The sequence below is a fragment of the Acartia tonsa genome, chromosome 3, assembly GCF_053477335.1.
Source record: "Acartia tonsa isolate MP-2025a chromosome 3, ASM5347733v1, whole genome shotgun sequence".
NCBI classification, from domain to species: domain Eukaryota; kingdom Metazoa; phylum Arthropoda; class Copepoda; order Calanoida; family Acartiidae; genus Acartia; species Acartia tonsa.
The window spans coordinates 53,480,477-53,589,433 of record NC_137262.1 but is presented as its reverse complement, the minus strand read 5'-3'; the positions used below and the strand labels follow the sequence as shown (position 1 = coordinate 53,589,433).

General features: G+C 30.7%; 1 protein-coding gene and 2 long non-coding RNA genes across 3 annotated transcripts; all 3 read right to left on the bottom strand.

Annotated features, from left to right (window-relative positions):
- Positions 1–1,324: 1,324 nt before the first annotated feature.
- LOC145314938 (uncharacterized) lies at positions 1,325–41,414 on the bottom strand. Its single transcript, XM_080155014.1, has 12 exons — positions 40,679–41,414; positions 39,551–39,742; positions 38,960–39,097; positions 34,214–34,307; positions 33,687–33,808; positions 33,167–33,271; positions 28,047–28,121; positions 27,664–27,805; positions 27,081–27,174; positions 18,726–19,032; positions 11,320–11,844; positions 1,325–2,208 (listed from the first exon to the last, which is right to left on the bottom strand). Exons 1-12 carry the CDS (start codon positions 41,412–41,414, stop codon positions 2,057–2,059), a joined length of 2,682 nt encoding a protein of 893 aa, XP_080011140.1. The 3' UTR covers positions 1,325–2,056.
- Positions 41,415–42,063: 649 nt separating this feature from the next.
- On the bottom strand, positions 42,064–42,620 carry LOC145315014 (uncharacterized). The gene is made up of 2 exons (XR_013877907.1): positions 42,560–42,620; positions 42,064–42,271 (listed from the first exon to the last, which is right to left on the bottom strand). It is a non-coding gene; the product is annotated as an uncharacterized LOC145315014 (long non-coding RNA).
- Positions 42,621–43,285: 665 nt separating this feature from the next.
- On the bottom strand, positions 43,286–77,021 carry LOC145315013 (uncharacterized). The gene is made up of 3 exons (XR_013877906.1): positions 76,834–77,021; positions 53,844–53,876; positions 43,286–43,718 (listed from the first exon to the last, which is right to left on the bottom strand). It is a non-coding gene; the product is annotated as an uncharacterized LOC145315013 (long non-coding RNA).
- Between the last annotated feature and the right edge of the window lie 31,936 nt (positions 77,022–108,957).

The following is a 108,957-nucleotide window of genomic DNA, read 5'->3' as shown; positions in this document are numbered from 1 at the left end:
TGAACTAGAGCACTCTCAGGGGAATGAAAAACCGTACTAACAGCCATAAGTATTTTAATATATTGTTAAAAACTAAAAAAGCATACATAACAAAACCCTCATTTAATATCCTTCATAACACTATGTTATAAAAATTATACATCAAAAACAAAATATTTTATTACATTTATTCATAAAGTAAAATATCACAATTACAAATGATATGAAAAAATAATAACTGACTCAAAAATATTGCACTTCGTCATAATTAATCTTAGGTTTTTCATTTTTTTCTGAATTATTTTTAGTATAATTGTTAATAATTTGTTTTATAGCATGGTATAAAGCAAAATCTTTTTTTTTGCTTTATAATAATTTATATTGTTACATTTTTTATAATTGTCATAAAAAATAAGTAAGCTTGTATGTACTATTTATCTATTTTCAGCAAGGACTTTAGGGATTTGGCATGATAAAATTTAAAATAACATTATTCATTATTCTATAATAGGTAGTAAGGTTTTTTTTTGTCTGAAGCTATTTATCTTGGAAGATATTGGTCTGAAATGGATGGACTTTTCAGCGAAGTTATGTAAATATTTTGGGGTGGTTTTAAGCTATTTTCCTAACCTCCCCTAGAGATTTAGCTTAGGTTAATTTTATACTATGTAGTTTTTAGGTTTTAGTGAATAAAGTTGCTGTTTTAAACAACTTGTCATTGCAATAAGCGAACTATTTTTCGTGAACAATCCCTCATCAATTTTGTACTTTTTCTTTTATTTTAAGAAACCTTCATGCCAAGTCCCTACGTCCATGATTTTTCAGTCTTTTCCGACAACACTAAACAAATTATTAATGAAACCATTTGAGCTGAACATATAGAACATATCAGACAGGAGTTCTGAAAAACAAATAAATTTGGCTAAATATGTCTCTTAAATCACCAAAAGAACAATCATAACATATCTGGACAAATCTTCGTTGCTGGGTTGAGATTTTCTTTAAATTTTGGCTAGGTCAAATAAGGTTTTATAGATCCCCACAGGGTTAAATCTTCTAAGGGGGTACATACAAAGGTTCTAGGACAAACGCATGAGTCCCAAACGTCGGAGTGGACAAACACAGAAGTGTTAAAATATTAATTTAAGTAAGTATTTCTATACAGGTTAGGTTAGGTTAAGATATGAATATACATATAAGCTCCCCGCAGGGGTTAGGCATTTAAACAACCTAAAATATGGTTTAAAATAGTCTAGGTTAGGTTAAATGTCCACTCCTGCGTTTGTCCACTCCGACGTTTGGGACTCCTGCGTTTGTCGTAGGACCCCTATGTGGTTCATTACTAAAGTTAGGGAACTTTTTTGAGCACTAAATTTGTAGAAGAAACAAATAGAAAACTTTGGATACACCTTTTTTAACAAACTACAATTTACTCCAATCTAGTTATTTTTTCTGCCTATCTGTTTATGCTATTTTTTTGTTTTTAGAACACATGTCCATGTCCCCGAACGTTATATTGAACAATAATCATAGCAAGCAAATTAATTTTTCCATAGGAAAACCTAATTTTATTTGTTAGTGTTATTATTTGTGGCCTTATCTATACAAATCTGGTTTTAGTTAGTAAGTTGTTAGTTAAAAAAATAACATATGATTATTCAAATGCAAAAGAATTTTAAAAATAATGGCAACTAAACTAAAAAAAGTATAATACAACAAAATAATATGGCATAAAAATGAAAAAAAAAAATATTTTTGATTTTACCTAAATGTTTAAAGTTTTACTTTGTCTTAGAAACTAAAAATAGAATGAATTAATTGTTAAAAATGATTTTTATGAATAATTATAAAATGTACACATGTATCATATTTTATTTACAATAAAAAAGGCATTTATAATGCAATAACCTTATGTTTTATGATTAAACGGCAAATTTTTCCGTTTTTATTTCTAAGTCCATCGTTTTCATGTAAATTAATATTCATTTGATTATCTTTTTTTTCATGCTTTATAAATTTTTCACTTTTCTCTATTGCAAAAATTTCACTTTAACAATTTTTTTGTATGTTTGTGATTTTAGTAGATTATGTGTGTTGGAATGTCATTTGGCCGTCTGAACATGACATTAGGGTTGGAGCGGGAGGGTTTGGATTTGTAGGGGTACCGCGAGGAATCCTCCAGGATGTCCAGCGAGTTGTAGAAGCCCTCGTCCTTGTATATACTGTATCCTGAAATTAATAGAGGATGGTTAAATTTAGATTTTAAATACACGAAAAGAATGAAACTTTAAAACAATTTTTAAATTAAAATTTAGATACTAAATTAGATTAATTTAATTCCCCTCTCCTATTAAAAAGAACTTGGTGGGAAGAAATTTAACATAGATTTTAATTACGGGGGAGGGGGGTAGAACTCTGTGCACGCGACTTCTCATAATAGTAAAATATAAGAATTTAAGTTTTGAAGAGGAATAATATACATTTTATTGTCTTTTCTCTCCCTAATACTTTATTTAAAAGTTTTATTTTTCCAACATTTTTAAAAAGCAATGCATATATTTTTTTACTAAACCTCCATTTACCAGAATTTTTAAACAAAACATATATTATGTATTAGCTTAAAAAATGCAATAGCAATATTATTTAGATTTATTTTGTTTTCCTTATTACCATGAAGCAAGGACAATTACTTTAATTGAAGCAAAGATGTTTATCCATGCCATTGACAAATTTAGGATTGTCGATTTAAATCCCAGCCATATCGACAGACACCTATCGACAAATTTTATTAGTAAATAATTTTCATAAGTGAATAATATTTATTATAGACAGCTTTCCGCGGATATTAGAATAAAAAATATGAGAAACAAATCAGTTTTTTAGCCCCAGGGGGCCGAAGGCTTGGACTAACAAAACTGGTATTAATTTTCTATTTTTAGAAAATTGGATGTAATTCGATGCTATAAATGGTTTTTAAGTATGGCTTAGAACCAGTTGTAATCCAGCGGATATTTATCCAAGCTGTACTGTAAATTGCATTCTTTTCACAATTAATCAAATGATATTTTAGACCAACCAAAACATCTTTAGATTAGCTTCGTTGCTAAAAAATGTGTAAGCTTCTGGCTGCATTTTTGTTGTGTTATATAGTTTATAACATACATTAGTCTTATGTAATTTACTGTATAGAATAGGAGTTGAGTTGAAAAATTCATGACAAAATAACGTGAGTTATTAATATAGTTTGAAGAGTTAAAATCTCTAATAAAAAAGTAACAAAAACTACTAACAACATTTTCAATGAATGTCCTATATTGAGGTAGTAATTTTTTTGTCTGAAGTTAAAAATCTTAGAAATTCTTGTTTTTAAACGGGTTATATCTTTAGAGATGCTTTACAAATAGGTTTTTGAAAGGCTAGGGGCGAATCTACTAGTCCTATTATATAAAGTAAAGTTTTTGTCTCTAGCTTAAGATTTCGATAACTACTGAAACACTTAAGTTCTAAATTTTAGGGTAGCTTCACATTAGTCCCATCATGATTTTAAACTAATTTCCTCTGCACTTTTCTTTCCCTTCAAGTACAAAGCTATATATGGTAGGGGCACAGCCGCTAGTAGAACAAAGCAGTCTTTTTTTAAAATAATCAATAACAATACAGATTCCCAACTTTTCTAGATAAATATTTTAGTTTATAATAAATGTATTTATTTGTGTATGCATGCAATTAAAATTAAGGTTTCTGTACATATTTACAGATACAGATTATTCTTATCAAAACATGTACAATTGTGTTCAGAAGTATCGCAGCAATGGCGATAAAACACTACTGTGATGAAAACAGAACAGAAAGTTTTACAAATAGCAAAATAACATATTTTTAAAAAATGTAATAAAATGGAACTTAAAGAAGAAATTATCAATAAATCATTAAATTGACATTCGTAGAAGTTGAATTTGATTGAAAGCAATTCATGATTTGAATACTTGAAAATCCGTCAATAAATAAAAAATAAGGCTAGGAAAAAAATGTTAGAGATACTATGTTCCAAGAAAAAAGCAAAGGTAGATAAAGCAAAATTTTGAAGCAGTATTTTAGTGGTTATTAGCCCTTTTACATTATTAACTTTCGTACATTTTCGGATGGATGGATATCAGTCACCGATTTAAGAAGTAATTTTATAATTTATTTAAAGAATAATTATCAGTGTTTGTTTGTTACAAATGTATAATTAATTTCAAGCTTCTAATCATATAATTAAATTTATATATAACAAATAAAAGCTAGTTTATTCAAATCTAATTTTAATTATAACTTCGATAATTCTATTATTCAATAATCTATCAATATTTTGTTTTGTAATAAATCAATACATAATTTTCAACTTTTAGTAGTGAAGCTACTCCATAAATTGAATCTGTACGTCCATCTGTATGAGTCTGTTAGCAAAGATAGTATTTTCTCAATTATCTATAGAGACAAACCTAAAAAATTAAGTGTTTATATATTTCCCTAATCCTAGAGGTCTCTAGAGGCACTTAAGTGAAATATTTAATGAACTTTCAAGTCCCAAAGAAAGCAGTATTGTAATGGATCATTCTACAGACTTGAAGTGCTTCTTGAAGTTTTCAGTTTTATTCTACAGCATATTTCAGCTATTAATTATGGACAATTTTATTCTTGTTAATCAACTTTTTAATTCTTTTTCAGACAATAACATATTTGATTATAACTAGCTTCGCATCTTTGGATAGTTATCTTGTTTACATCTAGTTGAAGTAAAATTAAATAGCATAAGAGCAATTAAAAATTGTAATAACTTTTTATAAAAATGTTTGTGACACTTAGTTCCGACTGGTTAACTTTACATATTACTATTGTTATAATTTTAATAGAGTTACCATAGAGTTGTCATAGACTGGTTGCCATTACATTTCCTATTGTTTTGAACAGTTATCATAGAGTGGTTATAGACTGGTTAACTTTATATATTTCTATTGTTATCATTTTAACAGAGGTATAATAGAGTGTCTATAGACTGGTTAATTTGACATATTACTATTGTTATCATAATAATAGAGTGACTTTAGACTGGCTAATTCTACATAATGTTATTGTTATCTTTATAATAGAGTTGTCATAGAGTTGTTACAAACAGATACTAATTTTTTACCATCATAATACAGTTATCATAGAGTGGTTATAGACTGATTAACTCTACATATTACTATTGTTACAATGAAACATAATAAAATTATCAAAATGTTGTTGTATAGAGAGAAAGGTGGATTGGGGTTATAAGCTTTAAAATAGTCGTTTGTGGGATCTTATAAAACAAAGAACATTCATCCTTTAATCATTTTCCTTCTTTATAAATACTTATCTCGTGTTTAAAATAATTAATTCAAAACTAATTTAAGTAGGTCTAATTTCATTTGTCTAATCTCATAATTATGTTTAGTTATGAATTCATAGAACAGAGAGTAGTTACAAATAAGAACAAATTAATAAACTTTTAATTATTATCAGATAAGGATTAATATTTAAAAAAAAAAATATTTAGAAATATCATATGACTTAAATACATTACGTGTATACTAGAGGCCTCTAGGGGCACTTGAGAAAAAGGGGGCAAAAGTTGACCTGAACTAATTTAATTTTTAAAAAGAAAAAGTTTTTTTAAAAAATGAGTTGGGATGGTCATGCTATTCTGGGGGAAATTTCTCTTGGGAGGGTGAAAATACTCTTTCCTAATATAGTTTTAAGCCTTCTCTGAACCCATAAGAAGCCTCACTGTAAATGAGGATCAAATTGGTTTAGTGTTTAGCGAGATCCTTTGCACACGCACACAAAGATAGGCAGACATCATGCTACTATTGTAATTTTCAATGTAAAAATAACTAAAAAAATGTATTTTTTCATAGAAATTTTATCCTTATCCTAAATTTTCATTAAAAAGACATTAAGTTGAAAGATAGCATAATAAAAAATAATTATCTTTATATTTTTTTGCATAAACATTACTAAGTTATACTTGATTAAATCTTAATAATCTACTTAATAAGCAATAGTACTAATAGGCCTTTCTTTGTTTAACCATAATTTTCAAGAAATTTAAATTTCTATTCTAAGACAAAGAATGCCTTTGCCTGTTTCGTTGATTCAGAAAAAATTGTTAAAAAAAAGTTGTAAGTAATTCTGTTTATAAAAGCAACAGGATGTCTTGAGGCCGGTTTGTAACTAAAGATCTCATTGGACTGATATGGGTCTTATTTACATTGATGCTTCTTATAGGTTAAAGGAAGCTTTATAAATATTTTGGGGGAAAGGTAACCACCCTCCAAAGATAGTTCTTCCATGGAAAAATATAAAGGCATTGTAAGGAAAATAATTAAAAATAAACATTTAACACAATGCTTGCAATGACATTTTATTGTAATTTCTATATATCAAACTTTTCTATATTAGATTAGATTTATTATTAGATTTAATTTTCTTCCCTAATGGCAATTTCCTAAAAGGTAGGAAGTATGCAGTAATGTGTATTCACACATTGTTTGCATACAGGCCATCATGTTCAATTTTTATAATTCTTGTCTCTGTTTTAGAAAACCATAAAGTTTAAGAATTTTTTCTTGGTTTTTCTAGGTAAGACAGGACAAAGAAAAACAAAAATTGATTAATAACCTAAATTATTGACTTTTGGTTATTTAATAAGATATCATCATTTTTGTTGTAAATTTATGGTTTGGTAGAATTATTCTTAAAAAGAAACAGATTCAAGTTTAATCAAATAAGAAGAATAAGTTACAGAGTATAAAAATAAATGATCAAAACATATGAAAAAAAATTAGTACTCCAAGAGATTGTATAATAATTCTCAGCCTCATATTAATATGAATTATCAGAACCGGTTCTCAGCCATGTACTAAAAAATCATGTATAGCATCGTATTACAGACAATTTTAAAATAAAAGTAATACCAAATAGGTTATTATTTCATAATTTTTAATTTTAATATTCGCAGAAAACTGTTTATAATACGATGCAATAAATGATGATTTAATTCTGCAATAGGTTAAAAGTAAATAATTGCTTTTGGTTTTATATCAATAGAAAATATACAGTTATAACACTGTTCTTTAGTGCAAGCAGCGTCTTGACATTTCAGATATAAAACCATAAAAAGACAAATGGTCATTTCGTTGCGTGATCTCTAAGGTAGCCATATAGTTTAGCTAATTGCTGGACTATTCAAAAAGTTTCATAGTAGCATAGTAGCAAAAAAGGTTTTGAAAATATGATATTTTTTTTGTTAAATATTGACTTTTAAAGTTTGATTTTTAAATTTACAAGCCGAATGTGAGCATTGAGAAAGGGCGGAAAAAATACAAGACTACTTTACATTCCCCCCCTCCCTGGCTCAATGATGTTGCCATCACAATGTCAGATCTTCTAAAATCATATAGCTATCATGATTCCTGTTTTTTTTTAATAATATTTTTTTCTTTAACATTTTGAAGAAAAAAAATTTTAAGCTGCAATTGATGACCATCATATGAGATATTAATGCCCAATGAGAGTAATTTACACCACACACAGCAAACAAAGGCTCACAATATTTCAAAAATAATTTGTCAGATTATATCATTTTAGACACGTTATCCTCAGGGATAAAGTATAGTAATAATAATAATCTAGAGAAAGCCAACTGAAAACAGTGACAAAACATCCATTACAAGTCAATTATGAATAGTCGAATTTCTTATGATAAAGCTAGCTTTCTTTCGGGAAATTATATCCTCGAAAAGTTTTGACGCTGGTAAAACAAACAAAAATAAAGGTGTTTGTCTGCTAGAATTTAATTTATAGTTTAAGGAATTTAGGGTCATTTGAACCATCTAGGCATATTATGTCCATTGATAAAGTAATAAGCAAATGGACAATCAAATGGACAATCAAATGGACAACTGTTGTCCATGAGTTATGCAACAATAACAATCTAACTTAAGTTTAGACTAGATTAAAGCATAAATTTTTAGAGGGGAAGTATTTCCAGAGTTAGGGACAGTCCGTCTGTATAAAAAGGATAGTTCTTATCGGTAATATATGCATGTTATAATTTTTATACAAATTTAAAAGATGAGGGGATGATTTCTGTAACTTTTAGGTACAATTTAGAAAGCATAACAATAAAGAAATAATTAAATATTTGTTATTAAGATATGAAGGAATAGAAAGGCCTATAAACGGGTGCAGTTAATTACTTTGCACAGATAGGACTTCCAGACAATAGTCATGAAATCAAAGGGTAGTTTGTCACTCAAAATTGTGATATATATAGGATATTTTTTTACAATGATAACCTACTCTTTCCTCCCTAGTTATTTATGTTGTTTGTCTTATTTTGACTTGATATGTTTTGATGCTATTTATCTTTAGACTTACAGTGATGTTATGATATTTGTAGTATTGTGTAGTTTGCAAAATTGCCATTTATATCAGTCAAAAACTTTTTAATATAGACTTACTTTTAAACTCTTAAAATTTTATAAATTGACCTATATAGTATTTAGTTTCCAAGGGATGGGAGGTGCTGGAGACAAAAAAAGTCGGGTATAGTCCTTTCCACGACATCCCTCCATAAGGAGCGATTCTTCGTATTTTTAAAATGGCTTTTTATAGGTTATTTTAGTTTAGGTTAGGTTATATTGTGTTAGGTGATTGCCCCACAGGGTTAGGTGATTGGCCCCGCAGGGTTAGAGCCCCGCGCAGGGGCTAGAAATAGGAGAAAAGCTACTGTGAAAAATACGAAGAATCGCTCCTTATGAAGGGATGTCGTGGAAAGGACTATACCCAAAAAGTCCACTCTCCCCCATTTTTTGAAGGGGGGAATCTTTTTATCCCCACCCTTGCCGTCCCTGAAATTAATATTCAACTTTTTATGACACACTTTTTGGGATCAAGACATCCTATTGGCAACAGGAACTCTCTAAGTTTAGGAAAAACGATGTATTTAAATAAATTATATTAGCCATTTAAATATGTGTTTTTCAGTCCATTAATGTTCAGTATCTCAAAAACATCAATAAAAAATATCTAACAAAGTAATTTATAAAATCAATAAAAGATAGAATCTGAAAAAAATGAAAGAGCAAGGCCAAAAGATTATCATTTAAAAGAACAATTAATTATTTTGCAGTTAATTAGACCATTAAAGGACTGCGATTTGGCTTTGGATTAATATAACTATCTCAAAATAAAAACATTTATACAAAGTATGAAATAGGTAGGAGTTATTTTATTCCCTACAGAAACTATATAAAATTTCAACCACAAAATTGAAATATTAGTTTCTAAGATTAATGATTCTTAGTTTAGATTGGGTATTATAATGGCAATGAGAACTCCGCAGTAATACGGACCAGCAGAGGCTAGAGAAACGTTAGAAATCCCAATATTAGTTTTCTCGTATTCATTTGAATCCGGTGGATAGGAACCGGTTCTCATGAATACGAAAAAACTATGCCTAGCATCGTATTATATCCAGTTTTCTACGAATATAGAAATGTACAATCATAAGATTAAAACTAGTTTTTTTAGCCGGTGCCTTCGGCACCACGGGGCTAAAAAAACTAGTTTAATCTTATAATTGTACATTCTATATCCGCGGAAAGCCGTTTATAATACGATACGAGAAATAACTATTCTTTAACTTCATTTTTCTCTCAAAATTTTGCTTTCATTTGCTTTTGAATGATACAAAAATTCAGGTTGTAATATAGAAAGGACTTCTACATTATTTATTTAATTGCTATTAATGAATGAAGCTTCATTTATAAATGAAAAAAAGACAAAAATCCAATCGAAAGATTTGTCAATTTTTATTCTTCAAATAACTTTTTCAAATATTCAGAACTATTTTATAGATAAATATGTAAAAATAATTTTAATTTTAAAAGAAATAATTAGAATGTATTTTTATTTGTGTAAATAATTATTTAATGTTTGTATGAAAAAACTTCCTGGTTCAGTCTTAATCATTTATTTACATTCATTAAACAAATGTTGAAAAAACTGTATAAAAGTTAATGCTTCTTTTAATAGTCATCTTACTAGTAGCGATGTTACTTTATAACGAACGTGTGTCTTTCCTTCTCATTTACGTCAAAGTAATCTACGTATATAGAACTTTAAAATTATTTTTGTTAGCGAATCTTAAACAATTTTATCAAACCTGCCAAAAGTTTTGGTAGTTTCCCTCAAATTCCTAGTCGAGCGCAGAAACCCATCCACTTAAATTGAAGATAAAAGGAAGGGAGTTTACTTAAGATTAGGTTAATTACATTTGGTAAGGAATAGCTCCACGGGGTTATGGCTTCAAGCAGGGCTTAGGCACTTTGAAAAAAAACCCTCCCCCATGACTTTCAATTCATTTAAAAAATAAAGAGAAGGGAAGATTTCTGTGCTCGCAAGTCACTTTAAGGGAAAGCACCAAATCTATAGTGTTTTAATCATCATAATTGTAGCTAAGTTAGTATAGCTATTCTACTAGTGAAGGTAATTATCCTTGTTTAAAGTATAATGTTTAAAATTCTTGCATTAATTAATCAGACATTAATTACTTTATAGGAACTTAAGATTTTTAAAGCTCCGGTGAATTAAACAACATTTCATTTGATTAAAGGGGCTTAAGGAAATAAAAATATTTCAATTTAATTTTTTAATAGATAACATATGTTTTATAATTTAAATTTACTTTAATTTAGTTCATAATTATATTTGTGCTATTTTGAAAAGAAGCTTTCATGCGATTAAAGTTGCAAATAAAAACTCTACTGTGTATTTTAAAACAAGCAATTACATTTATAGATATTCAATACAATTTCATGCAACTGATTTATAAAGTCTACAACTTCTACCATAAAAAGCAATCATAAATGGAATTAGAATAGTGAATTTTTTTATTTTTTTTACAAGCAATTTTTCAATTCCATTTAATTTTAATAAGCAGAAGCCAAACCTTTGTTAGCACACAGAAGCTGCGCAGCCATTGTTCGTGGTAGAGGCTTCAAGGAGATCAGTGGAATATGTGTTTGTTTGTGCTGTGCACTGGTAGTAATATTGTGCTTTGTGCACCTAACTCATATGCATAAATTGTCCTTTTTGTGCACAGTAACATATGTACAACACTTAAATGTCCACATTTCCAAGATGGCGTCTGCCAGTGATTAAAAAAGGCGCGTAAATTTTGGCGCCATTTTTTTATGTTGTTATAAGCGGTTTAGTAAGGTAGCGATCAGCTGTTTTAGTAGTGGAAAGCCGCGTTCTCCCACAGACCTGAGCTTATCTGGCATCGGTTGCAGCCGTCCACTCCGCGGCCAGACGCAGACGAAGGCAGGCGCCGCGGCGATATTGTTGCCAGAATCTCGCGGGATCGAGTACCCTCGGTGTGTTGATGGCGGTGGCGCGACGAACGGGCGGGATCAGAACGTGTTACCGGTCGTCCGGTATGGCCGTTGATAACATTATGGCTGGCGCCTCCGGAAACGTGAAATTCTCCGCCGCGCGCAGTCAAATCACGTTGGCTAGCGAAACGCTGCAGGTTATGGCGATGTCCTTGTCCCCCGTGGCCCCGTCCACTAAGATCTCCGTGCGATGATCGGAACAGCGGGTGTCCATATAAATGTGACGGCTTGAAAGAGGTCCGCTGGTTATTGCGCGCGAAAAATCTGTCACGCGACAAGATTTCCTCCAGCTTTGATTCTGCGGCTGTTGATCTAAATTTGTTGTTGATATTGTGGTGGTTGTGATGGTTGAGCAACGAGTCCCGGCCACTGCTTCTCTCAGAGGTGGCTCCGAATACTGAAAATTGGTAAATATTTACAATCAAAACTAGAAATACAAATCAGCCAATTTTTATACATTATAATTCAAAGATTATTTTTCTACATATATTCTATATAATATTGGCTATATTGTATCATTACTTTTCTTATACAAATAGAAAACTGAAAAAATAGCTTCTTTAAAAAATACATAAACACATTTTAATCTTCAAAAATAAAATAAGTATTTAAAAAAAGCTATTATACCTAAAAAGTGTGAAATGTGAAAGATAGAAAAGAGAAGCTTGTTAGTGAGGAAATTTGAAGCAGCTTACAGTGTTTAATAAAAAATGACGTCATACAATACAAATGACTAATGATAGGCTAGTATTCATTTTACCCTTGGTCAATTAGAATGTATACAGACCTATCATTGGTCATTTGTATTGTATGACGTATTTTTTTATTATGCACTATAAGCTGCTTCACTAAATGTACTTAAGTCTAAGTGTCAAAATATCTAATACTTTACAAATAAAAATGAAGCATGTAATTGTACAAATTAAAATGTATTAATTACTAAAAAATTATATTAAAAAATAGAGAAGCAATAAAAAAACATTCAACATTTTAATGTAAAAATAAAAGCCTTTTTGGCAGATCAAAGCATCTAATAGTTCAAGGGTTTTAATACTAGAATCTAATAATTAACTCACTTTTCACGTGACATACAAATTTACAAAAATACTCTAGTCAAAGAGAATGTATGTTCCAACTTTTAAAATAAAAAAAACTATTAAAAAGCGAAGGCTGACAGGATAAATAACTTGTAGATAAACTTTGCTTTCTAAAACTACTATTGGCTGCGTCCCTCACATCTAGGTTCTCTGTATTTAAAGAGCTAGGAAAGGGCAAAAAATAGCCTAAAACCATACCGGGACATGTGTAAAGCTTCCTTAAATAGAGAACTCAAATGGTTTAGGATTAAAATCTTTGGCCAAAGAAAAAAAAGAGAAAACCCAATCTGTCCCGATTTTGTATCACTTTTAAAAGTGCGATTCCATTTACGTCATATACGTTTCGGGAAAGAAAAAGAGAAGGGGGGAAGAAAATCTCTTCAAAAGAGATGGGAGAAAAGGGAAGAGATTTTCTTCCCCCCTTCCCTTTTTATATGACGTCACAGGAATCACACTTTTCAAAAGTGATACAAAATCGGGACAGATTGGGCTTTCTCAAAAAAACCTTACTATATTTACTTTATATAATAGGATAAAAAAAATCACCCCTTTTTAGTAAAAAATATGATGGTTTTAAGTTTTAAAACCAACTTTATTAATTAATTTTCATTTACTCCCCTAGTATAACTTCGTAGTTAAAGTTATGAGAATAAAAATTCATGAGAAATTTTGCACTTAATTTTTTTGCCATTAGACTGATGAGTTTAAAAAGCTGCGAACATATTTAATTAAAACTTATTGATTTATTATTTGAAAAGTTAGATATTAGAATAAGGAACGGCCTTAAAAAATAATAAAAAAGCAGTGAAGCAGTTTAACTTTTTACAAACGAAGAACTACATTGCCTCAAACTTTTCCAAAAGTCAATAATAATAATCATTAATTAGACATAATGTATTGTTTTCTGTATTTTCTATAAGAACAGACAATGCTTTATAAATGTTTATAATTGAAAGGTGGAAGTACCGGTGTAGCTTTATTAATTTGTCATAAACCTTCAGTGTATGTTTCCCTGGAAGTAAAACGGATCTAATTAATCTATTTTAACTCTAATTTTTTGACCAATTGTTTTTTAAAGACGTAAAAAATGTAAATTTCTCAAGATTTTGTGTGCAACTGCTAGACCACAAATTCTACTATTCATAATTTTAACTATCTTTGACTTGATTGCTTTGGTTACTCAGATACATTATTTCACAGTAAAATTATTCACAAAAAACTTCCGATTTGCTTTACATTGTTAAAAGCGAAGCTTTTCTATAATTAGGGTAGGTCCGTACGTACGTCCGTAACTTTCTGAGCTTTTTGTTTATTTAGACATATTAGAATTGTCCTAATGATTTCAAACCTATTAATTAGTTGCGATTTAGGAATCCTAGGAACTCAATAATTATTTCTAGAAAGTCAGTACGTCCAAGTCCATTTAAGATTCCATTTCAATTTTGGAATCACAATCCCTAGAACAACAAGGTACAATATCACAAGCGAGGCATTTCTATAATCAAATTCTAAAAATGCCTTTTTGCTTATTATGCACTGATACTCTACAAGAGTAATTGTTTTTTGTCCTTCCTTCTGATTTTAGAGCTTCGCTTTTATGGACGTTTTCATCCTTGTTTGTTTAGAGATTTAATAGCAATAATGTCATCATCCAAAGGAAACAAAGCACACTAATCTTACTGCAATTTACTTTACATTTGAATTCTTACTCATCAAGCTTGCTTTACCATTCAAAAAGGGGACTACCAAGTACCCCTGTAGGGCTTTCCATGCCATATCAATGATTACATAAACGTTAGAGTACCTATCTACTAAGAGCTTATGTAAATGTTAGATAAGCATAACTATTTGCAACATTTATTGGAAAGGACTCAATTCATCATTCTCAAAAATGCACAAAACATATTTTGCTTTACAATATAAGGTGTATACTAATTATTAACCTACAAAGCATAATGATTAATTGAATATTATTGGATAGTGCTGTCTATCTATAATAATGGATGTACAAAATACGTGGACAGGGGTAAAATTGTTATTAATTTAGGTTGCTAACATGGAACTTTTTTATTGGTTAGTTCCTTCATCCAGTTGGAGGGGAGAGGGTGGGCTAAAGGAGGTGGATGTAGGTGTTATTATTTTAGCCGGCTGCGAGTTTTACTTTATTGGGAACTTGAAAATATGGTGTAGCATCCCAGTAATAATAAATCCATTTCCATAATTTGATTAGGTGTAGTGTTTTGGTGCTTCATTACTTATAGCTAGAGTGTATGTATGTATAACCTTAAATTTAAAAGCATAACACTAAAATATACAAAAGAAAAGAAAATAATTAATTAGTTTCATAAAACCAATATGCAATAGCTTCTGAAATGACATAAGATAACTGTCCTTTCATCTAAAAATATATTAACGGGAAATAATCTTCTTTATTTTGGCCAAATTAAAATCAGCTTATACACGCAAAATTTTACTGACAGACAAAAATACACCCTGCCATTTTAACAATACTATATCTTGGTACTTTTATTCAATAATTTTAAAATCAATTAAGATCGGCTAAGACATACCGAATTTCAAGAAGTTTGACCGACAAACAGAAAAACAGACAGACAGACAGACAGGCAAACTAACCACCCTTCTTATTTTCAAGTTTTTCTTACTTTCCGTGGTTCTCCTAAACCTATGAGTGTTGTCATCAAATATTTAAATGAATTAACCAGAAAGAACTGAGAACAATGCGTGGCTTCATAACTTTCTTCTTAGATAATATGATTTTATAACATATAATATGTTTGTCATTAACTTTAAGACAATATGGAGAGTGAGAAGGGGTTAGATGGATAAGTATTTAGACTCAAAAAGATTCCAATTTAATAAAAAGATTTAAAGATACAGCTTATTACTAGAGTTTGGACAAAATGTCAACGAAAATATTAGACAAGGTAGATTTATCTATAAATCAGCCATGAACCCTTTTTGGGGGGATATTTTTATCCAGAGAGTTTAATCTGGTGCTTTAACTCAAAATAGTTAAATGATTAAATGAAACACACAAGACATTTTCAAAAGAAATCTTTATATCACATGATTGAAATAATTAAATATCTTTATTGCCTTGGAAACGAAAAATAGTTTTCTATAGAGTTTTAAATAATTTACAAAACCCTTTATTCCTGGGAATAAGTCAGGTGTTTCTATCCTTATATTTCCTATTTATTTCTCACAGAAATTAGAAATTTTTACGCCTTGCCCTTTGGAACCCCGCCTCCTATTTCCTTCTACTCTCTATTATAAAGTGTTCATTCAATACAGGTAATATTTATCAGAAGATATTCCAGTATGACTTCAAAACCGATTAATATCCACAGGATTAGATCCGGTTTAATCCTATAGTTTATCATTTTGATATCCGCGGAATACTGTCTATAATACAATGCGATAAGTAACTATTATATATTTCATTGTTCAGTGGCTAGTCTATTCAAAATAAGTAAGAATTAAAGTTAAAAGTAAAAGTAAAGTTACTTGCGGTTCGACCTTCTAATTCTAAATAAAGTAGCTTGAATATAGTCTTTAGGAAATAAATGTATAAGTAAAGATGTATAACCCAGATAACTACCTAGCCAAAGTGGTGGGGACCTTTTTCATCAGCAAGCAAATTGCTTTCTGCCCTTTTATAGCGACTTAGCTGTGTTAATATTTCTGTAGCTATTGGCTAATGTTAAAAAACATACAGTTATATAACACCAGTCCCCTGTACTCTTTTACTTCAATCTTCAGGATACTGTTTTCATTTATTTGCTAGCCGTTTTTTGGGAAGACAATTTTCCCATTTCCAAAATGCTCACACATGTGATGTCATAAACAATTATAAAACATTGAAACATGTGGTTGCAACTTCTTTCTTGTAATTTAATTGTTTAATTATCAAGCTTTCTTAAATGTTATGGTTCAAGGAATTCCAAAGATTTAATAAATAAAGAATAATACATAATATGTAATAATTAAAATATTGGGAATGATTATTTTATTTAGATACGTCCAAGCTTTTTATTTTGAGGGGGATAAAAAGAGGGGTTATAAAGGTTTTAGGGTGTTAATCTAATTTATCTATTTTTTAAATGAGGGGTTCCAAAATTGAGAGGGGTAAACACCCTTTTACTCACATCCTTCTAAGTTGTTTTGTTTTAAAAAAATATTTAATTATACTTCCAATAAAGACTTTGTCAACAATAAAAATACTTTGCTAGTTTATTCTTGAAATAACCAATTAAAAAATAAAGATTTGATAAACAACAATGTCTTTCTTTTTATCAAAACAAAGAAAATTATGATTATCAATTGCAAAAAAAATTTGCCAAATGTACTTAAAATCTCATTTGTAATCTTATTTTTCATTCTGCTATCTCTGTAATTAGGAAGAAATTACAACAAGGATGATAACATCCATTAGAATACAATTTTAAAAAATCATTAAATAACTATTCGTTAAGTACAATAGTTCTCATCTTTTGCTGAATTGCCTAGTATCTATCAAGCTAGATTTCAAATTATGACAAATCGCCACAGTAATCTTCATGCTATGTTTTAAATGACTATGAACTTTTTAAGGGATAAAATGGACAATTGCTGAGAAACATTACTCTTATAGCCCTTTCTCACTCCGCACAAATATTTTGAAGCTATTGTGAGCAAGTTTTCATATATTGCTCAATTTCTTTATTTCCCCCAAACGACAGATTGACGTACGGACCTGACTTAGAAGGCATTGCTTTTAATAAGAAAGTTAAAATTAAGTTGAAAGTTATTGTGTGTAAATTTGTTGGTTCATTAATATTTGCTCCCCGTAGTTCTCACACTAAATATAAGGGTGAAATACCATATTAAGAAATCGTCACAAAAAAATTTACTAAATTTAACTATTAAAAAATTGTACGGTGAAAATCAAACTTACTTGTTTGTAGTAAAGTTTAATTTAACAAAACCTGGAATCGAATAAAATTATGTACATTATTACATACATAGGCATGACTACCAGACTAATAAAATTAACCTTAATTAGATTATATCAAATTTTTACGTAATCCTCCATAAATGTAATTCCAAGAAAATTAATATAAAAAAAGTAAAAACAGCTGCAACTTAATTTTGCTCATTAAAACCTATAAACCATTCACACAATAAATACTTAGAAATTGTTAGATATTAAATAGTAAAGTATAATCGTGATAATCTATTTAGTGTTGTAAAAAGAAATTTTAAAGATTGTAACTTTCATATTTTGCTAATTGCTAATTAGACATAACTGTTAAGTTGCTAAATATAGCTAGTTAAAAATGATGATATTTATCATAATTTTAGCACATTTTTAAAAACTTTTTTCTGCAGGGAAGGGAAAAGGTTTTCTTTAAAACTTTTAGAATTTTAATAAATTAAATAAATTCTAAATAAAATTAATAAGGGGTGCTAAAAAATGCCAATCTTTTTACTTTTTCTAATATAAACCCTACAGTTTTGGTAAAAAAATAATCCAATTAATGCTCAAGCAATGATAATAAGAAAAAATATTTATCTTTGAATCTACTCACCTCTCTAGAGCACTACAGCTCGAGACCTAGCCATTGTGTAGAATATTTTTTAAACACCCAATTAAAAAAAATAATTCTAGGTCCTATCCATAATTAGTTTGATGTTGAAACTCTTAAATTTCTTTCAGTAAAATTATTCTTGGTTAAATAGCAAATTTTAATATAATTTAATTTTTTTGAAATTTAATTTAGGTACATCAAATTTTGTGAGAAAAAATGCATAAATGTATGTAGTCTTTTAAAGTGTAAAAGTGTTAGTAAATGTATGAAAAGAAAGAAAATAACAAGACAAAAACATAGGAATGAATAAAGATAGTGAAAGAATAAGGCAAATTTAGCTAGTATCAAAATCAATTCAAAATAGTTTTATTGGTTTAAACAATGGCAATTAATTCAGCGCTCGATATTATTTAAAACAAGAACAAAAAACTCTAATATAAGGATATCTTAAGAAGAACTGCAAACCACATTCATAGTGAATTAAAAACAATAGCTTAGTTATAGAGCATCTGTGCTATTAAAAAATGAATGGACCATAATGAATTGATTTTGATCAAAGGAAGACAATTAAATAAGATTCCTGAACTTACTTTGTAGATGTCTGTGAGAATCCGGCGTATCCAACCTTTCCCGCTCTTTGAGCGCCTCCAGCGCAGATGCCGCGTGACTGTGACTGTTTCCCGCCAATTTGGCGGGCTTCACAGGAAAGAAAGATGGCGACGGCGTGCCAGAACTCCCGGTGGACCCTGTCCCGCTGCCGCCGGTGTACACCTCGGTTCGATCCTCGGCGTAGAGGCCCTCTTTGCCCATGGCGGACAACTGGCGGCCCTTTGGCATGAACATGATGACAAAGGTTATGCTGGTGCAGGCTATCAAACCGCAGGACATACACACATCCTAAAATATAAAAATCTTAGTACAAAAAAAATTTGGTTGTCTTTTTATTTTCAATTCTAAGCAATTCACTAGTATATCAATTGTCATATGTTTGTTAACCCTTGAACGCATATACCTGAACGCAATAAAATATGATCTAACCTGACTTAAATCAATATAGAAACAAACAAAAACTGTCACTCCATTATTTTCAATTTATTAAAAAAAAATAAGGAGATATTGTTTTCATAATGCTCAATAAGATACTTTCTGTCATTAAACACGATTGCTACAGTAAACCTATGTAAATTACTTTTAAGGACAGTCGTTCAGACAAACTATATACATTAACTAACGCCATTCCCCCCCCCACGCAAAAAAAAGTTTATTGAACTTTGAATTTTAGATTAACATAAAACAAGCATTCTGACCAAAAGATTAAACATATTTTAATTCATTTTTACAAGAGAAATTGTATAACAACAAAAAGCAACCGATAAAAACCAGAAGAAATATTTGATTGTCTGATTATTAAGATTTATTAAAACCAGACAAAAATCCAGGGAAATACATAAAAAATAATTTGAAAAGATATTGTTTTTCTCTTTCCGTAATTTTGTTATAAGAAAATAATACAATACAGCAACATTGAAACGCTGGAAAGTGTCATGTTTGATGTCATCCCTCCTTTTTAGACGTATTTTTATGATGCCAAATATGAAAATCAATACTTATCATAAATTGCCTAAATTTAAGATTTAATTTATTCTTTCAATTATTTTAAAGAATAATAGTCTTTAACTGTGAATACATGAAACAAGCAATGGTAAACCACAATAAAAATATTTAGAAAAGTTAATTCTATGCATAAGGCAACAGATAGTTAGAAAATACTGGTAGAATATTAGATATAAAAGTATTAGAGGTATTTAGAGGCCACTGTATTTCTTTTATAGTTTTTGAACAAAATTATTTCAGTTTTTTTCCTTATTTAAAAAGAACAATCGCTTCACTTTTTTCAATATAAACCCTACAGTTTTGGTCAAAAACTAATAAAAACTAATACAATTCATGCTCAAGCAATGATAATAATAAAACAATATTGAATTTTGAATCTACACACCTCTCCAGAGCACACTACATCTCAACACCTAGTACTTGTGGAGACTTTTTCTCTACCAGGATAGTGCATTATATTTTATTTCAAATTAAGACAGGTTTATCTTCTTGAGAGAAAAAAATAACAAACCGTCCTAAAAACTTAAAATCTTGTAGATAGACCCCATAATGTTTAGAGCTTTATTATTCCAAAGCGTGTATATTTTATATATAAACAAGGATGACAACATCCATACGTAGCGAAGTACAAAATTTTGTGGATGGGACTGACCGTCATTGTTGTTTCTTCAAACGACGTGAAATTTAATTTTGATATCTTTAACTAAAAAAAATTTGGAAAATCGGACTAAAAACACCAAAGATATGTGGGAAAATGTAAAAATATAAAAATAGCCAGAAACCTGCAAAAAGGCAGTCTGACCGTCATTATTGTTTTCTCCAAACGACGGAAAATTTAATTTTGATATTTTTAACTGAAAAAATTTTGAAAATCGGACTAAAAACACCAAAGATATGGGGGAAAATGTAAAAAATATAAAATAGCCAAAAACCTGCAAAAAGGCAGTCTGACTGTCATAGTTGTTTACATCAAACAATGTGAAATTTGATTTTGATATGTATAACTGAAAAAATTTTGAAAATCGGATCATAAACACCAAAGATATGGGAGAAAATGTAAAAAATATAAAAATAGCCAAAAACCTGCAAAAAGGCAGTCTGACCGTCATTATTGTTTTCTCCAAACGACGGAAAATTTAATTTTGATATCTTTAACTGAAAAAATTTTGAAAATCGGACCATAAACACCAAAGATATGGGGGAAAATGTGCAAAATTAAAAAAATAGCCTAAAACCTGCTATAAAGCCGTCCGACCGCCATTTATGTTTTATAGTTAATTGTGCTCCTTAATGATGGGAATGTTGTCAAAAAATTTCAGAATCCTATCTTTTATAGGAGCTGAGTAAATCCCATTTCCCCCATAGCGTTACGGACTGACTGACTGACTGACGGACTGACTGACGGACTGACTGACGGACATAGTGAATTATAGAGTAGCTTCGCTACTAAAAACAACATGTTCTGTAATGAGAATGATTGGAGGTTTAGAAATTAACATCCCTTTACATAAGAAGTGTGATGCTCTATTATGGCAGTATTGGAAAGCAGGAAGGGAAGGGACATTTGGCTGTATTATTATAGTAGTCCCCAAAGTTTTATATTAACGTTTTCGTATTAGTTAGGTAATCAACTTTAGGGCCTTTTCTTGAATTGTGATTGGTGGTTAATTAATTTGAGTGTCTAAACGTTTCAAACACTATTTGTTATCTACAGAAGGGGTAATTTTGTGTATCATCAATCGTGATGTACATCAATTTATCAGCCATTGTCTTATCACTTTAGATCCCTTATAGGAAAGAGTAAAAGATAGTTATTGCTCGTATTGCATGATTAAAATTGTATGTTTATACAATAAAGTCAACAGTAACTAAAAGCAAATCATCTAAAAGTTTTGCTCAGTAATTAATTGATTGAACATAATTAAAAAGTTGGAATAGGTAACGTTCCATTTGTAATAATTTACTATTACAACTATGAAGAAAAAATTTCACTGTTTCATATGCACGCCAATTAGACAAATTTTCAGTATATGCAACATTTGATTTGTTTTTTTACAGAGCCTGAGAAATTTTATTCTGTTGCCATTAGAATAAAATAATCTGGTACAATATGTATTTCTTACCAGAGACATAGACAAAGATAATAAATACTTTTTTACAAGCTAGTGGCTTCGATCCTAGCATCTAGAGTATCTTTATTCAACGGGGCAAGGAGAGGTACACAAAAATAGCCAAAAACCATTCAAAGACATTAATTTAAAAATAAAAAACAAAAACCAAAAACCATTCATGAAACTTAAGAACTCAATCGGTTCAGTGGTTAGCGAATTCTTTGCGGACAAAAAAAAGAACTTTATTTTTGTATATTAGGTCTATGTAGGCGATGGGTATACCTATTAAATTTTAAATAAATCATTTAGATACCAGAGCTTACTCATTATTACTCAACCCTTGACAAAGTATAGAACTTAACAGTAAGCTAATAATATTGACAATCAAATGCCTCTAATCTATAATGAAAAATATTTAAAGTCTTAACCCTTTTTTCTTATTCTTAATTTCTATCCCTGATATTTAAACCTACTTCTAGACAGCTATATAGTCGGAATTTTATGTATTTGATGAAATTTTGGCATTAGGAAGTAATTTTGTTTCCATGCCCTAGGGGTTACTAGGTATAAGGTATAACCAACTAGCGAATTAATCTAAAATATTATTTGGGAACAGATGTAGAGGTTGTCAATACCCCCAACGACAGCTGAAAAACGCGTATAGGTTTCGTGATTTTTCTCCAATTAATTTCGTTGTTACTACAGAAAAAGGTTCCTTTTTTTATATATTAGCGGCTTCTCCTTCTATAGGCTACGCTTTTATGAACATCCCTTCCTCAAAACCTTATTTTTTATAAGACAGGATTTTTTAATGGGCGATTTCTCTTTGAAGGGTTGAGGTTACTTCCACCAATATAGCTATAAAACTTCCTTGAACCTATAAAAAATAGTCGTTGTAAAGAAAAACCATTAGCAGATACACAGCAAATACACAGACAGAACTTAGCTGTAGTCATAATTCTCTATGAGAATATCTCTATAATAATACAGAAATCAGAATTAAAGAATTATTTTACTCTTCAGATGCCCTATCCTTGGCACTCCAACTAGACCCTCTATTTATTGCTTGTTGCATATATGCAGGAATCTTAAGAGATAAGAAAATGAACGATAAATTAATATACATCCTCAATTATGATAAATAAAATAATCCCTTCTGTAGATTAAGTTTTTAGGTGGAGTAATTAAAAAACTGCTGGTATTGGATCAAATAAATCAGAACTAATATGTGCTAAAATTTAGAAGCCAACGAATTAAAAAGAGTGTTTATAAAACTGTTGGAACCAGTGTAATTTACAGTCTTATATCCCCTCCCACCCTGCACATATGAAAGTTAGAATATTACTTTGGTCGATGATTGGCATTTGTTTTTATAGGATTTGAATTGTATTTAAACGGCGTTGTTACAAAAGGTCTACTCCTACGAAAGGTCTACTCTACTAAAGGTCTAATTCTACAAAAGGTCTAATGCTACAAATGGTCTACTGTTATATAGGTATTTATATAAATAATGATATGAATAATATAATTAGATTATAGAGGAAACAATTACGAGACATTTGTAAATTTGTAACATTAGACCTTTTGTAGAAGTAGATCTTTTGTAGGGGTAGACCTTTTGTAGAAGTAGATCTTTTGTAGTGATAGACCTTTTGTAGGAGTAGATCTTTTGTAGTGGTAGACCTTTTGTAGAGTAGATCTTTTGTAGTGGTAGACCTTTTGTAGAGTAGAACTTTTGTAGGGGTAGACCTTTTGTAGAAGTAGATCTTTTGTAGGGGTAGACCTTTTGTAGAGTAGAACTTTTATAGGGGTAGACCTTTTGTAGAATAGATCTTTTGTAGGGGTAGACCTTTTGTAGAAGTAGATCTTTTGTAGTGGTAGACCTTTTGTAGGAGTAGATCTTTTGTAGTGGTAGACCTTTTGTAGAGTAGATCTTTTGTAGTGGTAGACCTTTTGTAGAGTAGAACTTTTGTAGGGGTAGACCTTTTGTAGAAGTAGATCTTTTGTAGGGGTACCCTTTTGTAGAGTAGAACTTTTATAGGGGTAGACCTTTTGTAGAATAGATCTTTTGTAGGGGTAGACCTTTTGTAGAAGTAGATCTTTTGTAGTGGTAGACCTTTTGTAGGAGTAGATCTTTTGTAGTGGTAGACCTTTTGTAGAGTAGATCTTTTGTAGTGGTAGACCTTTTGTAGAGTAGAACTTTTGTAGGGGTAGACCTTTTGTAGAAGTAGATCTTTTGTAGGGGTAGACCTTTTGTAGAGTAGAACTTTTATAGGGGTAGACCTTTTGTAGAATAGATCTTTTGTAGGGGTAGACCTTTTGTAGAAGTAGATCTTTTGTAGTGGTAGACCTTTTGTAAAACAGACCTTTTGTAGCAACGCCATTTAAAAAGGTTAAAGATCCTCTTATTAAACCCTTTCCTTAATACTTTAATGTTGAATATTTAAATTTTCTCAGCAATGACAAAAAATCTAGGAAAATTGAATAACAAATATTTACAATTAAAATTTCTCAAAAGTTTTTATAAATATTTTTGTGAAAGTATGCTCAAATTTTCTCAATAACAAATTACGTGATATTAAAAAATCAATTTTAAAAAAATTTTCGATCACATCTTTGTCGAGTGTTGTTTTTATAAAACAGTAAACATTGCAGTCACCCTGTAACGCAATTTAATAATGTTAATAATCCGTAAATAGGACATAGATTAGAACCAATCTGATTCTCCTTTACAATATAGGTTTCCATAGGTTCTGGGAAGTTTTATAACTATTTTTGGGGAGAGTACCACCACTTTTTATTCAGAAAGTCCCAAAAATGGAAGGAGAGCCCACATCAAATGCCGCTGGAGGTTTTTAGGGGCAAAGTATCTAGTATCTTATAAAATGATAATGATTTAGACTTATATTATATCAATGGATACGACAATGAGCCATAAATTGACAAACAAAACACTTCCAATAAAGATAAATAAACAAAAACAATACTTAAGTATGGCTCCGAAACCTTTTAATAAAGGCATACTGAAAAATCATGTATCGTATCCTATTATAGCCAGATTTCTACAAATAATAAAAAAAAATATAATTTAAATACTATTTTTATCAGCACTAGTTTTCGGCCCCTCGGGGCTAACAAAACTGGGTTTAATTTTACAATTGTAATGCGATAAATAACTATTAAGTAAAAGAATGAGATAATGTTCATAAAGATTTTTGAAATAGTATAATTTATTTTCAATGTCTATTCCCTCCCAGCCCTTACCCTTATATAGCTTTGTTTTTTGCTGTTTTATATAAAAAAAAACCTATCAAAGATGCAATATTGATTATTAGATTATTAGAATCAATGAAAGCTTGTTTATAATCATGATATCGAATATTGATTGGAGGAATTCATCAAAATTGTTGATCTATAAAGATTTGAACAGTATGTAAAAGATGCATAAAGTTATGAAATTCATAATATGATATACAAGAATGATAACGTTCAAAAGTTTTTAAAATGTGAGAGAGAGAGAGAGAAAGCCCTTGACTTTTAAGAAAATAAAAATATAAAGAAATTTTACCATGAATATAATTAACACAACAATATTAATCACCAATATTGTGATTTTAACGATAGAAATAAAGACATCGTTTTCAAATGCGGATAATCCTAAAATGAATAAAATTTTGCTTTTGAAAGGTTAACAACATTAAGCATTATTTGCTAATAGATGACATAAAAAGGTCACTTATTTAGTGTACAATTTTTAATTTGAAAACAGCAAGATTTTCATAAGATTATTAGGAAAAATATAATACATTTATATTAATCATTTGATGTTTTTAATTTCATTTTTTAAACCTATTTTTAAATCTATATTTACTGGTTGAATTTGAAAAATTTACATAAGATTAGTGCTAACTATTGATCACAATTGTTTAATGATATTGTTCTTTATAAACTTTGAAACCAAGTCATATGGACTTTAATTGAGTTTAGTTAGAATAAACAGGCAGTAATTATCAACCTGCTATAGCTTAAATTTGTTTTGAAGATACACCATTTAACAAGAAAAAGTGTGACATTGCCTGTTCGTCTATTCTAAGCAATATAAGATCTCTCAAACGGTAGAGTAGAGGGGTGTTTTATTGTTTACTTAATCTATATCTATTTTGATTAGTCTAATACTAATGCTAATTACTCTAATGGCAATACATTTATAATTGAAGACGTGCTTTATTGCTTTTAATTTCTTTATTTCTTTGCTTGTTGTTCATTTATCATTAGGAACGTTGATTTGAAATTTAATTGCCTCAATAAAAAGTTCCATAAAGAATGTGATTAATTCAAAATTGAGAACATTAATCAAAACAAATAAATAGCTAGAGATTTAGTCTTCCATTTCAACTTTGTTTCAAATTATGTGGGTAAATTGATAATAAATTTAAATAAACAAGGGGGGAGGTGACATATAAAAAATTACTCCCCACAAAAGACTAAAAAACTTTGGAGACTATTATTGCATTTTAATTGGTTTCCTCATTGGGTTGAGCGTCCAAACGAATTTTATCTAAGGAAGGAGTAGTTTTGTGTATCATCATTTAAGGATGTACATCAATTTATCGGTTATTGTCTTACCCCTTTTAAATTACACAATTATACTTTTCTGAAAATATCTATCTATCTACCATTTAGATGAACCTTTCTTAATTGTTTTTAAAGATAAAGATAAATTAAACAAAAAGCTAACAAATAATGGTTATAAATCAATTAATATCTTCTAAAATATCAATTTATCTTAGTACCTTTATTATTCTATTAAATGTGTTTTATTGGTTTATTATCTACTAGCCGATACGCCCCTAGAGGCCTCTAGGGGCACGTAAAAAATTTTCTTTTCAATTTATGTTAAGATCAGTTATTTACCAAATATATTCACTAGTCTTCGCTTTATATCTTTTCCTTTTCGATACCCACCCCAAAATAGCAAAACCTTCCCATGACCAACGAGAAGCTACACTGCAAATGAGAACCATATTGGATTAGTGGTTAGCGAGATCCTTCGGTACAAACAGACAGACAGAGATTCTTTTACTTTATTATAAGGATACAATACAATTATAAAGCTTCCCTGAAATGTACAATTTTATCGGAGGAGCTTTTTTGTTGAGATCTTTAGCTTCAGAAAAAAATACTTACTTGTTTTTACAATAATAGGATATCTATCTATACCTGGAACTGTGTAGGTACAATAAAACCAGCCAGCACCCAGACCAACCAGATCGAAACTGTGAAACCCATTGTCAGTCCAACATAAAGAGCTTCCCTGAAAATAGTATTTTAGTAAGTAACGTGTATAAAATAAAATGGAAGCAGCTTATAGTGCCTATAAAGATAACATAATACAATACAAATAACCAATGATAGGCCAGTAAACATTTCAATTGTAAAATGTATACTGGCCTATTATTGGTCATAGTATTGCATTACGTCAATTTTATAGGCACTTTAAGCTGCTTCATAAAATGATAATATGAGAAGAAAGAGTGCGAGAGAGAGAGAGAGAGAGAGAGAGAGAGAGAGAGAAATAACAAAATTTCAGGTAGAGAAATGTAGAAGGACAAGGAGATTGAGAAGAGAGTGAGAAAGATAGAGAGAGTAAGATAGAAAAATATAGAGGAGAAAGTGAGAAATAGAGCGAGAAATAATAAGAGTGAGTGAGAGATAGATATAAATCTGGTTGGATAGCAAGATATTTATTATCAAAAAGAACAATTCTAAGACAGCCAGTAAAAATAAACTTGTAAATCATTACCTATAATTTTCTCTGACACCTCTGGACTTGAATGCCAGTAGAACAACGACGACAATTAGGAAGACATCGTACAATAATCCCAACAGCTGACTTTTAAACTGGGTTCCACAGCTCACATACACACCATTGGGTATCTCCAATTCTGGCGGTTTTAATGTTAGTTATATTTATATAGAATTAAGCGATTTTGGTCCAAATTATTTATGTAATACTTGCATTTTTTGTCAAAGTTACAAGTGATACAATTTTTTTAACACCCATTGGAACATGTAAAAGTAGTTTTCGATTTTAAACCCCATTAAAAGAAAATTTATTAGATTTTAGTAAATATCGTAGCAACTCTATAACTAGACACTGTCTGTAATAATATAACATTCCTATTATTTCAGGTGGAGCAGAGACCAGCCACTGTATTCCAATCACCAGTTGTATCAAGACAGCAAAACATAACAGCAAACTCTGTTCAACAAATTATCATTTTAAAAAATTCTTAAATATAAAACTTATAAGGATTATATATTTATTTTACTTCAAATTTAAGGGCGTAGGATTAGAACAACCTGCATAGACTTAAAGTTATTTTTTTTAAAATAGAAAATGTTATATGTAAAACATCTAACAGTTTTATTGCATTAAACTTTTCTAAAATTCCTAACTTTGCATTGTGATGAGTTGCGCTTATTCTGGGTCAAATAATTCTTTATACTCTTTTAAGTAATCGCAAATCTGACATAGCAGCAGTAGGTACAATGGTTAACGTCTTTAGTTATGATGCAGGATAGGCTAGGTTTCGAACCTATCACATTCAAGATTAAATACGTGATACGCCACAAACGCTGGTTTACTGTACAGTAATACTTTTGCAATGAAATCATTAATACTGCAATTATATGATTTAAATATGCTATTAAAAATCAATCAAGGATTTTGGTTTTCAAAGGATTAGTAATATGTCGATTATTACACTGTACACTAAATTAACAAATTTTCTTGAAGGTAAATTAGAGGTGTGTACTCACATCCGTATGATAATGATAATTCGTATTGACAAAGATGGTTTGTTGGTCATGATAATATAAATCATCTATTATACAAAGTTAGGAAAAAGTAGGAAGTCTGTCTGTCCTTCCGTCTGAACCCTAAGATCTTGGGTCCTGTAGTATCTTTAAGCTATTGCCATGGGACACCCTCCCTTAAGAGAAAATTGTTGACCCCACCAAAAAAAATTTATTATTTTTAAATTTCCTAAAACATAAAAAAGAGGGTATCTCTTCTCATATCAGCAATTTATTTTATATTTTTAAACATCGAATGCTTTAATAAATTTCAAATAATAAATATCTTTGGATAAATTATATCAAAAGGGTTTGAGTTAGGTATAATCTACTGTAAGTGTTTATGGATAGCATATTCTTAAAATAAGTGTCAGCATTAAAATCTACTAATAGAAACTTATATCAACCTTGTTAGAAAACACTACCTTATGACATTACCGCTATAATAAACTATATAAAAACATAAAAAGTAAACCTCTATCCATACTTAAGTCAGTTATGACTAGTAAGTTAGTGAGTAGCTTCGCTACTAATAAAGCGAATGTTAACGACCAAAAAGAATTGTGAAAAGGTCAACTTAATATTAAACATGAACATGTAATTATATCTTAAATTATGACTATTTTATAGTTTTTGACCTTTTTATGTCAATACATAAAAAGATCATGCCCTAAATATATATGAGAATATTTGCTACCTAAATATTTTAAAATTATTCATTTGATAATAAAAATGTAAAACAAAAAAAAAACTTTTATTACTAATTTCTTCCAGGTTCTCGTGTCTTTTTTTAAAAAAGGAATTAATAAAATATTTACAATTTTAAGATCTTGCTCGACACTTAAGGTGATGAATTATCTTCATAGGTAAGCTTTTTATTTGTCTGAAAAAAGTATCTTTTTTAGATGATTGACCAACCACACCCAAAAATATAAAAGTTTTTTACTTCCCTGTTAGAAGAGAATCAAGTATGTAAAGCCATCTGCAAGATCTTTCGTTACAAATAGGCATACAAATTGAAAGTATATCGAATGCCACATTTTGCTTGGATTGGACACTGTCATCCTTGTCTTGTTTCACCCTTCAGTAGTTTTTCAGTGAAACAGACAGACATTCTGATAAATTAAAAGTAGGACAGGCTTCACAATAACAGTGACATGATGTCTATCTGTCTATCTGTGTGTCTGTATATAAGGATCTTGCTAACTGCTGAACTATTATAGAAGCTATTCATAGGACCTGCAAAGGTTTATAACTATTGTGGAGCAGTGAACCACCAGCCCCCGAAGAAAATTCCCCCTATAAAATGCCACTCACCCCCCCCCCAAAAAAAAAAAATATTTTTCGACTTTCCCATCCTCAGTCTAAGTGCCCCTGGGGGCGTAGTCACTTGTAATCAAAAAAGTATTGAAATGTAATCAGATAACAAGAGTTGTGATTATATACTGCAAATAAAAAGTGTACAGTAATACCATGGCATTTGTGTGTTCCAAAACTGCCGACAAAATTGGGACAATTTTAAACTTCGTTTGTGTCCCAACAATTGACATCTAAGAGCCCTAAAAGTGTAAAATGTTTCAAATAGCAAACCTATCAGTTATGAGTGTTTTCCCTATGACCAATGTCTGTGTATTTATAACATCATATTATAGACAGCTTTCCGCGGATACTATACTGCAAAAATCTTCCAACTTCTTTGATAAAAAAAAAATTAGAATACTTATTTCAGAGCCAGCGTATGAGATATTATGGTAAAGGTTGACGCAAATTTACGCAATTCCTTAACTCTAGTGCGTCAATGTATCTAAATTTAGTCGTAAATCAGACCAAACCAAGGTTGTATTATAGCTTAGATTTATATAGTAGACTAATTAATCATAGACTAAAAAGGTTGTTACTAATGTAAACAGCCCAATATAAATCCGTTTGTTTGTAAGAAATGATATTGGGAAATAGAGAATTTCGCGGTTGTTATTTAAGGAAAACGGTTGTTTTAAAAAAAGATTCCCTATACCAATTAGTATGAAGCATACAATCTACTTTGTCCGTCAGTCTTATAGTTATTATTTGCTCTTATTTTATCAGACTATTAATTAAAATATTTTGTATATTTATTATTTATATTTTTTAAAACAAATATATTCATTAAGTGACTCTAAGTTAACTCTATTAATGTATTGCATTGAAGCATTGGTGTATATTTCTTAGAAATAGGTACAGAACTGCAACTTTGGTCTGTGAATTGGGTTGCGTCATTATTTGTAAAGATATTTACAGTTTGTTTTATGCGTTTTTGATTAAAACATCTTGGACAACAATGAGAAAATACCTTTAACAATTTTATAAAATTTTATTTTTTGATGCTTTTTTAGGTCAGGTTAGTACAGTTAGGTATCGTGTTCCATATGAGTTAGAGCTGTAAAATTGAGAAAAATTTATATGATCCACAGAACGATTCAAGGGATTGCTATATCAATGACTAAGGTTAATTCTATTGTTTTCCTATATTTTATTCTTTTAAAACATATTTTTATATTTACGTAATTTTAGAAGAAGTACTGGTATTTTCCTATATAAAGTAGTAAGATTTTGTTGTTTGTATCGAAGAATCTCTAAAACCACCGAACAGATATGGGTCTCCTTTACTTTAAAGCTACTTATAGGTCCAGGGAAGATTTTTAACTTTTTTGGGGAAGGGTGATTTTAACTCTTTAAAGAGAAATAGCCCACAGAAAAAAATTCTTTAAGAAAATTTTAAATAGGGAAATGGGGGGCGGAGGTGGGGTCTTCTTACCTACTCCCCCACCTAAAGTGCCCCGAGAGGCCTATAGAATAAAACAGATAAATGTACAATCAGCAAGCTGTATAAATCTAGTATAAATACTGTCTATCCTGGTTTTTCTCCTGAAAGTATAAAAGAGTAAAAATAATGCAATTATAAACAGCAGGTATTTCAATAATTAGCCTAATAAATCAAGTTTCACATGTTGTTTAAGCACCTCTTTTTACATTTAAGGCTAGACCATCAGCCTTCATGTCACTTACGTTTTGATGTCCATGATAAACTTGTCTTATTTACTTAAAACCTCATATAAAGTAAATCCCTATGAAGATTAATATTTTAGAATATTGGTTTAATATCTAAAACGCCTTTTCTTGTGCCTAATAAGCAAAAAGTTAAAAAATTGCTTGTCTGTAGTTAAGTATCAAATTAAGTTATATTTTTCTGAAATTGAAAAGATCAATTAAAAACAAAATTGTGGAAGGTTTAATACTTAATCTTATTCATTTAGAAAGTATTGCGAGTGAAATGTGTCGTGTTAAACCCAAGCAACTATTTTATGGTCAGGTTAATATATACAAACATGACAAAATCAATGGGTCCTATGTGTATTTCCACTTTTTCCTATGTGTATTTTTCCCTAATGTGTGAAATTTCAGACGATATACATATATTGCAATGAGAAATAACATGATATTTAGACGATAAGAAATTGTCATTGTAAAATAATTCCAATGACCTTTGTCGGGCTGTCATTACTTGTTAAAAAGCTTATTAGGTGCGTCAAATATCAAAGTATATCAAAGTATCTAGCCCACTTAAAAAACAAAGCAATGTATGAAACCAAACTAGCTTGTATGCAACTTAATTTCATTTTTTTTTTAATACTTGACCCTTTATGTTATTAATTAGCAAAACAATATGTTTTGAAGTTTAGAGCAAAAAGTATAAAGTAATTGCAATATAATTGTAGTTTTAAATCATAAGTGCAGTATGAAATGGGACAAATTATCATGAAAGAAGTTGAGTTTGGAAATCTACAAGAAAATGATTGGCTTCATAAATCTTCTTAAGTATGTGTTTATTTTAATGAGAATTTACTTAGAAATAAAAGTATGCTATCACTTCAATAGTTTCATGTATTTTAAAACTAAAAATAAAGAAAATTGAAATATATCCAGAAGAATTTAAAAGAACGAAAGACAATAGCCATAAAATGAAGACTAATGCGAGAAAATAAATCAAAATTTAAACAAAAGATTGATTTAATTACATAGGTATATCATGTCCGGCACTGGTAAGTCTAAGCAAGACTTGACATAACCCACAATAAAATTTGTAAATATTTTATGCTTTATAACAGCAACCTACTTTTATATTAGTTTAGCTACCATTCTAGCCAGTAAAGCTGTCAATTGTTTAACAAGATTTTTGGCAGCTGCAAATTTGCAGTCAAAATTGGTTGTCATTTCATATCTTTTTATATAAAGTAGTAAGATTTTTATACCTACTGATTTGATTTGTCAGGGGGTGGTTTTAGACTATTTTTTTTTATAGATTAAAATACCTCAGGAAGATTTTAGGCTATTTGTCTGCCTTCCCTTACCCTAAATGCTAGGATTGCATCCCCTAGTTATTATTGTAGTTATTTTAAGAATGATAATTCCCTGATATGTTGCAGGCAGATACACTCCAGAGTTTAGAGAAACAAGGAAGACCAGTTTTACAAGCAGCGTAGAATATACTATAGAGTAGGCTAATCCAGTTCCAAGTCTGTACAAATACAAAGTTAGTATTTGTTAGAGTTTCTCCTTATTTAAATATCTGATTACTGTTTGTCTGTGCATACTTTAGGTGTCTCTATTTGATTTTATATGTGTCTTGCACTGTAATAATATAGTTTTTAGGTTGTTCTACATTTAGGTCAGGTAAAGAACAAGGTAAAGTGTAGCTGGTAACGAATTAGGAAATGAAAAGGGAAATATTACGTGTACAGGATCCTGAAATCCTGGATTTCTTATAGGTTGCAGGTAACAAGGAATATTAAACATTAGAGGATCCAGGAATATTGTTGTGTTGTTAGGTCCAGCAATATTCTTACATGAACCGGACCAGGTTTAATTTGTATGGATTTGTTTTTGGCTGTGTATCCAACAATCTTTTCCAATTTAAAAAACTTTGTATATTCCTAATAGCGGCACAGCTGGGTATAGATGGTCGCAGAGTGAAGACAACAGACATGCCAGCACAACCAACCAATCCTAACAGCAGCATTTGTCCCAGGAATAGGTGTCTTCGGCTTGGGTTTCTGAATAAGTTTAAATGTTTATACAATACATATATTGACACAACATTATAATGTAAAAAAAATTTCTGGGAGTAATTTCTTTTGGAAGGTGGTGGTACCCTTCCTAGGATTTTTATAAACCTTTCCTGGACTTATGAGAAGCTACACTGTAAAGAAGAATCATATTGGTTCAACGTTAAGCGAGATCCTTCAGTACACATAGACAGATAGACATCCAGTTACTTAAAAGGATAAATTATGAATAAAAGTAATTTAGATTATGTTATATGTAATTGTACATATCACTAAAAATGTATCATCCTTAAGATCTAATACAATGAGAATCTCCATTTAGAAACAAAACTCGATATTTGGCATTGGCGGAAATGAACCATAATAATTTTTCGTGTATTTGTATGAACATACCTGTTGACTGCTTTAGCAATGAGGAATATTTCAAAGATGATCAAGATGAGTAGGACGATTCCAGCAGCCACCAAGATGGGGATCACCCATACCTATGTTATTTGTTGGTGAAAAGATGCTAACTTATAGTAATATTAATATTATAATAAATAGTTAAACAATTAAATTTATGTTAGTCTTGTTTAATTTAAGATATTATTCAGATTTAAAAATATAGAATAAATACATCCTAATTGATATCAGACCAAGTTTAATAAAGTAGATAATAAACCCTTTATTTGCACGACCTTTGTCTGAAAGTAATTTGAATTATAATGTTGCTTTGCTGCCAAACATTTTCCTTACTTAACCAAAATACAAACACCAATTAAAGTAGGATGCAATGATAACAAGAACAATTATATTCATAGTCAGTTTAGCAACAAGAACTTTTAAATACAATTCATAATAAGTGTAGAAACAAGAGCTTTTAATTTCTGTATGTATTGTGTAAGAACAAAATTTTGAAATTACTAAATAGTATTTTAAATGCAATAATTCATGCAAGTTGGATTTTATAGGTTTTATTAATCCTAGGGAATCTCTATGAAAAAAAATGAAGGTTTCTACATACGGACGGACAAACCTTAAAACTGAGTAACTTCTAAATAATAAGATAAAGAATAATTTAATTTTGCCACTGTATGCCTGTAACCCTTTATTTAATTTGATTAGGCTTTTGTTTATTAATCGATAAGGAAAACCAATAATGTGTATTGTGAGGTGTTTTTATTTTACAACAAACAAAAAATTGTCCTAAAAAAGTCCTTTTTATTAAAATGTGTAGCTTAAGATCTCGCCAACTGATGGACTGACATGGTTCTTCTTTATAGTAAAGTTTCTTATAGGTCCAGGGAAGAATTATAACTTTTTTGGGGAAAGGTTACCTTCCCTCTCCCAAGAAAAATCACACCTGGAAAAATACCTTATCTTTTTTTTCTAAATTAAATAGAAACTTTAAAACTTAAATTTGAGGAAAGACTTCCACCTCCACCCCTTCCCTCAAATGCACCTAGAGGTATAGTTAAAAATATAAAGGTTTTGAATATATATTGATAATTTTACGACAAAAACACTTAAGGTTGAAGAAATAAAAATAATAACTCCATATAATTTTTCTTCACTTGTTGTGTTTAGAAAACACTGATTTTAATATCCACAGTGTAAAGAGTTATGAAAAAGAATTGTTAAAGAGGGCAAAACTACCAAAAAGTGCAACTTTTTCAATTGATCTTCAATATTTAAGTCGCGAAACTTAAAATTTAGTTTTCTATACATTTCATATCATTTGTTTTTTAGAATCCAAATCCCTGCCTATAATTGTGCAATACAAATACCAAAGTAAATTAAGACCAAAGTAGAATCATTAAAATTTTACATATACACATTTTTGCGGTTAAGTCGATCAACAACAAAAAATCAGTAAATTTAGACAAAAAGTAAATTTAGACTAGTCCTTTATGTAGTTAATATGTCCCTCCATATTAAAACTTAAAAATCCGTTTAAAGAATCAATATAACATTTGGGGCTCTCTCAAAGTGTCTAGCCCAGTGAGCACAGTGACCTCGCCTCTCCCCTTATTTATGAAATAAATTAAATTTTTCTATGCCTATTTCCTTTTGGAGTCTCTAAGCCTGCAGGGCCTTTACTTTTCAATAAGGAAAGTTTCTGACATTGAGGGCACCCGAGCAATGTTTATTGGGTAAGGGGAGGAAAGGTTAAAAAATTTGTTACAGGATCTTGAATATTTTTTGAAATTCTGGAGTACCCAAACTTGTTATAGAGGCGGATTAGTATTCCTTTACACCTCCCCCCCCCCCTCTCTTTGTACGTCCTTAGTGATCCGCCTCCTCTTTAGATGAAGGGTAATAGAAATCTGAAAATGAAAATGACGCAAATGAGTACAAATGATACGCCAATTTTGATCACAATTCTCACGTTTATCTAAAAATGCAACACATAATAATAGCTATTAAAACAATTTTCAAGCATAACTTTTGTCTTATTAGGATAACAATTAAATAAGAAAAATATTTTTACCATATGCAATTCGTGATCAAACACCTAATTGAAAAAAAATGCAAGACATAGCTTTTATTTTAAGAAAGACTAGGGGCAACGAACGCCCCCTAGAAGCCTAACGTGGAAGGGGGATAAGTCAATCGCCCTTCTACTTTTTAATTTGAGTTTTAATAAGAAATACTTTTTTAAAAATGGGGGGGGGGGTATTTAAATTGGGAGGGTGGAGATACGCTCTACCAAAGTAGTTAAAAATCTTCCCTGTACCTAAAAAATATGCTTAATTGCAAAGGAAAACCAAACAGATGTCATTTTAAAAAAAAAACTTTATAAAAAAAATTGGCGCATTTGTATAAACACCCATGTGTTGTCACGAATTACGCATATTTAGGGAAAGAAAAAAGAGGGCGAGGGAAACAGGTTTGAAGACATCCGAGAATAGTTATGATCGAGATCTTCCTTCATCCCTCTTTATCACAAGATATAATTGGAAAGTCACATTTCCAGTTCTTTACATAGGCTTGAATAATATGATTTCCAAAACTCGAGTACTATTGTTAAATCACTCAACTTAACTACACAGTACACAATACTTAATAATATACTTTATAAAAGACATTATTAACAAAATATAACTTGCTGATTAGACTATAAAAGTTTTAAAGATTTTTAATCAATATAATAGATTTGAAATTTGCATAAAATTTTAAGGATTTTTTATAAAATTCGTTTTTTATATAATTCTTTATTTAAAGGCGCAAATACAAATTAAGTTAAATAATTTTGAGATCAGTGATTGGTGGATTGAAAACTATCTGCGCTCTGATTGGAGAAGCTTAAGTGACGTACATCATTCAACCAATTAGAGCGTAGGTAGTTTCCAATCCAGCTATCCTATTGGTCAAAATTTATTAACTTAAATCGTATTTGCGCCTTTAAATAAAGAATTATATAAAAAACGAATTTTTTAAAAAATCCTTAAAATTTTATGCAGATTTCAAATCTATTATATTGATTAAAAATCTTTAAAACTTTTATAGTCTATTGCTGATCATTAACAATAACTGTTTAAACTATAAGTTATTTCTTTTTTTAGAATAAAAGAGTTTGAAATAGTGAAGCTATTTTACAAGACTTGATATATAATTACTTGGATGTAGCACAATATTTTCGCCTACTCTAATAAATTGTCTTTCCAGCTGGCTAATATAACACTATCTCCCATTCAACCCTTTTACCCCATTCCCTCCCCTCAATAGGAGGAAAGTACTGACTAATAGATGAGGACTAAAGTAGCAACCTAAACCGACGACAAAATTTCCCCGGTCATTATATCCATTTATACAAGTCAAGCCAATTTCTAAACTCATATTTATAAATTGTGAATAAGAAAGAAAAAAGTCGTAATAATAATTTGTTTCAGCCAAGCTTCTCTTTAATTTACTTTGTAGGTTTGTCCGTCGATTACGCATGGGGAAAATGTTATGGTCCGACAAGATATTTATTTTATCTAAGGTTTTGTGTTCTATAACTCACTTTGTTCGTTTGTCTATCCATTATAATTGTGCTACTTATGGATTTTATCATTCTTTTTTTAGATTGAATAATATTATCCTGAAAAAAAGGAGAAGGGAAGGTCCTAAAAAATTTTCCTATTATAAAGTAACACTTCCTTTTATAAATAAGAAGCAAAAGATTATCTATAAGATTATGATAAAGCTGCTAAATATCTTTAAATTAAGAACTGTGAAGGTTAGACTTTTGAAGGATCTTTTAATAATGAAATGATAAAGATCCTTTTTTAATAAAGAATAAAATAATAATAATCTAAAAGCTAATATAAAATTTAATACTCTTAGAATACTCAAAAATTCCATTTGATGAAACTGTTAACTATGTTCATAGTAAAATTACGATATAAAACCATTTGGAATTAAGAAAAAAATTTCATTGATAAATTGCATTGCATATATAGGTATATCTACCTCCCTTCAGATACAACTGATGTTTACTGATTTTCATTTTACTTTAAAGTATGCATATTTTGAATAATTTCCTCAGATATCATCATTGAATCACAACCATTTAAACACAAATAATTGCTGGAGTATATTTAAATTCTTCTTGTTATTTATAATAAGCAATATTGGAAGAGAGAACCTCTAATGTAACTCTATTATAATTAGATAAATATAAATCTAATGTGACATCTTTGAACTTAAACAAAGCTTTTAAATGCTTATCATTACATCGAATAGATATTATGAAAACAAATATATTGGAACACGGAAGTCAAAGATTTTAATTCAGACTTATAGTACATAAACAAGGCGCCAAAAATGCTCAATTAGAACTTTAAAACAAAGGTAATGCATTATTATTTTGGGTTTTAATCCATGCTATTTCTTAAGTTAAATTATTTCCCTAAACGATCATAATAACGGATTTATTATTACTTGGATTATCATGTACTCTAATAAAGTGAAACTTGTAGCATGCTAAAATGACAATCATCACCCCCATTAACTTCCTTTATTCTATCCCCTCTCCTCCTTATGGATTATGAACTGACCAAATAGATAATGTCCACGTTAGCAACCTAAGTTGACGACAATTTTTCCCCTGTCATAATATCCACATTATCCATTATAATAATGAAATAATGATTAGCATCTTTTTCAATTCCTCGTTTCTGAAGTACATCATGATTTCTTCATAAGTAGGAAATATGGCCGACTGCTTTGTGGATGGATCATCTGATAACAGGTTGCCATCTTGATTCTGAGCTGAGTCAATGTTCTCTTTCCCGCATAATTCGCTTCCACCTTAACAAAAAAAAAATAATGAATAAAAATATATTTTTTTCTTTAAGAAGAATAACAATAAGGCAAGCAGTAATTACATTTCGATCAAAGAAAGATATGAAAAACAGAGAGAAATGAGTATATTGTAAAAATAGTAAGGAAATTAGGGGATAAGATAATGGACAAGAAACTGAAATGCATATACATTTAGGCTGAAATTATTGGTTTAAAGTTTTGAATATTACTAGTTTTAAACTAACCAATCAAAATTTAGTAAAAGTTTTAAAGGCCACAAATAAGTAATAAAATTAATTTTTGGGTACCAGTGTAATTAACAGCTCGATGTCACCGTTCGTTATAAAGATATAGTTATTGAGTAGCTGCCATGAAAAAAATCATAAGAATTTTTAGAAATATTTTATTGCTACTTGTTTAAAATGAGACTAAGAAGCAAAACAAAAGTTTAAAATGTACCTTCACTGTTATTGCAGTCAGAGTTATGACCCTCCGGGGGTCCCCTGACCACTTTCAGCTTGGGAGTACTGGATTCATCATCTAGGTTTATATCATCATTATTCCCAGTCCCTAGTTGATCATCTTGTGTCGGAGTACGGGGAGAGGTTTTCATTTTCCCCTTCACTTTCCGTAGCACTAATCCAGGTTGACCTGATGTTATGGATATAATATTAAGATAGAAATTTAAAATCATAAAGGGGTTATATGGGTTTGCATCACCATTCTTTAGAAAATGTGCTTGCATTTACTAATTACATTTCAAAATGTGCAAAGAAACTTGTATAATGCATCCTTTAAAACTCGATTTATTATACAATTAGAAACATCCCAGAAAGCTAAAAAATTATAACCGGTAACAGAAAAATCTGTTGAAAATGACACAAAGTTTGTATATTTTTGAAAGATTTTTTTCAATATTATCTAATCAATGCAATGTTGACAAATACAAATTAACTTCTGATAATATCCAATTGAGCCTGACAATTTTGATATAAGTAGGATATAATAAAATTTTCACCAAAGATAAATGACACAAAAACTTAATCATAACCCTACAGTTGTTATTTAAAAGTAATATCCACATAAATTAGATCCATTCCTTTGACAAACATTAGTCCCGGATCCTCTGTAGTAGCTACATTTGTATCAGGATAGGTTATACTAAAATATTTTGTATCCAACACTATGTTCTTGTCTCCTACAGTTACATAGAATAATAAATATCTTACTCTTTAACAGATAAAAATTGTGCACTACTCCTGATTTTTTTTACCCAAGGCAGTCTAAAGGCATAAGGCAAAGCAGTCTAAAGACGTAAGAGGTCATAGCTGACATGTTACTTTCAATTCTAGAAATCAATTTGCCTACATTAGGTCAGGTTATGTAAGGTTTGGCGATTGGTTGCCCCACAGGGGTAGACCCCCCGCAAATTTTATGCAGAGGAAACTTTTCCCTGTATTTTCAATTTCGTTCATAGGTGGAAGGAGGGGTTTGCCAAATCTCAACCGACCACACGTGAAAAATCACACAAAGCCCATTCTATTTCTCTTACAAATTTAATTTCTATTTATTTATATTAATCTATGCCTGCTGCCGAATTGGACACTTTTGTTGACCAATCCCCAGGTTCTGGACGTACAGGATCCGTTGAGCTTGGAGGGTAGTAAGGTCCCGGCGGTAGCTGTGAAAAATCGCCGCCTGAAATATCAAACGGACGCAAATTCGTCCGCCGATTGTTTCCTCCTCCGTTTGTATTGCTGCCCTCATTAAAGTCAATATTGGCATTAAAGTCCTGGCTGTTTGGGTTAAAATCTTGGCTGGCACTTGGGGGAAGCTTTGTCAGGTGAATTTCTGGCCGCCAGGGGCCCTGCCGCCGACCGCTGCCCAATCCCGGCGGCGGTCGTTGTTGTTGTGTTGGAGATGGCGCGAAATTTCCGCCCTGATTGGGGAAGTAGTTGCTGTCTCGGACAGGCGGTAATGGCAGGTTTGGAGAGGCCGCCTGGGGCGGTAGCGGCTGGCGGTTTTCATTTAGAGAATTAAGTGGTCTTAACTGACCATTCACTAAAGTCAACGGACCTTTCTCAAGGTTTGCTCTGTTCACATTAATATTATCACCGCGTAACTGGTTATTCCCACCGCTTAACTGTCCTATGCCGCCGCCTAGCGATAACGGTGGGATTGGTAAGCCGCCTTGCCGGCGTAATAGCCCAGGTGGCAGGTTAAAACCGCCCCCACCGCCATTATTAATACTTCTAGATTCTTCTTGGCAGAAAGCTGCGTTTGCCAATAAAAATGGCGATAACACTATTAACTTTAACTTCATGATTTTTTGCTACATTCATTTACATTATCACTTAACTTTATTATCGTTATTAATGATTTTAACTCACTTAATATAAACGGTATTTAAATCCTAAGGCTTTCAAGTTTTAAAATAAAGGTTCATTGTCTAATGAAAAGTTTAGCACATGAGCGATAAGAATCAATTAAATGGTCTGTAAGCCATTGTTTCTCACTCACCACTTTGGTGGATTTATTTATGCGCGTGATTGCGCGTTTTTAGTTGGAGGGGGGGGGGGGTGCAGGGGGCGTATGTGTGAAAAGTCGCCCCGGAAGTAGGATAAGCCTCTAGACAAATTGTAGATGGATCAGCGCAAGTTTTTTTCTAAAATAACGGAATATAAACTATAATGTTATAAATTTATTCCAATCTTGTAAACAAATCAACCCTTTGATTTAACGACCAATGTCAATTTTTACTATGCAAATAAAACTGTTAGGCCAGCTTTCACCTGAGGAATTCCCCTATTACTCAATTAAATATCAACATCACCCATCTAACCCAGCAGCAATTAATCCAATTTTTAGTATCTTTAGCTATGACGTAGCTTATGTCGATATTCGAACCCGTTACCTACTTGGGAATGTAATGAAATAGATTGTTAATCACATATGATGTTTATATTCCGTTCCTTTGTATAAAAAGAAGAGTTAAATTGAACACTCTAGTCTAGCTCTAGTATTTGTTGGTCAAGTCATCAGAATTGATAAGCAGTAGGAACTGTTAAAACGTGTAAGCTGTAAACTTTTGTATATTCACTTAGCGTTGCTGTAATGTTCAATTGTTATCCAAACATTTGCCTATAGGCTACAACTTTGCAGATACAGAATTGTTGTTCCCTGTTTATTTTAAAGTTGAATTAAGCATATTTATTTCATAAAGTTCTTAGTCAAGCACAACCCCTCCTCCCACTTAAAAATACTAAATTGAAATAGGAATTGGGGGGAGGGGGGTAAAAATTTTTTTTGCTTTAGGTTAGGTTATATTGAGCAAAGGGTAGCCCTGGGCTCTGCATATTTAACCTAACAGGGTTAGCGCCCCCTGATTATTTAAACTGTTAAAAATTTTTATTATCATTCTTTACAACTAATTTGTTTTTCTTTTAAAGCTTATTTTCAACTTTTCACCTAGTTAAAATATACTTTCAATGTTAACAGGGTTTCTGGATTATTTATTGTTGTATTTCTATTAAGAATTAGCAGATTTTTAATTTTAAAAGGAAAAAAACATTAACAAGAGTAACGCAGCTTAAAATCTAACAATTATTCACTTATTTTAAAATTATCTAAATAAAAATTGTTAATACATTTCATTTTGACCAACCCTTGTAAAAAATAACTTGTTTTCCAAAATACTCGTACTATATGTCATTTCCTTATTGCAAAAATCTTATTAGGTCCTCTTACAATGTGTAATTTTACACAAACAAACAGCAAGTTAAAGTAAAGTTAGCTCAATAAATTTTTTAATATTTATTAAATCTATAGAAATGATTTATGGCATCAAGAGTAAAAAAATATTCTTTAAAATCAAAGAAAATCAAAACATATTAGATAGCTTTTTTGATAATTTTGTAAAAACACATGTTTATGATTTGGCTCAATTAATTTGGATGAGAAAATGAGATTTGCATTCTACAATCTACATGCTTGTTAAATAATCATTTTAACAATTTTTAAAATCATTTCAAGTATTGCTCCGAAACCGATTAACATCCGCTGGTTTAGAACCGGTTCTCAGCCATTCTGAAAAATTATGGATAGCTTCATATTAAAGACAATTTTCCACAATATTAAAATATAAATCATAAGAATGATACCCTTAGGTCTAACAAAACTGGTTTTAATATCATATTTTTTTTCCTTTTACTATATGCGGAAAGCTGTCTATAATACAATGCGATAAATAACTCTTCATGCATATTCTTGTTCAAATGAAAGTTAAAAATCATTGTCAATAAAAAAGCAATTTTAGTAGTAACCGCTATTTATGATTGGCCAAAAACAGTGAACATATAGACTCTTTTTAGTTGCTATGACTTTTTCGACGAATCAAACTGAATTAGCTAAATTTTATATTGTTACTCGATAAATGGTTCGACAAATTAGAAAATAATTTTTCATAGATTAAAATCTGCTAATGACCTGCTAATTTCAATCAACTCTTGTAGTTTTCAAATTATGTTGAATGTTGACAGGGAAGATTAAGAAGATTGTTGAATGTTGATAGGGAATGTTTGAACAGCATATGTTAATGTTCTTGCACTAAATCTCTTCAACTTAATTTCTGAAATAAATAAATTACAATTAGATAGATATAATAATGAAAACAATATTGCAAAAAAGTGAATTGACAATATTTTTCTAAAAGAACATTTAAGTGTAATACATAGATCTATGGCTTTGGCTAATCAATGAATGCGAGAACGTATTCTTAACATTTTGGGGACCAGTATCTTACAATCTAAATTACAACACGCCCCTTCTACATAAATAGTGATGAAAAAAAAACTAATTCTTACTGTTATGATAAAATAAACAAAATATCAATACAAAAACTAATAAAAATATCCTTAAAATTTCTCTTAAAATGCATTTTTCTTTGTATGTGTTTATCTTTCTATCTTTAATCTAATCTTCACCTAGTTAAACATAATCTTGACAATCGTAATAAAGTTGTAAAAGGACAAAAATATAGAACAAGGGCAATTATAATCCTAAATAGTGCTGCAGTAACAATACTTTAAAGTTGCAAGCAGGGAGGGGACAAAGGGCACTAGACCGCAAAATTCTATATTTACGTTTTCTCATTCGTTGGGTTAAAAACTTTTGAATTTTGATTGATTGTTTTATTAAGTTGAGTGTCCAAATATTTCAACCACTAATCCAGATCCCTGTTCGATAATGCTAATGTAGAAAAATGAATATATACAATACAGACTGACAAACGGATAAAACTAGTTTGTAAAAGACTTCAATGCTATTATAATAATATGGGATGAAACAGTCATTCTTTAAACTTTTTTTATGAAGCATTATCGATGTCCCTTGGTTTTGCAACGTTGTTGAGCAAATTAAGTTATTCTACATTATAATAATTCATGCTTCTTGAACAAACATGTTATTAGAGGCGAAGTTGCTCTATGATTCTATATCCACGTAAGATACAGTATAGCGGCAACATAATTTTTTCAGCTGAAATAACAGATATATGTCTATTTTTTGTAAGTACTTATTCGACCAATTAGAACTAATCTATAATTAAATTTGTCTTAATCATTGCATTTAACAGACAAGAATGTCATTTAATAGGTTTGTTGTAAGATATAACCTTCTAAAACTTTTATTTCATGATTCCTTTGATCGTCTAATGTGAATCTTCTCTATACATTCTTAATTGACACCGAAAAAAAATTAAAACTCAACTGCATGCTATATAAGATAGACTTCTGATAATTTGCTGTGAAGATTCCTATGGAGAAAGATATGTAATTTGTCTAGCATTAATATGAAAGGGAAATATTTGTGTGTAGTGCGCGAAGCACCGTATTAAATTTTAAAACACAAGTTGAATTTGAAGATTTTAATAATGTAATTTATCAATTGCAAGAATATGTCCTTATTATATGAAGAAGTAAGGGTTTTTGTTTGTAGCTTAAGATTTTAATAACTACTAAATCGATTGAATTCTCCATTCTATGGAAGCTTCTGACAGGCCCATAGACGGTTTTAGGCTATTTAATTGTTATATCTAAGTTTTAGGATATTTTCCTAGGTTCCTTACTTCGAACATTGATCTCCTAGATGCTATCAGCTCAGCCTCTAGTCTTATAATAAAACAACTAGTTGAAAGACCCTTGCAAACCCTCCAAGATGTGTGAAAGCAACGGTACACGATCATGTACTTGCTTGAGACATAATCTAAGCTTGCCCCTAAGATAATTTATACACAATAAAATCACAGTTCATTTTATATCTCAGCTATCATGTTACTAATGTTACAGATGTTATAAGATGACTATGGAATGATTTGTAATGTAGCCCCCCAGAACAATTTTAAACAACTGGACATGAAAGATATTAATCAATGTTCTTATGAACAAAAACAAGTACAAGAACGTCCATAGCTCTAAACAATTCACATATAAGTCTTATATAAAAGTACTATTTACAGTTATAAATCTATCTCAACCATAACATTTATAAATTAGTAACTACTGCTGCTTCATAACGAAATATATTTAGAAAAAAAAATCTTCATTGTCAATCACATCTCTTGTAGAAGTGAATCAAGCAATATTAGCTTGGTCGTTTTAGAAAAAAAAGTAACTGGATGTCTCTCTGTCTATGTGTGTAGCAAAGGATCTCGCTAACCGCAGGACCGGTATTGTTCTCCTTTACAGTAAAGCTTTTGTATAGGTCCAGTGAAGATTTATAGATATTCTCGGGAAGGGTACATCTAGAAAAGAATACACCTACCCCATAAAATATTTTTCTTCTTTTTTTCTTTTTAAAACTAAAATTAAAGTAAAAAAATACAAAAGTAGGACAATATAGAAGAAAGCCAAGCAATTATAAACAGGTGGAAAAACACAATTTAAAGAGATGCTTTGCATCTCTAAAAAGCTCTTATATACTTAAAAGCTATACTGTGCAATTCAGATTAAACCATTAATAATAGTATAGAAAATTTGATTAAGAAATAAGCTTCAATTTTGTTTTTCAGCCATTGACATATTAAATAATTCTTAAAATTAATTCTTAAACATAATGAAAATGATAAACTTTAAACTTAAACATACAAGTATATCTTTATAATCCAGACAACTATCTGGCAAAATTAGCGGAGACTCTTTTGTCTGCTAACAAATTGCTTTTTTGTCTGTTGTAGGGACTCGGCTGTGTTTACATTTCCGACGCTATTATGTAATTTCATTATCTTATTTTACTTTAATAAACAAAAAAGTCTATGGTTCATATCTTCTGGTATTTTTTTCCAGAACTTCTCAGTCAAAGTGATTTATAAGTAACATTTAATAATTAATAAAATATGGTATGGTGCTTATTATGCTTATTAAGATAATAATTTGAAAAGATTTATTAAGTTTTGCTTTCCGTATCAAGTACCGAGAAGTAAAACAACATTTTCAACTTTTGGAGTATTTTAACAAAACAGAAGAAAGATTTTAAATTTTCATGTTTTCCACTTTGTGCAACTACTCTATACTTAGCATGTATACAAAGTCCAAATTGACAATATCAACTAAAAAATAAATCTTTATATCAAAATAACAGGATGGTTGTCTGTCTGTGCGTAACAAAGGATCTTGCTAACCGCTGAATAGATATGGTTCTCCTTTGTAGTGTAGTTTATAATAGATTCTGGGAATGTTTTTAAACATTTTGGGAAAGGGTACCACCACCATCCCAAGAGAAATCGCCCCTGAAAAAAATATCAACCCCTATCCAAATATATTTAAATTGTAGTACTATTTCATTATCCTACTATTTTAAAATTCCTATTGCTACAGTTCATGTATTTTTGTATGAACACTACTAAAGCACCATATGCCATCTAAACCATTCTTCTAATAAACCATGAGAGAAGAGGGGAGTAGATAGATAGATAGAGGTATAAACAGATAGATAGATAGTTGGATAGATAGATATATGCTATCTAAACAATTCTTCTAATAAACCATGGGAGAACAGGGGGGTAGATAGATAGATATATAGGTGGATATATGGATAGATATATAGATAAGTAGATAGATAGATGGATGGATAGATAGACAGATAGATAGGTAGATATAAATATGGATAAATATATGAAATCTAAACTACTCTTTAATAAACCATGGAAGAACAGGGTAGTAGATAGACAGTAGACACATATATATGTTGATATATTGATAAATAGATATATGGATAGATAGATATATTCTATCTAAACAATTCTTCTAATAAACCATTGGATAACAGGAGAGTAGATAGATAGACAGACAGATAGATATATAGGTGGATATATGGATAGATATATAGATAAGTAGATGGATATATGGATAGATAGATAAATATATGCTATCTAAATCATTTTTCTAATAAACAATAAGAATGTGGAAATAGATAGATAGTTCGATATATGGATATACAAATATGATAAGATAGGCAAAAAGAATTTATTTTTTTGCTATATGAGGGTCCAATAACTTGTGCCTAAACTTGACATTTAGCCTAAGGAAGTATCAGAAACTATAACATAGCAATCATCTCGACTTAGAATTGTTGATTTAAATCAAAATATCTGTCAGATGTCAATGCCAAAGGTCAGTTGAAATAACGGTAAATAATGCTTATGTAATAATTACAATCAGTCCGCTTTTTGATTTGTTTATAAATCCTAATTTTGTTTAGCAGCTGGATGTGTTTATGTTCTGACCCATACAAAAAACATTTAATATCTCCAAATTTTAAAGCATATTAAGATGGAGAAGGGAAGCTATGCTTCAATTTGTATAATGAAAGACACGACTATTCTTCACAGAAGAATCAGTTTGTATCCTTTTGAATTACACGAATTTAAAAAAAAATAATTGTCCTCAATGATATATGTTCTATAGCTTTCGTAAGTTAGCAACATTAGCACTGAAATCCCCAACCCCCTATTTAAAATGTATTTTTTTCTCTAAGCAGGAGCTCTAACTCTACAGGACCTATACCTACAGTGGTCTCATTCTTTGGAGCTACCCAGTACCCAATATAACCTAATCTAACCAGACCTAAAGCAAAAAACACACAAACGAAACCCCACTACTCCTTTTTAATATTTTTCAAAAAAAGTTAGATGGGGGGGGGGGGGGGTTATCAGTGATCAAGAGAGTATTTTGTGTGTCAATCGGTATAATAAATGATTCTGTCAAAAGAATGATATTTAAACTTAAACATTAATCAGCATTTTTAGCCTTTTTACATCTATCCGTCACTCTCGACCATTAGAGGTAATTTTAGAGTTTTTTGAAACTATTTTTAAGAAAATTGATTTACTTCTAACGTTGAATACATTCTGTTAATATCTTAGAACGGTTAGATTGATATTCAGTCTTTCTATTTATCTTTGTATGGCTTTGAACTATGTTACTGGTTGCATTGAATAAAAAATAATATTCCTAAGGTGAAAAAAAGGCTTAGGGCTTTGTCTCTTAGATTTCACAAATGTCTTATTAAAGCGAAAGATCTCTGAAACGCATGGCAGTTTTAAAATATGAATTAACAAAAGAAAGAAATTAAGAGTATTATTGCAATTGATTCTGAATTTAACTATGATCAGTTTAGAAGCCAAAGCTCTAATATGATTAGCTCTATCGCTGCACTGCACTGCATGGAAGAAAATATTTTTGTCGAAAAAAAAACACGGAAAAGGAGTTACTTCCGTAATACCCAGGAGTTTTCAGGTGTTCATACAAAATATCTAAAATGGAATTTAATATGAATAGCTAATGCAGCACTAAGGTTTACCTTTAAATTATGGTAGTACTTATCTCACTTGAAGTTTGATTTAGTAAATATGTATGTATAATTTCTTTATTTCATCTAGTGCTAATAATTATAACTCTTGATATCTAAAAACCAAGATAACTTTGCGATCACTTTTACATGAGATTATTGAATTTTTTTCTAAAATTATAATTATATCAAGATTAATAAAAGGGACCTATTAAAAATATGAACATGGTATTTTTCTATATCTTATAGAAGTTAAAGTTCTTAAATCAGCCTAAATTTAGGTAAATGGCCAGTCAAACTAAAAATTAGGACAAATCACTTTTTTGATAAGCTAAGAAGTTAAAATTATTTTGTTAATAAAATATTATTTTTTTGTGGTATTGTGGAAATACCCGTTCTAGTTTGACCAGATGTAATTATACAATTAAGAATCAGTTTCAGTTTTAATCACTCTTTCTCAACTAAAATATGTCATTTTTATTTAGTAGAGTAGCTACTTAACAAACTGCATTTTTAGGTGCATGATAAAGGGCTTGGCAGTATTTTTATGGATGCTTGAGGGTTAAGGATTACTGGTGGATGCTTACTGTCCAAAAATTGAGCGACTGTGCATTCAGTCGCTTTATTTTACATCTTCAGAATGTTTGTAGTGTCAAATATAAGGCATTACTGTAGCTGCGAACTTATATTGAAGACTATTGGCTACGGCCAATCCAATAATCAGGCTAGTTTATTAGGTAAATTCATTTTCTAAAGTATTGTTAGAATAAAAAAATAGTGGTTCCTCCCACGGCATCTTGGAGCTATGTTTTTGAAGCCTAAAACTGCTCCAAGACTTAAACATAAATACAAAATTGCATAAAACCTATGCTGATAGACGTCCAAGGGGGGGGGGGTAATGGGGCGATTACCCCCCCCCCCCAAAAAAAACGAATTTGAGGGGTGCCTACGGCACCCCCAAATTTTTTTTCATGTTACCCCCCCCCCCCATTTAAAGTTTACCCCTACCCTAATTTAAATTACCCCTGCCAACAGATTTCAGGGATTTTTACCCCCCCCCCTTAAAAAAATATTGGACGTCTATGCCTATGCTTCTCTTATTATAATAAGAAAACCTTTTTGTGCTTAATGAACTTGTCGATGCTGAAAATATGCGAAATATATGATTGAAATAGAAACCTATAATTAATGTCATTTCAAGTAAAGGCAATTTATATCATTTGCTCCGCTGTTCCATAATTTAAGAAAACTGACAATGAAAATTAGACATTTAAGAGACAAATTATACCTTGTTAAAGAAAATTTCTAACAATAGGGGGTTAAAAAGTATTATAATAAAGTATCACAATAGAAAGCAAAAAGGTACAACAAGATTAAAAATGTCACAATATAATTATTATTAATATCAGATAAAATGGCTGGCTTTTCACAGGGATTGTTATTACAAAAACCAAAGAAGTAAATCAAAGTATAATAATCTTATAAGAAAAGTTATACAATGTGTTTTTAACCCACTTACCTCTGTCAGAAATTAATCATTAATATCTTATAAAAGTAAAAAAATCTCAACAATAATGAAGAAAATAAGATATTAATGATTGATTTATGACACTGTAAGAGGGTTAAAATAGCTGATACTTTTTATTCAATAAAAAACACACATTGTATATGTAATAAATGACCCAAACTTATTTTTAGATATAGATACATATCTAAGAGGAGATAGCTACACCTATATGAAAATAACTATATTTAAGATAAGTAGACCCAACCATGTTTTTACTGTAAAGAATCTTAGATGCCCTATTCTTATAATTTTCTCGAAATGTATAAGTCTTTATTAGTGACTGTACAGTGTAATATCTTTTTGTTTTGTTTTAAATAATAATCTATAAAATGGATGAGAAAATCTATGAAGAAAGGCTAACTTAAATCTTAAAAAAGGACCCACACTTTTATGTAAATTTTTTAAGGGGGATTTTTTACCCATGAGAAAATCGATAAATAGCAGGAAAAATCAAATTCAAACCCTACATCCACTGTAAACAAAAAAATTATTAAGATTAAAATTATCTTAACATATTAAAACTATTACTCCACCATCAATAGATCTAATATAAAATGTTGTTAGAAAAAGTTTAGTAAAGTTAACAATATCCTAGGAAATAATGAAAAATGTCAATTAAAGGGGGGGGGGGGAGATAGAAAGGCAACGACCATAAAAATTGCCATTTTTCGCATGACAAGCAAATCTCTTTAAGCAAAAGAAAATTTGACCCTTTCTCACTTGTATTAGAAGTATAATCTAGATACAATAAAAATTTCATAAAATTTACAAAAGTTTTCAAAATAAATTAAACTAGTAATTTTAAAAAGAAAAAAAATGTTTACCTACAAACTTTGATATTATTGTAAAATATATTAGCGTATAATAACTTTGTTAAATCTTAACTATAATATGAGCATTCTAATATTAACTCTATACTTTTTATTTGTTATTAAAGTAATTTTGCTATATGTTATTTCATTATTATGATTGCTAATTTGTCACTAAAGAATACATCTATACAGTAATTTAACATAAAAAGAATTAAAGAAAAATTGAGAGAAATTTGAAACTATAAAACATGTTTCATTTGTAGCAATCGTAGCAAATCTATAGTTCTGGGATATGTCCGTACGTATGTTTAATACACAATCCGTATGTCCAGTATGGATTCGAAACTGATTGAAAATCCCCTGGATTCGAACGGATTCTCAGCAATACTGTGAAAAATCATGTATAACATCGTATAACAGACAATTTTTCATACAAATCATAAAATTAAAACCAGTTTTTAAGCCCGTGCCTTTGGAATTTTGAGGCTAACAAAACTGCTTTAAACGTTAAAAAAATGTAAAATGGACCATATAGGTGGTATATTCAGAAGTTTATTACCAATACATTTTAAGAATTACTACATTTACTGTTTAAGAGTATACTTTACTTTTTCATTTAAATCATGATAGCGTGTTATTGCTGTGCCCGCCATTGAATGTTATTGTTATGTGTTTATTTTGTCATTTTAAAATGTATTTATAAAAATAAATCATAAACAAAACACACACATAAGACATGTAATGCATTTTAAAGTACTTTTAGGAGTGCTGCTACTTTAGAGCTGGGGTATGTATTTCGTTTTTTACGGATTTTTCATTTTTAAACTTTACACGAGTCATTGTAATTCTTATATTCGCCTACTTTCGTTTTCTCAAAGATAAATTTACAATTACATAAAAAAAATGTTTGACTAGGTATCATATGTCAATCTTTCCTAATTTATTGTTGCGCTACTTAATGACATACCTATCCCTTTAAAGTGTACACTTAAGCACATTTGAAATATAGTGATTAAAAATACTTGAAGGTCAGTTAATTGCAGATTTATATTTGCACCTGCAACTCTTGTTCTCGTACTTTAATCAGGGAGCTAGGGAGGGGACATTGGGCACTAGTTCCCAAAGTTTTATGAAAAAGTTTTTTTATTCGATGACTTGATTTTGAATTTTGATTGGTTAATTCATTAAGTAGAGTGTCTAAACTTTTCAACCACTAATTGTAATATAGAGGAATATAGAGGGTAATTTTGTGTATCATCATTGGGTATATATAAATTTTTCAGTCATAGTCTTATCTTTTTACATAATTGTCCTTGTTAAATGGAACAAAGAGTAATTAATAGACAGGACAAACATTCCCAAAATATTTCTTACTTGTATATTGAAATTTGAAAGTAAAAAAATCCCTGGATGGTTTATGGCTATTTTTTGTCCCAAATCCCCTTTTTGAAATCCAAAGCACTTATATGCTAGGGATGCAGCCAATGAATTTCAGGAAGTATTATTTTGATTTTATTAGCCACCAATTATTCCAATTTTGTTCTATTTTGTTGTTTGCATATATTTACAATACCAAATAAAATCTACATAAAAATTTAATAGTAATAAATCTTAACAAAAGTTTAAATGGTTTAAACGTTCCAACACTAAAGCTAAACATAGGTTTTTCCTTTTTTTTTGATCGACATAGATAGCCAAATGGAATTTTGAAAATTAAAAAAAAATAAAAAAACTGGGAGGGGGGTTAGTTAGTTTTCAGTTCTATTTCTTTAGGTTAGGTTAGGTTATATTGGATAATGGGTACACCCGGAGGGTGAAGGCACAGCAGGTACAAGCCCTGAGAGATTAATGCCCTCCGCAGAGATTAGGCATAGGAAAAAAACTACCCAACCTTGATTTAAAAAAGGCAATATCATTTCAAGTCTATTTACTTAAATGATTAAGAAAATTTTACTGACGTAAACACAGAGTAAGATAGCTGTTGACCCTCAAAATTTTTCCATTTTCCTTTATGGTGGATTTTTTTTTACATAAAATCTGTATTTATAGAAACACTTGAACCAAGTATTGCGGTGCAGAGGTATAAAACTAAATGAAGGTCAGAGGGGTAATTTAATACCAAATTCTTCACATAAATACTTAGAAAATAGATAAATAGTTAAACGGATTAATACATTAAATGAATTAAAATCAATTAAGCTATCAGGGTGTATTTAAAGTCATATTGCAAACTTTAAAAAAAGGTAAAAGGGGTTTTAAAATAATGTAATTTATGATGGTAATCGTAATGCAAATGAAATATTAAATTAAAAAGGAAAATTTATATAGTGCCTATAAAAATGACGTCATATATGTCTAATATTGGTCAATTAAAATGTATACCAACCTGCCACTGTAATTTGGTTTGTGTATTGGCCTATCATTGGTACTGTATGACGTCATTTTTTTTATAGGCACTATAAGAAGCTTTAAAAAAGTAAATTGAATGGTATTATCAAAGAAATAGGTTTTTAAAAAAAACAATATTTACCTCCAACTTATCCACCAGTTAAAAAAGCATTACCTGAAAGAAAGAAAAAATTTAAAAAAATTTCATAGATCAATACCTTTCGTCTCAATAATGATTAATGTTGACGTTGACTATTTAAGGATAAAATTGAGATAGAGTGGAAAGTTTAAAAATAAGAGAACGATAAATAAAATAAAATCTTTAAGGGAAACTTGAAAAGGCATTACAAATTTTCTAACTTTCTAATTTGATGTTATTATTATATTATTAGGATATAATCTGTCCAAAATTTTGATGTATTAGCCATAGAAAAATGTTTTCTTTTACTGATCGAATATTTTCACAATTTGTTGTTAAAAAATACCACTTTTAAAAAAGAAATTAGTGTTTCTTCAAAACAAAAAAATATTCTAAATGCCTGCAGTACATTCATATTAAAGAGACCATAAATATAATTGTCTTAAATATTTCGGGAAGACTTGTATTAGTTTAGAAGGGAGGTTGGTCAACACTCAATATAAAGGGGGTTCAACCTTTGACCCCTTTTTGGAGAGAAGTCCCAAGACTCCAGGCGGAGCCGCTAATATTATCCATCTGAGGTTGATATTAAAATGATAAACCATTTGCAATTTAGGGCATATCTTATTTGATTGTAAAAAATTAATTTTTTCTGTGATTTTGTAAAAACGTGTTATTAGAAGTAAATATGATGAACAGTAGATCTTTTCATGAAAATACACTTTTTCGAATTTTAGTCTTCTGCTAACCTAAAAAGTTACTGTAGGAGCCTAGAAATACATGTACAAAATTTCAGCTCTCTATCTCTACTGGCGACCTAGCGCCAGGCATGTAAAATATCAACAGATAACGGTAGCACGGCGGTTTTAACAATATCTCAGCAATGTGCAGGTTTTAAGCTCTTCTGCATATTTCAATTTAAACACATAAGGACAAAGATATGATATCCTAAAAATCTTTTGTCAAAGTCTACTCTACATCTAGCGCCAGTCAGTTTTCTAAAATCATGCATTTTATACCTGTGAAAATAGAAATCGCCAGCGCTAGGTGTAGAGTAGACTTTGACAAAAGATTTTTAGGATATTATATCTTTGGCCTTATGTGTTTAAATTGAAATATGCAGAACAGCTACATTCATCTTCCAAGCCATTCTCTAAGCATTTAAATTTTTTTTATGAAATAACGGGATTTCAAAACTGCCTTTTGAAAGGGCATAAAAAATATCTTTTTTTTGTCACTTTTTTCACTGCTTATAGTTACAACTTATTAAGATATTATGCTCTGTTAAAAAAAATCAGCGCCTCCAGCTCCAAAACCGGCAAAAACTGGCAGTTAAACTTCTGTGCCCCTACTTGCCCCCCTCTTCTGCCAACAGTAGTTATCTCAAGAAGTAAAAGAGATATCACACAGAAAGAAAACTTTTTAAATAAAACTGAACTAAGTAACCATTACAGATTTCACTTTGGGACTTTCCTTCTAGGGGCTTTTGGAGCAAAAGACCCCCCAAAACACTAAAAATATGAGTTCTGAGCTTATTTTTAAAGATATCAAACTGATTTTTTTTTTTGAAAACTTTGTTAACGTAATGGAACTCAGTAACATTTCATTTTGAGACTTTCCTTCTAGGGGCCTGTTTGACAAAAGACCCCCAAAAACTAAAAAGATGAGTTCTGGACTTATTTTTAAAGATATCAACCTATTTTTTTTGAGAAAACTTTTTTCACATAACCAAACTCAACAACCTATACAGATTTCATTTTGGGACTTTCCTTCCAGGTGCTAGTGAAGCAAAAGACCCCCCAAAACACAAAAAATATGAGTTCTGAGCTTATTTTTAAAGATATCAACCTGATTTTTTTAAAGAAAACTTTTTAGATAAAACTGAACTCAGTAATGTTTACACATTTTATTTTGGGACTTTGCTTTGAGGGGCTTGTGGAGCAAAAGACCCCCCAAAACACAAAAAATATGAGTTCTGACCTGATAAATAAAGATATCAACCTGATTTTTTAAAAGAAAACTTTTTTAACATAATCAAACTCAGTAATGTTTACAGATTTCATTTTAGGACTTTCCAAAAACTAAAAATATGAGTTCTGGACTTATCTTTAAAAATACCAACCTAATTTTTTTGAGAAAACTTTTTCACATAACCGAACTCAGTAACCTTTACAGATTTCATTTTTGGGACTTTCCTTCTAGGGGTTTGTGGAGCAAAAGACCCCCCAAGACACAAAAAATATGAGTTCTGAGCTTATATTTAGAAATATCAACCTGATTTTTTTAAAGAAAACTTTTTAATATAACCAAACTCAGTAATGTTTACAGATTGTTGTGGAGCAAAAGACCCCCCCCCCCCATATTTTAGTGTTTTGGAGGGTCTTTTGCTCCACAAGCCCCTAGAAGGTAAGTCCCAAAATTAAATATGTCATGGGTACTTAGTACAGTTATGTTCAAAAAGTTTTCATAAAAAAAATCAGCTCAATATCTCTAAAAATAAGCTCAGAACTCATATTTTTATTGTTTTGGGTGTCTTTTTTCCTACCTGCCCCTAGAAGGAATAAAAGTGTTGGGGGGGGGGGGAGGCTTTTGCTCAACAAGCCCCTCAAAGCAAAGTCCTAAAATTAAATCTGTAATGGTTATTCAGTTCAGTTATATTCAAAAAGTTTTCATTAAAAAATCAGCTCAATATCTCTAAAAATAAGCTCAGAACTCATATTTTTATTGTTTTGGGGGTCTTTTGTTCCACTAGCCCCTTGAAGGAAAGTCCCAAAATGAAATCTGTAAATGTTACCGAGGTTGGTTATGTTAACATAGTTTTCTCAAAAAAATGAGGTTGATATCTTTAAAAAAAGGCTCAGAACTCATATTTTTAGTTTTGGGGGTCTATTGCCCAACTAGCCCCTAAAAGGAAAGTCCTAAAATGAAATCTGTAAACATTACTGAGTTTGGTTATGTTAAAAATGTTTTCTTTAAAAAAGTCAGGTTGATATCTTTATATATCAGCTCAGAACTCATACTTTTTGTGTTTTTGGGGGTCTTTTGCTCCACGAGCCCCTCTAAGCAAAGTCCCAAAATGAAATGTGTAAACATTACTGAGTTCAGTTTTATTTAAGAAAGTTTTCTTTAAAAAAATCAGGTTGATATCTTTAAAAATAAGCTCAGAACTTATATTTTTTGTGTTTTGGGGGGTCTTTTGCTCCACTAGCTCCTAGAAGGAAAGTCCCAAAATGAAATCTGTATAGGTTGCTGGGTTTGGTTATGTGAAAAAAGTTTTCTCAAAAAAAATTAGGTTAATATCTTTAAAAATAAGTCCAGAACTCATATTTTTAGTTTTTGGGGGTCTTTTGCCAAACAAGTCCCTAGAAGGAAAGTCCCAAAATGAAATGTTACTGAGTTCCATTATGTTAACAAAGTTTTCAAAAAAAAATCAGGTTGATATCTTTAAAAATAAGCTCAGAACTCATATTTTTAGTGTTTTGGGGGGCCTTTTGCTCCACAAGCCCCTAGAAGGAAAGTCCCAAAATGAAATCTGTAATGGTTACTTAGTTCAGTTTTATTTAAAAAGTTTTCTTTCTGTGTGATATCTCTTTTACTTCTTGAGATAACTACTGTTGGCCGAAGAGGGGGGGCAAGTAGGGGAACAGAAGTTTAACTGCCAGTTTTTGCCGGTTTTGGAGCTGGAGGCGCCGTATTTTTTTTTAACTGAGCATAATATCTTAATAAGTTGTAACCATAAGCAGTGAAAAAAGTGACAAAAAAAGATATTTTTTAGGCCTTTTCAAAAGGCAGTTTTGAAATCCCGTTATTTCATAAAAAAAAAAATAAAATGTTTAGAGAATGGCTTGGAAGATGAATGTAGGTGTTCTGCATATTTCAATTTAAACACATAAGGCCAAAGATATAATATCCCAAAAATCTTTTGTCAAAGTCTACTCTACACCTAGCGCTGGCGATTTCTATTTTCACATGTATAAAATGCATGATTTTAGAAAACTGACTGGCGCTAGGTGTAGAGTAGACTTTGACAAAAGATTTTTGGGATATCATATCTTTGTCCTTATGTGTTTAAATTGAAATATGCAGAAGAGCTTAAAACCTGCACATTGCTGAGATATTGTTAAAACCGCCGTGCTACCGTTATCTGTTGATATTTTACATGCCTGGCGCTAGGTCGCCAGTAGAGATAGAGCGCTGAAATTTTGTACATGTATTTCTAGGCTCCTAAAGTAACTTTTTAGGTTAGCAGAAGACTAAAATTCGAAAAAGTGTATTTTCATGAAAAGATCTAATGAACAGTTATCTTTTCTTGAGTGTTGGGCCTCTCTGGACCACCTACCTTCTTATTCATACAAGAAATACACAATAGTATGTAAGAGGACAAAATATAGTAAATGAAAAACCAAATTGTAAAATAGGTATATTCTTTAAAATATGAAAGCATGAATGGAATGAAGTATATGAGATATTATTAACTTTTGTCAATGGTAAGTGGGTTAAATAAAGCATTCCTCTAAATGAGAACACACTGTAGTTTGAACTATTAAATATTTTGAGTGAAACATAAAAAAGTGTTGGGACAACATATCTATTTGATTACATTAAATGAATCCTCAAAGCTTATAATCTAGAATATTACAACCCAAAGTTTAGTCTTATTCCCTTTTAACCACATCTAACCCATAGTATATGCTTAAAAAAAACACCATATCTATACGTGTATGTGTAAAAAGCGCATCATATGTGTGAGAAGAGATGGATAAAAAGCCTTCCAGAAACTTCAAAGTCATTCTTTTCCTTTGAAAATATGGCAATATTAAAAAAAGAGAAACTTGATAGCATCAACAAGGAATGGATAATGGATATAGAATAAGTGGATAAATATATTGAACCTAGTAAAAGTGTCTGACTCTGATTATGACATAAAAAGAATTAGCCAATGAGAGGCCAGTATACACTGTAATTGACCAATGGTAAAATTTATAGTGGCCTCTCATTGGCTAATTTTTTTTACGACATAATCAGAGTCAGTTACTTTTACTAGGTTCGGGAATCGGATATATTGGCATAGGAAAATTTGTCGTCAATTTAGGTTGGTAATAGGGATCTCAATTATTGGTTAGTTCGTTCATAGGAAAATATTCTGAAAAATTATTAATTGAATATGGTATACAAAGATATTTTTGACCAATGTATTTTCAATGACTCAGCTTGTCCATAATTATTATACGTGTAATTGTTAAGCTAATTATGCACATAATAGTTCTTGTTATTGATTTAAATTTAATAGATTTTTGCTTGAATCTTTAACTTTTCTACGTTCTACTTTTATTTTACTTATTATATAAAAACAAAGGATGACAACATCCATAAAAGCAAAGCACTGAAACGGTAGGAAAACGGACATTAACACTTTTATAGTGTCAGAACTGAATAATTAGAATATAATTGTATTAGAGTTAAAGCAAAATTGTAAGTAAATTTGTTGAAAAACTGCTTGATACAGGATAATGTTTATGGACATATTTACATTTTTAGGACTTGATTGTAGCGTTGCTTCGCTTATAACATTATACTTTGTTGTCCCAGGAATCAATATACCAAAATTCAGATAACTCGGATAATTAGATCGCATAAAAATTTGTTGTTAAAAAAGTTAAAAATCAACATGTTTAAAATGGACTTACGGACATTTTGGTAATGATTATAGAGTTGCTACGCTTTCTAAATCGTACCTAGCGGCTGCGACCTAGGGGCTCTGTATTAGAAGCGGGAGGAATGAAAAAGACTAAAACCATACCAAGACATAAAATCAAAATAAAAAAAAACATTTTACAATTTATGTAAAGCTTCTCTAAAATGGAGAACCCTATCGGTTTAGTTAGTTAGCGAGATCTTAATGGACAAACAAACAAAAACCTTATTAATTAATATAATAGTACAGATACTAACAATTATAATTTTAATCATAAAACTCAGCAACAATACAATAATCAATCCTTTACAAACATTTCATTTTAGAATAATGAAAGTTTCTAATAATAATTATCTGATTATTAATCTCAATTAATTTTCAAACTTAAACTTTCTCCATATAGCTTCATCAAATCCTATGCTAAGCTACTTCAAATGTTTTTTCAGTATAGCTTTGAAATCGATCAATACATGCTGGATTAGAACTCTATAATACGATGTTGTAAATAACTATCATAGGATATATGAATTTCTTTTACACCCAAATGAGTACAGTTATAGGAATACCTATTATATTCAGTGATAAATGGATAAAAAAATTGACAATATTTTTTTAGAACTCTTGACATTGTATATATGGTCTGTTTTGGGAGGAAAGATGAACAGATTTATTTGGCTACTAGCGGCTTCGCCCCTAGCCTCTAGGGGCTTTGCCCCAAGAGGTTTAATCAAACCAATTTTTCGTATTTTAGATTTAAAAAAAAAATTAAAAAATAATTTTTTTTGGGGGGGAGAATTTTTTTTTGGAGGGGGGGTAGTCGACCCCACTATTTTAATTTTAGTTTTAAAAAGAGGGGGGGATTTTTCATTTTTTGGGGGGGTTGGGGGGTGAAAATAGTTATAAACCTTCCCGGGACCTATGAGAAGCTACCCTGTACAGGAGAACCCGATCAATTCAGCGGTTAGCGAGATCCTTACTAACAAACAAACAGACAGACAAACAAACAAACAGACAAACAAACAGACATCGTTCTACTTTGTATTATAGATTATTTGTCCCTCGACTCCTTAATATTACAAGAATAAGATTAAAATCTTATAAAAACTTTCTCTAAATTTAAATCATTTTCGCATTTTCATTATTTTTTAAATAAAAAAATTAAACCTCAAGAAATATTAATTTTTATTGTTACTTAAATGTCGTCCGTTTGTCTATCAGGATTCAAGTAAAGACTATAGTATCATGGTGTACTAAAATGCTTTTTTTGTTGTTGTTATTTTTGAACTATTTATTGCATAACTTAATATGAATTATGTAATATGAAATATACAACTGAATCATACTATTACACAAACGTCATACACCTACATTGCATAAATTTAGGATTAGAAAATTTCTACCGCGATGTATTCATTTATCTTCAGTTATTATCCCAGAACTTATGTTATTATTATATTCACAAACACAGATAAGTATTCAATAATATAAGGTAAAAATGTGAATAATATTTTCAAGCCTATTCTTGAAAACAGACTGCGACGAATTTTCAGTCCACACTCCTTTATATGTATCAAAAGCAATTCTAAACATTGAAAAATTGAATAATAGATGTAAAGCTGTTTATAGTACCTATAAAACAATGACATCATACAATACATATGACCAATGATAGGCAGACTAAATATCAAATGGCAGGCTAGTATACAATACATTTAAATTGACCAATGGGAGGCCAGTATGACGTCATTTTCTTAGGCACTATAAAAAGTTTCAAAAGATGTGGACGAAAAGCACTTCCAACATCAGCAGATTCAGGTGCTTTATGTGACACTAGCGGCTACGCCCCTAGAGGCCTCTAGGGGCACTTGAGGAGGGGGGAGTCGAATTTGATAACCCAATTTCTTATTTTAGATTTTAAAAGAAAAAGTAAAAAAATTTTTGGGAGTTGGAATTTTTTTTGCTCCCCTCATCATGTTTAATTTTAATTACAGATACATAAACAAACATCCTGTTACTTTAGTATAAGGATGTTTAATTCATGTTAATGACAATACTTTTAAAAGATTGAATAAAAATGTTATTTCAAAGATTTTATAAAATCTTAAGCTTATTCATTCTTTATTTATCCATATCCAACTTTACTTAAAACCTAATGATGTTAGGATATGATATATGCAGTTTTTTCCCATGATTCAATGCAAAGTGTTCATACAATACTAATAAATATAGTCATATCCAACTGAAAATATTGTTCCGTATGGAGAAAGTGAAACTAAAATTAAAATTAAGTGGTACCCCAGTGATACAGTTCAAAACATTGCCCCTTTAAAAACCAGTAAATATTATTGAATTTTTTTTAACGTTCATATTTGAAACTAAATTCAAATCTAAAATCTAACTTCAAAGACTTTTCAATATGGCTATTTAAAAACAAAACAAGGATATGTATCTAAAGTTTTATAAACCAATCATATATTTTTTTACTTTTAGATATCTTTCTCCATTTAAAACTTTGTATAATAGTCAATAGGGGTGCATGAAAAATTGTCGTTTGCGTCTATTAAAACCGGCCCCTCAATTTATTTATTTTCTTTCTACAAACTTTTGCTTGTTTCCAATGAACGCTTATGTAATTTAAAACCAAGGTACATGATAATTCTTAGTTTTGCTAAAAATTTCTAAACACTTAAACTATAATTAGAATGATGTATGCCTTTAAATAACATATTTTAGAACTTTTTTTTCATTTATACTTGCAATATTATATGATGCAATATTACACCTAAATCACAAAATGTCAGCTTGTCTGTAAAATCTAATTGGCTTCTACTGTTTAAGCCAGAATTTACAATAAATAGTTTCTACTGATGCTATGTCAGGTGCATGACAAAAAAGTTAAGAAGAATACATTGAACCAACTCGTTACCATGCAGTTAGGAAATTCAGACAAAGGTCGAGTAATCAGGAACTTAATAAGCAAAATTTAATTCACCGAAAAGAAGATCACATGGTGTATCCTGTAAAAAAAATGGTCCACCCATGCATTTTATAAAACAAATCTTTCTTCGTTCAAAAACATCTCTCCATTTTCCTAATACCCATCTAACACCATAGGTAAAATAAACTATCCAAGTGTATTTGTATATATATATTCAAAAAAAGATAAACTAAAAAACATTTTAAATAATAAAACTTAAAAAAAACTTTAAAGGCTATTTTTCCTTCTAATTTTTATTAAAAAGTTTATTAAATGCAAATATATGTTTGTTGATTTGAAAATACTAAATTACACAGTAATTTGATAAAAATACATTCATAAAAATTGTTTTGAAAAAAAACTTGCTTTTAATGTTGTTTGTCGGTATAACAAGGATGACAATATCCATAGTTACACATAAATAAATAAAAATTTTATTGATAATTATCTGAGACAGCGTACCACCAAAAAATGACGCCATACAATAAAATGAGAGGCCAGTATACACCGTAATTGACCAATATGGTAAAATTTATACTGGCCTCTCATTGGTGTTTTTTATCTTATTTTTTTTAGGCTCTTTACGTTATCTCAAATTATCTGTTTTATTTGAAAGTATAGAAAGGCTTTGCTGTATAAAAATGTGTGCTAATAATAGTTGGGATTAATTTGATTTATAAATGTATTCAGTAGAAGCAAGCAACCAGAACTTTTAGTTAAAAACATTGGAATTAGGAAATTAAGGATACAGTGTTATTGTTGATGTATGTTAGACACTAAAAGTTTTATGAAAAATTCGATATCTTTTTGTTGGTTCTAAATGTTCTCACTAGCCACTGCACTGGGCCGAATTGGTTCTACCTTTATAAGTCACCCTGTTAAAGAAATAGAGCCTTGGATAATTTTTTGTATTCCTTTTAAAAAAAATCCAACATTAAATTTATCCATCTTTTAGAACACAGTAATAGTGTATGACTGATTATGACGTAACAAAAAAAATTAGCCAATGAGAGGCCACTATAAATTTTACCATTGGTCAATTACGGCCTCTCATTGGCTAATTTTTTTTTGTTACGTCATAATCAGTCAGACACTATTACTGTGTTCATCTTTTATTAGATCTACTATCCTAGCCCTTAGCTTTCTGACAACATGTCATTTTAGTTATTTTCAACATTAAAAAAATCAGGGTTCGGAAGCCGCGCTATCAGCCGCGCGGCTGCGGCTGCGGCTGAATCCTAATTTGCGGCTGCGGCTGCGGCTGCTTAAAGTTATGGAAGTGGCTGAGGCTGAGAGTGGCTGAGGCTTAGTGCGGCTGAGAGTGGCTGCGGCTGAATGCGGCTGAGGCTTAATAAGAATTGGGGTGGCTGAGGCTTACAGTGGCTGAATTGGAATTTTGTGGCTGAGGCTTCGAGCGGCTGAGGCTTACAGTGGCTGAGGGTGGCTGAGGCTTACAGTGGCTGAGGGTGGCTGAGGCTTACAGTGGCTGAAGGATTTGTGGCTGAGGCTGCGGCTTACTGAAAGCCGCGCGGCTCATAGCGGCTGCGGCTTACAGTGGCTGATTGGAAAATTAAGCCGCGCGGCTGAGTGAGGCTGAGGCTGAGAGTGGCTGATAACATAATTAAGCCTCACGGCTGATTCTGAGGCTGCGGCTTACTGAAAGCCGTGCGGCTGAGGCTGTGGCTGAATTAAATTCAGCCGCGCAGCTGAATGCGGCTGCGGCTGAATACAATATTAAGCCTTGCGGCTGATCTTATGGCTGATTATAAAATAAGCTTTGCAGCTGAGGCTTCGGCTAAATTGGATTTTTTAAATGCATTCTAGGACATTTTTTGGAGAGTTGAGGGTGGTTAGGGGTTGTGAGAATAAGAGTGGAGGGAAGAGGGGGGAGGACAGCAGGATTTTTTCAAATGTTTGATTCAGAATTAGTACCCAAATTTTATACTGGTACCCAAAGTTTTATACTGGTACCCAAAGTTTATTCTGGTACCCAAAGTTTTATTCTAGTACCCAAAGTTTTATACTGGTACCCAAAATTATATACTAGTACTCAAATTTTATTCTGGTACCCAAAGTTCTATTCTAGTACCCAAAGTTTTATACTGGTACTCAAAGTTTTATACTGGTACCCAAAAGTTTTAGTCTGGTACCCAAAGTTTTATAATGGTACCCAACGTTTTAGACTAGAACCCAAAGTTTTATACTGGTACCCAAATTTTACTGGTAACCAAAGTTTTATACTGGTACACAAAGTTTAAACTGGTACCCAAAGTTTTATACTGGTACCCAAAATTTTATACTGGTACCCAAAGTTTTATTCTGGTACCCAAAGTTTTATACTGGTACCCAAAGTTTTATACTGGTACCCAAAATTTTATACTGGTACCCAAAGTTTTATACTGGTACCCAAAGTTTTATACTAGTACCCAAAATTATATACTAGTACTCAAATTTTATTCTGGTATCCAAAGTTTTATTCTAGTACCCAAAGTTTTATACTAGCACTCAAAGTTTTATACTGGTACCCAAAGTTTTTATACAGGTACCCAAAGTTTTAGACTAGTACTCAAATTTTATTCTGGTACCCAAAGTTTTATACTTGTACCAAAAGTTTTATACTAGAACCCAAAGTTTTATACTGGTACCCAAAGTTTTATACTGGTACCCAAAGTTTTAAACTGGTACCCAAAGTTTTATACTGGTACTAAAAATTTATACTGGTACCCAAAGTTTTTTACTGGTACCCAAAGTTTTTTACTAGAACCCAAAGTTTTATACTGGTACCCAAAGTTTTATACTGGTACCCAAAGTTTTAAACTGGTACCAAAAGTTTTATACTGGTACTAAAAATTTATACTGGTACCCAGAGTTTTATACAGGTACCCAAATTTTATACTGGTACCCAAATTTTATACTGGTACCCAAAGTTTTATACTGGTACCCAAAGTTTTATACAGTTACCCAAATTTTATACTGGTACCCAAATTTTATATTGGTACCCAAAGTTTTATACTGGTACCCAAAGTTTTATACTGGTACCCAAAGTTTTATACTGGTACCCAAAATTTTATACTAATACCTAAAATTTTGTTTTAATATTGGTACCCAAAGTTTTATACTGGTACCTTAAGTTTTATACGAGTACCCAAAGTTTTATACTGGTACCCAAATTTTATATTGGTACCCAAAGTTTTATACTGGTACCCAAAGTTTTATACTGGTACCCAAAATTTTATACTAATAGCCAAAAATTTATTCTGGTACCCAAAGTTTTATACTGGTACCCAAAGTTTTATACTAATAGACAAAAATTTATTCTGATACCCAAAGTTTTATACTGGTACCCAAAGTTTTATACAAGTTTTTTAGCAGTAGGAATTTATTTCAACATCTTTAGTTATGATGCAGTACAAAGCCTATCAACTCCCAGACGACGAGCCGATGCGCTACATGTTGAGCCACGGTCGAGGGTTTCTATGACATTAACTCAAGGTCCAACAACCCTGGATAACTAAGGGGAATTATATCTTTCCTTTGCGCCTGTTCATGTTGCACACCTAGCACCTAGGAACCATTTAATGTCTTCAGTTATAACGCAGTGTCTGCGCGAGATTCGAACCTATTACATCCCTGATGACAAGCAGATGCGCTACTTGTTGAACCTTGGGGAACCAATTCTTTCCTTTTCTGTATTAGTTTAAGTGACATCTATCCAGCAACCAACTTTTTTTTATAGAACTACCTGCCTGAAAGTTTTATGGTAATGAGTTACGCCTGTTTATGAGCCAAGGAAATCCTCCTACTCCAACTTTACATGTTGCACACCTGCCATAGCAGCAGTAGGAACCATTTAATGTCTTCAGTTATAACGCAGTGTCTGGCCGAGATTCGAACCTATTACCTCCCTGATGACAAGCAGATGCGCTTCTTGTTGAACCTTGGATAATTAAGGGGAACCAATTCTTTCCAATTTAAGTGACATCTATCCAGCAACCAACTACCTGCCAGAAAGTCCTATGGTAATGAGTTACGCCTGTTTACGAGCCAAGGAAATCCTCATACTCTAACTTTACATGTTGCATACCTGGAATAGCTGCAGTAGGAACCATTTAGTCACGTCTTCAGTTTTCACGCAGTGTCTGGCCAAGATTCGAACCTATTACCTCCATGATGACAAGCAGATGCGCTACATGTTGAGCCATGGTACGCAGGTTAAATTTGTCTTAAAAATAATCGTCTTTAAAATGCTTATCATATGTACACTTGCAATAAATGTATTTGTCATAAAAACTTACCTCTTATGAAAAATGTTTTTTTTACAAAAGTGCTTTTTATTACAATTATTCATGGGTATAATTTTTATGACTAACTTTTTATGTCACATAATCTTAATGACAATGTAATTATGAAGTTATTACAAAAAATACTAAACAATAGGTACTGGAAAAAGAAGAACTGAATTAAAATAATTTTTTGGGGGACAGGGTGATTTTTATTGGGTGGGGAGGGCCAGGGCGAGTAAATCCCATTTTTAATTTTGGGGTGATGTTTAATTTTTTTTCTAAGGCAATTTTTTTCTGGTAGTGTGATGGTACCCTCCCCCAAAATAGTTTTAAACCTTCCCAGTACCTATAAGAAACTACCCTGAATAGGAGCACCATATCGGTTTAGTAGTTAGCGAGATCCTGTAGTACAAACATATAGACAGACAAACAAACAGACATCATAATACTTAATGATCTAAAAATAAGACAAATTTTCATTTTGAAATATTGGAGCTCTGATAGCTTTTTGGTACGGTAACAGCTTTGAACCATCTATCATCCGGGTTCGAATCCCAGAAGAAAAAAAAATTTGGGGGGATGAAGGGTGACTTTTATCATTTTTTTATGGGAAAATAGGGGGGAGTTTGGTTGAGCACCCACCAGTTTTTTTTGAGGGTCATCTTTTTTTGGGAGGGAAAAGATACATTTCCCCCAAAAAATTATAAACTTTCCCTGGATCAATAAGAAGCTTCACATTACCACTTTATATAATAGAATATGTGGATATATTAAAAAAAAGAAAATTTGTTAATAAAATTATGGACCTCATTTATTGGCCAGTTCATTTATATATCCCATAAGAGGGGAGAGATGGATTAAAGGGGGTGTATGGGGGTTATTGTTATTTTAGCCAGCTGAGATTATTTCTTTATCAGAGTACATGAAAATATGGACAACATCAAAGTAATAATATATCGATTCATGTATTGCTTATAAATTCAGAAATTGTATAACATAATGATAAAGATAAAGAAACATTTTTTTTATAATAATTGCAGTTTCGAAAATAAAATCAATTTTAGTAAGCATCTTTGTAAAATAAACAAAATCGGATGATATATAATAATCATTTAACTATTTCAATCTATCGAGTACATAAAGATTATGTAGATTTTTTGCATATTATACAGGACAATTTATTGCATTTTACAGACCTTTTTTTAACCAACTTTAAAAAGTAAAATACATCGCTGTTTAAATTTTTTTTGTTAGAAAACATATTAGGATAATTTGTGTTCAAAATAAACACACACACACACCCTCCCCCCTCCCCAAATCTTAATTTAATTATTTTCATTAATTTAAAAATACTATGAAAAATGAAATATGTATAAATCTTTTTTTTTGCATAACTTTTTCAGTGTCTCTCATCAACCACAAAGTATTAAATACATTTAAAATTGAAGAAATATCTAAGTAGGAGAAGCTTAATTATATAGAACAAGTATTGCGTACCTAAACGGAAAAATAATAGAGAAGCTACTATATAACTTGAGTATCACATAAATTGATTGCCCCCTGTGAGGTTTGAACTCACGGTCCCTAGTTTACAAGACGAGTGCTCTACCATTGAGCTAAATAGGCCACTTGTACAAGAAAAAAAATTTAAGATAATACAAATTCATAGTGAATATTAAGTAAATTCTGAAAAATTTGTATCTTTTAAAAACAATAAAATTAGGCAAACGTACGTCAGTAGGGCAGTTACCCTATAAATAGTATTCAATAATATTCATAAGTATCAACGTTCAAAAACGTATTGCTCCTGGTGAAATTCGAACTTATAACCCCGGCATAACAGTGTAGAAGAACCGTGCGCTAACTGATTGCGCCACTGGAGCTCTTACATTACAGGTTCAAACTTTTTGTAGTTGTTCGAGATGGTAGTTTCTATGTTGTAATTTTAAAAAAAACTTAAGATAAAATTTTTATAAAAGAATATAAAAAAGTTTAAAAGTATAACATTTTAAAAAATCATTTTTTGGCGATGGAAATGTCTGACCCCCACCCCAAAATTAGCTCAAAACCATCCAATGTCAATATATATATAACTAGCGGCTACGCCCCTAGAGGCCTCTAGGGGGCACTTGAGGAAGAGAGAGAGTCAAATTTAATAACCCAATTTCTTATTTTCAATTTTTAAAGAAAAGTAAAAAAAAATTTTTTTTGGGGGGGGGGAATTTTTTTTTTTAGGGGGGGGGGCCTCCCCCCTCATTTTTAATTTTAGTTTAAAAAATTTAAAAAAAAAATTTCTTTTTTTGAGGGGGGGGGGGGGATTTTTAATTTTTTTGGGGGGTTGGGGGTGTCCCACCGCCAAAAAAATAGTTATAAACCTTTCCAGGACCTATGAGAAGCTACCCTGTTAAGGAGAACCCGATCGGTTCAGCGGTTAGAGAGATCCTTTGGTACAGACACACAGATACACAGACACACAGACATCCTGTTACTTTAGTAAAAGGATTCCTTAGAAGGACAACATTGTCAGTTCAGTGGTTGCTGAGATCTTAAGCTTCAGACAGACAAAATTAAATGAAAATTAAGCCCCGCGGCTGAATTGACGGCTGAGGCTTGTACTAACTTAGCACCTGCGGCTGGGGCTTACAATATCTCAGCCGCGCGGCTGTGTCAAAGCTGCGGCTGAATTTAAAAAATTAAGCTGCGGCTGAGGCTGCGGCTTACAAATATCAAGCCGCGCGGCTGCGGCTGCGGCATAATCATAACTTTGCAGCTGCGGCTGAGGCTTTCTTGAAGCCGCGCGGCTGAGTGCGGCTGCGGCTTCAAATTATTAACAGCCGCGCGGCTGAGTGTGGCTGAGGCTTCCCCAACTATAAGCCGCGCGGCTGATTGCGGCTGAGGCTTAGAGGGGCGTTGGCTGAATGAGGCTTAGTGCGGCTGAGGCTTAATGTGGCTGAATTGGAGTTTTGTGGCTGAGGCTTACAGTGGCTGAGGCTTACAGTGGCTGAATGCGGCTGAGGCTTACAGTGGCTTATGTTTTCTTTAAGCCGCGCGGCTGCGACTAAGGCTGAGGCTTATTGGGTGGCTGAGGAAGCCGCGCGGCTGATTTTGAGGCTTCTCGTAAGCCGCGCGGCTGATGGTGGCTGAGGCTGAGGCTGCGGCTGCGGCTTCCGAACCCTGAAAAAAATAATGTTGCATTTCATGAATACAACATAAATTTACCATTTTATAAATACACATTTGAAAAGGACAATTTTTTTCAAAAGCAACATATCAAATTGGTATTACAAATTAAAGATAAAGAAAAAGAAACTTTAAATTTACGTTTTGAAATATTATTGTTTAATATAAAGAATTTTATGAAAACAAAGTTTTGAAAAATATTTTCCAGTATGGCTTAGAAACCGATAAGAATCCGCAGGATTGGAACCGGTTGTAAGCCATACTTTAAAATCAAGTATACCATCTTTTTACAGCCAGTTTTTCGCGAATACTAAAAAAATAATAATATCATTACCTGTTTTGTTAGCCCAGGGATAACAAAATTTGTTTTATCTTTTCATTTTAATAACCGCGGAAATCTGTCTTTAATACGATGCGATAAATTACTTTAACAATAGCTATTTTTAAAAAATAGTTAGCCAAATTTTATAGGATTTGACCTATTAAACAGTGAGATTCAACCCTCATGCTTGTTCTACTTTGACAGACAGACGGAATATCATGGTGATAAAGAAGTTGCGCTTCTAACAACAAGGGAAATGCAACCATTAAACTTAATTTTGGACACACAGAAAACTGTCCCGAATTTGTATTAATTTTGAGGAACAAGACTCCAGTGACGTCATATTTTTCTTTCCCGAAAAAGGAAAGGGGGAAAGAAAATCTCTTCAAAAGAGATGGGGAAAACCCCCTTTTCTCCCATCTCTTTTTTCTTCCCCTCTTCCCTTTTTTTTCTTTCCCCCTTCCCTTTTTCGGGAAAGAAAAATATGACGTAACTGGAGTCTTGTTCCTCAAAATTAATACAAATTCGGGACAGTTTTCTGTGTGTCTTAATTTTGTATAATTACTAAGTAGTTTTTTCAATAGATTTATGCATGTACATATTGTAATAATATGCTATTTAAACAATTCTTTGCTTTTGTTGCTGTCAAAGGTCATAAAATTTGTATGCATTTATTTTATAGTTTAATTAATAGTATTTAGTTTAAAGTTTTAAATAGTGGCATCTACATGGATTCTATAGGAGGTGTGAAGTCATGTAGGGGTAATTTCTCATTTCACGGGGTTTTGACACCCCTTTCCGCAGGCTGATGGTTTTAATTTACAAAAAGCTCTAACGTATTTGTTCGTACCTTAAATCTCTAAAATTATAGTACTACATTAATCGTTTAATATTGTAACTTGTCATAAAACATTTAATTGTTTGTTTTTGCTGTGGAACTTAACTATCCTTGTTAATGTGTATAGCAAGTTTAAGATACTTTAGGGCAATTTTGTTGTTTAAACTGAATGCACTTTTGAAAATTAGACAAGGATGACAAGATCTTTAAGTAGCGAAGCACAAAATCATGGAATGACAAATAAGTAGATGCTCAGTTGTCATAACAAAGAAAAGAAAGAGAGAGAAAATACAAAAATTAAAAAAGATAAGTTTTAATTCTTATAAAGCATTACCGACAGGCAGATGTACCAAACAATAGGAATGAAGCTAGTAAAAGTGACTGACTCAGATTATGACGTCAAAAAAAATTTAACTAATGAGAGGCCAGTATACACTGTAATTGACCAATGGAAAAATTTATAGTGGCCTCTCATTAGTTAATTTTTTTTGACGTCATAATCTGAGTCAGCCACTTTTACTAGCATTTCCCATATAGCGTCACGGACTAAGTAAATATAGAGCAGCTTCGCAACTCATAATTAGGGCAAAACAAAATAGCCCATGCTATCTTTAAAATCAAGGAAGTTAAGAGCATTAACAACATTCGATTCAAATTATACTTAGAAGGTGTTCCTCTAAACTAGATAGAAAACAAATAGTATTTTTTAGTTAATTCTAAAACCAAAAACAAGAATTCTTATTTTATCATTATTTAAAGCGAAGCTTTTCTATAATTAGGGTCGGTCGGTCCGTCCGCTTTTATTCGTTAATTTAGGCATGTTAGAATTGTCCTATCGATTTCAAACTTTGCATGATGATTCCTGTAGTAGTTAGGTACGATTTAGAAAGCGTAGCAACTCTATAATCATTACCAGAATGTCCGTATGTCCATTTTAAACATGTTGATTTTTCTAATTTTTTAACAGCAAATTTTTATGTGATCTAATTATGCGTTTGATCTGATTTTTTGTATATTGATTCCTGGGACAACAAAGAACAATATTTTAAGCGAAGCAACTCTATAATCAAATCCTAAAAATGTAAGTATGTCCATAAACTCAATAAACATTATCCTGTATCAAGAAGTTTTTTAACAAATTTACTTACAATTTTGCTTCGACTCTTATACTTTTATATTCTGATAATTCAGTTTAGACACTATACAAGTGTTAATGTCCGTTTGTCCTACAGTTTCAGTGCTTCGCTTTTATGGATGTTGTCATCCTTGGTTAAGATGCAAATACATTCAAATAGCCTCTATCTATTTGGCCAGTCACGAACAGATCTCATTAAAAATTTTATAAAAAGATTTTCGTTGTTGATAACAACTACAGCAAATTAACAATGCCATTGCTGAAAACTTTATAATTTTACTTTATTTTATTAGTTTGGTTAGATCGAAAAATAGCGAAACTATAAGTATTTTTGTAAAAACACGATTTTAAAAAAAATGTTGTCAAAAACCCTATCTTCAGTGAATAAGCATTTCTTTAGTAACTAATCCAAGAATCAAACCCGCAACCACAAATGTGTTAAGTTTATGAATTTTTTATCACAATAGACTTTTGTTGTTCAAATTACAAAGTACAATATTACCATTTGATGATCATTTATAGTAACTAATAATTTGCAAACTTTATCAAATAAATCATATCAAATACTGTTTTTCTAAACTCAATTTTCAACCTTATTATAAAGTAACAGGATGTCTATCTGTCTGTACCGCAGGATCTCGCTAACTGGCGAACCGATATATGGTTGTCCTTTACAGTTTAGCTTCTCATAGGTCCTGGGAAGGTTCATAGCTATTTTGAGGAAGGACACCAACACCATCCCAAGAGAAATCGCAAAAAATCATAAATAACCCATCTAGCGGCAAAAAAATATATTTAAAAAAAACAGCTTATCTTAACATAGAGACCTCTGTAAGTTCTTTTGGTTAGATACAATATTGGTCATCACTACAGTATAGAATACAGTACACAATATGTTAAGGATAATTAGGCTCTAATATTCACATAATAGATCAATTATTATTAGAGTAATCACAAAAAAAACATACTTAGATACAAAAATTAGAGCAAAATTAATTCTTTAAAAATCGATATTTTATTACTTGGATGTTGCATCAGATTTTTATGTACGCTGATAAAGTAATACTTGCAAAAAAAGGTTTCTCCCTTCCGACCATTCCCCCCATCCCCTCCCTTTCTACTGGATGAACGAACTGACCAACAAATAAGGTCAATTTCCTCTGTCATAACATCCACGTATAACATATATCAATTTCTATAACAATCTTTGTAAATATAACATTATTCATCCAAAATAAAAGTATGATCAATTATGTCCATTAAAATCATTAACAGTAAAATCTCCTTATAATCATTAAGACGTATAAATATAATGTATACTTGACTCTATATGCTAGAATATACTCTAAATTTCATATAGCATAGTAAAATATTTTCATTGTTAACTAATAAGATCTTTTTGGTAAATAAGCGTTTCTTTTACATGTTTATACAATTCATTTAGACAAGTAAAAATAATATCTTATGAAAATAAATTTTAGGGGGGAAATCTTTTAGATAACCAACCCTTTGATTTTAAGACCTTTATCTATAAAGTCAAAATGATAAAAGTGCATTAGTAAGGCATGTTTTGAGTCAAACATTCTATGTATAACTAATCCTAATGTCATGTATGAAGAAAACGTGTTTAATTATGACAACCTTTTTAACTTCACATTCTCATTAAAATAATTAATTAACAAATCTGCATATGTTTAACACATAAGGAAAAAGAGCGCATATTAACCAATGTAAAGTGTACTACACAATGTGAAGGCCACAGTGAGGAAGTATAAATTGGACAATTTTTATACTTTACAGTACACTTGAGAACTTCAAGGATTTTAAAAAAACTAATTACCTAGCCTTATCCATCTCCAAATCTGATGTCAACCATTGCATCGGGGCTATAGCTCTTACACATCCATCAAATTTACAGTAGATATATTTTTGACGAAATGTTTTATTCGTTTTTCTTATGTCATAAATACACCCTAAACTGGCATTTACACATCCATACTTTGCCCCAAGAGATAATGAACTGGGTTTGATCAGTTTCTCTTTAGGAAATTAATTCACATTTATTAAGAATTTTTGTGAAAACATTGTTTCAACCCTCAAGGAAATTGCTTAAAACCACCCGAAGAGTAGAACCCGATCGGTTCAGTGGTTACCAAGATCTTATAGCTTCGGACAGACGGACAGTCAGACAGGCATCAAGCTACTTTGTTTTATAGATATGATAAATACATTTAATTTTAATTTATCCTACATGTACAATTTATCATTATCTGCTACAGAAAGAAATTTTATTTTATTTCAAATTTTCTTGTAATCTTCTAGGTATCAATAATAATAATTGAGCTGTCAGAAATTTAGATTGGTCATTAAAAGTTTATATAAACAAATCAAAATGTTAGATATTGAATTAAAGGGATCTTGGACAAAGTAGCTTCGGACAAAGTAGCTTCGGACAAAGTAGCTTCAGGACAAAGTAGCTTCAGGACAAAGTAGCTTCCGGACAAAGTAGCTTCCGAAATTCTAAACCACCTATGCATTAACAGTTGTCCTGAAGCTACTTTGTCCGAGGCTTCTTTGTCCAAGATCCAATTAAAGACTTTAACTAATAGAATTATTATTAGTACCTTTATTCTTTAACTCTACATAAGAAAGTATCGTAATATTGAAATTGGTAGTATTTTTGTATTTTATATCTATAAAACGATTTTTCGATATTTTTTTTTCTTTTGAGGATATCATATAGTTGTTTTGAAGAAAAATTTTGAAAAAAATAAGAATTATAAATGAGCGCTATTTCCATTTGGTATAAACCAATAAAAACTAATTTATTATTTGGCAAATTTCTTCAAAAACATTTTTTGTCCAATCGAAGAAATGATTTTTTAAATTATTGAAAATAGGATAAGAATTTTAAATTATAAAAAATAAAATTCAATAAGATCTCTTTGACGGCTTGACCAAAAAGAAATCTCAGTGTTTCTGTAGGCAAAATTTTTGCGAAGGGGTAGGTTCTCGGGTCTTCTTTTCTATGCAACGAAAACAAAATAGACAAACAACCCCTATTGTGAAGAAGGGGCAAAGCTGCTCATTTTAAATTTAAATACATCCTATTATATAAAGTAGTAAGCGTTTTTTGTATGTCCCGAAGGATCTCGCTAACCGCCCAACCGATATTGTTTTCTTTACAGTGAAGTTTCTTATAGGTCCTGAGAAGGTTTTAAACTATTTTTGGGGAGGGAGTCTTCACCCCCTCCCCTCCCCCCTTTTTTACTCTTTTGAAACTCAAATTTAAAATGGGATGAGGTCGCCTTTTCCCCCTCCTACCTTAAGTGCCCCTAGAGGATTCTAGTGGGCGTAGCCGCTAGTATGGTATATTGTACAAAGTTAATATTACTACATACTTTTGATTAATGATTGAATAAAAAATTATGTTACAAATCCTTGATAACATAAAACAAGAATGAAATCATCCATGCTAACCAAACCGGATGACTCATAAATACGGACAAATATAACAAAAGACTAATATAAAAATGTTTAACTTCTTTTTTCGTATGGTAGCATGCTGTTATTGCTTTAAATAAAGAAAAGTATACAAAATTTGAATATGGAAAATAAAAAAGTCATACAGAATATTTTTATATTTTTTTGATACAGGTTCTAATGTAATAGGATCGTTCAATCACAAAACTGCTTCAACATAGACTAGCGGCTACGTCCCTAGCATTTAGGGGCTCTGTATTTGAAAAGCTAGGAAAGAGTAAAAAGGTCTAAAACCCTCCCAATACCTAAATCTGGAAATAAAATAGCCTAAAACCATATAGGGAACTGGAAGAAGCTTCCAGAAAATGGAGAATTCAGTTGGTACAGTAGTTATCGAAATCTTAAGCTACAGACCAAAAAACCTTACTACTTTATGTAATAGGATTAAATCGTAGAGTAGTTTGTGCTTGTATTAAGTAGAGTGTTTCGTTGTTAGCATTAATTAACTCTCTGCTTAATCATACGTAGAAAGAGATAAATATGTTGGAAAAATATTAAATAGAACATATTTTTTGAAAGCGAATTTGCTATTTAATTAAGAACTCATAGGATGTAAGTGGCCTCTCCCCTAAGCTTTAAAGTGCTCTGTATTGAGTTAGGGTAGAACAGTAACCTTAAAATAACCCTAAACAATTACAAGGGCTTTATAAAACTTGCTTAAAATTAGAGAACTTGATCGGTTCAGTGATCGGTTTAGTGCTAGATCTTAACAGACAAGCAAAAAAACATAACTACTTTAAACAATAGAACATGACATATAAATAAATATAACTTCTTGTTTGTTAACAGATTTTAATAATTCTAATGCACAATCTCTTACAATTGTATCAGATATCTAAAGAATATTCAATTTTAATGATTTATAGAATATTTTTAAGTTCCTTTTATGTTTACTCATAAATGTTTTTTTTTAATACTTCAAATGGAATTTTTAGTATAATTGTCTCTATTTTCAATCCTACACATGATTTCACTTCATTAAACTACTAAAAATAGTTTAACCTTACACAAAATACTTACATTTTCATTATTATTTCATTTTCAAGTCACTTTTATTAAGTTTATTAATATTTAACTCTCTAAAATCTTGTTTACAAATATTATGGAAACTTTCACTAAGTCATGTTGCTTATAGAGCTAATATATATAATATATATGGATGTATGTATAAAATCACACATGTACGCCCGGCGTGTCCAGTCACTGTTTAAATTAATCCACTACTGACTTACTTACGCTCCGTCGCGATGGACAACCAATGCAATGGCTTTAGGGGGGGGGGGGATAGAGAGGTGGAGAGGGAAGGAAGGTATAATAAAATTCCTTGTAGGGGGAAATGGTGTGCGTATGATAACGAAAATTTGCCAAAATCTTTATTTTAAGATATCTGTAACATTATTGATATTAAATTTGTGGATATATTTAAGCAAGCCTTGAGAGGATACCACATATTTTGAGATAAAAAAATTTGGTATTACATTAGAAAATGTCAATTTTAGGCAAGTTTTGTATAATGAAACTAAAGCTATGTTCATTAATATTCAATCCTTATACTAAAGTAACATGATGTTTGTTTGTCTGTGTGTGTATCTGTGTGTGTGTCTGTACCGAAGGATCTCGCTAACCGCTGAACCGATCGGGTTCTCCGTAACAGGGTAGCTTCTCATAAGTCCCGGGAAGGTTTATAACTATTTTGGGGGAGGGTACCACCACCCTCCCAAGAGAAATGACAAAAAAATCAAAAAATTTTCAAATTTAGAGGAGACTTCAACGTCAAATAAGGTGGTACGTACATAAAAATTAACTTTAACAAACAACAACATTTAAAGTGCCATTAGAGGCCTCTAGGGGCGTAGCCATTAGTAAAAAAGAAAGTAGTAATAGTTATTTCATATAAGTCTTGATTTCGCACGTAGAAGAAAATCTTTATACTTATATATGATCTGTATTGAAATGAATAGTGCAAATTTGACCAATAGATGATTTTATTATTTCTATTTTATTATTTAAGATCTTAACATATTTAATTGTGCTAAATATTAAAATATTTGAAATCCATGGTAAAATTTATCAAGAGGATATAACTAATCACAATATTCATGTAAACATAATTTCGCTATTCTCTCTCAAATATCTGCTGTTTTATACACCAACAAAGGGGGGGGGGGGGAACCAGGAATAGACTTATACAAACAGTTATCACAGGGGAAGGGAAATTTTAAGAGAAAGATAAAAAGGAGCGAGGGGTTGACTTGTTAAGGGGTGATGAGATTTCTCCTTTACTAATGTGCGTGTGTTTTTGAGGACAGGGTTTCAGGGATAGGACAATTGAGAATTATTTAATCTCATCCCAAAATTTGTCTTTTTTTTTGTGAAATTGTAATCATTATGGCATACATTATTTGAGGGGAAAAAAGATGAGTGGATTTTTTTCGACAAACTAATGATCCCTTTCTCCCTGGGATTAGGATAAATTTATATAAATGTATGTATATATCTGATGTATCTCTAATAATAGAGATAATATACACATTCTGTATTAGATTATTTGAGGGGAAAAAGGTGAGAGGATTTTTTTGGACAAACTAATAATCCTTTTCTCCCTGGGATTAGGATAAATTTATATAAATGTATGTATATATCTGATGTATCTATAATAATAGAGATAATATACACATTCTGTATTAGATAGTAATATACTTTCAAGATGTTATTGTTGACATTCATTTGCTTATTTTCTAAAATTAATGTCTAAGCTGTGGGCTACCCTACAAATAATACCCAAACAAAACACTCATCTATAATACAAAGTAGAACGATGTCTGTCTGTATGTCTTTTTGTTTGTCTGTCTGTTTGTTTCTCTGTTTGTTTGTTTGAAGCGAAGGATCTCGCTAACCGCTGAACCGATCGGGTTCTCCTTTACAGGGTAGCTTCTTATAGGTCCCGGGAAGGTTTATAACTATTTTCTACAAAAAAATCCCCCCCCAAGAATTTTTTTTTTTTAATTTTAAAATTTCTTTTTAAAAAATGAAAAATTAGTTTGATCAAACCTCTTGGGGCAAAGCCCCTAGAGGCTAGGGGCGAAGCCGCTAGTATGCAAAAAATTCAATGTAATAATAAGTAAAAGAAAAGTATAAAGGATGACAAACACACAAAAAAACAGATTAGACATTGGCAAACATAGAGAGACTTTTAATAGTAAAGAAACTGAATATTAGTTGAAATCTAAGCAAAATTGTATGTATTTTATTAATAATGTGTCGTTAAACAGCTCAAATACAGAATATTTGAAAAAAACGAACCAACTTTTTTAGAATTCAGACTTCTTGCATTTTGGTAGAGATGCTTACTTATTACATAGCTTTGAAATATACATATAAATACCATTAGAAGCCAAAAACTTATATGAAACCATTCTATAAAAAAATATATTTTAAAATATGAAAGACGTTTTAGCCGATAATGACCAATAATAATCCTTACTAAAAATTCAATTATTAATCTAAGAATTTAAAATATAATTTTATATTCTTAATCAAATATCTTAAATTAAAGAAATACAGCTCAGACTTAAAACTGTTATTTTTCAAAGATTTAATGTTTCCTATAATTTGATTGATTCCCAGATTATTACTGGATAAACATAGTTAACAGATATATTTTCTATATTGAAAAACTAGAATATCTACATTCAAAAGAAGCAGAACTGAGATTGAAAATTATTTTAAAATTAAAATGTATACAGGCATATATTCAATCACAATACAACCGACTCTAAAATTTACTTTTTCTTTACAGAAAGTTAGCAATGAGTTAAACCGTGCTGGTAGCCTCCCCTCCTTAATTTTTAAAATAAAAGGGGGGCCCTAAACCTGCCGTGTCCTAACCTTGCAGACTACCCTATATAACTTTTTTTTAAGTGTGGGGGGGGGGGGTATCCGTACTCACTAGAGTACTTTGTATGTATTTTTTTTGCTTTAGCTTTTAATAAGAATTGTTTAAACGACAAAATGTAGAGTTATCAACAACGATCAGACATATAAACGATAACTATAGAATAGCTACTCTGCTAAATAAAAACGTCTAAATATCTCCTATAATTAGATGAAAATTTTGAGAACTTTTTTCCATAATTTTAGCTGTAATTTAGACTGCAGTGCAGATATGGGAAATAATAAACAGTAATAGCCATGCATTCATATGGATATAATAAAAATGGATAGAGTTCAAATATCATGAAAAAGTAAACTCATGAAAAGAGATATTTTCATAAAACAGAGTAAATTCAGATTCAGAACAGATTGTTTACTATATATTAGCAGCTTAATGTACTTTAATTAAGGAATTATGGTTATATCTGAGATATAAAGTAGCTTAGCTAAATAACTACTGATGGAAAAGTGTTTCATTAACTTTTAAATTATGTTTACCCCATTGTGTAAAGATTTTTTTGCCTGAAGCTTAAGATTTCAATAACTACTAAACAGATTCAACTTTCCGTTTTAGGTATGCGTTACAAAGGTACAAAGATGATTTTAGGCCATTTCTTGTGTTTCTGTTCTTTGTCCTTTGAAAAGATACCCTATAAATTCAAGGGGCACAGCTACTAGTAATACAAATCGAAATACAAATTAATATGATGCTATTTCCTTTATACATAAAACCAATAAAACCAAAGAAAGTTAAAAAACAACAGTGATGTCAAATTTGATTCAAACAGTTACACGAAAAATTTGTCTTTTTTTTGCTGTCACTAAAATAATTAATCTTCAATTTCTCTCAATTTTTCAGATGCATAAATAGAAAATTGTTTTCCAGGATTTAATTCAAATAAGAAAGACAACATCCATAATTAGCGAAGCTTAAAAACCATGGATAGACCAACGTACAAAGTTAATTATCAAGAAATCAGTAAAAAAAGGTTAAATAGTTTATTTTTTAAAGAAGTCTGACTGCCATGGATAGAATAAGCATGAATATGAACCCTAAGCATGGGAATGTTGCTAGATTTGTAAAGCGAATTTCACCATTGGTTAACGCGGACTGACTTACAAACAGACAAAGTTAATTATAGAGACGCCTAGCTACTAACAATAAAATATATTTTAGAATATATTTGTGCCCCCCCCCCCCCCCCAAGAAAATAGCCTAAAACCACCACCGGACCAGTAGTTATATTTCCTGAAGAGTAGAATTTAATCGGTTCAGTTGTTATCGAGATCTTAAAGGACAGACAGACGGACGGACGGACAGACATCAAGCTACTTTGTATTATAGATTATGCTATAATATGTTTAAAATCTTTGCTTGAAACCAAGTGATTGTATATCAGTATACTTATCTTTGTATCCTAGAAACTTATCCAAAGAAATTTAGAATGAATTTTCCAGATTTACTTTTACAGCTTTAACTGTAATAGTAAATCAAAAACGCATGCATAATTTTCTAAAGTTTCTAAAATATTAAACGTTTTATTATGATAAAAAAGAGTGTAATTTACCGTTATTTCATTATTTCAAGAGAATTGGGGATTTAACAACATAGGATAACTATGAGGAGCAACGTTTTCATTTCTGTCAAAACACCCTAGGGTATTATGTAAGGTAACACCCGACAGACAACCAACACATTGGTTGCCTAAAAGTCCTAACTATCCATGGTAATGAGTTCCACCTGTTTAAGGGCCCAGGCATTCCCCCTATCCTGACCTTTAGTGGCACTTGCTTAAATAGCAGAAGGAACATATTATTTTCGGGTAAATTCCTTTCGTAACATCGCACCTTATGGGGCGATTCTTCGTATTTTTCACAGTAGCTTTTCGACTATTTCTAGCCCCTGCGGGGGGCTCTATCCCTGCGGGGCAAATTACCTAACCCTGTTGGGCAATCACCTAACCCAATATAACCTAACCTAACCTAAAATAACCTATAAAAAGCCATTTTAAAAATACGACGAATCGAATGTTACGAAAGGGACTATTCCCTTACTTTCTAACTGACCTACAGATATAAACCCTAGTTATATAAAAGCTTCACTTTAAAAAGGCCAAGAATAATTGTTACATGCTAATTTAATAAGAATCTTATTTTTAATTTAATTTTTATACACTTTTGCAATAAAAATAACAAACAATGGTTTCGATGTTTTCGCAAAGGACCAAATATTTAAAAATAGCGGAATTTTTCAAAGATCATAACTCTATATTTATATTTTGTTATTTTTTTTTTATTTAATATTAGTTGGATGATCTAAAAGTTTGAAAGAAAATTTATTGCTTCATAAACAAAATAAGACAACAAAAACGGCTGTATTTGAGATACTTAAAAATAAAATAAAAACTGTTACCTTTTTAATTTTAAATAGTATATTATTATTGGTAATAGTTTGTGGTAAGTTAGAACCTTTGTAAGAGGTTATATGGCACTATAGTCTTATCTATAGCAGACAACCAACCCTTTGAATTTAAGTCCTTACTTGGCTAAAACTTGCCTCAGTTCTGTACCAAGGCATATCACAACTCTCTGAATAAATGTCTTCATCATCTTACAAAAGTGGTTGAAGTTTTTAACGTCTTTAGTTATGACGTAGTTTGTGTCAAGATTCGAATAAATCTATATTCATTCGAATCCAGTGGATAGGAACCGGTTCTCATTCATACGAAAAAAACTATGTCCAGCATTGTATTATATCCAGCTTCCTACGAATATAAAAATGTACAATCATAATATTAAAACCAGTTTTTTAGCCGGTGCATTCGGCACCTCTGGGCTAAAAAAAAACTAGTTTTAATCTCATAATTGTACATTCTATATCCGCGGAAAGCCGTTTATAATAAGATGCGAGAAATAACTAATCTTATGGTTTCTCTGGATGGTTTCCAGTTATTTTAATGCCCTTACATATTAAATCGAATACATACTAGGGGCGGATCTGCAAGTATAATAATAAAGTATAAAATTTTGCTATAGCTAAAATGTTTGAACAGAATTTGCCTAATTGATGCAAAACAATGAGATAATTTTACACAATTGTAACAGGAATAAAGGAATACATTTATTGACAGCTTAAGATTCAATTTTGAATACAGTGTATAGTATACTAGCGGCCTCAAGAGGTAATTAAAAAAAAATAAGTACCCTTGTGCTGCGACCACCACATTTTAAATTAACTGCCTAAAAAAAGTGGGGAGGGGGGGATTTTTTTATGTTTTTGGGGGTTTGGGGGAGTCACATTCCCCAAGAAAACAGCCTAAAACCACCACAGGACCAGTAGGTATATTCCCTGAAGTGTAGAATCCAATCGGTTCAGTGGTTACCGAGATCTTAAGGGAGGGACGGACAGGCGGAAAGACATCAAGCTACTATGTATTATAGATTGTGTATAGTGATTCACCAGTGAGTTGTGAAACCATTAGGGGATAAAAAGAAAAAGTAACTTTAAGGTGGTTGTGGACTGTTTTAAAATTAACAATCAAGTTTTTGAAAGCTTAACTTATCTCAACAATGGTTGATTAACTAAAAGAATTCCAGTAAAAAATTTAATTTATATAAAAGTTCTTGAAAAATATAGTTGCTTACTTATTTATAACTAAACAAAAATTTTAGCCGAAGCATATAAGCTTTAATACCCTGCAAAAAAGATTTATTTAAATATTATGTTTTTTTTATTATTTATCATTTGCTAACTTACAATTCTTTTTTCCCTGTTATTGCGTCATCCAATTTGGCATTTGCGTCTTTTTCTAGTTCGTTGGCACAATAACATTATTTTTGCCACTTTTTTTTATCTACTTTTACTTTCTTAGAAGTAAGAGTAACTTTTTATTATGGAAGCTACTCTACAATTCGTTTGGCTGAAACATTTTTGGGAATCTTAATTTTCTCGACTCCTATTCAAGATACTAGACGGCTGCATATTTTAATAAAGATTTCCTATAAAAATCAACATTTATGCTACCAGTAAACATAAATGTACTTTTATATATAAATGTTTTGTGATTTTCTTTATCTCTGATTTTATGACCACATAAAATCTGCTGTGTAACTCACTTTGTCTGTTAGTCCAGCCATGATATTGTCAGTTTTTCGTTTCTCATGAATGTTGTTATCCTTGTTTTTTTGTGTTTGGCTATTTGCATATTTCTTCAAAATTCTATATTTCAAATATCCTTCAAATTCTCTATAACAGCTATGTAGAATATTTATGCTTTTGATTAATACAAGTTTTCCAATTGGTATTGTACATAATACTTTCATAGATTTTTCATGTGCTCTAATACAGTGATATTTCCAGCTTGCTAAAATAAGGATATCCCCAATCCAACCTCTCTACCCCATCCCCCCTCCTAATGGAAGAAGAAACTGACAAATGAATGAGGTCCATATTAGCAACCTAAATTGATGACAAATGTTCCCTGATCAATATATCCATGCAATTATGAATTGATTCAGTTAAAAAACTCATTGACTATTTTTCAGCAGTTTATTTATTTTCTTTTCTTTAATACTGCTATAAAATTGCTCAGACTAATTCTAACATTATAATTAGAAAGTGTGAGATATAATATAATGATTGTATGATTTATGGTTTTAAAATTAGAAAGGCATGAATTTTAGATTAGTTAGAGTATGGGCTATACCCATAATTTAGTTCATTTATCATTAACAGTTTTAGCTTATACAGATAAGATACTTTCTTATTAGAATAACTTGTTATAGACTATTCATAAAATCTTAAATTACATTAGACAATCTACAAATGCTGTGCCAAAAAAATTCCTTTGGACAAGAAGCGTTACTTTTTATACTTTTATGGATTTGGCGTTTTTATTTTGCTTAGGAAAAGTGAATCAATTGACCAATTGATTGTCTGTTCTTTAAAGATAACCCAAAAAAGGTGTAAAAATGGGTTGTAAGTTAATATGTTTTATAGATTTATGTAAGATGTAAATGCTTATTTTCAAAACAGTGACCGATTGTTGGGTGATCCGTTTGTTTGATCATTGAACATACCATAAATATAGAGAAGATAAATGATAAATTGCATTTTGGTGTTCTATGTTAGCTCTAATGTATGTATTGCTTTTTATATAGACCTGTAAAAAGGGGCCAGGTATTGTTTCTAGCTGTAAACATATCAAACATTATATGCATTCAGGCCTCTTAAGGGATAAGACAATGAACGATAAGTTGAACATCCCCCATGATATTAAACACAATTCCCGATCTATAGATTGAAATTATGGTTTGAAAAGTTTTGATTCTACTAGTTTGGAACCAACCAATCAAATATGATATTTAAACTTTGGGTACCAGTATAATTTACAGTCCAATGTCCCCTCCCTCCCTGTTTGCACATTGAAACCTAGACAAATAGCTGTTTAAAAAATATCAGGTCAAAACAACCATTACGTTTATCCACCAATTAAATGTAGCTATTTTACTCATAGATTAATTTATAAAATTTTGAGAGTTTAAATGATTTTAAAATCCATCCTTAAAATGTAAGTAAGTTTATTGTCAGGTTTTAAGTTATTTTCTTGCCCTCCCATCTCTATTGTCAGAGAGTAGACCTCATACTAAAAAGTATTTTGTCCGTTCTTTGAAGTTTTGTTCTACGGTTTTGTTTTAGAACAAATGAATTGCCTATATGCAAACTATTTCAGAGTGTAAACACGAATTTTCCCTAGCGCAGATACTTTACATATTGAATTATACCATTATTTAAATGTTTTCTTTCTTTTATTATCTAATTTTAACAATCCAAGTTGAAATGTCTAAAGTTCGGATAAATCAAGCAATTATCATTAGCCAACGAATGGGAGCACGTGTAAAAGTTATAAATAATTAAATATAATAGTTAAATTTCCGACTATTATATTTCCATATTATTACAACGCTATGATGTACCCAAATTTTTCTTGTTAGAGAAAGTGTTTTGAAAATATAGGCCGCACCTTATCAGTTTCTTGGGTCAAAAATACTGTTACTTTTTGGGGTTAAGGGCAGAAGCTTTAAAAAGGGGAACAACCCTTTTTTAACCACTAAAACAGACATGGTGCAACATTCTAAAAATGCAAACTAATATACAAATTTGTGTTCGGAATATGATTTGAAGAAAATTTATTTTCCAAGAAGCTTTAATGCTGGTAAAAAGATTACAATTTCCTGAAGTTCTTTTTTCCGCATATAACATTCTTTTGTATATTAATAAGATTAAAAAAAAACTTTTTTTGTTAATTATGAAGTTTAAAGAAAAACATCCATTTTTGTTTGCGTTTAAAAAAGAATTTACTATTCATTGTATCCAGCCCTATTTGTAGAGAAATTTGCAGCCTATGATTAAAGCAGTTAGCTTTTTAAACATTTATAGTCAGAGATCTTTACCGATATAAGTAGAGGGATGATTATTCATAGATATAAAAGTAGAAAATGTAGCTGCCAACTTAGAGCCGTTCATTCATTTTATCCCTTAAAGTGCTCGTGGAGCACAGAACCAACCCCATCCCCTTCCTTGTTTAAAATGAAATTGAAATTAAGTTAGATGGGGAGAGGGGGGTGGGTAATTTCTTTAGGTCAGGTTAAGTAGGGTTATATTGGTTACTTGGTTGTAAACGCAGAGTTAGGGCACCGCAGGTATTCATAGGTTAGGCCTAATAAAAAATACTTTTCCTAATTTTCCAGGCACTTTGTGGGAAAGTACGGTCTTTTTAGGCAAGCCGCTGATAAAAATCTGCAACCGCAATTGAGCCAAACTTGAAAAAAAAGTGTAGCTAATTTATGGCGAAGAAGGCGCAGCCGCCTATTTTATCATATATAAATTTGGTTGGAATCCCCGTCTGCTTTTTAGAAAATATCTAACAGTTAATTTTATACATTTACAGTCATAGATCATTTTACCGATATAGAAAATTAGAAATTGCATGATTTACATCTATCTTGACCCGTTACTTAACTAAAAACTATTCTATAATCAGGGTCTGTAATTCACTAATACACTAGATATATATTTGGTATTTCTCCAAAAAAAAAGATTCTTCTGATCTCTAAGTATCTTCCAAAAACTACTTTGCCATTAGTTTGTCTTTATTCTTTTTAGATATTTTAACCCTCTGTTTTAAATACTTCCATTATTCGAAGACTTAAACCTATGTGAAGCTTCTCTAAAGTAAAACCAGACAAATAAAACTTCCATGGATCTAAAGGGATACGACAATGGCCGATAAATTGATGAAGATGATAGTTGCTGGTTGAAACGTTTGGACACTCAACTCAATGCACCAATCAATTAAAATTCAATAAAAGTCCCAAAAATTGTTATAACAACGAATAATAAAACGTTATTATAAAACTTTTGGGACTAGTGTAATAAACAGTCTAATGTCTCCTCCCTCCCTTTAAAACTTTAATACTTATATATTTTTTTCAGAAGTCTGTAAATTTTCTAAATCCAGTAAATATCCTTATGAGAAAAAATTGAAAAATCTCCTAATTGTCATGTATGGTAGGGATGAATATATCATTAGCTTGATGCATAATTAACAAGGATAATTTGAATACAAAGCAAAATAGAAAAAAAATTCGAGAGAGAGATATACTAAAAGTCAAGCAAATAGAAGAAAAGTAAGTTAAAGACAGATAAGCAAATAGTCAGACAGACAGAAAGACGACGAGACAACCAGACAGACAGATAAAAAGACAGATAAATAGATGATAGGGAAATTCATAGAAGACAAAAAGGATAAAATTAAAGAAATAGATAACAACATGGATAGATACAAATAAATTGATAGATAAGTAAATCTAGATATATAGATAAATATACACTACAGGTAGATAGATATACATATAGATAGATAGATAACAGAGAGAAAAAGATATTTTAAAGGATAAATAGATAGAAAAGAAAGAGAAAAATATAATAAAATATAAGTTTTAATTGTAGAGATGCTACTCTGATGACTGTCCTACTATGTTAGATTCTTGTATGAGAAATATTTGATGAAATATCCCATAATTAGTTTACACACACACAAACATTTATACATGGATATAGAATACGTGGATATATTGACAGAGGAAAATTTGTCGTCAATTTAGGTTGTTACAATGGTCCTAATTTGGTCAGTTTGTTCATCCAGTATGAGGGGAGGAAAGGGTTAAAGAGTGGGGTTGGGGGTATCGTTGTTTTAGCCAGTTGCAAGTATCACTTTTTATAGCACTTGAAAATCTGGTGCAACATCCAATTAACATTATATCGAATCACATATGTATATATAAACTATATGGAATCTATCAAAACATTTTATGGACATTAATGCCAGGTATACAGGGATAGGAAAATTGGTAGTCAAATGATTTTTCCTAAATGAAATAAATAAAGTTTAATCATTGAAAGATTTGAATGAGATTATTTAAATCGTAATACTATTAAATCCATTAAAGACCGTCTTTCCGTTACGAAAAGCTCTTATTGTTAATCTAGGCATGTTGGAATTACTCTTTTGATATCAAACCTGACATGATGATATTCCTGTTACAATAAAGTAGCATAGCTACTCAATGATCATCAACAGAAACTCCGTAGATCCATTTTAAACATGATAATTTTCGGCTTTTTGGATAGCAATACTTTGTATGATATAATCATCTCATTCACTTGATTTTTGGAATATGGATTAATAGGAACTTTTGATAAAATATTTTTCGTCTATTGTTCTATCCCTATATCCTTTACTTTAATATAAAAAAAATAGGAATACAACATACACATTTACTTCCTCTCGATCATTTTTTGATAAACAAGGACAATTATGTTCATAAGTATTTTCATACAGAATTAGGATTATCAAGGAATAAAGGGAAATAGTATAAGTTATTTTACCTACTAATTATAATTCTAAAGTTTTTTTTATCATTATCATTGGAAGAAAGGGTAGAAAATTATTATTTTCTTTTCATTTCTAAATTTTATACCAACAGTTTTAAGCCTACACAAAAAGAATATTGAAATTTAGATTATAGAATTGGTTTCCTGATAATTTTTGGAATATCTTCTAACTTTCAAATAATTTAAGTTACAAAATCTTGGTTTATTATTAGTATTTTTGTAAGTTATTATCGTAGAAACAACTAAATAAAGTAAAAATACCATAAAATCATACGCCTGACATAACAAATTTAACTGCTACAAAAGTGACCCTAGCATTTTATGTGAAATGTATGAAGTAAATTTAATTTTTCTAGGTGTAGATAAATACTTGTTGTATAATTATAAAATAGTTTGATAATATGGTGTGATTGATATCATATAGTAGAATTAAATAAGAGAGGGATTATATAACCAGCCACTGAAGCCAAAAACCTGCCCTGGACATCAGAGACGTCCAAGCTTTTTTATTTTGAGGGGGGGGGGGGGTGACAAATGTTGGGTTTTAGGGTTTTAGGAGGGTGTAATATAATGTATGTTTTTAATTTTGAAGGGGTAAAATGAGGGTTTCAAAGTTTTAGGGGGCCGATAAACAACCATTTACTCACACCCTTGGACGTCTATGCTTGACATATTAAAAGCTTGCCTGAAATTAAAGACTAATAGATTGATTTTTTTCCGAGACTTTATAAACCATTTTTAAACCTGCAAATTTAATACCATTATGAATTGTTTAATATATTTTAATATCGTGTGTCACATCACAACAACGTGACTTTGTAAAAACCTCTTTAGGTTATACAATACATGCATAAAAATTTTAAGAACAAAAAGAGCTTTTATCCTTATATTTATTTATATTTTAAGAAAGATCTTGCTAACCACTTAACTATTTCAATTCTCTATTTTAGGAAAGCTTCATATATGTAAATCAGTTTTAAATTAAAGTTATGGGATGGTTCCGCCTCTACCACCGCACTGTAAATACACAGAGCCTTTATATGCTGTTTGGTTTAAAATAACATGGTCTGATAGATACAAATAAATAAATATAGATGACAACAATAATTTTAAAACAATAATTGACATAGTTTAATTTGAAGTTGTTAATAAGTTCTATAATCATACATAATACTATTTGTAAGGCTGTTGGCTACGTCAATTTATGTTCAATCCAGGGCTTGTACAAGATTCTGGGTGGGAAGATGGATAAAGATTGTTTATAAGCCTACATCATTGTCTTTTCTTTTAAGAATGTTATTATTCAAATAATATTGAAAAAGCAAATCATTCAAAAGATTAATGAATTAAAAAAGAGTATAATTAACAAACAATTAGTGAATAAAATAATAAATAACAATTCTTAATCGGTGCTGTTAAATGATCAAAGGAGGTTAAAATGCGGCTTATTCTAAACTTTAAAAAAAACACTTTGTGCAATTGAATATATCAAGGATAACGAAATCATTAACACAAATTTTTGGATCTACTGCAGTTCAAGGTAAAATATTATTGGTAAGCAATATTTTCAAAATCTATGGATTGTAAAGGCTGCTGTTTTAAGCGGCATAAAAAGGCCTACAAATAATCTGGAATAGCCATAAATCAATGATGCACAATTATCTCGCAGTGCAGAGAAATTCGCGACCTATTTTACGCGTTTTTCTTCAGTGAAGCTTTCCCTGTGCATAATAGGATCTTGGCTAAATAAAAGTTGTAAGATATCAAATAGGAAAACATTGAGTTGCTTTACTAATACGTTTAAGTTGCTTTAAACACCTTCAAAATCTCTAGAACAGAATAATGTATTAATTGAGTAGCTTCCATGAGAGTTGCAGGTCAGCTTAAAATGTTACATAGAATTTATCAGCTGTGAGTGAAGCATTGCTTAATCTAAGATTGGCTAAATGATTCAATTCTTCTTCAAATCTCAGTGAGCATCCGAATTCTAACTTCACAGAATCATGCATAATCACATATACCAATAAGTTTGATGAGAATTGTATAAAAACTATTACAGTAGTACATTTAATGCTAATTGTTATTGTAAATTTATTATTACCTTTTTTCAGTTGTAAGCATTAAGTATTGTACAATTGAGATAAAAAAACAAGGAGGATAAAATTCTTTAAATTAAATAAAGACCTTTAAAAGCCAATTTTGGATAATACTTTAAATATTAAGTGTATAGATAAAGAAATTTAAATAAATGTGCTCTCTATTTAAAAGCGCATCTAATTCAAAGCGATTAAATATTATTGTTTTTGTTTAATATTTCGAAACTGCCAATAGATAAGGAAACAAAACCTATTTTTACTGAAATAATTTTTTTATTTGCCTTTAATTCAGTTATGCTAACAGTACTAAATTTCGACTAACATTATAAAATTATAGAATAGATTTGCAAGGAACTGTAAACCTATGAAGAATTACTTTATGCTTTAGATTTTGTTTATTGGATAGGAATCGAGATACAGAAAAACAAATAGAATAGTTAGTTTTCGCATTCTATTATAGACAGATATCTGCGGATATTAGTATGAAAAATTATGAGATTAATTTTTATTTGCCTCGGGGACCCGAAGAAAAAAACTAGTATAATTTCTAATGATTTATATTTCAATATTTGTGTAAAATTGTCTACAATACGATGCAATACAAAATTTTTAAGTATGGTTAAGAACCGGTTCAAATCCAGCGGATATTAATCGGTTTCGAAGCCATATTGGAACAAGGGTTTCATAGATCATAGATTACTTATATCAATACATTAATGTCCACTATTAGCTAAGCAACAAAAAGCTGACAACTTGAAGAAAAAAATAGTAATTGTATCCAATGAAATAGTCATCAGATGTAATATTGAAATGATTAGATACTCAAGACAGCAGAGATTTAGAGAATTTAGAGAACTATTAGAGAATTGCTGTGAATCTGAAAAAATATTTTAGAGAATCTGTGTCACTGGCCGTGGACGGAAGCAATTCTTCTTTTATATTTATTATTATTAATGATTTTAAAGCTGTTTATTTCTATTATTTATTATTTTATGTCTGATTGTGCTCTAGTTGTCATACCACATACTGCGAGGATTATGTCCTTTATTAATAACTAGCGGCTTCGCCCCTAGCCTCTAGGGGCTTTGTTCCATGAGGTAATTTAAAAAAAAATTTAAATTTAAGAAAAAAATCTATTTCTGGTGCTGCCGCCAATAATTTATGTGAAGTAGTTTCCTCAGAATTTTTTTTGGGGGGTTAGGGGTGTCCCACCCCCCAAGAAAATAGCTTAAACCACCACAGAACCAATAGGTATATACCCTCAAGAGTAGAATCCGATCGGTTCAGTGGTTACCGAGATCTTAAGGGACGAACGGACAGACAGACGGACGGACAGACAGACAGACATCGTTCTAGACACCATGGAAACTGTCCCAATTTTGTATAACTTTTGCGGAACATGTTCCAGTTACGTCATATTTTTCTTTCCCGAAAAAGGGAAGGGGGGAAGAAAATCTCTTCAAAAGAGATGGGGAAAACCCCCTTTTCTCCCATCTCTTTTTTCTTCCCCCTTCCCTTTTTTTCTTTCCCCCTTCTCTTTTTCGGGAAAGAAAAATATGACGTAACTGGAACATGTTCCGCAAAAGTTATACAAAATTGGGACAGTTTCCATGGTGTCTCGTTCTACTTTGTATTACAGATAACGCTACTCTTTAATTCACATTGTCTGTCTGTCCATTCGTCAGTCCATAATGCTATAAAAAAATGATTTTCTCTGCTGCTATAAAACATATAAAAATTATGTGAAAATTTTTGTAATTTTGATTTATGACCACTGAAAACCTTCTCTTTAAATCAGTATTTCCACCATCAGTGCTTTGCAAGTTATGGATTTTTCCCGCCTTGATTGTAGTTTGTCTATATTAGTCTTTTTCAGGGATCTGAAGGCATAAGACAATGGACAATAAATTAATTTACCCCACCCCACATTATGATAGGCGAATTTTGTAATTATTAGTAGAAGAAAATATAATTACGCTGTTTAGACCAATCATTAAACAATTCAGATCCTTAATAAATATTTTTACAAAGGATGGTTTTAAAATTGTATGGTAGTCAGTATAAGTTACATTCAAATATTCCCTCCCTATCTGATCTTTATTGTCTAATCCTATATAACTGTATCTTTTTCGGGAAGGCCTATTTTGAATACACATGTCCCAATGGCACAGTAAGTTAATGTCTATATCTTCGTAATTTTGAAGTAAATTTCTTGCTAAATATTTTCTAACCTTTTTAACAATGATTTGTTATGTGATATGATTATCCTATTCATCTAATTTTAGGAATACTGATTCCTATTACAACAAGGTACAATATTATAAGCGTAGTATCTCTATAATCAAGTCCTGAAATTGTAAGTATATCCTTAACCAATATCCTGTAAACTGTATTCTGAAACTCTACAATTATTAATGTTAGTTTGTCCTACCTTTTCATATCTTCGCTTTTGTTGAGTTGTCATTCTTGTTTTGTTAGGCAGTTTACAGATATTATTTTCAATACACTTTTTATGTTTTTTTTTATAAGCTCAGCTATGACTAGGTAGTTGATAAAATCAAAAGTATATAAGAGGTAAGAAGGATAAGCGTACCTTTTTTATCACGCAACCTCTCACTTAAAAATAAAAAAAAACTTCTATAATTAGAGCCTATACTTTAGGAAGTGACAATTAGGTCTTATGTGTATAGACATATGAGAATATTTTAATAGTTATGTATCTATTTGAAATGTCCGTCTGTCCGTATGTCCATAAGAAACGTTTTGGGGGAAATGTGATTTCTCAGCTCCTATTAAAGATATACAGCTGAAATTTTTAGTGAAGATTCCCATTATATATGCCCATCTAATATATACATTGTTTTGTCCATCCTTATGGATGTTGTCATCCTTGTTTATATTTATTTTTCGTCCTATTGAATTACTATTTCATGATGATTCATGAAACAGTTAGATACAATTTAGAAAGTGTAGCAACTCTATTCAATAATCTTCTTAATGCCATGATTTTTGATAAGTTGATATAGTACGCTTGTAATAAGACCATGTAAAACAGAAGCATCTCAATATTATCCTGTATTAAAGCTATTTAACGTCACATTTTATCAATTGAATTTTGCTCAGATTTCGAAAGTTCTTCAGTCACTATATAAGTTTGTTACAATTTTAGATCGTTTAGCTATTTAATTTGTTGAGTTTTATATGGTGTCATATTTGTTTTACAAAGAATAAATTGGGATTTATTCGAACGATCGTAGGAAAACAACTTAAATTGTTTTCACAACTTAAAAAAATTTTATTTCCAAAAGAGCCCTTTATTTAATTTATCATGTGTTTATCATGTAACAATCGACATGGAAAAATATTAAATTCTTAAGAAATTTAACTTGTAAATTGTATCACTTGTTTTATACATGATTATATAAGAAGTACAGAACAATACAAGAAAACAATAATTCAATTTTAGATGAATTACACTTTTGCATATTGTTTAGTGTCTTTACAAGTTTCAAGATTTTTATAAGATTATTTTAGAATTAAACAAAAAAAGAATTTAAATAAAGGTCTATTTGATATGTTTTTTTTTGTTTTTTTTTTGAAGTATTATTTTAGTCTTTTTTAAATTATTAACAGCTACCCAGTAGTCCAAGAACGAACGAAATTTGAAAGAGTGTAAACTTACAATTCTTGATTGTACATTATAAAATTTGTAAACCTTAATATTAACCTTTAAAAAATACTTGTTAATTTGAGAAAGTGCATAATTAGATATGTACTGTGCAAAATCGGACCATAAATTTTCCTGTCATCGTACGTAACTTCTTACTTCTTTAATACACAACATATCTAATTTATCTTAATAGATAGGTATACCTATTTCCTACAGGAGTCCCTTTAAAATCTTATATTGCCTTTCATTAAATGCAGCTTTTAATATACTTGAAACAGCTTACATTTTCGCGTAAAAACTGTTAGATGACTTCCATAACGGGCCAGGCTAAAATTACCGACACAGAAAAGCTTCACTAATAAAAATCAATGATCTCTTATACTTCTTGTAAATAGATAAACCAAACAATCAGACAATAGTTCTTGATTATATCATTTATACTGGTTTCTTGCAATTTATTAACACAACAGTTGAAAAGCTACCCTACATATTAGTTGTGTGTGTGTATGTCCCAATGTCAAAGTAAGTAAATGCCTATATCTTCCTTTATTTTACCTTTTCCGTATTGCTTCGAAACCGATTGATACCCACTGGATTAAAACCTGTCCTCCGCCATAATGAAAAATCATGTAGAGCATCATATTGCAGAATTTTTCTACAAATATTAAAAACAACAAAACAAAGAATTAGTTTTGTTATCCCTGGCCTTCGATCAATCAGGGCTAACAAAACGGGTTTTAATTTTTTAAAGTAATATTTTCATTGTATAAAACATTATAAGATTTTAAATTTCGCGCTTAATATGGACATAATTGTCTGTAATTACAATGTTTCTAAACTCTGAGAACCATCCAATGTCTTATGTTGTTATTATGTAAGTGTATTATTTAGATTTACCGTTACAATTTTAAACCTTATGTGTTCTTTTCACTACATGTTTCTATGTGTTTTTATAAAACAACTTTTCATATTTGTTTTAACAAATATATTGCATGATTTACATAATTTAAGCTGCAATATCCTATAAAAGTTAGGTCCCAAATTTTTATTTTAAAAAAAAAATATTAAAGATTGCTGAAAAAAGGTGGCTGGTGATTTTCCTCAAATCATACTTTATGACAGGTTAGGGAAGATCTTTCTAGTGCCTATAAAAAAGATATAAATTAAAAAACTTTTGGCTGAAGTATCCCGAATGACTTCATATTAGAGTAATGGATTATTCAAATATGACGTCATTTGGAATACTACAGCCCAAAGATTTTAAATCTATCACCTTTTTTTACAGGCACTAGAAAGATCTTCAAAATTTGTAGTTATTGTATGAGAACCAAGTTAATATAATGTACATTTCCGAGCTAATATTATTAATGATGTTAAAAAATAGATAATTTTTACATATAAATTCTTTAACTTGCATGTTAGATACATGCATTTTGAAATAAAATATTTTGTTTAATTTTATATCATGAATTAAAAAGTTCTACTGCATCATTGTATATTTTAAAGTCACCTTTGTCTGTATAGGTGCTTATTTGATAAAAATCTTTAGCTAAAATACATTTTTTGTATAATCTAACTGATAACTGATATTGAATTTTCCATTTATACTGTATGTATTATAGCAATATATTCCATATTTAAGGATCTGGACTGACGGTATCATACCTGGAACTAAGATATTAACAATACTTGCTGTTTAGTGCTTACAATCGGTTTTGGAACTACTATGTTTATAAAGATTTATCATAAAAATAATGCCTTTTTAGTTCTAAAAACATTGATGTTAAAAAGATTGCAAAAAAGCTATATTTTATGTGTGTTTACCACCGTCTCTAACCAAAACACAACACAATATTTAGCAAAATTCATGTCAAATCATCCTCAAAATCTCACTTTCATTTTCGGATTTGTGCTGGGTTTAATAAAATTACCAAGGATGATAACGCTCATCATTGTCCAAGCGCTATATTTAGATTTTATAGCCCAAACGGACAGACAAAAAATAATACTCAATTGGTCCATCTTGTTTTGCGATCTCAAGAGACAAACAGAAAGACATACAAACATCCTTATTCTTTTTTGTTGAGACAGGCCAAACAAATTTTGAAACATGAATAAAGTTACAGCATGTAATTAAAATCTGTATATGCATGTTTTAGTTTCACAGCTACTCTTTAACTAAGATCTGTACATATTTTACTATGTAACAAATTATCAAATAATAAACTGTAATTTTGCAATAGCATTGAAGCAAAAGTGAAAGATAAAACATGGCTAGGACATGTGCTTAGAATGGAACCAGAAACAGGATTCTAAAGAAGTGGCTAAGATGGGAACCTCCAGATAGAAAATAGAGATCAAGGAGGCCACAAATTACCTGGTGAGGCACTGATCATAGGGAGAGGCTGAGACACATGCTAAGGACATAAGATCATGGAGGAAACGAGTTGCGGCATTCTCTGGACTGCATAATATAGCCAAATAGAGAGACGCCCCTGATGATGAATTCTTCCGACAAAGTTTATGATATCGTATATATCATAGGATTTTTTATATAATTTTTAAGCAAAGACTGGTTATCTCATAAGATACTATATAAATAAGAGTTCTTCTTAATGTTTCTTTACTAAAATGAATCATTGTTCTTGTTAAAACTAAATTAACTGTCTTAAGTTTTTAAAGCTTTTGAATGGACCCTAATTAACATAAATAAATGTAATACATCTTTTAATTACACACTTTTTTTGCCTACTTTTTCCGACTGTGATAATAACTGTATTTTTTAGACATAAATTTTTTTAAAGCTACGAAGAAACGTAGCTACTCGACAATGTTAAACATTTAGATAATAAAAATTGTATCTACATTTACGTCGGCTATATGGCTATAATAAAAAGTGGTTTTGAAACTATCTAAACATTTTTGATAAGGTATATTGGCTATATCCTATAATTTTAGGCTAGCCTTTGAGTTATAGGTTTTTTATTAGCCTTACAGAGTCCCTTATATCAGTGTAAGTTTAAGGAACCCCTAATTCTTTTAATGTCATTCCAAACTAATTATATAAAACTATCGGCTGTTCCCCAAGCAACAAAGGCCCTCTTTTCCAATAGGATAACAAGGAGGCAGAAAATAGGCTAAAAATATCCCCAGACCTACGAGGAGCTTCTCTGAGAATAGGTTCAGTATGTATTGAAATCTTAAGCTTCGAACAAGAGAAAACTTTTTCTCGTATTCATTCGAATCCGGTAGATAGGAACCGGTTCTCATCCATACGAAAAAACTATGTCTAGCATCGTATTATATCCAGCTTTCTACGAATATAGAAATGTACAATCATAAGATTAAAACTAGTTTTTTTAGCCGGTGACTTCGTCACCTCGGGGCTAAAAAAACTAGTTTTAATCTCATAATTGTACATTCTATATCCGCGGAAAGCCGTTTATAATACGATGCGAGAAATAACTATTACTTATTAAAAAATTATCCTTGTTTACAGCAGACATTATGTCTAGTAAAGAGTATCTAAATAGATCATTAAATTCAGACGGTAATTACTCATTAAAAAGCATTAATATTTTTATATCTAATTTATAGCATTCATAAAATTTTAGATTCATTTAAAACATTTTAAATACAACATTTGCTGTAGTATCGCAGCTTTTTTATAAATAGGTGTGTACAAAATTTAGTTTTCAAAGTGTCAAGTCAATCATGGGACTTGCGCAAAAGTATTTTTTTGTGGGGGGGGGGGGAGGAAGCGGAATGTTTGTACAGAAGGATCTTGCTAACCACTAAAACATTATGATTCTTCTTAAATGAAGCTTCTCATATAGGTCCTGAGACGGTTTATGACTATTTGCTGGAGGGTACAACCACCCTCCGAAGAGATTCGCATTTCGCACCAAGAAAAAAGTCACCCTCCCACAATCTTTTTTACCGTTGTAAAAAACACTAAAATTGGAAAGAACTCATCCCCTCCAAAACATAAAGTATCACTATAGGCCTCTAGGGGCATAGCCGCAAGTTTTCTATAAAGAGCTGAAATAAGATAACTCTATTCGGGACCTAAATAAAGCTTACATAAAATAACATATTATAATTCTTATTTTAAAAAAAACTCTTTTTAAGCTACGCAATTTAAGAATAATATTGTCTCTATTTTGTATTTTGAACTTTAATCTTTTAACTTTTATAAGGTTAAAGTCTTGTGATTTCCCAAAATAAAATTTAAATAATGAATAACATGATTTGAATATGTGTTAACAAATAAGAATATTTTAAACAGTATAGAAATATAACTATCTAAACAAGGATAAAAATATGCACATTGGAGATAATACGAAATAATACGAAAAGCATCAGATTCCAATAGTTTTAGGTAGGAATAAGGTATAACCAACAAGCGAAATAAACTTAAATAATATTTTGGGTGCAGATGTAAAGGTCGTTAATTCTACTAACCCCAACGACAGCTGAAATTACGTATAGGTTTCGTGATTTTTAACGAATTAATTTTGTTGTTGATATAAGCTGAGATTTAGGATTTGTATTGGGAGATGGATGATGATTGTTTCATCATTTTAACCTTAAGATGCAAGATTACTTCCTAAATGCTAAATTTATAATCTAAGCAAATACTGTTTAGAAAAGTTTTGCAAACAACAGTTTACAAATTTGTATCTTATTATAGACTAAAAATCAAAATTACACATTTTCATAAATTCATAATGATTAATAATAAAAATACTCAACATTAAACTTGTTTTATGAAGGAAAATTTCATTTGTAGACTTGGTAATATTTACTATCCTAATTTTATAAATTGTTAAATTTACTATGAAACAAGGATAACAACATCCATATTCATGAATGGACAAACGGACAAAGTGAGTTTTAGAGCAGATGTCCAGTTGTCATAATGGATCGTCTTTTTCCCTTGAACCGATTCTATGAATAACTTGTAGAGTAGCTTTACTAGGGAAAAATCCAACCCATACTTTAAATTATGTATTTTTTTTCTAATGAAAATAAAAGACTATAAAAATACTATCAAAATTAGACAAATCTAAAACAATTTAATATAATTTTTAAGTAAAAAAGCATGTATAAAGACCTATTTATTAAAATGGGGAAATAAGATTTAAAAAACGAAGACCCTATAATGAAATGTTAGACAATAACCCTTTTAATAGAATGGTCATAATACAGCTAAAAAATTATTAGCAAATTTTGTCAATAAAAATTAACATTAGTAAAACAATACAAGAATCATAAAATTAGAGGTTTCGTGATAAAAAACTATTAATAACTAAAAACTAAAAGGATGAAAATTTATAAAAATTAAAGAGGATTTTATAAAATCATTACTAGAAAACTAATTTGAAACCAATAGTTTAATGTATTCTTGATGTAAAATAAAATAAGATGTGATCTTGCTAATTTATGAAATGAATATTGTGATTTAGTTGAGATATACACACACCATTAAATGCAAAATCTTAAAAATTAGGTCGCCAATTCCTGATAAAACACAAAAATCAACATAAAAATCAAAATCATCCTTTTTGTCTCTCTTTTCTCCTTAGGCTTCAGGCCTATAAAAGTAAACCTGGAAGAGAGAAACAGTCAGTCGTTATACGGAATTACTATATCACACTGACTCTTTTTAAAAATTTCTAAAATTTAAGGGAAGACTCCCTTCTCTTGCTTTGGAATTTTCTGGAGGGTCCTGGCGGCTCAAACTTAGGATTTTTCATTTAAAACACACCTAAAAAATAAAAAGTTTTGTTAGATAAAATTCATAATATTTTGTTAAATAAATTGTAGAATATCATTTGATGTTGGTCAATTGAGATAAATTTAAGGGTAAGGCCTTCTTAGGGCCTAAAAGCTTAGGCATCCGGACGGATAGTTATCTCCAAGTTTTTGTTCTGAAGAGAACTCCTATAGCGTGGTACACGGTACCATTAAATTGCAAGTCACTACGGGGCTGAATAGGAATAACAAAGGGAAGATACGGTGGTGGCTCGGCTACCAACGGTTGATGATAGCTCGCTATCTGACGGCCGATACTAACAACCGGATCCTCCCCAAGCTTCTGAAGTCCAGGAAAGTTGGAGATCGTTATCTATTCGGACAATTTAACATTTTCGGATTAGAACTCTGAATAAGTTCACGTCTTAAAGGTAGTTTTACTTTGCTAATACTCTGGAAGATCGGTTCGGAGCTAGCCTAGTGATTTTCTTACCTGACAAAGGTACCTAACAAAGAACTTCACGCCTCACGGGGATACAGGCAGTAGAACGGAATATTGTAGTCATGTTCGCATGACTCTAGTAACCACAGTAGATACTTCCAGTCCAAAAGTGTTGGCAAAGTTAGTTACCTAGGAATAAAAAATTCTTAGACTAAATAACAGTATAAAGTTATCAGTAATATCTTAATACCATTTTCGGAATAGGGCTTATAAACAAAAGGCTATCTCTTAAGCGTATCTGGGTTTAGGATCGGTGTAATATAATATCACCATTCTAAGGTTGGATATATTTGCCGAACAGAGATTAATGCGTCACTGATCTGGAAAGGAGACATTGGTGAGAGATTGTAGTCCTGTGAAGTAGTGATAAAGGATTACATTTGTCCCTGGAACCCGGAGGTGACCCAATAACAAAGAAAAGAATACAGAAAAAATTTTAAAAACTCGAAGAATCACGAAACCTTAAAAAATGTTATTATCTTAAAGCTTGATCTACAGTCAGACGGACAAAACAATGTATAGACTAGATGCGCATATGTCATAGACATCTTACCTTAAATTGTAGCTGAGAAAATAAAATTCCGCCCATAGCGTTTCGTACTGACTGACGTCAGACAGACAAATTGAATTATGGAGTACCTTGTTACTAAAAAATTCGGATCAACTGCAGTTCATGGTCAAATATTCCTGGTAACGAATATTTCCAAAAATCTATGAATATTAAAGGCTGCTAGCTGCCAAACGGCTGAACGTACAGATCATACCCGCACCATACCATTTTAAGCGGAATAATCTGGAATTGCAAAGATTCAATGAAATGCACAGGGAAAGTTTCACTGAAGGAAAAACGCGTAAAATAGGTCTTTTCGCTCATTTCTCTGCACTGCGAGATAATTATGCATTATTGATTTGTGGCTATTCCATATAATTATATTATTTGTACGCATTCTTATGCCGCTTAAAACGGTGTGCGGGCATGATCTGTACGTTCAGTCGTTTGGCAGCTAGCAGCATTTAAACTTCATAGATTTTTGGAAATATTCGTTACCAGGAATATTTGATCATGAACTGCAGTTGATCCAAAACTTCAATTAAAAATGATGTAAGAATACTATTTTTGGACCAGTATACATATATAAATGCTAAGGCTTTATGTATATAATGTGTCGTGGCAATGGTTTGAAACAAACGCATTTAAATACAAATCTTCTGCAAACTTTTATGATTTGTATCATGTTATGTTGGTGTGTATTTTTGTTTCTATTTTTAACCAAATTCCCCTCACACAATCCACTTAAATGGCGTAAAGTACTGATTATTTTGTCCCTGGCTTACAAACCTGATTAAAGTGTATCATAATGGTGACCAATTGTAGAACCTAAATTACTGATAATAAACATTAATACTAGAAGACCCGTTGATTTATACATTTTTGCAGGAATAATGGAAAGAAAAAAGACAACTTTTGGGACTTTACTTCTTGCTAAATATCTTAAATATACATGACTTCCAGAGTGTCATGTGTGACGTCATAAAAATACGTCTAAAAAGAAAGAATGAGGGGAGAAGTGGATAGGGAAACAAATTAAAAAAGAGATGAATTCAGACGTATTTTTATGACGTCACAAGAAGCTTTTTCCGTTTCTTCATTGCCACCAGCCATGACATTTTTTATTCTTTTTTAAACCCAAATTAATATTTTGCGCATTGTATTGAACTCACAGTTCACTCGAAGCGACAGTAAGAGAAAAAAAATTTCCCAGACATAAGGCCAACTGTTTCGAAAATGTCCCAATGAACATATAAATTTGGTATTAATAAACGAAAATCTTAAAATGAGGCCTTTTTGAGAAAATTAGATTTGAAAATTTCAAGTTCAATTTTCATCCCCTAGGGGTTACCGTATAATCATGACAAGAAAAGCAAAGATTGTTTATTTGAAATTTTGAACAAGTTTGCTTTGATAAAGTTCTTCATATAACCACTCCAGAAGGCAGTTAATTAATGGCGATTTTTGTCAGTTGCTTTGCTAAGGTCACGGAAATTCAGCCTTAAATATATCATACATAGAGAGGTTTTATGAAAGACTTCATAAAAGCAAAGTTGTTCCAAATGGTAAATACATAATTTTTGATAGTCTTGTCATGATTATGCGGTAACTTCTAGGGGATGAAAATTGAACTTAAAATTTTCAATTCCAATTTTCTCAAAAAGGCCTCATTTTAAGATTTTCGCTTTTCTACTAAATTTATATGTTCATTGGGACATTTTAGAAACAATTGGCCTTATGTCTGGGAAATTTTTTTTCTCTTAATGTCGCTTTGAGTGAACTGTGAACTAACTAACATTCAATTGCAGTTTCTAGAATTTACATGATTATGACATGTGGAGTTTTCTATATTCTACCATTGCTAATTCTGTGGGCCCCCAAATAACCATATGTTACTAAAAGGGTGTGTGTTGGACAAAAAGTAATTTAGATCTGCATTTTAGATAAATATTTTGTACAGTATTCTATATACATACATACATGATGTATCATCTTATAAATGAATTTTTAAACTCATCCTTCATTTAGGCATGATAGAAATGTCCTATCGATATAAAATCTGTACATTATCTAATTATTATATTAAAATTAACTGAGATAAAAAACATTATGATTATCTTCTTTTCTGAGAAAAAAAGAAAATTTATGGTCAAAATATTTAGGTGTCTCGTACAAATAGTACAATAGTACATTTCAAGTCTGATTTTAAGCAGATTTATCTAGCTGTAGACTTAAAGAGTTCAATGAGTAGAACTTCAGGAACACGAACAAGCCATGGAAATCGGAAATCTAAGTTTGTTTCTCCTCATTTTTATATAAAACAATCAGATATTTTTTTATGATTACCATACTTTGATAAGGTCAAAAGTACATAAAAACGAATAGTACTAGATGCTAAGAGCATTAATCAGAAAAATATCTTGAATAACAGCGGAAAAAATCACATTAACGTTTACTTTTTTAAGAAACAAAAGTATTCTTGAAATCAATCTTTTTAATAAAGTGAAAGGATCTCTGTCTGCCTGTGTGTACAGAAGGATCTCGCTAACCACTGAACAGATATGACGGTAGCTTCATCTGGGAAGGTAGGTCATGAGAAGGTTTATAACTAATTTGTGGTAGGGTACCACCAAAAGTGTCTATCACAAGTGTTTAATCAAAGATAAGATTGAATTTTACTCCGGTAGCCTAACCCTGCTAAGACAACAATTTCTTGAGAAAGACTTTGACACACAGAATTTTCCTGTTCAAACTAGATATTTGGGAATTTACCCTAGTTACTAAAAACTTAGTGATTTCCCTAAAAGCGCCGAGCATGCACAGAACCCCCCTCTTCCCCTATTTTAAAAAAAATGAATTAAGTAAAAAGTAAGGGGTAGTTTTTTTATGACTATCACTTGGGGGAAGTAGCTAACTCTGCCGGTATACCTAACCTAAAGTAAATCGTAAACACACAAAACTATATTCCCCCCTTATTTTCAATAAATTTAATATAATTGGAGGATAAAGGGGGGGGGGGTAATTCTGTGCTGTCAATTTGCGGGAAACTGGTAAAAACTCTGCTGCTGCGTACTACTTATGCGTCAGGACAACTCTTTTAAATCTGAGAAAAAAGAAACAAGGACGAGTAATCGACTGTCGTCGTCGGGGAGGTGTTGGGTTCGAATCTTGGCCAAAACTGCCTCATACCTTAAGACGTTGAAAATTTGTCTACTGCTGCGCAATATTAGTAGTATAAGGGTAGGAGGAATACCTAGACGAAAAACAGTCAAAACTCATGAACTCATTTATAGTTAAAAGTTATAGCAAAGTTGAAAGAAAAAGGTCGTGCAGTCAAAGGGTTGGTTGTCTGTAATATTTAGGATGTTAATGCTATTAAAAACCTGCTCCTTTGCAGTGAAGCTCCTCAAGGATCCAAAAAAGTATTTTTGTCTAATTTGGGAAGGAGGTTCTCCACCCCCCACCCAAGAAAAGTAGCAGATTACTAAAAAAAAATTAGTAAAATCTAATAAATATTATTGGTTATAAGTTGGGGAACCAAATTCTTTTTTTTGTGATATTCTGACGTTTTCAATCATTGTTTGTTTATGTAATATTAATTTTTTTCTTCAATTAAATTTCAAGTAAGACAAATGATGTAAATCAACACAAATATAAAGCAAGTATGCTTGCATCCATTTTCAATTTCTTATTATAGGGAGGGAGGGGAGATTAGAGTTTTATTGGAACCAATGTTGTATTAACAATATCTTACATTCGCTGGCCTAAAAACTTTGCATACTTTTATCTAATTTTGATCTGTATAAATCTTAAGTATCCAAACTTTTCCACCAATAATTGTAATTCAAATCATATAGAAGCTAAATTAGTTAAAGCGTTGGAAATTATTTTTTTTATTTATATGATACTTGACAAAGACATCAGTCTTGATAAACAATTATCACCCATTTAATTAAAGCTAAAATGTTTCCATCATTTCTTTAAAATGACCTTGAGTTATTATATTATATATGCACTAGCGGCTTCGCCCCTAGCCTCTAGGGGCTTTGCCCCAAGAGGTGATAAAAAAATTAAGGCGAAATTCGTTAAAGGACCAAGGAAATCTTAAGCAAAAAAAAAAAAAAAAAAAATGGGGGGGGATTTTTTTGTTTTCTGGGGGTTGGGGGTGTCCCCCCCCCCCAAAAAAAAATAGCTTAAAACCACCACAGGACCAATAGGTATATACCCTGAAGAGTAGAATCCGATCGGTTCAGTGGTTACCGAGATCTTAAGGGACAGACAGACAGACAGACAGACAGACAGACAGACGGACAGACGGACAGACGGACAGACAGACATTGTTCTACTTTGTATTATAGATAATTATTTTTGCAGACGTCAGAGGTTAAAGTTCATAACATTTGCAATGATTAAAATTGCAAATTTTAAGTTCAAAGTTCAAATCAATGTTAATATCTTTTAAATATCAAATTAATAAAAAAAGTTTTCCCCTATAAAAATTATTGAATTTTGTGATACATTTTTAGGTGTTAACAGTAGCACATAATTCGATATATGTAATATTACTTGGATGTTGCACCAGATTTTTATGTACCCTAATAACGTAATATTCGTAGCTGGCTAAAATAACGATACCCCCTTACCATCCCCTAAACCACATCCCCTTCAATCTTACTGAATAAACAAACTGACCAATAACTGAGGTCCATGTTAGCAATCTAAATTGACGACAATTTCCCCTTTTAAATATATCCACGTATGTTCCATATCCATAAACACATAATACTCACAGAGTAGCTGTTCAATCTAAAATTAGCCCGAACAAAAATGTACAGTTTAAAGTATGAACATAGGGCCTAAAAGCGACGCGTTGTTTAAATGCCCAAAAAACTCTTTCACGCGTGCTTCACTAACATGCACTAACTAACAATGAATAAAACAAGGATGACAACATTTATTGAATCGCAGCTACGCAAACCTAATATAGAAATTAAACAAGAAAATTATAGGTCCATTCTAGTTTTTAAGTTAATATTTTGAAAAGGTATTTTTGATTTTTGAGACATCTTATAATTTCTTTTTAGAAGAATAGTTATTACAAACTTTTAATTGACAGGATCAAAATGGTTTTAGGATAATTTCTATGGACTTATCCAAATAAGTTAATGCTGTATTAATGAAAATGTTTTTTTAGAATATAATTACTTAGTAATATATACCAATAAAGGGCTGCCTTAATGATTAAAGTTTTTCAAGGAATAGATACATAGATTCATATATCCTATAATATTTCAATATACCAATAAATAACTATTCTTAATGAATTATGTTTTTAAACAAGCTTTGTGTAGGTTTGAAATATTTGATTTGATGATAATATTTCAATACACCAATATAGAGCTAGTCTTAATGAATAATGTTTTCAAAGAAGCTTTGTATAGGGTTGATATATTTTATGATAATATTTTGGATGCTTATTATTAGGAAATGCTTATTAAGACGCAACGCATGTAAGAAACAAACGTAACCGATTAATTCCGCTTGAATTGAAAAATTCTCCGTCAGAGAGTACATATATATTCAGTAGCCACATGATTTATCGTCCGACAATGAAAATATGAGCGACAGAGAATACAGAAGGCGCGTCCGTGTGTTACTACACTGTAGCCAAAAATATTTAGTTAAATAGTCAGCAATTTATGAAACGTTTAGAGGATGTGAATTGGGTCACTACATTATATCATCTTAATGTTTATGAGCTAAATAATAATTTCCAGTACTATTAGGCACAATATTATGTCCATAACTACATATCAAAGAAGCAAAGTAATATTATTTCATTTTATCAATTTTTAACAAATTTAATCAGTTTAAACACAAAGAAAAAGTGGTAATGAATATTAATAGTAATAATTTCTGAATGGCATTTTTAAAGATAATTATAATTTTTAATATTTTGTAATTTTTACGGCTTAATTGCATAAACACCATGACCCTTTCCTTCCGTCTAGCTTAAAAAACAACAACACACACCTCCTTTCTTCCCACATCTTTAGGTCTTTATAAGGACACGGAATTCTCTGATTATTTTAGTTTGTTTTAAATGCCCAGAGTATTAGCACACAAAAACGTCTGCGTTTTTAAGTTTAAGTGTTTGTGAAAAACTTTAAGATTTTAAGATTTTAACAAGATATAAAATATTTTCAAAATAAAATTATTTTTAGTTTACTCACTTCTAACATATTAAAGAGCAAAAAGTCTGAAATAAATTTGACGATTTTATCATATATCTCTATACATATGTTTTTCTTTTTAGTATGATCTTGCAAGCTGTTAAAAGTACTCCTCTGAAGAATATTGTCTTTTATTTAAAAAAATACAATTTGCACTTTTAAAAAAGTATTATGAATGAAGAAAGCAGCATTATTCAACTTAAAATTTAAAAAAGTACAAGAGCAAACAAGCCATTTTTTGCAGGTCTCGCCAATTCTTTTGCCAAAATATTTGCAGTCTTATGTAACAGGTCATTACGTTTACAAAGATGTTTTGGTTAAAAATAATAGAATAGGACAAACAAGTATTTAAGTGTATTTTCAAAAACATGTTGAATTGAATTTATGGAAAGTGTATTTTGCTGTTGAAATTATTATGATTTTAGACACAATTCCTTGAAAGCTTAAATTGCGTTCAATTTTCTTTTCACGTTTTGTACCATTTTATGTACTTTTGACTTTAGGGTAGCATTTGATATTTAACTAATCAGTTTTCTTCTAAGCAGACAATCAAAATTCCGTCAATCTTTGTACATATTTCTTATGCTTTCTAGGGAATCTAAGTTATATTATACTAGCGGCTTCGCCCCTAGCCTCTAGGGGCTTTGCCCCAAGAGATGACAAAATTTAAAAAAAAATAAGAAGAACTAAAGAAATCTTCTACAAAAGAAATTTTCTACAAAAGAAATCTTCTACAAAAGAATTCTTCTACAAAAGAATATTTCTACAAAAGAATTCTACAAAAAAAAAAAAAAAAAAAAAAATGGGGGGGGGGATTTTTTTTATCTACTTTGTATTATAGATAATGTCTACTTAAACGTTTACATTGACAATCTCAAAAACATCTTTGTTGTCAGGTCAATTTTTAGATGCAGAGTTTTAATCATAATAAGTTAAGTCTGTAAGTTTGCTGTATTTTAGTGATTTTTAGAAATATGTATGAGAAAGTTTTTACGGATTTTTGTTCTTATCGTATTCAAAACTAATAGTTGTGAAAACGAAACATTTTCTAAAGTAGGCTTAAAATTAATACTGACAGTAACATTTTTAAAAAGTAATATGGAATTTTTAGGTTCTTATTTCTCTTTAAGAATAAGGTAGGAGGGGGTTGTTTCTTTGTTTATCATTTTAGGTTAGGTCATGTTAGGGTATATTGGGCACTAGGTAGCCCCGCAAGGTAAGTGATTCCCGTAGGGGTAAGGCATAGGGGTAACACTAGCATTCCATATTCAATATTTATTTTAAAAATAAGGGATGATTTCGATTGTTGTTGGAGTACATCTTTTAGAAACAAAAAATTTAACTTGTTTTTCTTCATTCTAATGTACAATAAACATTTTCAGTCTTTTTTTCGGCAATGCTTGATTACTTAATCTCAAACTAATTTTTCCACACGTTATTTGCGGAA

Coding starts and splice junctions, on each gene's coding strand:
- LOC145314938 (XM_080155014.1), bottom strand. CDS start 41,414: ATGAAGTTAAAGTTAATAGTGTTATCGCCATTTTTATTGGCAAACGCA. Junction 34,308..38,959: donor CATGATGTACTTCAGAAACG/AGGAATTGAAAA, acceptor AACAAATAACAT/AGGTATGGGTGATCCCCATC. Junction 28,122..33,166: donor TCTGCCTGCAACATATCAGG/GAATTATCATTC, acceptor TTGTTGAACAGA/GTTTGCTGTTATGTTTTGCT.